This window comes from Ascaphus truei, chromosome 1, assembly GCF_040206685.1.
Source record: "Ascaphus truei isolate aAscTru1 chromosome 1, aAscTru1.hap1, whole genome shotgun sequence".
In the NCBI taxonomy this organism is placed as follows: domain Eukaryota; kingdom Metazoa; phylum Chordata; class Amphibia; order Anura; family Ascaphidae; genus Ascaphus; species Ascaphus truei.
In genome coordinates this window covers 392,220,976-392,365,154 of record NC_134483.1, presented here as the reverse complement: position 1 = coordinate 392,365,154, position 144,179 = coordinate 392,220,976, and the positions used below count along the sequence as shown (strand labels likewise).

At 41.1% G+C, this 144,179-nt stretch overlaps 1 protein-coding gene across 1 annotated transcript; it reads left to right on the top strand.

Annotated features, from left to right (window-relative positions):
* Positions 1 to 138,265: 138,265 nt before the first annotated feature.
* Positions 138,266 to 141,604, top strand: LOC142471275 (uncharacterized). The gene is made up of 3 exons (XM_075578095.1): positions 138,266 to 138,697; positions 140,089 to 140,166; positions 140,530 to 141,604. Exons 1-3 carry the CDS (start codon positions 138,421 to 138,423, stop codon positions 141,579 to 141,581), a joined length of 1,407 nt encoding a protein of 468 aa, XP_075434210.1. The 5' UTR covers positions 138,266 to 138,420; the 3' UTR covers positions 141,582 to 141,604.
* The last annotated feature ends 2,575 nt before the right edge of the window (positions 141,605 to 144,179 follow it).

The following is a 144,179-nucleotide window of genomic DNA, read 5'->3' as shown; positions in this document are numbered from 1 at the left end:
CAACTCCAGACTCTCGATATCACTATCAACTCTCTCTCTACTCACCGGAGTTGGCTGCTAAATATAGAGCTAGCCTGCCCCTCGTGATGTCAGCAGAACCTCCCCTCTTGCTCATGCCTGCAGCAGAGTCCAGGCCTGCGTCTACCACTCAGGATAGGGCTATGAAGGAGGAAAACCCATGATGATTACTGGTGCCTGATCTTAACAGGACTTACCGCAGCAGAAGGAAGATAGGTATAGCCTGTGCTGTTTACAGGGGGCTACACTCTCCCTATGGTGGAATCCAATGGTCCCCACTTGGACCTATCTTTAGCAGAACCATCCTGCGGCGAACCACCTGGGAAGCAGCACACATAACATTGTCATAATACATGGCATAATGAGGTAGTTTTAATACAAGTACAACCAGGTACTCCCGACATGGAGAACCCTACAGATAATGCCTTGGATCAGGCTTTCTTACCCGCCGTCCATTATGATCAGTGACGGTCACAGCGAACGACTGAACCGGCCCATGCTCAGGCCTGTATGTAACACTGTGCATGTAAATACACCTACCGATGCTCCATATGCGTACTAGCTCACTAATCTTATCCTCATTGTGATACCCTCCCTGACCGAACTTGGTCCGAAGGTACTCCTGGACTGCCTCCCTAAGCCAACTGTCTCGGTTCTCTTCAATTTCTCTAATGATGGGCTCAGGCACGTAGGGATACTCATACCCATGTGACTGCCGGTATCTAGCGACTATGGCCCGGTCAGCTCGACTTAGCTTGGTGAGTGTGCGATGCCCTACTCTGCTCGGCAGTACCCAAAATACCGGCTCCTCTGGAGCTACCTCATCATACAATATACTGGGGCCTCGAGGTACAATACGTTTCTGTTCTATCTCCCTAAACCGGTGATCTAACTCATCCTCCATCTCCTGCGGAGTGAAAGAACCAACCGCCCACCAATGATCTACTACGTCGTTCTTAATTAACAAGAACCGCGTACGGTCCATCCCTTCGTGGTATCCGGTGAACAAAGGAGCCCACCATTTGTCGCGGTGTTCGTACTCTGCGGCCTGACTAGTGCGTTCTACATCAGACTCTACCTGTGATGATACACCGGACGTACCCGCATCAGTAGATTGCGAGCAATCTCTCCTTCCCTTGGCATTGTAATACCTAGTGGGGTTCATTTTGGGCACCACTTTACTAGTAGACCCAGTCTCTACTGGAGTGTGAGACCCACGGGCCCTCCCTCTAGCTGCAGGAGAAAACGGCACAGGGTTAGGTACAGGTATAACACTTGAATACGGTATCTCCCCATCAGATCGTTCCTCATTCAACTCCCAGTCCTGCAAGTCCTTGGAGTATTTGGGGTGTTTACATAACTTATCCCTGGTAAGTCCCAGTGGCAACACTCGGGACAGGGCAGGGGCAGTGGCCGGGGCAGTGGGGCTATGGGCCGGGGCTGGGGGAACGTCCAGGGCATTGTCCAGCAAGCGGGTGACACCAGGCCAAAGAAATCGGTGCTTAAAGGCACTCTCCGCCATGCTCACGGAGTTTCGGGAGGGGCCTTGACTCTGTAGGGCAGCCCGAGCTATGGCTGAGTCTATGCTCCGAGAGGAGAACACTCCTCCAGGACTTTTCTTCTTCCTGGTGGAACCGGAACCGCTGTCATCAGGATCTCCTGCAGAATCTCAATCCGCCGCGGGGTCATGCACCGGAGTGCATCGACGACCGGTGGGGGCGGTGGCGGAGCATCCGGTGCACGGCAGAACAAGTAGGCCTCAAGCCTCTCTTTCTCATTCACCGTGAGTGCGGTCTGCTCCTGGCGGGAGTAAGGGGGTAGTGGGGTTTCCTTACCGCTCCGCTGCTTTTTGATGACATCGGTCTCCTCTAGGATCGTCTCTGTCTCCGTCTCCGTTGCACTGGGAGTCACCACTGCGGTGGGACTCTTACGGGTCTCCGGCCGCACCAGCGCTCGCTGTCGGATGGTCTCCGGACTTGTCTGCTCTCTCTTGATGCCTTTGGGGTGGTTCGCCGGTAGGCGCATCGCCACCAACGTCACGCCAATCTCCTCCTCTGAAGAAATCACAACCGGCTCCTCCGCTGGGGAGTCACCCGGTTCTTCGGCGATACAACCAGTGGGTATAGGTACAAAGTGTTCTCACTCTGGTACCTTCACTGCGGTCACGCTCTTCTGTTGCCGTTCGCTCAGTTTAATAGCGAGCGGAGCCTTGGTTCCTCCCAATATGGTATAACGGGGACCAAGGGCAGTCTTTTCTTTTCCTTCCGCCTCCTCCGTCAAGGTTCCCGGGGAGGCACCCCACGGGGTTCCGAACAAAGGCCAAGGCTCGTTCGGCCAAAGATAAAATGCGCCACATTGAGGGAAGCGGGCCCTGGTGCTTGGTACCGCGCCCGGTATTCCGCAGTGGACACACAAACACCGAACATATTCGTGCTCGGCTACCTCCACTACCAGTAGGCCTCCTGGTAATTGGTAGATGGAAGTACTCATCTCGGACATGGTTCGCTTAGGGTGGGAACAGCTCAGTGTTCTCGAATGCCAGACAAAAGTGACGCTCTTCGCTCAGGCTTCCGGTCCCTCCCTTCGCTGGGGAGGACTCTCCTGATTGGCTCTCCTTGGGCCCCCTCCCTCTGGTGGAATCCAGAGGCGGGATCTTTTCTTCTTCAGCGTGACGTGGTCTGGCTTCCTGACCATTCACGGCACAGGTGGGAGGGCTTTCGGCTTTGGAGCCGCTCGGCTCCCCTTGCAAAGAATCTGGGTTTGGCGACAAAGTATTACACATGTCCCGCCACATTTCCCTAATAGTCTCTGTGCACAATGCACGTGCTTGCTCCAGGCTTGGCGGGAACCGCCATTTTAGATCACTGTCCTTGCTCCGCGGAGCGCATGTAGGGATGGCCGCCATTTTGGACGATTCCTCCAAATGTCCATGTTCCCTATCAATGTCTAACGGGTATCTCATACCTAAAATACACTGATGGACTGTCAACTGGGTGCTATGCATTCTGTCTCTCACTAAATTGAGGTGGCTTGTACCCCAGACTCAGCGGAACTCCTCTCCTCCGTGCACTGTGCTAAATGGTTAACATGCAAGTGTTCTGTGGGGTGTGTGTGTGGGTGATAGCTATGGTACCTCTTTTCTAGGTACGGGGCGTCTCCTGCTTTTGGCCACTCATATTGAGGGCCCTGGGCCATGGTCCCTGGACTGGTTAACAGGCTGACCCCCCCAGTTGCCTCACACTACCTGCCTCAAGGGACTCGGTCAGCTCTAACTATTCACCCTTCCTACCTATGGGCCGCTCATCCTTCTCCAACACTTGCTCGGATAGTGCATCTCGCTCTGCCCGTTCCGCCTTGCTATAAGCCGGTCCTGTTCTGACATATATCTCAGCAGCGCCTCCAAATGTAACCCTGCTTCCCCCCTTCCCTCAGACTCTACGGTGGTGTCTAGGGTGCATGAGGGCGGATTACATGCGGTGTGGTGCGTACCTGTGAGGAACAGGAGGGCCTGAGCTTCCTGCGATGTTGTGGGGGAGCCAGGACCGGGCTTCTAGGGTGGTAGCCTCCATGATCTCTTAGTGGTGCAGTGCCTCCATCTTCTATACTCCCAGAAATATGGGACAGGACCGGTATAGAAGAACCCCTTGGGTCCCGGGTAGTACTTTCCAAGTCACACACAGTCTTTGATGATAATGAATAGTCTCTTTTATTGACAGAGCAGCAATATCCCAACAGCCGCAACTACAATAGCCAGGACGGGTTATTACGCCGCTCACCTTCCACCCAGAGAATTCCTCCTCTCCTTCCCTCCAAATCGCTCCTCCGGCAGGATGGTCTGGGCTAGGGCTTCAATACCCATGTCCCACCCCCGAGGTTAGCCTCGCGGTGGTTCTTGGATACTCCCCATCACCCCTGGCAGGGGGGTGAGGGTCCACCAAGTCTATAATTCTATCAGCTCTACTAAAGGATGCTGAATCTTTCCTCTCCTCTCTCTCCTGCACTCTGCGCAGGGGAGACCTCAGTCTCCTCCAAATCCTCGGACCGATCCGTAGGATTCCTTGACTCATGGCATATTAACTGCACTGCATACTCCTGGCATAACTAACCGGCAACTCCAGACTCTCGATATCACTATCAACTCTGTCTCTACTCACCGGAGTTGGCTGCTAAATATAGAGCTAGCCCCGCCCCTCGTGATGTCAGCAGAACCTCCCCTCTTGCTCACGCCTGCAGCAGAGTCCAGGCCTGCATCTACCACTCAGGATAGGGCTATGAAGGGGGAAAACCCATGATGATTACTGGTGCCTGATCTTAACAGGACTTACAACAGCAGAAGGAAGATAGGTATAGCCTGTGCTGTTTACATGGGGCTACATATTATTATTAGTATTAGCATTATTATTAGTACTGAAGCATTATTTCTTGTAATTATTACCATGTATGTTTTGTCATTTGGATGTAGCACCAGGCACCCCCTATCGTTTCCTATATTCATGTGCCACAGCCCAGTGGCACTCTATGTGGCATTACATATAGTCAAGATTAGGTGGGTGTGGGCGTTTGAGCTTGCTGGGTTTGTGTGTTTATATATATATATATATATCTTGAATTCCCAGTAAAATCAACCCCACACTGATGAGACCCATCAAGGTCGAAACAGCTGTCTGTGGGTGGTTTTCTGGGTATGCACCTTAACCCTGGCTGTGCTCAAAGCTGTGACCATGCAGCAAGCTTAAGCCTATAGGGAACCATGTAAAAAAATGGTTAGTGAGGCAAAAAGTGACACTGTGTGCTCATTTGCATGTCATTTCCCAGAATCCCTTGCTGCAGTGGAAGTGCTGTATGCTGGGTGATAATGGGGAAAAGCGGGGTTGCAGACCTGCCTAAGACATGCACATGAGCATACAGCTATATTTGCATATTTGCTTTCCTGTGGAGTGTTTTTGTCACTTTTTTTACTCACCATAACTTAACTCAGTATTATGGTTTGGCCTATCCCATAAGCCTCTCTTGCATTCCCAGTAAAATCAACCCCACACTGATGAGACCCATCAAGGTCAAAACAGCTGTCTGTGGGTGGTTTTCTGGGTATGCACCTTAACCCTGGCTGTGCTCAAAGCTGTGACCATGCAGCAAGCTTAAGCCTATAGGGAACCATGTAAAAAATGGTTAGTGAGGCAAAAAGTGACACTGTGTGCTCATTTGCATGTCATTTCCCAGAATCCCTTGCTGCAGTGGAAGTGCTGTATGCTGGGTGATAATGGGGAAAAGCGGGGTTGCAGACCTGCCTAAGACATGCACATGAGCATACAGCTATATTTGCATATTTGCTTTCCTGTGGAGGGTTTTTGTCACTTTTTTTACTCACCATAACTTAACTCAGTATTATGGTTTGGCCTATCCCATAAGCCCCTCTTGCATTCCCAGTAAAATCAACCCCACACTGATGAGACCCATCAAGGTCAAAACAGCTGTCTGTGGGTGGTTTTCTGGGTATGCACCTTAACCCTGGCTGTGCTCAAAGCTGTGACCATGCAGCAAGCTTAAGCCTATAGGGAACCATGTAAAAAATGGTTAGTGAGGCAAAAAGTGACACTGTGTGCTCATTTGCATGTCATTTCCCAGAATCCCTTGCTGCAGTGGAAGTGCTGTATGCTGGGTGATAATGGGGAAAAGCGGGGTTGCAGACCTGCCTAAGACATGCACATGAGCATACAGCTATATTTGCATATATATATATATATATATATATATATATATATATATATATATATATATATATACAGGTGTGCGGACGAGTATTCTAAGACTGCCAGCGACCCCCGCTGTTAATCCGATGGGCCATTATTCTGTCTGCAGAAATGTCACTGAAATGTTGAAGCATGTACCCAGCATGTACTCAGGATGTACCCAGCATGTACCTGGGTCTTGTTGGTGGTTGCCCTAGACTTGTTTTTGAATACTCGTCGGCACTACAGTATGTATATATATATATATATATATATATATATATATATATATATATATATATATATATATACAGTGTTCGACAAACCTATACATTTGCACGCCCCGGGCGAGTGGATTTAACATCGTGGCGAGCTCCTATTGGCCCAAGCAACACACGTGTGGTACTAGGTGGTGAGTAGATTTTTTTGCTCTGCGAGTAGATTTTTTGGTGATTTGTCGACCACTGTATGTATGTATATATATATATATATATATATATATATATATATATATATATATACATATATATACAAGATACAAACAGCGCAACTCTCAACAAATTGTTAATGCAGTAATAAATATAAACCACACTTAGCCAAATCAATCAAAAAACGAGAGGTATTAACCCTTAAAATCAACTAACCCTACAGACTGCTGCCACTTAGGTCCACGGCTCCACAATTGCCGCCTGGAAATTGTATAGGAAAGAATGACCTAGGCGCAAATCAACAGGGAAAGAGAAAAAAAAGAGAAAAAAAAGAACATCATAGGGCAGTATATCTATACAGTTCAGATGGTAAATTGGTAAGATATGCACTTACACTTAATATAGCAAATAACAGCCTTTAATCCACTCAGGGATTCAGGAACTCTGCTTTCAAAACTTGTATGTTTCTGTCTGTGGTCTTTCTTTCTTCAGGATCGTTGATTACAAAGTGTCCCAATAGCAATCGCGGTGTATCTATATTACAGATTGTACCTAACAGATAGATCTCGTAAAGAGAATAGGTAGGGAATAAAAAGGAAAAACAGGGATAGTGTAAAACCTTTTAATAAAATGTAACAAAAATAAAAAAGTTGGTATCCAACTCACATTCCGTGAGTTAAATTATAAGCAGTTGAGAGTAGTAGCGAGTCGCTCACACTTGGTGATCGGAGAACGCCGGTTACCAGCACAGTTCACTCAGGCGGTTACTTCCGCATCACATGACCCGGCTCTCGCGAGATTCTGTCTCTGATGTTAAGGATACACTGCCTTGGCTCCGTGGTGGGGAATCAATCTCTCGGCGTGTCTCTCACTGCTCCTAAAAACGCCTGCCCTACGCGTTTCTCCACTTCGGCTTCGTCAGGGGCTGCTGTCAGTTACTAATCCCTACCTGGGGTTTATATATATATACCTCTCGTGACTGATTGGCTGATACAGAAATTGACTAATTGACATATTAAACCATTAATACACAGTATTTTGTTTTATCAATCAAAAACTTGATCTTAGAGAAAGTTATGTATCACATATATATAAACATCTAATATTACACCATAATTAATAACAATGCAACGATGTAACAATATGAGGGACATACGAATGGACATATGTTTAACACATAACGTTAATTTAATGTCAAACTGTAATAGACTGGAACTACGCTACTAATTCCAGTAAGAACCCATAATTTAATCAGAAAAATGTTTGAATTAGGTATTGTGATATGAGATCCTATATACTGAAGTATATTTAAAAATATTAACCCCATAGTGGATTATGTATTTAATTACCTACTTTATGGGAATATCCTTAAAAAACGTTGATCCAAATAGGTCATTGTATTATACATATCATTTAAAAGAGAACAATAGTATCACACATTGACGGAGGGGGATCATATATTAACCTTTCATTGACTAAGTGAGAATTCTGTAGTTCATTCGTCATAGATCCTATTAAATTCATGTCTATTTATACAACCAAGAATAGTTGTTATTCAGTTGAAATTAGCATTTGAAATCAACACTTTACTCTTTCAACATCTCAGCAGGACTTACATATCACAATGAAACAACAAGATGCCAGGGCATTATTTTGCTCGGTTTCACAGCTGTTTATAAATCATTTTGTTTTATGAGTGTTGGGATATTGATGAATGTAAAAGTGTTAATTAAGACCATAAACACTGCTCCTCATCATTTTATATTGGCCTATGTCAATATTAATACAATGCAACAATAGTTGACTTTGTAATAAAAGTATGTTTGGGCTTTTCCTACAAATTGCTCCTGGTGACAAGTTGAAGTATTTGTTCTATTTTTGTATGTGATTTGTGCAAATCGTGATCTTAAGTTTGAGATCCAATATGTCTTAGGTGGAGTCTTTAATGAGTAAATTGCTGATATTAGAAAATGTAATGGATACTATCAATCAAAGGAATCTTTAATTTAAGCAAAAAATGTGAGCAATGCAATAAAGACTAGACGATGATCAAAGGAAGAATCTCCATTCCTTTCAGTGAGATTTTTATGCTGTTATTTCCACTTGTAGTTTTTTTGTGTAAAATCTTTGTATTTGAAATTGTGCAGACTTATACATAGAATACATTTCTTACAGCGGGTTATTATACAGGTACCTCTTTCTGTTCTATATCATGTTCGTTTTGCAAGATTTCCTTTTTGTTTTTAATATAGTAATATTTAAACTTTTAACTCAACCTGTAAACATTTTAACTGTACAATGACAACCATTTGTCTCATTTTAACTTTCATGATGAAGGAGAGGGGAGAAAAAATGGAGCACTACATCCAGTGCTGGCAGATCAGCAAATAACACAAGAGTGCATTCCCACAATTAAAGTTAAAGCTGATTTAATGGATCAAAATAACAAACAAAAAACACCAACGCGTTTCAGACTATAGATAGCCCTTTAGCACCACTGCGGCCACTGCAGATCTTATACTTGTGACTGACTGTCTCCCGGGACAAAACCTGTTTGGATATAATATTGGGGAGTATGTTTTTTTTTTTTTTTTTATAACTTAAATTTTTATTGAGTTTTACAGATGTAATATACAACATAACAAGACATAAAAGTTGTAGTATGTCTACATGAAATATAAACTTATAACATATATTAGATGCGTCCGTCCGTTTTTTTCGAGCCCTACTAGACCGGACGGCGTACCATAGTCTAACAGATTAACTGAACAAGTTTTTGGATGTCGTTGATTATTTAACATATGTCATTGATCATATACACACACGAACCGAAATGTAAAAAAAGAAAAAGGGATAAAAAAAAAAAAAAGAGGGAGGGGGGAGAGGGAAGGTGGTGGGGAGGTAAGGGAGAGGGGGGAGGCATCATGGCTGGCAGCTGTGGCCCAACCCCAGTCTTCAAATGTAGCGATCTAGGCTGTGGTCAATCGCATTGTAAGCGGGTTGACTTTTGATGTCCCTGTGGTGATTCGGGGGTGCAATAGGACCTGGACCTGTGACTCAAGGTTGGGGGTAGTTACCCCCTCCCGAGGGGGAGTATGTTTTTAAGGCGATTTGTGTATATTTTTGTTAGAATTTTTAAGTCTTGGTTTAACAGGTAGATGGGTCTGTATGACAATGGTTGTTCCAGATTTCTGCCTGGTTTTGGGAAGACAATTATTTTCACTAGATTGAAATTTTACTTCATTTCCCCCCCCCTTCTTATATGGTTGTATAGGTTAGTCAGTGATATTGCTATTTCGAGGTTTAATAATTTGTAGTATTCTGTGCTTAGGCCATCTGGTCCGGGTGATTTGTTATTTTTAAGTGTATTGTAGTTTCCTGTACTTCTAGGGTTGTTATAGGTTTATCTAGTGCCTCTCTATTTGCTTTGGAGATCTGATAATGATTTGCTTCTTGTATAAATTTCCCTCTTAATTCTTTTTCACCTGGGATTGTTGTGTACAGTTCTTTGTAGTAATTTAGGAATGTTGCACAAATTTATTTGGCGTTTGTTGTTCTGCTACCCTCTTTAGTACTAATGGACACTATTTGATTAGCAGTTTTGGTTTCTTTTGTTAGGTTGGCCAACAATTTCCCAGGTTTATTGCCCCATCTAAAATAACTATTTTTTTGATACATAAATTGGGTTTGTGCTCTCTCTGTCAGTAGTGCCTCGTACAACTCTTTGGTTTCTAAATACTGCTTCTTGTTTTGTTCTGTATTATCTGTCTTGTATACTTGGAATGCCTGAGTTAGATGTGTGGTTAGGATTTAGTTTTTCCTAATACTGTAAGCAATTATATGGCCTCTGAGTACAGCTTTGGATGTTTCCCAGTACAGAATCGGTTCTACAGTGTGCTGCTGGTTGTCCGCCTTATAGTTGAACCACAGGTTTTGTAGGTATTCTTTGAACTCTTTTGAATTGGCTAGATACATGGGCATATGCCAGCTTCGTGACATTTTTTTGGATTTACTGAGTTTTAAATTGATCCATGTCGGTGCATGGTCTGAAATAATGATGTTTTTTATTTTAGCTGAGTTTATTCATTATTTATACACTATTTTAGCTGAGTTTATTCATTAAGTTGGCTGAGATTAAAAACCGGTCTATTCTTGACAACACATCATCATATAGCGGGGGTTGGGGGATCAGACACCCGGATTTCGATGCTACCGTGAGGGGGTTATTGAGGGCGGATGGGGTCCACATATCAGAAGAAGTTGGGATAGACCTCGCGTTCAGCCGCCAGACCGCTATGATATGGCGCCGCCCCCTTCCCCCCAGAAGCGGGGGAACCTGCCCGCCATACCCCCTGCCTCCGAGCAGGCCACGCGCGGCCGCCGAACCGCCACCAGAAGTGGGGGAACCTGCCCACCAGACCCTTTCTGCCCCGAGTCCACCCCTCCCAGCCGGGCAGCCGGGGATCCAGGGGTATGTTGGAGGGGGGGGGGCATCTGCCCAGAACCACCCATAATCGGGAGCAGGAAAGGGAAGAGGGAGAATCTCCCCCCCCTGGGGGACCTAGAGGGACCCAAATTAGCCAGGTGGAAGTGGTCAGGGCAAGTCCGTTCAAATCGTCTGGCGGGCAGCAAAGATCCCTACCTACCAATTAGATTGTAAGCTCCTAGGAGCAGGGACTCCTCTTCCTTATGGTTACTTCTAATGTATGTCTGAAGCACATTCTCATGACCTGTTATTTATATTATTTGTTATTTATATGATTACCATGTGTATTACTACTGTGAAGCGCTATATAAATAAAGACATACAATACAATACAATTTTGCGGGTGTGAAAAAAACGTGAAATCTTTTTATAGTGGGTGTAAAACTCTCCAGGGGTCTACCAGTGTTAGGTTCTCCCTGAAGGATTTAAAAGTTCCCCGTTGTGAGTGCGAGTGGTGCGACACCCTTTTGTTTCCTGATCTGTCAAGCGTCCAGTCTTCCACTACATTGAAGTCACCTCCTACAACAATGGTCTCTGCGTCCCATTCCACAATTCTTTGGTAGAGATCTGTTAAAAACACATGGTTAGGCAGATTCGGGGCATATACATTAACAAACAACAGTTTTGAGTCTTCTATGGTGATGTCGACATGAGATATCTTCCTCCCAGATCTTTCAGAGTTTTATGGATGGTGTAGTTCACATTTTTGTTTATTAATATTGCAGCTCCTCTTTGCTTTCCCGTGTATGGTGTCGCAATTATTTATTGGATCCATGCGCTTTGAGTCTTTTGCTGCCCTCCTTCAGGAGGTGTGCCTCTTGGAGGAATGTCACCTGCGCTTTGAATCTTTTGATGTGGGAGAGTATCTTCCTTCTCTTTGCTGGTGAGTTCAAGCCCCCAACATTCCAGGAGACCATCTTGAGGTTGTCTATCCGGATTTGGGAGTCCTCGGTTTCTACTTTCTTTGTCTTGAGGCTGCATCTATCCAATTCCTTCTGTGGGGGTATAATCTTTGTTTTGTTTGCTTTCAATTGGAGGTGAGCCTTCCCAGTAAGCGGCCCCTTCCCGGTTTTTGGTGTTTTGGAGTTGAAAGAAGTTTTGATTTTGGTTGAGTTTTTGGTTGACTTTTCCAGTCCTATCGTGTTGTTCTTTTTTTTGTTGACTTTTTTTTCTGTAGGCTGCTAGCACGTTTGTTCTCTTTGCATAGTTTAGGAACCTCATTATGACCGGTCTTGGTCTGGCTTTGTCTTGGTCTCTTTCTGGTCGCAGTCTATGAGCTCTATGAGCTCTCTCTCTATATTCAGATCTTCTTCTGAGCCTGACACTTCCAGCACCTGCAGCAACCATTTTGATAGCATCTGGGTCAGACCATCCCCCTCACCGTTTCTGGAATCCCTATTATGCATAGGTTGTCTCTACGGCTTCTGTTTTCTAGGTCGCCCAGTTTTTCCTGTATGGATTGTGACAAACGCGCCTCTTTTGTAGCGCTGACGTCTGTCTGGGTTCTTCCCGACACAGTCTTCTAGGGTTAATTATACAAAAACAGGATCAGCAAAGTATTACGTTGCTTAACTCAGGCTTCTGCCTGCTTTATTTTCATCCAAGTAAGGGACTCCAGCTTTAACATGTGTAGGCAAGAGGCACTCAGATATTAACATTCAGCGGTTTACTCATATCAGTGTTATAGTATTTCCCACACTGTTATTTAAAGAAACAAAAAAAACAAATCATATAAACAAAATCCTATCCCATTCAGGGATCTAACTACACAGCAGAATCAAGGTAGAAGAGATGTGATGCATCCAAAATCGGAGAGAGTTCCTCCACAAGATATGTTAATAATCAGGATGACAGTGGGGAGTCCTTGAGTAATGTAAGCGTATACTAGGAAGGGCTAAGTGTCTAGTGGGGTCCACTGACCTCCACAGCTTAAACACTATATACACCCAACCAAATGAATTATTTTACAATGCAAAAGCACAGGTATATATATATATATATATATATATGATAGGGTACTGCGTCCCTTTACCTTGGTGCTTGCAGGACATCCAGACATTCAGGGCGTGCAGCCCATCCAGGCAGGTAAACAGGAGAATGAAGGATGGTGATGGATCGCACAGCCACGAAGATCCAATTCCAAATGGGACCGGAGAGTATAAGACAAAAATGCACACACCAATTATGCAATAGGTCAGGTTTATTGCAGGTGGGTACAGCAACAGGACAACACGAACGCACCTACACGTTTCGTGCACAGGGCACTTTATCAAGGTGACAAAATAACACATTGCTGCTTAATTTATACTCACCTGAGTTGTCCTCTGCACTACCGGGTGTGACGTCATCAGCCCGCGTCTCAGAAGAGTCGCGGTGACGTGGCGTACACAGCCATAGGCTGGGCAAGTCAGGTGATGTGCTCACTTTAACTTACTATCTATTTTTTATAAAACAAACTTTATTAACAAAAAACACAATGGACAACATGTAAAAACGTTTGCAAATGTACAATTAAAAAGGTGATCAATCATGCTAATGCAGCAAGTTTTGCATGAGTAAAGTCAATATGAGCAGGTTGGTCAAATGAATACAAGAACGGAATTGGTAATTGTTAGATTTCTTATAGTATAAGATTACTGATAACCACTCATGTTAGGTGTTAGTATTGCATATTGAACATTATACTCATGCAAAAGATCATGGTTACCTTGTAGTTCATGGGAAGAACATGTTCATAATGTAAAGAGTATATATAAAATGAGTATATATGAAATAGTGATTATATAATTATAATTCATAATGATATTTCACAATATAATACTGTAAACATACTTATAATAACATAATTAATAAACATTCATGAAATGACCCTAACAGAAGACCTCATAGAGTATTTAATTAATCTAACACTGGAAAGGTCTGTTATTACATGTGTATGTAATACTATGTATTGTGCACATATATATCTGATGGAAAAGAGCATGAATAGTGGTTGGGAAAGCAAGCGAAATAATAAAAAATTAATAAAAAAATTAATATTTTTTTTTTGAATGATCCAAATATGTGATTTGTAGATAATTTTACAATCAATGCATTTTTATATTAGTCATAACTGACAAATTAATGTTAATTAATAAATAATTCCAATGACATATACATTAATTATAATAATTAAAAAATAAAAAATGTTTATAAAGCAAAATTTCTTCATAATCAAAATCTACAACAAAATCATTACAAAAAGTGACTTATATCCCAATCAATATTCATGCCAAGAGGTTCTCTAGTTCTGAGTGTGAAGATCAATAGGATTCACGTCTGTCTAACATCCTAATTCTATCCCCACCCCTTGGGTGTAAGGGAACGTGTTCAATGCCTTGAACCGAGAGGAGATTCACATTACCATAGGGACAATTTGAGAAATGTTTCGGTATAGGATGGTTTTGATCTTTAATTCGGATTAATCTTAGGTGTTCTAGAATCCTAATTTTTAGTTTTCTTGTTGTTCTTCCGACGTATTGACATCCACAACCACATTTAAGTAAGTATATAATGTGTGTGGAGTTGCAATTAATAAAAGTTTGTACATTATACGTCATTCTCGTAACCGTTGATGTAAACATTTTATCTTGTTTCATATATGTGCATGCTTTACATTTAGTGCAAGCAAACATTCCTTTTGGTAATGTAGATTTTGTCTCATCTACAGTTGTAAACAAACTGGGGGATAATGTATTTGCTAATGTTTTAGCGCGTTTAAATATAACATTAGGACCGAAGGACACATACGGTTTTAACACTGGATCTAAAGATAAAATATTCCAATGTTTTTTAAAAATAGCTTTAATAGACTGTGCTTGTCTACTAAAGGGTGTAATGAAAGACGGGCTATAATTGGATCTTGATCTTTTAACAGATTTTTGTCTAAGAAGAGTATTTCTGTCCATATTACAGACCTCTTTTAGTATTCTATCTAGATCAGCTTTTTTGTAACCTCTCTGTAAGAAACGAACATATAAATCATTTGACTTTAAATTCATCGTCATTAGAACAATTGCGGCGATCAAAGATCAAAACCATCCTGTACCTAAACATTTCTCAAATTGTCCCTATGGTAATGTGAATCTCCTCTCGGTTCAAGGCATTGAACACGTTCCCCTACACCCAAGGGGTGGGGATAGAATTAGGATGTTAGACAGACGTGAATCCTATTGCATCTTCACACTCAGAACTATAGAACCTCTTGGCATGAATATTGATTGGGATATAAGTCACTTTTTGTAATGATTTTGTTGTAGATTTTGATTATGAAGAAATTTTGCTTTATAAACATTTTTTATTTTTTATTTTTTAATTATTATAATTAATGTATATGTCATTGGAATTATTTATTAATTAACATCAATTTGTCAGTTATGACTAATATAAAAATGCATTGATTGTAAAATTATCTACAAATCACATATTTGGATCATTCAAAAAAAAAATTTATTAATTTTTTTATTAATTTTTTATTATTTCGCTTGCTTTCCCAACCACTATTCATGCTCTTTTCCATCAGATATATATGTGCACAATACATAGTATTACATACACATGTAGTTACAGACCTTTCCAGTGTTAGATTAATTAAATACTCTATAAGGTCTTCTGTTAGGGTCATTTCATGAATGTTTTTTAATTATGTTATTATAAGTATGTTTACAGTATTATATTGTGAAATATCATTATGAATTATAATGATGTAATCACTATTTCATATATACTCATTTTATATATACTCTTTACATTATGAAAATGTTCTTCCCATGAACTACAAGGTAACCATGATCTTTTGCATGAGTATAATGTTCAATATGCAATACTAACACCTAACATGAGTGGCTATCAGTAATCTTATACTATAAGAAATCTAACAATTACCAATTCCCTTCTTGTACTCATTTGACCAACCTGCTCATATTGACTTTACTCATGCAAAACTTGCTGCATTAGCATGATTGATCACATTTTTAATTGTACATTTGCAAATGTTTTACATGTTGTCCATTGTGTTTTTTGTTAATAAAGTTTGTTTTATAAAAAATAGATAGTAAGTTAAAGTGAGCACATCACCTGACTTGCCCAGCCTATGGCTGTGTACGCCACGTCACTGCGACTCTTCTCAGACGCGGGCTGATGACATCACACCCGGTAGTGCGGAGGACAACTCAGGTGAGTATAAATTAAGCAGCAATGTGTTATTTTGTCACCTTGATAAAGTGCCCTGTGCACGAAACGCGTAGGTGCGTTCGTGTTGTCCTGTTGCTGTACCCACCTGCAATAAACCTGACCTATTGCATAATTGGAGTGTGCATTTTTGTCTTATACTCTCCGGTCCCATTTGGAATTGGATCTTCGTGGCTGTGCGATCCATCACCATCCTTCATTCTCCTGTTTACCTGCCTGGATGGGCTGCACGCCCTGGATGTCTGGATGTCCTGCAAGCACCAAGGTAAAGGGCTACAGTGCCCTATCATATATATATATGCATACCTGTGCTTTTGCATTGTAAAATAATTCATTTGGTTGGGTGTATATAGTGTTTAAGCTGTGGAGGTCAGTGGACCCCACTAGACACTTAGCCCTTCCTAGTATACGCTTACATTACTCAAGGACTCCCCACTGTCATCCTGATTATTAACATATCTTGTGGAGGAATTCTCTCCGATTTTGGATGCATCACATCTCTTCTACCTTGTGCTATTTCTAAGTGATTGCTCATTGGACTGATTCCTATTATATAGAAAGTGACACACTCCATACAGGTCATACTATCAAAGGTTATTGCAAGGTTCTGGTGTACACATTTTTCCCCACCCTATAGATGGGTGAAGGGAGGTTACATAATTTGAATGAAATTTATGTAAAGAATTTTTTATAAATACATTTTTTGTAAAGAATACATTTTTTCATATACTATTTTGAAATTTTTATTTCCATTTTTTTGTAACCATGGACACTGAGTAAATTGAACATGTTGACCCTGAAGATTCCACCAATTATATATTTGGTTATCTTGATAATACATATAGGCTTAGAAAAGCCAAAAAAGTTTTTGATAATCAAACAAGCCTGGACTGTGATGACTTGACAGATCTCATGGATCACTTTCAGAAATTGAATAAATTAATGACCAATGACACAAGAATATGGTGGGACTTGATCTCACTGGAAAATTATCTTTTGGTACAGAGGATCCCAAGGGGATTAAGAGTCAAAAAATCCCCCACGTTTGGTTTTGTAAGTCAACAATTTGAAAACGATTGGAAAGCTATTTTAAATGATTGCTCATTCAAATTGATAGAATTAATTGTAAAACTGAAAACAAAAGAAAAAATGGCTCTTGAAAAAGAGATCAAGGATTTACAAACATACCTCACTAAATTTTGTAGAATGGAAGGTTTCAAAGAATTAGATAAAAATCTAGAAAAAACCATCAAAGATCTAGAAAAATCAATAATGGATAAAAAACAGCAAAAATTTGAAAGGGACAAATTAGATTACGATCGGCATCAAGTTTACACATGGGAAAGAACAACACCAAACAAAAGAAATAATAAAGATGCACGTCCCTCTCATTCAACACCTGAAAATAAATCTAATAAACACAGAAAGTCCATTTTGAAACCTAGAGGTAGTTCCAATACTGTTTACAGCGGAGATTCTGACACAGCAGATACAGACACTATGGGACACACTGTTTCATTTTTCCCCACACACGAGGAAGATAATTCCCAGTCAGGTGGAGATGCTCCTAAAGAACAACGCCCTTTTTGGGAAAGAAAATATAGTGAGCGAGAAACAGAGCAAAGACCACAACAAGGACATTCCTCTGAATCCTCCAAACTACCTGTGGTGTCAAAAAACCCAAAAGGACGAGACGGGGGACAAAAACCACAAAATCAAAAAGGAGCACCAACAAAGAGAAAGAAGAACTTTTAAATGAAGTGTGTGGTGTGATAAATATATCCAATGTTATACTCTCTAGTGACGAACTTTCATTACTTAACAAGGGCCTAGGATATGTTCCAGACACTGATTTCAATTTATTTCAAACTGTTATTGATTTGAATAAGTTTGTCAGGAAGTGTAGTCTCAAAAAATTCTTTAATGACAAAGGTAACATAGAAAATGATCAATTGATTGATAGTCATATATTGTATGATGATGATGATGTTACTTCCAATGACACTTGGAATCTCAATATTAATTCCTTTAGGGAACAGTGTCTTGTTCAAGATATGGAGGAGATTCAAGGATTTCAAGATCTTGAACACGACCCTGATAATTTCTTGGGTAATTACAAAACAGGTTTAAAGAAAAAATCTTTGTTTTTTCCCACTTTCACTAAAGGTAAATTTGTATCCACGTTTGAGTCTCTTGTTGAGAGAGATGTCAGATTACTACAAAAAGGTTTTTCATTTAGCACTCAAAATGTGTATAAACGTGAAGATAACCTAACAACTAACGAAAAACAAGCATTGAAAATATTACAAACAAATAAAAAGTTGGTTATCAAAAATGCCGACAAAGGTGGAGCGGTGGTGGTGCAGCATAGGGATGATTATCTCAAAGAGGCCAATGCACCAGATTGGAGATTTGACTTCCTATGCTGTACTACCTTCCGACCCCACTAAAAAATTTCAAAGAGATCTAAAAAATGTACTGGATGTGGGCTCTATGCTACGAGTATTAGATGAGAATGACATTGATTTCCTTTACAATCCCCTACCAACCACGCACGTGTTTCACCATCTCCTGAAGATTCATAAGACATTGGTCTCCCCTCCTGGGAGGCCAATTGTCTCTAGTATTGATTCTTTGGGAGATGGTGTTTCACGGTACGTGGATTTCTTCCTTCAGCCCCTTGTTCAACAATTGCCTTCATACATTCGAGATAGTAGTGATTTATTAACCACTCTTGACCGACTTGTATGGAACCACAATATGGTGTGGGTGACATTAGATGTTAAATCTTTGTATACCATCATTTCCCATGAACATGGCTTGACGGCTGCACATCACTTTCTGAATCGGTCAGATTTAGCACCAGCACAAATCACTTTTCTTTTGGATGCAATTCACTTTTTACTCACTCACAATTTTTTTCTTTTCAATGGGATTCATTATTTCCAAACACGTGGAACGGCCATGGGCACAAGTTTTACCCCATCATACGCCAACCTCTTCATGGGGTGGTGAGAGTCGTTCCACGTGTTTGGAGACATGAATAAATATAGGGAGCACATTATCTTTTATAGGCGCTACATTGATGATCTTCTGTTTATTTGGGAGGGAGACATCACTACACTTTTGGAATTCATCTCTGCACTTAATGATAATGAGTTTAATCTCTCTCACATTTTCTTATCACTTTCAACACATTCATTATTTAGATTTATGTTTATATATTGACACGGCACTTTCTATACAGACCACATTGTACCGTAAACCTAATTCACGGAACACTTTTTTAAGAACCAGCAGCTGTCACCCTCAAGCCACGTTCATGGGAATACCAAAAAGCCAATTTATCAGAACTCGCCGCAATTGTTCTAATGACGATGAATTTAAAGTAAAGTCAAATGATTTATATGAAAGTTTCTTAAAGAGAGGTTACAAAAAAGCTAATTAAAAGAGTAAGTATAGATTTAGGGAGACCATGCTAAATAGAGATACCGATTGGTATAATACACTCTAAACAAAACACAAATGAAAAAGAACATAATTTTAATAAAAGATAAAAAAAAGAGAAGAAAAAGAAAAGAAAAAAGTATTAAAAGAATAAAAACAATATCCATCTAATAATATAAACCATACTTGGATGTAACCTATGATAATCTAATAATCATATACTATCAACACCATGGGATACTAGTATACATAGCATATGATTATTAGATTATCATAGGTTACATCCAAGTATGGTTTATATTATTAGATGGATTTTGTTTTTATTCTTTTAATACTTTTTTCTTTTCTTCTTCTCTTTTTTTTTATCTTTTATTAAAATTATGTTCTTTTTCATTTGTGCTTTGTTTAAAATGTATTATACCAATCGGTATCTCTATTTAGCATGGTCTCCCTAAATCTATACTTACTCTTTTAATTAGTGCTTCTATTCAGCAGCTGTACTAATTATTTCTAGCCCAATGGGAGATCACTGCTGCCTATTTAGAGCTACCCCCTGATATTGGAATGTATCTCCTTGACAAAGGCCCTTCACGGGATGAAACACGTTAGAGGTTTTTCATGTCCATGTTTTTTTGTTTTTTTTTTAATTTAATCATGCTTGGTTGAGTTCACAGAGGCTAGCAGTGACCGCTGGGATCCTTTTTCCACATAAGTGTATTTACTGCATGCGTGTTTATTCTTCCTCTCCACTGCCACATTCAACGTCTCCTGCTGGTTCCCTTCCAAGTTTCCCAGCCTTTGGCCTGCCCAGTTGACTTGCTTGCAGCTTCTATTTGGATTCGGGTGGGGGTGGGGGGGGTTATTCCCACTGGGCTTTTCTTCCCCCTCTGCCGCCAGTAGTCTGCGGCTCCCCGCAGGCTCCATTCTGATCCCCCTGCTTCTGAGCTGTCTTGTCTGGCTTGTTGGCAGCATCTCTCCAGAGCGGGAGGGTATTCCCCCAGGGACCGCCTCCTTACCTCTCTGGCTGACCGACTTCTTCCGCCTCCTATTTGTGCCTATGGGCTGGCGTGCACACTCCTCGGTTGTGATGTGCGGCGAAACGGGGCCTCCCGGGCTCCTCACAGTCGCTGCACTGCTGCATTCTTTGTTCTGTGGTGTTTCACACCATGACTCTTCTCTTGTGCTCCCGCCTGGCAGCCTGCTCTTTCATCCTCCTTGACTCCTGACGATTCTGGCAGAGAGCTGCACGGCGAGTGTATGTGCTGGTCGCTTGTCTGCGTCTTATCCTCAGCCCTTTTACCCTCCCCCTTTATTTGTTATTTGGGTTATGTTTGCCCACTTGTAGTTTTGAAGCTCGGAGATATTCAGAAATAGCCCCTTTGTAACGGAGTACCTCAAAAAAGTTTAAATCATTCTGCTCAGCATTTTTATGAAGCACTTTGCACTTTTATGTGTGAAAAAGAAAAAATAACTAATTGTAGTTAAGGGATTCATGTGGGTACATAATAGAATTACCCTTGCAAGCAAGATATTTTTTAAAAGCTGTCAGCCTTTTTAACTGGATAAATGAAACTGGTGCTTCAGCTCTAAGAGCAGACAATTTGCAATCAACCTGTGCAATCAAAGTTGGCTATTAATCTGATGTTTATTTCCATAATTAATGCAAATCCTTTCTGTATTTTGGAATGATTTCAGGAAACATTACTTTTTCCCATCCATTTATAAGGAAGACACCATTATAATGTTTGGTGTATTTTCTTAAACATCTTAAATAAAAATCCTTTTGGATTCCAATCAAACATATGGGGTTACTGTATAACTCTCCCTATAACACTCGCTGACCTTTCCCAATGAGGTGATCATCTTTTAGATCATGTTCTTACCATACTAACCAAGTCTTCACATTACTCTAATTGTAATTAAAGAAACCAGTGATCTCCCCCATGTTCCTTTCAAATCTCTCTGCTAGAAGATTTCTTATGTTGAATAACATTAAGTCATTTTACACTAAGGCAGCCAGTTAATTAATTATTCCTTAATAACTAATGCAATTTAATACTTCATTTAAATGCTGCAAATTGCTTTCTCTTAAATACTGTATGGCTTATTTCCATATATCAATGTAAAGTTATATGTTTGTATTTAAGAGTAAGACAAATGTTTTTCCAATAAGGAATTTTTTTTAAATTATATTCAATGGAGCTGGATGTTCATTTTTAAGAAGCTTCCATAATTTCTATTATTCCCATTGGCATATCATGTCCTCTGTAGCCTTGATGCAATGTCATTACAAATACTTGAATCATGTCTAGACTTCATGTTTCAAATATTTATGGAACATATTTCTTGCCGATCAAGATTAAATCTGGTTGGTGTTATATCATCTTTCTGATATTTACATGATAAAAACAAGCTCCTTGGCACTTGTAAATATGTACGCGTAAATATGTACACCTTTCTTTCACTATATAATGCATAATTTATTTCATTATATAGTAAGTTAATAGTTATTTTAGTGGCGACAAATAAAGACAAAAGAAGAGAGTTAAACAAACTGAAGTAGAGCTGACATATTTTTGGCAGAACGCATAGGGACTGCATGAGAAAATATCCAGCAGATGGTTCAGACAAATGCCTTGCAAATGGAATACTCCCTAAATTAATTTGAGTGGGTGCATAAAACAAAGGGTTGCCAATTGAAAGTTGCTAATCACGTTTTGCAGGCAAAATGTTTTCAATTATTATGGTTACCCCCATTTTTTCAATTATCAGATTTTACTTAAATGCTTAAAAAAAAAAAAAAAAAAAAAAATTATACGTAAACACAAAATGTATGTATGTGCATGTTTATATGTGAGGCCCTGTTGCAAGACACATACAAATATTGCTGAATTTGCACTAAAAACAAGTTTTCATTTGAACAAAGTATATTTGCCTTTTATTCTATATATTCCAAGTGCTTCGCCAGTGTTCTGCTTTATTGTGTTATCTTGCACGACCAGTATAATTTTTCTTAAATCTACATAGATTTAAATCTTCTTCATGGATGTGAGAACAGTGTGGAAACATGTTTAAAACATGTGTACAAGGTCAGGGAGCAAAGATACCGGTTGTCTTCTGTGAAAAGCGTAAATAAAAAACACAGTCTGAGGTTATTTTGAAACAGAATAACACGTGAATTTATTCAAGTCAAGTGCACAACGGAGACAGCTTCAAAACAAAAGCTCTCTAAACAATAAACATGGTATGCCATATATTTATACCCTAAATCCTAAAAAGTGTCCTCCCTCAATGGGGGCTTGTGCGTCATTAATATTACCTCATTTTGTAATACATAACAATATTAAAGTTGATGTCATTTTGTAATACATAACAATATTGTATAACTACCTGTCAGCTAAAAACCATTCTGGGGTTAAATGGGATGTGCCTATTCTGTTACCTAGCAATATGTTATGAGAATTGGTTCTACTGCAAGAATCTAAGTTTATCTCATGGGTTCTCATAACTTTTAGCCTGTTTACTCTTTTAATTTGAAGCTGATTGGATGAGGAAGGGTCAATAAATTTAGCTAGGAGCGAAAACATTCCATTTTCTGCTTCACACATTTGTTTATACAGAAATGAAACACAGAAATTAGACTCACAAAGACAAGACAAGATGGCGGATTGAAATATTCACACAAAATGGCTTCATCCTAAATGCTGTTATGTTGCTATGCCAGACCCCCTAATGTCTCAACTTTGTCACTTCCAATTTTACCCGCAGACCGTGTCTGGTATGCGGGCACACGTAGGCATGTTGTTCTCCTAATATCTTTCCTTTAAAATATTGTATTTCCCACCCGCCATGCTTAGTGTAACAGTTGTATTCCCGAGCCCAGGTTAGAGTTAAAAAAGATGTACTTTAAAATGTGTATTCATCTTTATAAAGACAGTCCTGGTATTCCAATAAGTAGCCAGGATGTCTGCATAGAGGTGGGGGATCCAAGAGGAGAAGGGAAGTCAAAAGGTGTCAGAACATTTGGTGAGTGGGAAAAGGCTGAGTTCCAGGTCTGGAGACAAAGGCTCCCCATGGGGGAGATGCTTTGCTCTCCCAGACTCGGTGGAACCTACCAGTGGGAGGTATAGGGATGGCAAGGGGTATCCATTGCTGGTAGGCACGATTCCCATTGGCCAGTTTGAATTTCCCGCTTGCCGGCATCCTGAGTCTCCTCGACACACCCCTTCCTCTGATGCGTACAGCAAATTGAGCCCCCAGCCTTTTTGAACATAGAACAGCGAGGTCTATGTAAGGGAACTGGCCGATCAGAGAACCAGACAATCCTGAGATTGGTCCAGTGAAGCATTGGCGGGTTTTTCAAAAGTGCTTTGCTTCAAATAGCAAAGCACAGAGTTGCTGGAGAAGCCTAGATTAGCTGAGGACAAGTTCTCAGATCGCGAACAAGTTCTACTTTTCATCTAAGTCGCGGTCAGTGGGGAAAGCCAGGTTTCTCTCCCGAAAAGAGTACTGTGGTGTTCCTCGACATGGTGCAGACAGGGTAAGCCTACTGAAGCAGGCACCCTGCACCTAGTGAAGCTAGAGACTTCCCCCAGACCCCCAGTTAAGTGTGTATTTTTGTATTTTGTGTATCATTGTGTGACTGCTGGTCTCACCAGAATAAACCATTTTATTCCACTACTTTGTCTTGCCTAGTGAATTGATCCTGGAAGGTAAAACGTGTTAAAAGTACTGGTCTCTCGTGACAAACAGTTTCACTAGTTTGCTTAACAATTTACATTTTGATGTAAAATCATACATTCACAATTGAAATAATTAAACAAATCAATGCAAATATCCCTACGGGTAACCATTTAAAATCTAATTTTCCGGACAAATTAAATATGCACGTATGAAGAGTTTTTGAGTGTAATAGGATTTTGATTATGAAATTCCCAAATTCACCTAATTTGAGTTATTTGTAAATCAGTATTGATATTGAAGATACTTCAAATATTCACTTTCTCAAAAAAAGAATGGAAACAGCTTCAGAAAAAAATGGAAACAATCCCTTATTTCATGCGTAGAAAACAGAAGAAATACCAAAATGAATAATTGCTAGAAGAGGTATCTACAGTAGGTGCCTGTTAGACTTGGAAGTGCCCATTTCTCCAACAAAGTAGTACAATAGAAAACCAAACTGTCCACTGCACTGGTATATTCTAAAGTAGCAAACACTCACATTTATTCCATCAGATGGGCAGCTGGAAACATAGTAACAAGCGACGTTTCTGTTCTACAGTAAATTACTCTTTATCAAGCTCTGAGTGGCTTCCTGCTGCCCATGTGATTGAATAAATGTGAGTTTAATTGCTACTTTTGAATATACTGTACCAAGGCTGTGAACTGTTTTTTGTTCAAATATATTCACTGTCCTATACTGTACAGTACCTATTCAGAGTAAGAGAAATAACCAAATAATTATAAATAATGTTTTTAAATATCAATGCTTGTTTGCTTGCTTTAAAGCATGAAAATATGAACGTAGTCCATAGATTAGTGCATAATTAAGAGGGATAAAGGGTGTAGCTATACATAAAATAAATTAATCCCACTGGAAGAAAATGTTTACAATTAAACTCTGAAATTATTTTAGAACCTGTCATAAATGTATTAGTAGTAACTTGCACAGAATTTATTATTTGCGTAATTACATTTATACAGTAGGTTAAGAAAATAACTTGTATTTCTATTGCAGTGTTCATTAGCTTTTGTTCCAAATTGCCTTGTAACATTTTTTTCAGTAGTTTGACATAAGAGATTAAAATAATTTAGCGCCCTTACTGAATTGATTGATAAATAAATGGAGCAGAGATAATTACTTGATTACCCAGGTGTATTTTGGTACTGGAAAAAGTATGCTATTTATTTATTTTATTGAGCATTGGGGACAACGCATGAGGACTCCTATAGATTGTAAGTGCTCAAAAAACCTGGGCAAGTGGAATGTGTGACTTTTTTGTAGCAGGTTTTGTTACTTCTATACTACTCTCTAGGGTACTTCATTAAATACATGCACAATGCAAGTGATATGCGCCCAACTACATGCTAACATGAAAGTTCACAATATGGTTTACATACTGCCAATCATGTTTCCATATCTTCCTATTAAATGCATGCAGATTGAAAGAAACAAAGATAGTTGTTAAATATGTAGTTACAGCATTTCGTTCACTTTTATTTATATAGAAGTGAGGATACACGTTTTATTGCAGTCACACCAGCAGCTGCTACTGGCTACACGCATTTAATTAATATAACTATAGGGTTGCACACCAAATAAAATACTAACTTTATTATATTTTCAATGTTTTGCTGTTACACTACACCTTCATCAGAACAGCAAGAACACAATATGCATATATACTGTATACTCTAATGCCCATATCCCCAAAGATTTGTCTAATAGAAGTCCAATAATGCAACAAGATTTCTGTCAGGTAAAACTTTGGAGGTGAACATTGGGTAAATATTTGGCAAAACAATTTATTCAAAGTGCAGGTCTCCTCTAAGACAGAGATACACTGTAGAACTCGACTCACAAGTTCAAAATAAAGTTCTCTATTAAATGTGACAGCCAAGAACAGTGGAAAAACAAAAAAATTTCATCTGATGAAATGGGACCTGTAACGTTGTCTTTCCACTGTTCTTGGCTGTCACATTAAATGGAGAAATTCATTATGAACTGGTGAGTAGAGCTCTACATTGTATAGAAGAGAAGAGACCTGCACTTTGAAGAAATTGTTTATCTATGTTGTGTTGGCTGTATAAGCAGGATTCTCCTCACCTGAAACTGTTTACCCACACTTTGAAATTGTAAATATGTGGCCTACATTATATATCAAAATTGTGCCAGTTGTTATTATAAAATAAATAGCTAATTTTCCTTTTGTATAGTGAGACACACATGTATATGTGTCAAGAGACAAGTTGTGCAATTCTGGTGCAGAAAATATGCACCATATGTACCAAATAATAAAATTCCAATTAAAATCAATTGGATTTTTTCTTTGTTACATCTTGTGCAGGTTATTTTGCCCCAAAGTTGCATAATTTTACCTTGATACAGAACCCCCATTTGCTACTTTTTCTTACAAATCAGAAGTATTTTATTAGAGATATATAAACGAAATGATGTAGCGTTCTAAATATGATGTAATGCCGTCACAGGGGTAGTCTAAAACAAATCTCAAGCTTTATTACAGGATTAAATACATACACATGGATCCAAAGGGGTAGAAAAAAATTGAACGTGTTTCACGATTGACCAAAGCACTTCATCAGAGAAACAATACTGATATGTGCAAAATCAGAACTCGAAATACTCTCTCTCTTAAAGTGACAGTATCATTAAAACATATACTCATTAACATAAGCAATTGGAGAGAGCAATATATAGTTACATAGTAGATGAGTTGAAAAAAAAAATGTCCATAATAGTTCAACCTATGCTAAATTTACTGTAGGCGATAGATACTTAGTCTATATTTGTACTTATAGTATATTGATCCAGAGGAAGGCAGACAAAAAACCCCAGTGAAATATCATCAAATGATATCTCATAAGGGGAAAAATAATGTCAATCAGATTACTCCCTTGATAAACATCCTTCCCATGTTTACCTTATTTGGTATATCCCTGTATATCTATCCTTTCTCTATTATTACTGAGTCCAATTTTCTTTATTTTGTACACCAACCTCTTGTGTGGAACCGTATCAAAAGCTTTTGCAAAATCTAAGTAGACCACATCAACTGCATTACCCTGGTCTAAATTCCTACTTACCTCCTCAAAGAAACAATTAAGGTTAGTTTGGCATGATCTATCCTTCATAAATCCTTATATACGTTCATTTTATCAAGTGACCTATGAACTTCTTCCTCAGTTGTATGTATGTCTTTATTTGTATAGCGCCATAAAATGTACATAGCGCTTCACAGTAGTAATACATGTCATATAAATAACAAATAACAAATATAAATAACACATCATGGGAATAAGTGCTTCAGACATACTGTAAAAGTAACATTAAGGAAGGAGTCCCTGCTCCGAGGAGCTTACAATCTAATTGGTAGGTAGGGAGAACGTACAGAGACAGTAGGAGGGAATACTAGTAAGTGCGTCTGCAGGAGGCCAAGCTTTGTGTCATGTGTCCATGATTATCCTCAGTTAACCAATTGTTCATTAATATAGTGGTTGTGGCTTCATCTTGCGGCACTACTCTGTTAAATACAGACACAAATAATTTGTTTATTACTCTGCTTTTTCATTATCTCCAATAATTTGCCTGACCATCTCAAACTGAAAGAGTCCCATCTTTTCTTTTCTTTTCTATTTTTTTGTTATTAAAGCTGCAGACCAAGTAATATCCTACATGCGTGTTTTCTTTTTTAATAAATCAGTTCTGTACTATGAGAAAATACTTGCAGCATTTAAAAAAGACACAAAACCAACATTTTTTTTATGTATGTATAATGTAACAAGCATTTTTTGTTTCTATCGCAACCATTTACAAAGTCACATCCCCTTCCTCTTCTGAAACAGGCTCTTGCACACCCCTTTTTGAGCCCTGCCCTCTCTCTAGCTGTGCACCAATTGTATCTAGTGACTGCCTGGTCACATGACCTTCCTCATAAAACTTTTCATCTTTGGTCCTTTTCTGCTGCACTGACAGCCATTTAGTGAACCTCCAAGCCAAATCTTCACTGATCGATCACAGGAGAATGGATCAATTGGCAACTTAGCTAATTACTTATCATTGTGTGGATTGTATTGATGCACATGTTAAAGGATTTAAAAAAAAAACAGCTTTGACTGCTGCTTTAAGGCACTTAAGGATCTTTTCAGGGTTGATCTTACAACCCTTTTTTTCTTTATCTATTTTTGCTAATTTGATTGCCCTTTAGCAACTTTTGTTACGTTACTTATAATTCTGATATGATATCATATACAGGAATAAAACATATAATCAATATATCAACATCCCATTCTTTATTTAAACCTTTTGCGCTTCTTGTATTTAGTTAAAACAAATCCAGAAAATTTCCCTCTTACGTAATCTATTAAAGTAGGTGAAAAAATAGGGAGTGAGTGCAGAAATTAGCTGGAATATTGTATAAACAATCCAGACAATACAGACAGGGATGGATGCACAATTAGAGGTGTGGGGAATGCACACAAATGAAGGTAAGACACCAATGGTTTGGGAGAAGGTTTGGAGAAAATAATAGTAATATTACTTACACAGCCAGGTGTAAGCATGGAATATGGCCATCTATCTGTGCTATATAAAAAATATAAAATATATATTTGTTTAAAAAAAAAAAAACTATTATCTCTCTGAGTTTGCTGTCCAGAACTGAGGGACCCCCTATGTGACCGGAAAACTCACATTTCACATATCCTTCACACACTGCTGTGATCATCCGTGGACTTGAGGAAAATTGGATACTGGACAGTCAGAAAAAAATCTCTCAAATAAATCTTCTACATATTCCATGCTTACACATGGCCGTGTAAGTAATATTACTTTTATTTTGTCCATCAACCCTTCTCCCAAATTATTGGTGTCTAACCTCCATCTGTGTGCATTCTCCACACCTATAATTGTACATCCCTGTCTGTATTGTCTGTATTGTAATTACAATATTCCAGCTAATTTCTGCACTCCCCTTCCCCCTTTTTCCACCTACTATATGAGGATCCTTGATAGATCCTATTGGGTTGAGCAGCACAAATTGGATTCCATCGTATGGCACAGGTAATAGGGTGCTTGTAAGGGTCCACCTTGATGGTAATTTGACCCCGTTATTTGTATTGCATCATATACAGTAGAGAGCGCCTTAGTTTTTTCCTCCCACATAATATATTAAAGGTATCTATCTCTACCACTTACATTAGGGACAATTTGTTCTACACTTTGAAAAGAGATGAAGTTCAAATCATTAATCAGGGGGCGAAACAAAATGTTTTGACACTGGAAATCTTAAATCTCGATTCTCTTTGTGTCTGATGTGTTCTCTGATTCTTTCCATAAGAAGCCTTGTAGTACGTCCTACATATTGCATCCTACACTTGTAGATAAATAAATCTACAGCTGATTACTTTTCCATAATGCCAATTATTGACTATGGGGACATCGTATATGGCTCGTCACCCCAAACCCAACTTAGCAAACTTTATACCCTCTACAATTCAATATGCCATTTTGTTCTCCAATGCAACTACAACACACATCACTGCGAAATGCTCAAAGAACTAGATTGGTCATCACGTGAGTTTAGGCACAAAGTTAATCTCTCCTGTCTTGCATTCAATTCCTTTCTGGGCAAGCTACCCGTCTATCTGAAAAAGCTCCTGACCCCTACCACATGCAGCACTTATCTGAGATCTGACTGACAAAAGACTGTTCATCGTCCCAAGGTTCAGCAAAGTATCCGGCAGCTCCTCCTCCTACCATGCATCCCAAAACTGGAACAATCTACCGGAGACTCTCAAAGCCACCACTAGTCTAAGTTCTTTCAAAACTAAAGCTGTCTCACATTTTAATCTGGTCTGTAACAGTTACATATGCCTATAATATATATTATCTTAAACTGTGCATGCAATGTCTTGTATATAATGTATACCCTGTTCACTTATGTAACTATGTATTTGTAACCATGTATTATTTACCATCATAACTATATGTCAGGGCATACTTGAAAACAAGAGGTAACTCTCAATGTATTACTTCTTGGTAAAACATTTTTAAAATAAATAAATAACTGTACACCTGATGTTGCTTTGCACCAATGACAGGACTGCATGATTACTGAATGTCCCACCATTAATATTATATACATAACTATGTGTATTGTATTCCTAAAACTATATTCACAAACCCAAGCCAGCCATCTACTAAAATTGAAGGCTTACTGAAAATGATGCAGGGCATGCAGAGGAGTTAGAAACACCTGAAACCACATTCATTTTGTTTTAGATTGGCATCACACACCACCTAGACATTAAACAAATAGAATATCTTGCCGTTGTGAAATTACACTTCTCTTTTTCTACATAATGCCAGAGTTATGTATGGAAATCTATTGCTCCCATCACATTAGGAAAGCCAACATTCCAATAAAAATCATTTTTAGCTCCTGGCACACTATCCTCTCACTATGGAACATTATATAATCTCCAGTGTGTCTTTTCAGAGTTTATAGAAATTGGTGAAAGAAATGCGAGAATGTGGATTGTGCTATCCCACTGACTGCTCCTACGATGCCCTGAAAAGATCCTGAGGCTAAATAATGTAATGAGAATTTTTACAAGTCCAGAAACGGCTTTACTCCTGATTGGGAGTGGCTCCAGCTCTGATCTAAGTTGTTTATAAAGAGCCATAATAGCAGCTGTACTCAAGCAATAGTGGCCTTTAACCTCCTCCTCCCTTAGATCAAAGAGAGTCTGCCTGTCTCTAAATATTCTGGGCCTAATAACACTCCTCCTCTCCTGTAGCAGCGCTTTCCTTACTCTCTCCAGCACACTCTCTCTCCTCCACCATCTGCCTCTCTCTCTCTCTTTCTCTCTCAGGCTTTGCTCTTTATTTTCCAATCTGGCAATAGCACTATCCTCAACTCTCCTTCCTCTTTGCAGCAAAATGACACCTTCCATCTTGCCCTGTAACAAATAGTTGCCACAGGACTTTTTTTGTACCACACTAATTGCTAATGTTCTGAAAATTAGATAACATAATTGATTAATTGGCATTCATTTAAGCTAGTTTAACTTTAATGTTATCTAGGATCAGTGGTCAATAAATCACCCAATAATCTACTCGCAGAACCAAAAAATCTATTCACCACCTTGCCCCACACCTAGCCCCACCCCCTGCCCTGCTTTTAAAAAAAGAAATTGAATACATTTCTACTAAGAACTAATAACAGCATTTGTTTTTGACGTAACAGTTTATTTATTGTATTACATTTATACTTTAATACAATTAGTCCTTGTTACATAATTACGTGTTCGACAAATCACTCAAAAATCTACTCGCCCAACCAAAAAATCTACTCGCCACCTAGTCCCGCCCCCAACCCTGCCCCTAGTCCCACCCTCAACCCCGCACTTAGTCCCGCGTCCAAATCCCGCTTTAAAATAAAATATATAAATAAAATACATTTAATAAATTCCTAGTCAGAACAACATTCGTTTTTGACATAAATGTATTTATTGTATTACATTATACTACAATTAGTCCTTGTTACGTGTGTGTGTGTGTGTGTGTGTGTGTGTGTGTGTGTGTGTGTGTGTGTGTGTGTGTGTGTGTGTGTGTGTGTGTGTGTGTGTGTGTGTGTAAATGTCGGATCTAGAAAAAAAAGCCACATGTGAATGACTAGTTTCTTGAACCCTTTAACTGGTGTCTGAACACCCCCGCTTCACAATATCTAAAGCAGCAATCCCGCTTGGGATCTTACCTGATCCGCAGTCCCTCAATGCCCAGGTACCCTCATTCCCGCAATGTTATACATTGGAGTGGAGGTGTTCCCTACCTGTCTTCCGGGTTAGGGGGGATTCCGATGTCTCCCGTGTGAAGCTCGAGAGTCAGATCTGAAAGAAAGCAGTATAGGTTATTTCGGTGTAGTTATAGGGCAGTTAAGATATGTAGGGAAAAAAAGATATCAAGATCCAGTGTGAAAGGGTGTGAGGGTGACAGAGAGAGAGAGAGTGTGTGGGGGTGACAGAGAGAGAGTGTGTGGGGGTGACAAAGAGAGAGAGAGTGTGTGGGGGTGAGAGAGAGTGTGGAGGTAAAAGAGAGAGAGAGAGAGTGTGTGGGGGTGACAGAGTGGGGGTGGGTGACAGAGAGGGAGTGGGTGACTGTGACTGACACTGACTGGGTGGCTGGTTGGGTGGGTGACTGACTGACTGGATGGGTGACTGACTGACTGGATGGGTGACTGACTGGGTGGGTGACTGGGTGGGTGACTGGGTGGGTGAGTGACTGGGTGACTGGGTGGGTCGGTGTTGACTGGGTGGGTGGGTGCTGACTGGGTGGGTGATGACTGGGTGTCTGTATTCACTCATACACACACACACACACACAGACACATACTCACAGACACACACACACACACACACTCACAGACACACACTCACTCACAGGCACACACACAGGCACACACACACACACACTCAAACACACGCACACACTCAAACACACGCACACATTCAGACACACGCACACACTCAGATGCACACACTCAGACACATGCACACACTCAGACACACACACTCACAGACACACACACTCCCAGACACACACACGAGACAAGGGATGTCGCACATGAGACAGGTACTGAGGGTTTGATCTCCCTCAGGGGCCCCGCTGTAATTACCTGCCCGATGCACTCCTTTCTCCCCTTGTTCTCCTCCTCCATAGCAAAGGGAGCAGCACTTCCACCTGAGTTGCCATAATGTGATGCAACCCCCCGAGTGCCGCGTTATCCACACCACTGGCAACGCTGCTCACCCCCTCAGGATACCGCAGGCTGCCGCCAGCCAATCAAGGGAGAGCTGCAGAGAGGGATGCGCGCGACATGCACCTGAACTGTTACTTAGTGTTAGGTTATTTCCCCGCTCTAATATTAACAGACTTTCATGGATCATTAGCATATCATTTGCATATGAGCAACACTAACATATGTATAAATGTATCCATACATTATTTAAAGGTGTAACTCTAGTTTATCATTATGCGTAACCTAACATTAAGTTAGGTTAATGTTAGGTTAAATAGTCTAACAGAGCTTAGTACATCTGGGCATCAGCATGATAAATATTGCTATTATCTTACAGATATTACTGCTCAGTATTTCCAAGGCTTTAATTTAATCAGAGGATGTGGGCTGAATCGTCCCTGGTCGTCAGGAAACGGGTTGTATAGCGATGTGTATTTTGAGCAACTGTGGAACGTATTTCTAGGTGGTTAGCTGGTGATCAACACTAGTAGGCAATTTGTAACTATACAATCTACTTAGCTACTTAATAGCACATTATTGACTCAATAGATTACCATCTTATATACTTGTTACACTAATATTTTGGGTACTAGTCGCCACATGTTGCTTTATGAGCTCTAAAAATGTATCATGATTATACCACTATATAATGTGAGCTGAGCACAGTACTACTATTTTTAATTACAACTATCCAGTGTGCTATGTCTGGTTAAATGTGTGTTAATGTGGCTACAGTATGTAAAGAGATAAATATTATCTATCATCCACATCACTACATATATGTGAGCTGGGCACATTATTGCTAATACATGTGTTAACTATTTAAAGTGTTATGTGTGGTTAATGTGTCGATTCATAAAGGTAAATAGCATCTATTACCCATGACATACCAAAATATACTGAATATCTGTACTCACGTTTCCAATTATACACAGGACGAATCTGATTTGAGTGAATAATTTAATTAGAATAAGAGAAGATTATCTTGCTCTATTTCTCACCTCGATAGCAATAATGACCACTTTTTATTAGAGATTTTATTTTATTATACACATTGTACATATTCACATTATTGCGTCGATGTTCTGTATATAAATTAATAAAACGTTATTATTTTGGCCAATTATAGGCTTTTATTAGCAATTATCCTCCTACAATGCTGGGAGCATTTGCTTTTTGGAACCTTGTACTCAAATAGCCACTTTAGACAATTTTGTCTAGGCGTATTTAACCCCACTACATTATTACAGTCCTTTGAGTGCAGCAAATAGGGATCTTTGGGAGATCCTGTGATGTCCTTTCTTTGTGTTTTAGTTTTAATTTAATCAGTACTGCTTTAATGCACCAGACAATCAATTACTCAATGAACATTTGGTTGGGGTGTCATAATTATTTGTATTCAAACTATTTTAGATATAAACAAATGTATTATATTTGCTAAATGTGGCCAATCCATTAAGTTGTTTACCTGAAGATTTTTTTAGCTTCTTGCAATAGATAATGTGTCATGAAATGTTCCTTAATAAATATTCAAATTTAGCTTGTTTCCTTGGTTTTAAAAAAAATAAGCCTAACTTAAAGATACATCAGATTGCATTTTCTAACATCTAGCACATGGTGCCTCTCTTCCTTGACTAACAAATAAAAATTGAAAGTGCATAGCAAAACCCAATGAAATGTACATTAATACCCAAGTGAATATTGCTATGGTTTAAATATCATTCTCTTTAACAAATATTGGTGTCTGTGCATTTACAGTATGCACCGAAAAGCTTTATTTGCAGCGCAGCACGTTTTGCTGACAGCTGTGTCAAATGTAAGACTCTTGAAACCGTTATGCAGATCATTAGTTACAGAAATATACTGTACTCCGGTGGGAGATTTACTAAACTCTGATAAGGGAGTTCAATTGTGTGTAAACTGCCATTTAAGTAAATGGCAGAGAGCACGGGGTCAAGCTCTGATACCCCTTATTGGAGCTTAATGATTCTGGCCCAAGTTTGATAAAGATTTTTAAGTTACAAAAAAGAGTAAAAACAATAACAGATTTAGATGATGAATTTGATATATATATATGTCCTGTGTTATATTTAATACAGTTTTTTTCTATACCACAGTGTGCTGTCTCTCTGTCACCACCGGACCAGTTCTGGCTATTCTGGTAACTATACAAGTTTATATATATATATATACACTTAGTTAAGTTATAGTGGGTAAAAAAGTGACAAAAACCCTCCACAGTAAAGGATATAGCAACTGTAAATATTACTGTATGTTCATTTGCATGTCTTAGACAGGTCTGCAAAAGGTGGCTGTTGGAGCAGGATCCTGTGAGAATTTCTCCCAGACAACAGGTTCTTCCCTTGCAAATATATAACTTAACAGGGCTTCACACACTGAGGACTGTTGCCTGCTTGTGCCTTAGAGACTCGTTGGTAGTGACTGTTGCCATTACTTACAAAGACTGTTTTTCATTAATAGTATTCTCATTTATGTGCTGTCTGCTTTCAGGCTCTTAGCCTACAAAGGTTTGTCAGATATTTGGTGCACTAGCTAAGTACATATCAGTTGACATTATTCATTGAATTTAATACTGCTTGGTAGTATACACATATGTGATCTCTGTTTTCAGGCTCTTAGCCTACAAGGGGTTGTCAGGTGTTTAGTGTATCAGTTTAAGAGCATCAGCTAAACATATATATACATGTATATCAGATGACATAACTCATTGAATTTAATACTGCTTGCCTGGACGCTTTTTTAAAATTTGTTTTAACACTGGGAGGATTTTGCTGTGAGGGAGTCGGGAAGTACCACAGTCCCACTTTGTGGTGACTATGGGAATGGGCCTGTAGAAGGGGTAAGTGACCCCGAAACGTTGCCCGCTGCATCTCACCGCACCCGCTTTCTTCCCTGTTAGGGATTTCTTTATCATATCCCTCACTTTTTAGTGATGTCACATTTCCCCCTTCCCTCACCATCCCTCCCGCTCCTGTTCATTTTTTTGTGATTTGTGTTTTTTTGCACACTGAATTCATGTTCTTCACTTTTGCTCATTAATACAAATCAGCATTTCAAGTATTATTGATTCTTTTGTATTCATACGGAATGCGGAGATCACATTGTTTTCTGGATTGTAAACAGTTTGCACTGTCTATTTTTTCTTTATGCTTCAAAATGACCACAAAAGGGACATTGGAGATTTGAACATTGTTCCTTAACGATTAGTATGGTTTGATAGTGTGTATAGTATAACCTCCATATTACACCATTACATCGGCTCACATCCAAAGATTTTCCCTGAGAGTTTTTGACCTCTGTATTACTTACATTTCTATTGGACGGAGGAGGAGGAGACTGTGGACTGAGAGCAGCATTCCCTGCAGGATATGTATTTTCACTGTATTCTATTTATATGAGTGTATTTCTTGCACTTTTGTGTGTTTAACATCACTATGTTTTACACAGGCCTAATTCCAAACCATAAAAAAAAGTAATTAATATAAATATGTCCACTTGAACGCCCATGAAAAAAAAGCCATTTAAAAAGGGAGCCATAAAAGATATCCAGTTGATGGCGTCTATTGAGACCTAATACTTGGCCTGATGGCCTAGATCCAATCTGATGTCATACAGATGCAGCGGCAATTATTCGATCATTTCTGGCCGCCATTTTCATACAGTCTGCTGTATTCCACGCGGCATCTACACATTAATCTTGCGTGAAGGCTGGCAATTACACACCTGTTTACCATTGTTGATTTCCGTGATTACTGTCATTTGTTTGGGTGCGGTTCTGCGTGTTTCCGCCAGGTGGCAAAAGTCAATCCCTTTGCACAGGGCAACCAATGAATTGTGTGTAGTCGATTTTCAGGTGTTTAAAAACTAGATAAAAAGAGTGACCACTACAGTCATCCATTATAAATTGACCGTGGTCGCTGAAGACGTTATCAAATTTAGGCGTTTCATAATTAAAATCTCCACAGTATACACAAGGCTTGCCCCGTTATTCTACATTGCTATCCCTGCACTTGCCAAATGGACATCCTGTCAAGTCAAGTCATGTCAAGTCCTTATACCAAACCACAATGTACCATATTTCCTCGATTGTAAGACGCACTTTTTTCCCCATTTTCACATGGCTGAAATAGGACTGCGTCTTACAATCGATGTACTGAAAAAAAAAAATCAGCCAGGGGCTGAAGAAGCCACAGCAGCTTTCAGAGTTTAACCGAAAGCTGCTATTGGTGGTTTTAACAGTGAGTCCCCCCGCTTGCTCCGCGACCCCCCCCCCTCTGCTTGCTGGAAGTGTCGGCCCCCACACAGAAGGAGCAGTGTGTGTACAGCGGCATGCACCACAAGCCCCCTTCTCCCCCGCTCTGCTTGCTGGAAGTGTCGGCCCCCACACAAAAAGAGCAGTGTGTCCGGCTGCATGCACCACAAGCCCCCCTCCTCCCCCGCTCTGCTTGCTGGAAGTGCCGGCTCCCACACAGGAGAGATTGATTCAGCAGTGTGTGGCTGCATGCCCCACAAGCCTTCCGTCTGCCTCTACTACTCACAGCTGCACTGCAGGCATCACGAGCCCCCTGTCTGTGTCTGTCTCTCTGTGTCTGTCTCTCTGTGTCTGTGTGTGTGTGTTTGTGTGTGTGTCTGTGTGTCTGTGTGTCTGTGTGTCTGTGTGTGTGTGTCTGTGTATGTTTGTCTGTGTGTGTCTGTGTGTGTCTGTGTGTGTCTGTGTGTGTGTGTGTGTGTGTGTGTCTGTCTGTCTGTCTCTGTGTGTGTGTGTCTGTCTGTCTGTCTGTCTGTCTCTGTGTGTGTGTGTGTGTCTGTCTGTCTGTCTCTGTGTGTGCCTGTCTGTCTCTGTGTGTGTGTGTGTGTGTGTGTGTGTGTGTGTGTGTGTGTGTGTGTCTCTGTGTGTGTGTAAGTGTGTGTGTGTGTGTCTGTCTGTCTCTGTGTGTGTAAGTGTGTGTGTGTGTCTCTGTCTCTGTGTGTGTGTATGTGTCTTTGTAAGTTTGTGTGTGTGTATGTGTGTATGTGTGTGTGTGTGTGTGTGTGTGTGTGTGTGTGTGTGTGTGTGTGTGTGTGTGTGTGTGTGTGTGTGTGTCTGTCTGTGTGTGTCTCTGTTTGTGTCTGTCAGTCTCTCTCTGTGTGTGTCTGTGTGTGTGTGTGTGTCTCTGTGTGTTTGTGTCTGTCTTTGTGTGTGTCTGTGTGTGTCCCTCCATTCTCACCCTCCCCCTTCCCTCCCTCCCTTCCCCCCCTCCCTCACTTCCTCCCCCCTTCCCTTCCCCCATTTTCTTCCCCCCTTCCCTTCCCCCCATCAGATAAATGTGTGCTATTGTCTGCTAGTTAAAAAAAAAATCTACACATTTAATATAGTGGGGATATGCCCCCAATTTTTTTTATTAATTCAAACGTGCATCAGAATTGATGGCGTCTTAGAATCGATGAAATAGGGTAGTTACGCATTTCTCATATTTTCTGCAATTAATGCTGGAACAGATAAGAATTTATTTATTTATAAAATATTTTACCAGGAAGTAATACATTGAGAGTTACCTCTCGTTTTCAAGTATGTCCTGGACGCAGAGTTAAGACAAATAATACATAGTTACAAACACAGTTACATAAATGAACAGGGTATACATTATATGCAAGACATTGCATGCACAGTTAAAGAAAATATATTTTATGGGCGTATGAAACAGTTACAGACCAGATTAAAATGTGAGACAGCCTTAGATTTGAAAGAACTTAAACTGGTGGTGGATGTGAGAGTCTCCGGTAGGTTGTTCCAGTTTTGGGGTGCACGGTTAAAGAAGGAGGAGCAGCCGGATATTTTGTTGAGCCTTGGAACCATGATTAGTCTTTTGGAGTCAGATCTCAGATGATAAGTGCTGCATGTGGTAGGGGTGAGGAGCTTGATCAGATAGCTGGGTAGCTTGCCCATAAAGAATTTAAAGGCAAGACAGGAAAGGTGAACTTTGCACCTAGACTCGAGTGATGATCAATATAGTTCTTTGAGCATTTCGCAGTGATGAGTGTTGTAGTTGCATTGGAAAACAAAACGACAAATTGAGTTGTAGAGGGTGTCAAGTTTGCTACGGTGGGTTTGAGGTGCTGAGCCATATACTATACTATGGGGACATAATCAATAATTGGCATTAGCATCTGCTGTGTGATACGCTTTCTGACCAGGAGACTTAGAAAGGATTTGTTCCTGTAAAGTAAAGAAGGCGACTTTAGCAGAGATATAAGACTATATAATTGAAAAATATGAATTCTTCAAATTTTCTCCGAACCAACATGGCTGGAAGCATTCGATAAGGCAAACTTTGATTACTGAGAATTGCTTTTTTCGCACCGCCCTTCCGGGAGATAACTGTACAAGAGGATTTTGGTCTGTGTTACCAGCTTTTGCCGGTAAGTTTGCTCATGGCGACTTCAAAAGAAGAAAGGTTGGGTTTCATCCATTTAAGATTCGTACAGAACCTGTACGTACTTCCCAACCCTGCAGTGCACAGGTACCAACACCGGCTTCCCAATGCTATTGCAATAATGGTGACGACCGTGACTGAAAACCTGGTGAACCACAATCCTGGTTACCTGGCTCTTCCTGATTACAAGCTACAGCAGGCACCTGTCAACTATAATGCTGATTACATGAGTGATCCCGGCTGTTATGTACAATGCTGTACACCCCTGACATTGGGTCATCTCAACCCTGTTGGCAACATATACAATGAAGATAAATATAATCCAGACTACATGAACCAGCTTGTACGCACAATACATCTCTGACATTAGCTCATCTCCACCCGGTTGACAAAGTTTATAATGAATGTAAATATAATATACTATACAGTATTAACTTTAATTCCCCTGGGGGATGCTAGATTTTCTGGGGAGTAGGGGGGTGCGGCAGTTATAAATGCCCCGCGCTCTCACCCCAGGCATTTAAATTAAATGCCGGGAGCTCACACGAAGCCTCCATAATACACTTCTAGCAACGCATCGTCATGGTAACCCAACGTCAAATTACCATGGCAACGTGATGTCACATGAACCTGTGCGTCATTTGACTCCAGGCCGAGCAGTGGGGGTGGCGCGAGGTGCCGAGGAGAGCAGCCTGGTATAGTGTACTGTCTGCCTGCAATAGCCATTCAATGCTTTTACACATGCGTACTAGAGCGTGACTTGACGCATGCGCACTACCGGAATTTATAGCATTTTTCTTTTCCAGAAAAGAAACTTTAAGCATCAAAAGATAAGGATGAAGTTAGATGGAACTCTAATATCGCTTTTTTTAATACGTTGCCTTTTTTACGTTTATACAGTCAGTATTACCAGCTTTGTGCTTTTAAAACTTTGCCATGCTTCAGTATTATTTTGGACAACACACTGGGATTCAATTGCATATCATAACCTGTAATAAAATTTCACACCGAGATGTTTATTGATTTTATTCCACTTCATGGTTAATGGAAAACATTAAGTAATACATTTTTTCATATTTAATCAATTTTAAGAAAATAACTACATTTGCAAACAGTTTAAACAGTTGTTTTTGAATCCTTCACGATTGTCCGTGCAGTACTGTAAGACAGACCAATTGAGTTGCATCTCCCCTCCACCTACCCACACAAAGCAAAGGCATTGGACTAGCTATCAACACCTCCCCTGGGCTATGAGAGGTTAGTTCCTCACGCATGCGCATTGTGAACTAGTGCACAATAGAAAGCCTTCACTGCATATCGGACTAACTGTAGAAATCCAACGGGAGACCAAACATATTAACGTAACATTTTTTTCAGAAGGAGAGAATACTTGTGAGCTGTAAACAAAACCTTATGCGATGCGTTTTTTTTAATATTTAATCAAATTTGACATTTATAAAAAATAACTACCTTTTTATTTCTCTATAAGGTGGCATACAGAACTGTCATATTTTTTTTGGGGGGGGGTGGGAATTTTATTAAATACCTTCAACTTTTGGTAGGGTTGGTCATCTTTCATCATGATTAAACATTTTAGTTGCACCTTCCCCCCCCCCCCTCACCGGAAAGCCAAGTTAAAGGCATTCAACTCATTATTAACACCTCCCCTGGCCGATCAAAGACATTCACACAAAAAGGCACATTACGTATGCTTCGGGTCTTGGCTGAGCAATTACTTTTACCTCTTTCACACGCATGTGCATGGCTGATAAGAAGACCTGCACTGTAATTTGGCTAGAATGACTTCACTGTCAATGTGAATTTCAAGTAAAGTTAAAAAAAAAAAAAAATCAAAAGCCTTTTCCTTTTCTTTTTTTCTGGAGAAGGGATTAATAGATGAGTGATTTGAAGAAACACTTTATGTAATGCTTTTTTAAAAATGTTTCATACATTTCAACATTGTTCAAATCATAACATTATTAGTTTAGCAATGAGGTTGCTTTTTACTGTGTAAGGCCGCGCTTATAGTGACGGCGACACAACGTCGCCCGAAAACAAATACATTGCCGCCGCCACGCGTGCTTATAGTGCACACGACGGCGACAAGCGACGGAACGAAAATCTGAAGCCGGCAAAATTTGATTTTTCAAAGGCCGTTGCGTCACATGACGGCCCTTGAACAAATCAAATTGCGGGAATCCCGCGACCCCGTCGCCAAGCGAAACATAACTTTCGCCGGTGGCGACAGGTGACGTCACCCGCCGTGTCGCCGTCGCCAACAACGGCACTATAGGCACTGCCTAATTGGGATTTGCATGTGTAATTTATTCGGGCAAGAAACCCTGAAGAAAAATAAAAAAAAATATTAACTTTGTTTGGGGGAGGGGGAATTCGATTCAATACCTTCAACTTTGGATAGGCTTGATCTGCTTATCATACTGTTTAGAGAAATCTCATACACACAAATATGGTCTCAAGGGACTGCTAACTTTTATTAACATTTCAAATTAATTATTTCAAGTGTAATCCAGCATGGTCATCCCAGAATTACTCAAAGATGAAACAATCTACATAGTTGCACCTTTCCCCACACCACCCTCACAAAGCCAAGCATTCAACTCGTTATCAATACCTCTTCCGGGGATAGGACATTCACACAGAAAGACACAATGTTTCAGGCTTTGGTTTTGGACTGAGACATTTCTTACTGCCAATGTGAATTTCAAGTCCAAAAAAAGAATAAAGGCATATTTTTTTTTTTTCTCGGGCAGGGCTTAATAAATGAGTGATTTTAAGGACAACTTTGGTATGCATTTTTTCCCAAAATGTTATCAATTTTTACATTTAAAAAATCACTACATTTTTATTTCTTTATGATGTTGCATTTAGCATTATAATTAGACCTTGCATGTGTAATTAAGCCAGGGAAGACCCCCCCCCCAAAAAAAAAATATTAATACATTTTTTTGGGGGGCGATTCTATTCAATACCTACATTTTTATTTCTCTATGATGTGGTATACTGTCATATTTTGTTTGGGGGTTAGGAGGGAGGGGGGATTCTACTGTATTCAATACCTTCAACTTTCAAATCCAGTACATACTGTAATCTAAATTTCTAATTGCATTTAAATATATAAAAATGTCTCATTGAGATACTGTACTGTATACTACAGCATATAACTACAGTATAGCACATAGATACACAAAGAGCAGTATTACTGTAAAACAGCTATCTAGCGACTCCATGAGGAAATGCACATTACTGTATTTTACTGTAGAGTAATGAAATTAATTTGCTTTTAGTGCATAAATAAACTTACAGAATACTATATAAATCTAGAAAATAAAAGTTTTTACTAGTTATATACACTAACAGCAGTACTGTACTACTGTATAGCAGATATTTAGCGACTCTGTGAGGAAATGCACTGTATCTTACTGTACAGTAGCACAGAACAGAACAGATTATTTGTTTTGTTTGTTGTATAGTGTCACGCAAACACGCATGTGCAGTACTGTACTGTACATTCTTCACATGCGCATAAATGTGATGAAACGCATATGCGCTTCAACAAGGTTCCAATTTGCCATAAACGCATGCGCAGAAATGTGATGACACACATATGCGTTTCAACAAGGTTACAATTTAACATAAATGCATGCGCAGAAATGTGATGACTCACATATGCGTTTCAACAAGGTTACAATTTAACATAAATGCATGCGCAGAAATGTGATGACACACATATACGTTTCAAAAAGGTTCCAATTTAGCATTAACTTTATTATCCTGTACAAATAAAACATTTAATTAGTTAAAAATACTTTTTGTTTTATGTGTTCATATTTTAAATCTTCTACAGTTGGGGAATATTTGTATGGCTAAAAGCTAAGGAGCCTCAGACAGAACTTCTTTCCCATGTACTGTATATGAACTCATATTTTTAATCTTCAAATTACAATGACACACACTTGAAGTACAGTACTGTAGGGGAATTAAAGACAGATTGAATTGCAATTAGATTTTTTAAGACAACTCGCGATCGCCCACTTGAGTTTGTTGACATTATTGCAGACAACGCAAAAATGCAATTTTCTGCACTCAATCAAAACACTAGACAACTTGCGCCTTAACGCGGGAAATTTCAAGAAATCTCGAACCAACATGGGGTGTGCAAAATTATACAACCCGTGATTGTGTAAGGGTGTAATTTCTCACCAGAAGGACTTGGATAGACTGGAAATTTGGGCAGGTAAATGACATATGAAGATTAATGCAGATACAAGAATAAGCAGGCACTTACAAATTAAATGGAGCAAAATTATATGAATCCTTGATGGAGATGGATTTAGGAGTACTTGTAGACAGCAGGCTTATCAATAGTGCCCAATGTCATGAAGTTGCTGCAAAAAAAACCAAGATCTTATCTTGCATTAAATGGGGAATGGATGGAAGTGAAGTAAGCATAATCATATCACTGTATAAAGCATTGGTAAGACCACACCTTTAATGTAGAGTACAGTTTTGGGCACCATTCCATAAAAAAAACATTATAGAACTAGAAACAATGCAGAGAAGTCACCTAATTAATAAAAGGGATGGAAATGTTGATTTATAAGGAGAGGCTAGCTAATTTAGAGTTGTTCACATTAGAAAAAAGGCGTCTAAGAGGGGATAGGATAACTATATACAAAAATATTCATGACCAATACAAGGAGCTTTCAAAAGAACTATTCATCTATAAAGGGCAGTACAAACAACACCGGATTATATCTTAAGGTTGGAGTAAAGAAGTTTTCACCAGCAGCAAATGAAAGGGTTATTTACAGTAAAGGCAGTTAAAATGTGGAGCTAATTACTTATGACTGTGATGGCCAATACAATAGATACTGCAACTTGATGGACGCATGTTTTTTTTCTTCAAAACTCATCTACTATGTAGTTATGTAACCAACAAATCTGTGATGTCATTTCAAAGAGCTTCTTTGTAGGGTTAATAATATCACTTCTACTATTTAATTTTTCTCTAATTGATTTGATAAAATAATTTTTATTCTTATCTCTTTTACGTTTCTATTTTTCCATGTAATTGCAAAATGTTATAGTAAAAATATTTTAGATGTAATCCTGCAATTTTATGTTCCAGCACTAGATGCTGCTGATGTTACTTCAAAATTAATAAGTCAAGCAAATTCTTAGAATGGAAAAACGACAAAATATTTTATTTGGTTTCATATCCATTTTCACAAAATCTCTCTGATTCTCTTTTCTGCCTCTATTATATGTACATGTTTTTTGTGGGATTTTGTGGTTTAATGTTTGCCGTGAATGCATTAGCAAAAACCCGCTCAAGGATGGTAGTCCTATAAAATAAAACCATCCTTCCTCAGTGAAATGTTTGTAAATTCAAAGGTTTTTTTATGTGGCTATTTTAACATGTTTACACCATAGATGTTTTAGTGCTTGTGCTGTTCAAATTTGTAGACTCATTTAGTAGTCCTTCATAAAAATGTGAAATGCATTACACTAAAGAACATACAGTAGATTCTGGTTTGGGAGAATGAATGATTCATTCCACATACTGTACAATTGCATACAGTAAATACAGAGTTTCAAATATTTTATGAGATAGGGGTGTCATAAGGGTAACACTAAAACTAAATGCAAACTACTTTTAACCCCTGGCATTTTAATGAAAATAACTGTAACCAAAAAAGACCCTACCTTATTTTACAGATTCTACACTTATTTGGAATTCTTTACTGCTGATCTGTAACAGAATACTTATTGATTATATTTTTCATAAACGTTTTTTCACAATTTCAATATTTATAAGTTCACACTAAGTCATTCTGGTTCCTTTTTGGTTTAACATGGCAAATGTAGTCATTGTAAAGCATATCCATAGAAACAAAACTGGCCACTGTCACTGTGTGCACAAACACATTTTAAATACTAGAATATTTGTATCATTTTTAACATTATTTTCAACATGTTTACTGAAAATGGCTAGGTTCTCGGTCCAAAAATCTATGCCGCTTGAACCTAATAGGCCTGAATAGAACCAGCACGGCTCAAATCTATGGGCCTTACCTTGGTTTGTTCCTCCCTTTTCAGCTCTTAAAAAATGACCCTCAGAATTAAATTGAGCCCGCCTGGAAGTATGTGTGTGTAAAGTGTATGTGTGTTTAATGAGGGACGAAGGGTTAGTGAGTTTGAGGAGTGTGGGGTTATTGAGTGCAAGGGTTTATTGAGTGTGAGGCAGGGGTTATTGAATGTGAGGAGGTGTATTTTTAGTTTTCGGAGTAGAGAGATAGTTATTGAGTGTGGGAAAATGATTTAAGAAAAGGATTTAACCTCTTAAATCCCTAAAGATTCCAAGAGCTAACAATCTACTACTGGTAACATCAACAATTGATCATTAGTTCCATTACACTGCCCCCTTCTTAAGAGGGGAAGCAGGCCCTCATCCGTTCTATGTACAGAAAACATTTACAATACATATAGTTTATACAATACATAAGGTATCTTACATATACATTGTCTAAACTTTTACATCTATATACTGTACAGTGATACACGACATAAACACAGAACAACCCATAACATCTTAACTTAACCCATTCCCCCCCATGGCACTATCACTATCATCTTTCTCAGGAATCCGACTCTACCATCCCTGCCAGGGATCTGACTTTAGCATCCCTCCCTTGGAACTCGCTAAGGCTAAGTCGTGCACAACGGGGTGCCTGGCAGTGCTCGTTACCTGCATCAGTGCATCCTGATGGACTCCAGGCAACTGCCGGCGGGCAGGCGTGGATGGGGCGCGGCCATGATGTCACATGTCTGGTTTTCCCTGATTGTCTGAACCGCCGCCATGACATGACCAATGCTCATCCGACACGCCAAAGACAACAATCTTGTCTTTTGACAAAGACGGTCGCGCATCATGCCTTGTGCGTGCACACACACACGCCGCCTGCCCCATAGAGGGATTGTACCTTGTGTGTGTGTTTTTTAATATTCAATAAATTGATGAATATTTAACGTGGAAAAGAAGCGCGCACGTTGTCTAAAGATGTGTATCTAGCACTTTGGACTCTAGGAAAGCTTCTCCAAAACTAATTGACTAGTAGACATAGCTAGAATTGCATACATTTGCACATTTTTTTAAAGACCTTTTAAGGTAGACACATTTTATATTTTAAAACCAATTTGTGAATAGTCACAGTGGATATGAATGTTGGCAAATAATTCTCCCATCTCTAATGACTGTTCATTTTGATAATGTAAACACCACTTTAGTGACACAGATGACCATTGTGCATGCTTTATAAGCCTTTTTTTGAAAATGGAAAAGCATTTCCATTGACATTACATTATGTTAATTCTTGGCATACTTTCACTTCCCTGAGGTTTACAATGATAATGTATGTCAGGCACATTTGTACCTTAATTGTTTTTCTCATTTATTGAATCTATTTTTACACTATGGACATCTTTAAACAAGAATCAATATTATCATGTCACAGAAACAACTACATGTCCAGTTCATTTACATGCTGTAAGCCAGGGATACTTATAGATAAAACGTGTCTGTGATCAATATAAGAATCATATATGATCTGATGTGAAAGTAATCACATATATATAAATATATTTGACATTATGTGGCATTTGTAGTACATTTCAACATTTCATAATTAAAAGAATATTTTGCAATGTAAATCCTTTGCTGATAAAGATGTTTTAGAATGCACTATTCGGAGTTGTTAAATTGCATGTCCTAGATAAATGTAAATTGATTTGTTGATTGTTGATGGGATAAATGCATGTACGTATATCTTTACTTATAAATGTACTTACAATACAGTACAGTACAAGGAATTAAAATACAATAAGTGCAACAAACACAATTAGACAATAGGAAAGGAAATCCCTGCCCCAGGGTGTATACAATCTAACATGAGAGTTCTTCATAGGTGGAATTATAATGTAAACAGATTTTAAAACTTCATGGTTTGCTGTGTTAAGTGCATTTTGACAACACAGTGGAAAGAAATAATATCTGAAGGTGATTAGCAGGTGTAGAGATACTGTAATATCTGCAGTTGGTCTACAGATTGAGTGCTGGGAGGATTATCATAAATTAGCTGTTGCTAAATTTGCAGGTGTCATGTCACCTTCTATAAACCTTGTGATAGGAAGTGCATTAAAGAAGTTATTTTTTTAACTTAATACAGTACCATTTATTTTAGAATTTCAAAAACAATATATAGTACATCATATAGCCGAATGATGTATTAACTTTATTGTAATCAAGGTTTATCCCTCCATAGATCACAAAATAATGTGTTTAATCTTTAGAAAATACTAAAAATCTAGTGAAATTGTTCTAATATATAGATATGCAAATTAGTGACAATGAAAATAATGCAAAATATCATGGGCAGTGGAGTTTTTGCAAGGAAAAATTGTGCCAGAGTGAAGCAAATGAAGATGTTTATACTGTATGTAAGCTGCAAAAAAGAAACAGGCTTTAAAATAAGAAATGTGTTAGAAAAAAGTATGTAACCAGTTAGTCTCACAACCCCATTGCTAACAATTTCATGATCAGTATTTTTTGTTTATAGTTGAAATTTTTATTGCATTTTCCATAACACAACATATTACAATTCAACAAGACCACAAAATACCAGTTTACAGTGATTACAGTATTCCTTTACATTTAACAGTACACTAAACCAGTAAATAAGCTATTAAAATTCCATATACTTTAGACAATGACAAACAAAAAAGGAAATTAAATTTTAAATCGTTGAGTCAGTTCTATCTACATTGCTTCATTTCCCTCTGTACCTTTCCCCCCCTTACCCACAGCTCCTTTTGTTGTTTCTGTTCTATAGGTCCTAACCTTATCTGGGGATAACAGTCATTAGATATTTTATTCTTTCCCCCCCTCATCACCTTCTGTGCCTCTCACGTACCAGACTTCTTAGTAAATACCACGACGTTTGGTCAAACGCCAGCATCACAACCTCTTTGTCCCTGTCTAGTAAAATTTAAATCGCCAGTGATTTACAAAATGTGTCACCTGTGTATATGAATAACTATATGAACTAGGTATCTCCCACTTTCCATTTAATTCATCAAAGGTAAGGAGAATTCCCTGCTCTTCCTTTATCAAATGTCCTATACACCGTAAGCCCTTGCTTTCCCACAATTGAAAGGGTGTCTGATTTTGGCCTTGGAGGAGGTTTGCATTTCCCTTAATATATAGTTACAGAAACTCCAAGTCCTACCCTTCAAGAAAAAGGAGTGGTCGAGGAGAAAAAGGGCCCCTAATAACATGCACTCATCAAACACATAGGATATGTAATATCGTATCGGTATAGAAGTCAATGTATATATATACATGGAGAAAGTCCCTGACATACAGATGTACAATGGATAACTTAAAAATACTAATACTTTAATAGGTCTTTAGACCAGTTTAAAATAAAAGGGATACACACATAATACAGAGCCTCCTTGTAACACAGTGTGCAATATCAAAATGAGGTCTATGAATAATGGGACCTCCCTGTTACACTGTGTGCAAAAGTAAGTGGAGGTTAGTTAAAGTCAACCTTTGCCCTAAGAAAGTACAGTGATAAAATAAACCACTAAAAATTCGTAAGTAACTACTGCAATGATAAAAAGGGAGAGTGTCCTAATAACAATGCTGCAGAGGTACAGGGGCGTCCAGCTTTACTCTAAAGCGGCTGCCTCCGCGGGCTCTTTTCGGCCATTTTTGGCCGGTTTTCCCACGCCTCGGGCGCTTTCAATGATAAGCGCCATTAGTGCTTATCTGTTGAAGCGGCCGCCGCGCGGGAAACTCCATTCAAATCGGAGAAAAGCCCCGCATTTAGCCCGCATTTAACCCGGCGAGCTTTAGAATAAAGCTGGCCGGGAGAGTAGATACTACAGGTATCGATGGGAAGGGGAAGTTGGAACCACAAATAGCCTGTCCACAATGTTTCCATGGAGATGAATAACCGAGAACTATTGTCCCGATATTTAATAATTAGTTAACACGATGTAAGTGCTTTGGAAGCAGATCACTGGGTACCTAACGCTAATTAAACAACGATAAATACAATACTAATGACCTAATGACCCCTACTTTCTATGGCCACAGGGAATGGACATGCAGGTAGGTGATTATAGCTAGTACACCCTAATGTAGAATTAAACTGATTGGATTTGTGTTAGGTGACTATACTCGACTACAGTTAATACCAGAAAAATCTAGTGTATAATGTATCTAATTTTAGTGGAGATAACAAATGGCAGTGATCTTCCTGGAAATACCTACAACAAAAGTGCAATAGGTAGTGAATAGTATAAAATTATGTGTGACTCCACTATGTATGTCCTCATGTAAGAGGATACAATACAATACCACTCTATTATTTCAGTGGAACAGCAACCAGTTTGAATATAGATGCTTCATCAAGCACAATAACATTGCAGAGTATTTGAACCGCAAATATACTTAGCTAAAGCTGGTGGTAACGGTGTCGCGGTCTGGACTGAGAGCGCCGACTGCGATAGCATCGTTGTGCTCAGGTAACCGACGTACATTTTGCTGGGGCAGCTTTGTCAAAGGAGATCTATTACCTAGGTAAGCTATCCTTAAATACCTGTATGTGGAAGTGTTGACACAGCTGCCGCTTAATTCATCTGGCCACCATAACGAGGTAGATTGTACAGCATATGCACCGCCCCTAATGTCAGTCTCAGACAGCTAGCTGTTAGCCGTGACCACATAGGTGCGACTGCACAGTCTATACTGTTAATATCAGGTGTCTATGTCCCCTCTGGTGGTGGATGCTAAGTACTGCATACATACAGAGGTATAGTTTACATTAGTGTGCATCCACTATCCATGGAGATAACTCATTCAGGCTCGTCTGCACTGAGAGCACTACATGTGTGTAATACTACCAATAGCTGTACGCCTCCTCTTGGTTGAAGCACGCAGATACTTAATGGCTTAAAGATATAGCATCATGCAGCACTTCCTTACAGGTATAGGTATAGAAATAAAAATATACTGTATACACAAAAGATGTCTATCGCTCTCCATTCATATACAAAGGAACATAAACTCCCATGGTGTATAGGGAATAAGGTATATGGTTATAGTCAGTACGAGAGTCCTGACTAAAAGAGAATCCCACAATTGCACTCTATGGGGGCAACAATAGGTAGGACAAAATATAATCCCAGGCGAATGACCTAATAGATGCCAATCGACGCAAAACTTATTTTTTTTATTTAAGCATAATAATAGGAATGATGAAACCCTCGTGGTGAAACGCGTAGAGTGTCAGTCTACTCCAGTCAGCAGAGGGATACACTGGAGGATTCCAGCCAGCCGACTTCCCTGCTCTAGTAGCTGCTACAGAGCATATACAGATGAGCAACGAGAGACGCGATACGCAAGGGCCCCGAGTGACGTGAGGGAAGGACGCACGGAGAGTCATCAGCTGACCGACAGAGCTTCTTCCAACTACTGAGGGGGACCCATTCGGTGCTGCTCCAAGACGGATGTCAGATACCTTTCGAGTTGCTGAAGCAGACATGCAGCTGGCGTGGATACTATACCATGCTTGATTACATTTGTAAAATGTGAGTGCTTTTTTACATTGATTTTAACTTATAAATTCAGAACAGTCTGTGCTATGTCCAGTGTCTTTGTCTCATCCTGCTAAGGTCCCACCATATACATCTATGTGGGACTTGGATGCTAATTTTGAGCCTACAAAAGAAACCTTTATATACACGTGCCCTCTGAGAAATTTGTTACAAATTTAGTACAAATCTCATTGGGACATATTGATCTAAATTATCCACCACTTAAACAGACATATTTGCACTATTTGCTTCTGTTTGTTCTCTTTTATATACATCTGCACTCCCCAGTATCCGGTTACCTGATAATAATAGGAATATAATAGAGGAAGTGTAGGGTATATATATATACACAAGTGTGTTAAAAACTGGGTGGTGGTGACACTGTGTTGTAGAGGGTATATGGCTCCTTCTAAGCCCATACTGGGTAACCTATTACCAATGGGAGAATAAGTCCCTAGATGTAAATCATAAGAAGTAGAGTATATCTACAAACATATACCAGGTTCCTCAAGGTAAGCTTCTGCTAGCTAGCCTGTGAAGAAACTGGTTTCCCTAGTTCACACAGTCAGCAGTCTATATAGCACAGTACAAAATTCAAATACACAGTAACCAATTGCAGATAGAGTGTAGAGCGTTACATATATTGCAATTACTATCCTGATACACAACCTTGTGTCCAAGTGTCAGCTAATAATAGGCACTTTACAACAGTTAGTGTCAGCATAGAACAAGTGTGGAGCTGTAGTGTAGGGAGAATACAGCATAGAAATTGTGAGGATCGGGGAGTCATACCACCTCCGGCGCACTCCCCACTTACCTCCCTCAATGACCAGGGCTTCTTACCTTCCCGTGCGGGCCATCACTCCCGGCGCCACCGCCATGGCGCCACCGCCACGGCACACGTGCGCATCTCCACCACAGCCCCCTGCTGCTCTTCGGAATGCGCGTCACCTCTCAGCTCTAATAACGCTCACCACGGGCGTATGCGGCACGCGCTTGGAGTCATCCTCTAGCCGGAAGGCCCGACTCCCTACTCCCTGAGAGTATTCTTGCACTGGCACTATGCCCTATCACAATCCTGGCTGGACAAACCCCCACGCTCCTGGTTCCTCATTGGACTTCCCCTTCCATTTATACCCAGCTGCCTCACTAGCTCATCGGCTGAGCATAGAACCAGTTCGTTGTTCTTACCTCTCTCTGCCTCCACCGTATTGCCTTGTCTTGCTGCTCTTCTTCCTGTGTACCGACCCGGCTCTCCACGACGATCCTCCACTCTCCAAACCTGACCTCGGCTACTTGACAATGACGACTCTAATCTCTCAAATCCCGGACTCAGCTAACAGTGCCTGCACCATTCCGTATCTCTGCTGCGCTGACCCCGGCAAGTATATCGACCATCCGTACCTCTCCAATCCCGACCCAGCTACCTGACCGAAGCTACACTCCAGACGTGCCCCTGTGGCTGTGGGTGGCGTTTTATCCATTCCCACCTCAGCACTGTGGTCCCGCCTTGTTTGTGGTGAGCACAGCATGACATAAACGGCTTGTCTTATGTGTATGCATAACACTAAATACTAAGACTAGCCCTGTCCCTAAGCTCTTATCTACTCATGTATCCCGTCAGATATCTCAGCGGGGTACAGGTAAAAGAGCCATTCACTCAATTTTCACCAGTAATAAGTCTGTGTAGCCTTGCTATAATAGCCAGAGGGTTATTGCACAAATGGTAAAAAGGGTGTATGAACACCAGTGCTATACAACCAGTCATCAGGCGTGTGTCCAGGCACTCGGTTTGCAGGAGCTCCTAACACAGCGGGTTAACACCAACCAACATCAGCACAGTGATGTCATCTAAAACCGACGGTCCGTTTCACGTACAGGATTATGCTTCATCAGGGTAGGAGTGGTAATGTGCTCTGTTCCTCTCCATCCTTAAATACCCTACCTCATAATTAAAGGGAGAAGAATCTTATTGGTTGACTCAGTCCAAACTGTGTCTTTATTGAAACCCTGATACATATTATATTACAGCTCGTAGTAGGTACTAATTATTTGCAGTTGGCTTGATACTGATGGATTGAAGGTTACTTCCCATGACCGGCACCGTCCTGACTGTCTGTCCATTTTCATCTGGTGGCACTAAACTAAGTGACATAGAGAACCTGTGCTTTCTTAGCTTTTGTGTAACGTGTATACATCAATACTTTTTTTGAGAGCTCACAATCGATGAGTTTCTCTCTATGTTAGAAGACCCCGCAGGATTTTAAAACATATAGCTCAATGATCCCACCAATGCCACCAGTAAATAAGCCTGTCACGGGAGACCAGGCAGTTTACACCTTTTTACCAGGATCATTCATTGAACAAAATGAGATAATTACAGTAAATAAATTGTGGTTTATTCACTTAAAATAGGCAAACACAGTGGAACACAAAAAACATAAGAAAGACACACTTACTGGGGGTCTGTGCTACAAAAGTAGACTTTCCTACTGTAGTTGAATTGAACTTAAAACAAAAGTCTTTGGTTGACCGGGACTCAGCCCGAAATGTCCTGGAACTCAAATCGCCATGAAGTTCCTGACGCCACCGCTCTCCTTTGGAGGTCCTGAAATCACATCACCGGGAGATAGCTACAAACGTCCTGGACCTAAATTGAACTTGCAATCCTAGCCGCTACCGCTACGTTCCTTTTTGAGAACTTGATCTCAAAAAGCGGGACTTAGAAAATATTTTGACTTGATATTTCTGAAGCCGGCTCGCTGCTATTTCTCCAAGAGCATCTTTGGTACATTCAAATTTGCTGCTGCAGTTCTGGTGCTTAGAATCTGATCACCGGATTGGCTGAGGGATTCTTATAGTATTTCTGAGTTCATTCATGAAATACTACAGCTAATGCAAGTGTGGGAACTTTCTCACCGACCAATCAGAGCGATGTCAGTCTTCTGAAGCCGGGCAAGCAGATCTTCTGAATCAACCAAGGGCATGCGCAAGCGTACTACCTTAGCCACTTGGTATGCAGAAGCCACCCGCTGGTTTAGACTCCTCACAGTCTGGAAGGGCAAATGGGTGTCCTGATGACTTTCATTCATTCCAGGATGTGGGTGCTCGAGTCTAAACCTCCTGCCCAAATATTCTTCATACCTGGCAACCTCTGGTGGCTTTCATGTCCGATGTCTGAGTAGACACGTTGGCACCAAGTTGGTAGCCCAGTGACTCACTCAGAACATCGGTCCGGAAAGACCCAGCTCATTGTACTGTGCACAAGCACATATGTATTTTAAAACACTTTGTTAATAAAATATACAGTTTAACTTTCCTAAGTCCTCTGGTTATGGGGAATAGAATAAGAAGCTGCATTTTATTCCTTACTAGACATATTTCCCACACACTATAAACAAGACAGACTTTTAAACTCCTCACAACTTTATCTATGGTTGGAACACCCCAGAACCCTATACCAGGTTCTGGGTGACCTGGACATTAACTGGTTATACCCCCTTAACCAAGGGACCCCTTGACCGTTCCAGGCACAGCCCACATCCCTATGCTCCATTTACCATTCTGGTCTGTGCTGAAGCAGGGAATCCTTAGCGGTGAGTCGCGCAAGCATTTTCAAGGGGAGATTTTGCCAGGACAATGTACCTATATGTATCCGGGAAACAAGCACGATTCTCGGGTACTTTTTGGGGGTATCCAGACTCTGACCCCGACTACCTAGACACATTCTGACAAAACTTTCTCTGCAACCCCCCTCCCCCCCTGAAACTCATAGCCCAGCAATCTCTGCTTACTGGCACTTCTGGAAAGGTAAAAACACATAAATTCTTTATTGTCGCATAATTGTACAGAATGCATGTACAATCACTGGGCTCAAGAGCTAATACTCCCGAACCCCAATACATGGATCAGAGGTAACTAAACGGGCTTCACCTTTATTAGTGAGCCTGGTTACCCCCTCACTGTCACACTATCCTTCAATGTATGCCTGGCTAATAAGTTTTTGGTTTTTCTAACTATTTGTTAGGCCTTATTAACCTGTTATACCCCTTACCGCTTCCTTATATAAACATATTTAACTGCTGCTTGTATTAGCATAACTTTTTTTTTTTTAAACTACTTAGTTACTTAACACACCTAGCTTGGCCTTGAACTTCTGCCTTCCCCAATAACTGTTAACAAGGCAATTCTTCTAGTCCCCACTAATCTACAAACTTTTTCCCTCTTTCAATCTTGTCTCTCGGGATATCCCAAGAAGTACTTCCAGTCCATTGCACTCAAGATACTTTAAAGCCCCGGCACTCTCTTCCTCTGTGTCGTTTTGTTCTCTTTCTGGCCTCGCTCCTTTTGGGGCTTTCGTCGTTTCTTCTGTTGCTCCTTGATTTGCCCCCCTGAGTTGTTATCCTGAGCCTTTGCTTCAGGTCTCTGTAAGAACTTTTCCGCTTGCTTTGCTGTTTTGAACACTCTTGTTCCTGCTTCTGTGATGACTCTCATTGTGGCAGGGTAGCTTAGTGTAGATTTTTGTTGCCCTTAAAGAGAGCGCTGCACACCTTACTTTAATTATCTCCTTTTATCTGACACCATTGCTGAATAGTCTTGGAATAACAGGATCCTATGTCCCTCAAATATTAGGTTGCCAGCACTTTTATATGCCTGTAGCAGGTTCGCGTTTTCTGCAAAATCTAGGACTCTTGCCATTATGCTGCCCTGGGCTTGTTTCCTTTCCCTCGTCTGAAGTGACCTGGTCTGTGGGCCCTCTCCATCTTGACCTGGGCTTCACCATGAGTAATTCCCAGGGTCTCTGGTATTCATTTGGAGCAAAAGTCCATTCATTGTATTGGTTTCACAGACTCAGGTATCCCAATAATGCGCACATTATTTCTCCGTGATCTATTTTGTAGATCATCCATTTTTTCCTCTAGGGACTGATTCTTTCTGTTTAAAATCTACATTTCTAGTTGCAGTGCTGCAGTGTTTTCCTCCAGGCCACTCACTCTATTTTCAGCCACCCCTATTCTGGTGCTCTGGGAGGCGAGTTTCCCTATAAGATCCTCTATGGCTCTCTGCAGCTTTTAAAAGCTTTTAGTCAGAGTTGGTACTGCACCGACACACTTTATTCGAGCAAATACCCAGTATGTACCTGGCAGATACCTGGAATGCGCCGCTCCTCACCTCTGACAAGCCCCGTTGCGTTTGCCTTCCCAGCCTGGGTTCATGCCTGGCTGACGGGCGGCTGATCTGTTAAATGATAATGATTAGGATTTAATAGGCTGCAATGCTTTGCGTGTCTACCAGATGGCATAAATTCATGAATTGTAATGCAGTATATATATATATACTGTGCAGTATTGCAGCCAGCAGGAATAAAATGCTTCAATCCCTGCTTGGAAAATACCTCAATGCACTCGGGCAGAAAACAGTCACAAACCTCAATACACCCGGGTATACCCGAATTCGTGGGACTAGCCGAGCTCGAATAAAGTGTGTCGCCAGTGTATGATTTTCCTCCCCACAGCTCTGGCCACCTCACCATGCTCTCTCTGCTCCCTGTGTCCCTCACTCTCCTCTGGGTCACAGACATCCTGCTGATTCTCTGCATGCTGCTCCATGAGGTCAGCAGCCATCTTGGATTTTTCCTTTTTCTTCTCTGCCTTCTCAGGACATTGCTGCTGCTTTGGAGGCAACTTGGATTTGTTTGAGAAAGATTTTTCCATCCAGCTCACTTGTGACCCTTTCCTCTCTCCTTGTCTGTCACGTTTTGTTCAGGTTAGTGCTGTTTTGGGTGATTACTGGCTGGGTTTCTGCAGAACTCAGCACTCTGCTTTCACTTTGCCTAGCACCAAAACAGAACCTTCTTGATTTTTTTGGGGAGGTAATCTGACTTTAAAATGCTAAGGAACCTCTCCTCTAGCTTTTTCAACACCTCTGGTGCGTTTTTTTGTGTGCAGATTGTTGCCTTTTTACCTGTGATCGGGTGGAGCCTTCACAGAGCTCAGTCTGCTGCTGCTATGTCTGTTGTCAAACCGAAGTCAGGATCAGTATTTTAAGGGTGGAAATGTTCGCTGATGTTTTGTTTTTGCTTCTAGAAATTATTCGTTGTTTGGTTTTAGATTTTTACAAAAATATGGACAAAAAGTCAAAATCAGCAGGAAAATGATAAAATTGCATAACAACGCTGTAAGAGATGTGTGCAGAGGTATGCAATGGAGACCATTTTTCAAAACTGAAATAAGGCTTTATTGCCTGTTCCTTTAACATGGCAAAAAATACAAAATAAACAAAATAAATGCCTACTCCGTTTCGGAGAATATCTAAACCTACACCAGCCCTCTCAAACTAGGTGGGTAGCTAAGCTAATTACCACCACACACACACACACACACACACACACACACACACACACACACACACACACACACACACACACACACACACACACACACACACACACACACACCTACCTGTAGGGGAAGGCCTTTCTGATCTGGAAATATCCATGTCCAGGTACAGAGGTCTTGTCCCTTTGTCTTGCTATCAGACTACAGTCCTTTTCCTCTGGTCAGTCCAGTTGTGGGCTAAGGAAAATCTCCTTCCTGTTTCTTAGATCAGGCTTTTTCTAATCAGCCTAATCAGCCAGGTGGAGTCTGGTTGATTGCCTGTGCAATTAACTAGCACTCTGCTGGATTTAGAGACAATTTTTCTCAACAGTGATAAGTCCCTTTTGCAAATGCACATAAAATACTTAAAATAAGTATAAAATCATATAACTAAGATAATACTGTATAATATATTATAATTAGAAAATATACGGTATGGCGAGAAATACCTTCAAAAGGGCACTTGGCCTGGAGTTCTGGTTTTGGTTCTAAATCATTTTTTTGTTTAAAAATAAGATTTGGGTGTGTACCAATGACAGGGCTGTGCTTGAGTGTTCCGGAATCCTTCTCACTTAGCCATATGTAACCTGGTTGCGGACCTGACGGAATCCCACGTTGGGTACCAGACAAGGCAAAGTACTGTATATCAATACCCACTGGCTGGATTGATTTTTCAATAATTTTGAAATTTTCTTTTTGCTATTGTGCCTGGTTTGATTTTTGTAATGTTTTATTTTATTTATTTATTGATTGTCCATCGGGCCATAGATTGATTTTTGTTGTTGCTTGGGTATCAGCCCATTCTTTGGATTAGTTTTGGGCAGCATACACCTTAAAGAAGATGCTGGGTTTCAATATTGATGGAGTAATTAATATTCATTATTTCAGGCTTCCATTGAGTGCCAATGTGGCTATCTAGCTTCTCCTTGTGAGGGCCTAAGTAGCCAAGTAGGCACTCAATGGGTTAAATTAAGCCAGAATATATTTAGTTATTTATATAGATTTGACATATTCTATATAGTAATTTTTGTTTATGCATGTCATTTTAATGTTTTATTTGATGTACAGCAAGAGCAGACACCATTGTGTCTGCAATAGCTGTGCTTGAAAAAGGCACGGGCCAGTACATTATTTGCTGCTGGTGTGTACCAACTGTAATAGTATCTGCTACGCCTGTATGTTATCTGTTTATTTTAGCCTAAAGCCCCATTAGCCACTATTGACCATTGCTATAGAGGAGGAGGGAAGGTCAGGTTTATTGGGTGGCAGGGAATGGTGGTGTGTGTAGGGGGTAGGTGCCCCGGGGAGGGTGGTTAGGCCCCACCAAGGGTATGTTGGTTGTGATTAAGCCCTTGCTTACCTTAGAGATTAATAATGCATTTTTATCACAAGAAAAGAAGCAGAAAGAAAATAAATACTTAATAAAAGAAGATTCTTCAATCAACTAAGGGTCAAGGTAGCCAAGGAGGTAGAACGTGAACTGTTAGGAAGATATTAACCCTTTTGGTGCCTGTCCTTTACATAGCAGGAGTCATTAAAGGGGTTAAAGTTTTTTCTGCCACATAGTTTGCAAAAAACCCCACATATGCCTGGGGCGGTCTATGTTCTAGAAAACAAAGACTGCAGACCTGCAAAAAGTAAGTTTAACTAGGAAAAACTAAAGAAACCCTGTTCAGCACAACAAGACTGATATCATTAAAGCATTTCCAGCAAGAGAACAGTAAGACAAAATGCAATACCTATGCTTTGAAGCTATGTACAAATGTGAACGCAAAACGCTTTGAGTGATTGATGGGGGAGTCTTTGCCAACAAATGTTTTATTATATCCTCTATTGAAAGGTTCCAGTGATGGCCACTGTTCAGTATAGGACACTGGACTAGCTGGGTCATTTGGGTTGATTTTGTATTGACATGTCTTTCTTTAGTGACAGATCTACTAAAAATGAAAGAAGGCATAAAAAATATAGCATAACAAAATGGGGCATTAGAAATATTAATAAAAATGCAATAAAATAGTATCTGGGAAAGATTATCGAGTAAGAGTAAGAATGGGAAGAATTGCTTTGCTTAAATGTACTGTATATATAAAGATTATTGTGTTTGGGACACTCCAAGAAAATGTTTGTAGAAGTACTTATCTTGGTATGTCTCTACTGCTCACAGGATAATCTAGTGTCTCCCAAATCAAACAAGAACATATACTGTATTTAAAATAAATAATTGTCCTAAGCACTGCAAAATGCTACAAAGGTTCTTAGTATATTTAATCAGTACTCACAAGTCTAACCCATGCCACCTATTTTCTGTCTTTGACACTCAATTTAGGCAACCATCTCATAGTTGTTTGCTGACTATTTTAAGACAAAAATGGATTCCATTCCATTCGTCAAGTCATCACCTCTGTATCCTCTCCATATTCTGCACCTCTTCTTCCTAATCTCCTCTTGTCTTCCTTGATTCTTTTCCCTCCGCCACACAGGAAGAAGTGTTGTTGTTGCTCTCCCACTCCCCCTACAACTTGCTCTCTTGACCCCATTACCTCCTATCTCCTCAAACCTCTTGCTTTCAATCTCATACTTAAACTCATACATATTTTCAACTCGTCCCTCTGCTCTAGTACCTTTCCTACCTCCTTCAAGCATGCAACAGTTATACCTTTAGTCAAAAGCAGCAAGCTTGACCCTACATTACCTCTAACTATTGACCTGTATTCTTTTGCTTGCTTGATTTTCTTACCTTCTTTGATTTCCTAGATTCTCTATAATCAGGCTTCTGCACTGCTCACTCCACAGAAACACCCATCACCAAAATGCTGCCAAAGACAGAGGTCATTATACCGGCTTATATTACTCAATCTCTCTGTAGCTTTTGATATTGTGGACCACCCTCTTCTCCTTCACATTCTGCATACTCTTGGTATCCATAACAAAGTTATATCCTGGATTTCCTCTTACCTCTCATATTGTACTTTCAGGGTCTCATTCGCTAACACCTCCTTCTACTATGTCGATCTCTCGGTGGCCATGCCCCAGGGGTCTGTCCCAGGATCTCTTCTCTTTTCTCTTTACACACTCTCTCTAAGTGACCTTATAACATATTTGGGGTTCAAATCTCACCCCTATGCTAATGACACACAAATGTCATTTTAAACCCCTGACCTTACACCTGCTATAGAAACCAAAGTCTCCCAATGTCTCTCCGCTATACCATCCTGAATGGCCCACCTTTGACTCAAACTTAACATGATGATGCTCCTCATACTTCCTCCCAAGCCTAGCCCTACTGGCCACTTCTACATTACTGTTGACAGTGCTATCATACACCCAGTATCACAAGCATAGTGCCTAGGTGTTACATTTGACTCCTCCCTCAGGTTCTCCTCTCACATTCACATTGTTGCTAAAACCTGTCAATTTTTTTCCATAAGATTGCAAAGATACACCAAATCCTCTGTCGCTCTACTGCTAAAACTGTAATACATGCCCTCATTCTCTCCAGTCTTGACTATTTTACTGTAACCTTTTACTGTCCGGCCTTCCTGCCCCTCACTTGTCTCCCTTAGAATCTATCCTAAACACTGTTGCTAGAATCACTTTACTCTCTCTTAAATCATCTCGTCATCTCCTCTGCTGAAATCCCTCTCCCAGCTTCCTATTAAATCTAGTATTACCTACAAAATTCTCTCTTCTACGGCTATACACTCCTCTGCCCTTCCTTATATCTCAGCTTTAATTTCTTGCTATACACCTGCCCGACATGCATTCTGCCCAAGGATGTCTTCTATCTACCCTTTTTGTATCTAAAGCCCTCTACCACTTAAAACCTTTCCCTCACTGTCCCACACCTCTGGAATTCCCTTCCCTCAATATCCGACTAGCACCTTCTCTCCACCTTTAAGTCTCATATTAACACCTCTTTAACAAAGTATTTGAGTAGCTCCATTGGCTTTTACTATGCATCTCATATGCATTTACCATGGCCCCTTGCAGGCCCACTTACCATAACATTCTCCTACTATCTGTAAGTTCTCCCTTTTTTCTATTTAGATGTAAGCTCTTCAGGGCAAGGACTACTTTTCCTAATTCATACTTTTATGTATGAAGCGCTTATTCCTATTATGTCACGTGTATTACTAATGTAAAGTGTTATGTAACACTATACATATAAATATATACATACATTTAATCCATAGCAAAAATACAAACAATAAACCTGGCGATATTTCTAGCATACCAGGTCCTTTTGCGTAAATGTATATACATAGGAAAATATGGTATGCTACTGTTTAGCCAGACATTGCCTTTTTATAAAACAAATGACATAGCACAACAACTCTGCTATACATCTGGGATTCTTGGTGATGGGGTTAGTTCATAGTCTAGACCTCATACAAGAACAATTTGAGCTGCCTATAACTAAAGACGATGAACACACAGTAATTCGCAATGATTGACGGCTTAATTAAAAAGAGATGTGGCACATCATTACATTTTCCCTGTGCCTCTTATCAAGGGTCAACAGCTTTCCTGAATGATTTTACTTGCACAATCAAAGACATCACTTAGTGATGAGCTATGAGGTATTTCTGAAAGAATAATTAACCAATTACGACCTTACTAAATAAAAGAAAATTGGTTTCAGTTCTGAAGCTTTCAATCCCATTTCATATAGGGTGAAAGATCACAGATCTATATATCAAAATTCCTATTATTTTGAATGTCAAATGCTTTTGCGACATTGAAGAGATATTTGCAGTTTAGCAAAAGTATTTGGCAAACTTTGATAAATCTGTTACGTGCTACAGTATAATACAAAATGGTACCCAGTAGATTACATTTTGGTAGTTTGGCTTAAACTATTGTTAATTATATTGAGTGTGGTTCTCAACAATAGTATAATTTGCAGTAGAATATCTAGACACAGTATGGTGGCATTCACAGCAACTCTTGCCAAAGAAGGAAATGCATATTTAACTTCATTTGAAAAAAAGCTTGATCTCTCCTGTTAGTAGTTAAATTACACGAATTAGGTTGTTTACCTTAGATTTACCTGTAGGCAAACTGCTATCACTTCAAGCTTAATAACCTGGTTCCAATTTATCTTCAGTTTAATTGTTGCACTAATGGGTTAAGTATTCCTTTGATATTTAATAGTTACTTTAATGCATCTCGAATACGCACCCCAGAGTTCTAAGTTCCTGAATAATGAAAACCTTTGAATTCCTTCATGGGGTAGGTCCAGTAGTTCAATATTTTTTAAAGTAATAACAATTCTTGACATTCTGCTTGTATTTTTTCAAAGAAAGACAATCACCGTCAGTGTTTTCAAAACCAGAGAATTCTTGTTACACATTGAGCATACAGTATTTCCCTGACTGCTGTATTTTAACGAGCTCCAAAAACTGTGTTTATGATTATGAATTTCACATAGGTTCAAGTTTATTAAAGTGCTTAATTTTTTAAATAGATGTAAGTGCTTTAGGATTTAGGTGGTACTGTAAGTCTTTCAAAGTGCCCCAGCTGCAAAGCTGGTACAAAAAAACACTACATTTTTCTAAGAAATCATACTAAAATATTTGATTTTTTTTCTTGCACTCATTTTAAGTTGAATAACCGCTGGTATCAATTAATAGCACACATACATTATCAGTTATGATTTCTACATATCAAAGTCTCCTGGTTGCCAAACCGGTGGAAAAAAACACCAGATTTATGAAAGCAGCAGGATCTCACTGAAACAAATAGGATTTTTTTATTTGACAAATCTTGTGCAGTTAGTTGATAATAAGAGGCAAAACTTAAGGAAAAAATAAAGTGGTCAAAATATAAGAAAAAAAAACCCCATTGGGGGCTATTTACTAAATTCTTGTGTCTGCTAAACTAGGGCCATATTTAACAGGGAAGACACTGCAATTGCAACAGATACCAAAGTAAAATGTTCCTTTGCTTTCACCGCGATTCATTTTCTTTGATAAATATGGTACTTTTTTGCACTGATTTTGTCACAGGTTTGCAGCTAGGACACTTTAATAAATAGACTCCATTGGTTTAAGAAAATTCCTGATTGGGAATTAAGCAGATTGAAAAGATTGCACTGCTTTGTAAACCACCTGCTGTAATACAGGCATACCCCGCATTAACGTACGTAATGGGTCCGGAGCTTGCATGTAAAGTGAAAATGTACTTAAATGAACCACTAACTTTTTTCCACTTTACGATGCATGTACTGGAATCGTCATATATGTGCATAACTGATGTAAATAATGCATTTGTAACCAAAATAAATACAGTAGGCTTTATTGAAAGAAAATCTTTAATGTCAGCTGATTTTTCGTACTATGGGGGCTATGCACTAAGCTCCGTTAAGTCACTTTTATACCGCAAAGTGCTCTTCGAACGTGATTTGTTGGCGTATATCTACAATAGATGCTGGATTTATTGTAACATGCAATGTGGTGATTTTAAGATTAAAAATTCATGTTTTGATTTGTGTTTCATAATGGGCAAATAATATATTATCCATATCTGGATAATAGTTATTTTGCACATTATTGTACTGTATGTGTTGGGGGGGGGGGTGTATTGGCCCCAAGGGTATGTGGGTAGGCCTCCCTTGTGGGTAGTGGGTGAGGGTGGTTAGGCCTCACGGGGTGGGGGGTTAGTGGGGGAGGGTATGTAGGCCTCCCGAGTGGTGGGTGAGGGTGGGTTAACCCCTTAATGACTGTAGCGGTTAATAACCGCTATGGTGATTAAGGGGTTAGGGGACATTACATTGGCTATTGGGATTGTTGTGCATGTTTTGCAGCAACGGAGGGGCATGGGAAGAATGAAGATGAGGATGAAGACAGCCTTCATCGTGGGTGCCTGTAAAACGCATGTGTAAAATGTTTTCACTGTATTTATTGTAATTTATATATATTTAAAATGGGCAAATGCATTATTATCCATATGTGGATAATAGTAATTTTGCCCATTACAGTACTGTATGTGTTAAAGGGCGGGGGGGGAAGTGTGTTGTTTATTGGGGGCAATTGTCCCCAATAAACATGCTAATGTGCCTTAACCCCTTCATTGCCTTAGCGTCTATCCGCTAAGGTAATGAAGCTGCATTAATGTATTTTTATTAATAGTGTGCGGGAGCAGGGGGTCCCCTGAGCTGAACCGCATTCATTTCTGCCTCAGAGACCCCCTGCTTCCCGAGTTACAGGCCCCGGTTTGGGGCATCGGTGCCAGTGCGGACACCATCTTTATAGAGCCCATGTCGCGTCTTGGACGCTATAAAGATGGCGGCGACATTGGCCTCCGAATCCCCATACCGGGGCCTCTAACTCGGGAAGCAGGGGGTCTCTGAGGCAGAAATCAATGCGGTTCAGCACAGGGGACCCCCTGCTCCCGCACACTATTATTAAAAATACATTAAAGCATCTTCATTACCATAGCGTATAGCCGCTACGGTAATTAATTATTGTTTATTGTTATGTGTGTTTTAGTACTAGTGTAGATTTGCAGGGGGTCTCCTGAGCTGAACCGCATTGGTTTCAGGTCTGAGGACCCCCTACTTCAGGAGATACAGGCCCCTTTATGGGGTGCCGGTATCCCCTGTAGAATGTAAATAACCCGGTCACGTGACGTGGGAGCTTTAAACTGCAGGGGATACCGGCACCCCATAAAGGGGCCTATATCTCCTGAAGTAGGGGGTCCTCGGACCTGAAACCAATGTGGTTCAGCTCCGGACACCCCCTGCTCATGTACACTATTATTAAAATGTTTTTATTTAGTGTACGATCGCCTGTAACAGCCTTACATGGAGATACAGAATCTCCATGCAAATGTTAAATGCAGATTTTTTTCTATCAGCTAGCATACGGAAAGGTTCAGAACGCTAGCAGAGGGAAAAAAAGCAACACGTACGCTGAGGCTGTTCTGAGCTATTTCGAGCAGGTACGTTAAAAAATGGCCTCAAGGTCTTAGTGTCCCCTGCTTCACTTTTTAACGAACCTGTTTTTGGCCAAGATAGATCTGCTTCTGGAGATCATGCTAAATATGGAGCAACGGATGCTACATATGGATCAATGGATGGATAGACAGATGGAGAAGATAGAGGCTGACATAGCGGGGATACATCATTTGCTCGGTGTTCATTCCCCTGTTTCCCCGACGCCGGAGCAGGAGGGTGGCATGGATGTGATGAATGGGAGCATCGACACCTTCCGTCACCAAGCGCACCCCCTCAACCAGAAGATTTAGTGTACATGTATGCCGGTGAGGAGGACATGACAACCCCGTCAAGACCACGCCAGGAGACAACACGGCGACCAAGACCGGAGGAAAGCTTCCTCCCAGACAACCTACCATCGCCCGCCACCACAAGCACACCCGCTCACAGAAGACCTACATTCGCTGGCATCGATACGGAGCCCAACATCACCCTGCGCGATCTGCCACCGGCACTCAGGGAGAAGTATAGGGTGATGAGTGCTGGTTCACCCCACAAGTATGCCTTGTTCATTTTTAAGCACCATGTGCCCTACTCGTTGTACTGCAACTGCGCCTTCAGAGTGAACTACGAAGGAAATCGCGTAAAAAGGCGCTTCCTGACAATTTAAGAAAACCATTATGGAGGAATTGCTGCGCTTTTATTCAATTACAGATCCTGTAATGAAAGGCGTTCGAGACTGCATTAATGGCGTTTTGCGCCATGCAAGGCATCGGCCATGGAAGGACAATCTGGTGGGGTACGCATTTGAGTGAGTGTTCAACTGTTGAAAATGTTTGGTAAATGTTTTTTTCCAGTCCCCGAGGGCCGCAAAGAGGCCCGGTTTTCAAGGTTGTCCTGAAAACCGGGCCTGTTTGCGGCCCTCGAGGACTGTAGTTGTGCAGGCCTGACTGACTGTTCTGCACACCATCCCACTGCAAATGTTTTGACTTGCCGTTCTTGTGTAAAGGAGATGTTCCGTTTTGTATATTTTATGAATAAACAATTTTTTTTTATCACAGGTAAGACCATACTGTTGTGCTGAACTGTACTGTACATGTTTTGACCTGCTGTACTTAAATAAATGAGATGTTGCTGTGTGTTTTAACTTGTATTCATACAGAAATGTTTTAACTTGCTGTACACACACACATGACCTGCACAGTTCCAGTCCCCATGGCCCGCAAACAGGCCCGGTTTTCAAGGTTGTCCTGTTTGCGGCCCTCGAGGACTGTAGTGGTGCAGGCCTGACTGACTGTTCTGCACACCATCCCACTGTAAATGTTTTGACTTGCCGTTCTTTAACAAAGGTGATGTTGTGTTTTTTATATTTTATTAATAAAGATTTTTTTTAAAAACAGGTAAGACCATACTGTTGTGCTGTACTGTACATGTTTTGACCTGCTGTACTTAAATAAAGGAGATGTTGTGTGTTTTAACTTGTATTAATAAATAAATGTTTGTATTTACAGTACACAAGACCTGCACAATTCCTGTCCCAGAACGCAAAGCCATTGAGCTTAGTGCATAGCCCACTATGTGTTATGTACTGTAGATTAACTGTACATTTCCTTGTTTTTACAATTCCTGCATGTGTATTACAGTAGATAAAATAATAATATTTATTATTATTATACTACACCATGCAGGAATTGAACCCCTGATTCTTCATATGCTAGTGCAATTCTCTAACTTCTAGACAACAGGGTGGTGTGATGAATGTAACTCTTTAAACTAACTTAACATATACTGCACAGTTCAGTCCATCACCCAATTAGAATATACCTTCCAAACAACCATAGGGTTGTTTAAAGAGGACAGCCTTCCATCCACACTGTGGTGTAGTGCTTAGAGCAGTGGACTGGTATATGAAACAATCAAGGGTTCAATTCCTGCATGGTGTGGTATACTATATACATTTCAAATTACTGAAATTTGAAGGAGAAGAATGTTGGTTACTAACGCTATAGTGTATAAGAAATGACAAAGATGAGGAAAGTGCTTGAACCCTTAGGAATCTGTGTGGGCTATTTACTTGACAGTAGTTTTGACATTCACACATTTAGCCAAGGCATGTTTTGTTCAACCTGGTTGAAAAGCATATGTGTTCATTTAATTTCTTCTCATGTACAGTATAAGTATTGACTATTGAATGGAACGCATACATTACCTTTATTAGCCATTATCGCTGTTAATATTCGTCAGTCTGCCATAAATCTACAAAACAAGTATTAAACAATGACTAAATAATGCGAATACTTTTTAAAATAATACAATCTTCTTCAACTCACATCTTATTGCTGTCTCCTTTACAGGTTCAAATGTACAACAGTACATTGAAGTGAAAGTGCGGTGCACTACCAAAAAGGAAAAAAAAAAAAAATTGTGACAAGTGCACTCCAATAAAAAATGTAAACTAATGGGCATCATTAAAATAAAGTTACAGTTGACCTACGCGTTTCACCTTTTTAAGTTTACATTTTTTATTGGTGCACACTTCTCTTTACTTTTTTGATTTCCTGATTGGTAGTGCACTGCACTTTCACTTCAATTTCATGTCTCTACACCTGGCAGAATTGCCCACGGAAGAACTAAGGATCTGAAGAACAGATGGCCATTTTTCTGTTCTTATCATAACTCTGGGAAAAGACATGGACATTTGAGCATGAAGTCCTAGACGCTGTTATTTATTTATGCACACTGGGTGTGTTCGCCTTCAGTAAACCCTATAATTGAAGGGTCCAGGCAGGCGTTAGCTTATCTACACAAACCTTTATGTATATGGGATTGCATTTCTTCATTGGAATTCTTGATAAGAAAATTAACAAACGTTTTATTGCATATGCTTTCTATGCCTCTGAGCACCATACCCTACCTGGACTGTGTTTTTTGAATTATCGCTTAAATGGTGGCTTGAAGACAGTGGCACACTACATTTTTAATTAATAGAGTGCGACTCCTCTCTTTTCTCTTTTTTTGTATTAGCACCGTATTTGTATAAGTATATAAATCGTCCTTTTTGATCATGGATTTACACACTGCAGAATTTGATAATATCAAATATACTGTACCACGTATGCATTCTGCTGGTGTGATAACACGACACAAGTTAAGAAAGGCTGAACAAGTTTTTGATAACTTTTTTGGAAATTAATTGCGAAGATTTTTCAGACATCAGAACACAGTTTTCTAGTTTAAAGGAACATCTCTCACAAGACATTCGCATTTGGTGGGATATCATCACCCTAGAAAACTATGTAAAATCCAAGAGAATTTCTAAACAATTACATATATAAAACAAATCACCTACTTTTGGCTTTCATGGCTCTGAATGTGAAAAACAGGGACAAATTGTCCTGAATGAGAGTTCATTTAAATTAATGGATTTGATTTTCCAATTTAAAGCAACAAGAAAAATTGTTTATTTAAAGTGATATCAAACTCTTACAGACTAAACTACATCAATATACAGTGGCGGCCGACCTGAGTCTAAAACGGCTAGATCCGCGGCTCTCAGATAATCCCGGTTAGGTGCGTTTTTTTGTTTTTTTTTGCTTGGAGTGAAATGCGTTTCATGACGGGGAACGTTCCGGGTTCAGGAGACATCTTTCCTGAGACGGAGGTTCCTTTTACATCCATCGGAATTGGGGACACCACGTGGGGTCCGTGTTACCCTGAAAACCTTTGGATTTAGAAGACTCCATACACAGTTTCTCTCCACTGCATGCTGCCTACCTACATTTATTTATATAAAAAAATTTTTTAAGTTGTATAAATATACTTACGCGTTAGTTACCCTTGGTGCCCTTTTGCGTTCTCTGTTTTTTCCGTGTGCATGATAGCACATGGTGGTTGCTGGCACAACGAGGCCAGAAGTAGCTAACCAGCGTTGGATAGCAGCAATTAGGTGTCCGCTCGTGTACATCTCCTTAATTCGCATACTAAGATCCTTTGAAATCTTTTTAACAGGCATTGCTGAGAGTAGAAAGAAATAGAAACACAAGAATGTATATTCGATGTGTATTCAATGTGCAGTGAATCCACAAAATTGATGGTGTATTTATACGTAATGACTCACATTAGAGTACGCCCACTTTCAACCCCTGTACCTCGCCGCCATGCATTAAAGGTTACACACTTTGCATAGCCCATCACTCGATGATCTTTATCTGAACTTGCCCTTGTCCAGATACTGCATTGTGCCATCTGCTTCCATGGATCAACCCCGATTCTATGGACGCAGGAACCCACTCGCCTCTGCCGTGCCTGTCATGCAGAAAAAGCGAAAGGCGGTTGCCGTTTTCACGCCAAGGCCAAAGCAACAGGCTAAGGCCAATAAAGAAAACCTTCTGCTGACCCCAAAGGCTAAGGGTTTTAATAGACGTTAGCCTCATTATGTCAAGAACAAATACGGTGATGTACTCTCAACGCAAAACAAATGTCAGCCAACCCATCGAACCCGCAGACCACTTCCTCCCATACGCTTCGACGACTCTGCCGCCGCTGTCCCGAAAATCTTCAGCCTGTCTTCTCCACACCTCGTCCTCGACGCTACCGCCGCCCTCCCGGAAACCCACAGGCCATCTTCTCCAGTTCTATTCGACAACGCTGCTGCTGGTGCCTCTGAAATTTACGGGTCACTTTCTCCTTTGCACTTAGACGACTCTGCCACTTCTCGCCCGGAAATCCAGAGGTCACTTTCTCCATCCCTCTTCGACGACGCTGCCGCTTCTCCTCTACCGGATATCCACAGGTCACCTCCTCCACCCTTCTTCGACGACACTGCCGCTTCTCTCCATGGAACCCCCATCTCATCCTCCGTAGCACCCATCCACCCAGATGTCAACACGCCATGCACAAGAAGCAGCTCGTTAGACCGGATGCTGAATGGGATGTGTGAATATCCCCGTGGACTCCATTATGCTGACAAAGATAGATCTGCTTCTGGAGATCATGCTAAATATGGAGCAACGGATGCTACATATGGATCAACGGATGGATAGACAGATGGAGAAGATAGAGGCTGACATAGCGGGGATACATCATTTGCTCGGTGTTCATTCCCTTGTTTCCCCGACGCCGGAGCAGGAGGGTGGCATGGATGTGATGAATGGGAGCATCGACACCTTCCGTCACCAAGCGCACCCCCTCAACCAGAAGATTTAGTGTACATGTATGCCGGTGAGGAGGACATGACAACCCCGTCAAGACCACACCAGGAGACAACACGGCGACCAAGACCGGAGGAAAGCTTCCTCCCAGACAACCTACCATCGCCCGCCGCCACAAGCACACCCGCTCACAGAAGACCTACATTCACTGGCATCGATACGGAGCCCAACATCACCCTGCGCGATCTGCCACCGGCACTCAGGGAGAAGTATAGGGTGATGAGTGCTGGTTCACCCCACAAGTATGCCTTGTTCATTTTTAAGCACCATGTGCCCTACTCGTTGTACTGCAACTGCGCCTTCAGAGTGAACTACGAAGGAAATCGCGTAAAAAGGCGCTTCCTGACAATTTAAGAAAACCATTATGGAGGAATTGCTGCGCTTTTATTCAATTACAGATCCTGTAATGAAAGGCGTTCGAGACTGCATTAATGGCGTTTTGCGCCATGCAAGGCATCGGCCATGGAAGGACAATCTGGTGGGGTACGCATTTGAGTGAGTGTTCAACTGTTGAAAATGTTTGGTAAATGTTTTTTTCCAGTCCCCGAGGGCCGCAAAGAGGCCCGGTTTTCAAGGTTGTCCTGAAAACCGGACCTGTTTGCGGCCCTCGAGGACTGTAGTTGTGCAGGCCTGACTGACTGTTCTGCACACCATCCCACTGCAAATGTTTTGACTTGCCGTTCTTGTGTAAAGGAGATGTTCCGTTTTGTATATTTTATGAATAAACAATTTTTTTTTATCACAGGTAAGACCATACTGTTGTGCTGAACTGTACTGTACATGTTTTGACCTGCTGTACTTAAATAAATGAGATGTTGCTGTGTGTTTTAACTTGTATTCATACAGAAATGTTTTAACTTGCTGTACACACACACATGACCTGCACAGTTCCAGTCCCCATGGCCCGCAAACAGGCCCGGTTTTCAAGGTTGTCCTGTTTGCGGCCCTCGAGGACTGTAGTGGTGCAGGCCTGACTGACTGTTCTGCACACCATCCCACTGTAAATGTTTTGACTTGCCGTTCTTTAACAAAGGTGATGTTGTGTTTTTTATATTTTATTAATAAAGATTTTTTTTTAAAACAGGTAAGACCATACTGTTGTGCTGTACTGTACATGTTTTGACCTGCTGTACTTAAATAAAGGAGATGTTGTGTGTTTTAACTTGTATTAATAAATAAATGTTTGTATTTACAGTACACAAGACCTGCACAATTCCTGTCCCCGAGGGCCGCAAACAGGCCCGGTTTTCAAGTTTGTCCTGAAAACCGGGCCTGTTTTCGGCCCTCGAGGACTGTAGTGGTGCAGGCCTGAATGACTGTTCTGCACACCATCCCACTGCAAATGTTTTGACAGGCCGTTCTTATGTAAAGGAGATGTTCCGCTTTGTATATTTTATGAATAAAGATTTTTTTTATAACATGTGACTGTAAACCATATTGACTGACTGTAAATGTTTTTATTTTCTGTAAATACATGTTTTCACTAGTAGTAAACCATACACCTGTTGATGTTTTGAATTGATGTGCATTTAATGTTTTTACATTGTACAGTATTTGTAAATAAATGTTTTTACTACTGTAGCAGTAAACCATACACCTGTTGATGTTTTGATTTACTGTGCACTTAATGTTTTTACATTGTATAGTATTTGTAAATAAATGTTTTTACTAGCAATAAACCATACACCTGTTGATGTTTTCAATTGCTGTGCACTTAATGTTTTTACATTGTACAGTATTTGTAAATAATTTTTTTTGTACTTACTCCACCAATAAAAGAACATGTTGATTTGTTTCAAATTGTTCCATTGGCCAATTTGATACTGTAACAAATTACAGTGTTTCTAGAATGTACACTACTGTCCAGGCATACTGTACTGTATACTGTAGGCATGCTCAGTACAAGAGTATTTAAAAAAATAGAAGACACATACTGTACTGTACTGTATGTACTGGTACTGTATAGGAGACACATACTGTATGTACTGTAATACATGTAGAATAAATGCATACTTTTAATTTTTTCCGGTTTATTACACGGTATACTGTATATAAAAAAGTATTGTATACTGTAAGGTTGGAAAACGTCAGCATACTGTTTCAGGTACAGTATTCTATCCTAATCAATAACAATGGCCACTAAACTGTAGACTCCGGTACGTGGTTTTTTAAATCCGATTCAGCAATGTTCAGGCATTGTTACACAAAGTGATATTATCCATCGAAATCCCTCCATTAGCCGTTTCCTTTTCTGAGGAAAAACAAAAAGAAAAGTTTTACTGTAATGGTCAGTCCCCTAAAGAAGATCCCAGCCAGTCCCACCAATAATTTTCTCTGGAGGCGTCTCCTGTTCACATGCGCATGCGCCTACCGTCGATGTGATAACACGCATATGCGTTTCAAGAAGGTTCCAATGCACATGCGCCTAGCGTTCCACCAATTGTTCAGTATCTGCAGTACTGTAGAAGCCGCTCAGCCAATGATATTGCTTACAGGAGAATTGCTTTACTTTTGAATCGCACTGATATTGATATTTAAAAAAAAAAAAAAAAAAAATACGGCAACATTACTCAGTATAGAATTTCCTATTCAGCTGGCGCCGGCACCGGGCCACTGCCAGTCCAGTATTCTTGATCATACACATTGATAGTTGGCAGCGGGACTACTACACCAGTCAGCTGATGAGGCTGGAAATCGCTTAGGTACATTCAAGCTTGCTCGAAACTGCACGCGAAATCCGGCTCAGGCTTGCTGGACAGACAGCAAGGGTTGTCACCGACGGTGGGACCGTTATTGGAAGCCGGCACTGGTGCTGGCACATTGCTTGGCAGCGACTATCGTTTCTTAGTTGGCTTTAACACGACCTTTCGCCTTTTGCCATCTGCATGATCATAGATACAGGAAAAAGCCGGTGATACACACCAATACCCTCCAATAAATTGTGGATCAATACGATAAAAACATGGATCGCCACATAACCTTTTCCTTATTGCACGCTTCCACACATGAGGAGCTGGCGAAAATTTGTGAAAGTCATAGTTTTCGATAAAATACTGATAAATTTGAGGGAGAAAAAAGAGTGGTGTGAATAGCGCTATAAGACTAGGGTGAAAGACATAAAAAGTGATATACCAATAAACAATTAGCAATAAAATGTAAGGGGTGTAAATATGCACCCAACCTATAACATACAGGGCAAGGCTGCCTGATAAAAACTAACCCAAAACACAGTTAGTGACAGAACAAACAATAACAATACGAACCGGCGCCTTTAAAGTCCAAAATAGGAACTATTGTGGAGTCCAAATGAGAGACAAAGTCCACTACAGGAGAGTCCAAACTTCAACTGCAGGCTCCACAGCAGGGATTTACATACGTGTTGCAAATGGGATGAAAGAAAAGAAAAACAATCATAGTGCAACAATGATAAATGCAAACATATAGGACTCACAAGACAAAACAAACACAAAACAACAACAAGTAGGCTGACTAATATTATTAATAAGGAGTAAATTTAATAGACAACTAAAAAACACTTGTAGCAGATTTCGGATCCGGTTGGTAAAACCGGAATCCTACTTACAAGATGTCCAATACAAATAAGCAGTGATGCACGGTTATGGAACTCCGGCAGCAGCTATTCGTAGACTCGTGGCAACCAGGCAGATGCTCCGATCACTTCCTGGGTTCTGTATCCGGATGTACGTCACCCTGGGTAGGTCTCCGGTTTCTCCTGGTGCTTGCTGTCACTCCGTTGCCGGAAGTGCGTCACGGGAGGCGGGACAAACGTTCGAAACTCCCTTTTCCTGCTCCAATGTCTGGACAAACTCATGTATAGCTCTGCTGACAAGCTAGTACTCTCTCTTCCAACTGCCCAACTCGTTTCGTGCGCATGCGCACTTCATCAGGGGTCGACTGGACACAACACATGTTATCATTATATACTGGCAGAGTGGACGCCATTGGATAATGAATAAAAACAATAAAATGACACAGTACCTTACTTGATTGGTCTAAACCTCTGTCAGTCATGTGTGGTGTTTAAACACAGCCTACCTAACATACTACACAGACACAATAATAACAACCATAAAACATATAACAAACAGAAAATGCACTTAATAACTTTTATGAAATATTTTACAATGTTATAACTCATCTTCAAATGTAACAGCAAAAACCTGTGTAATGTACACAAAAATGCGCTCAAATGGAGGGATAGACATCCAATGACATACTAGGTGTGAGATCATTTTAATATGCGTATACTAGTTAATAAATATGGATTAAAATAAAGTCTGACGCAGTGTGACGAAACGCGTAGAGCTGTGATGTCATCGCGTTTGTGTTGGTGTATTTGGAGTCCCTGGCTTCCCTGCGCTCCGGCTGGCGGTAATTTCAAGTGTTAGCAATCATTGTATGAGGGAGCAAAGGACGTGCAGGCATTGGATGCCTTTATATCTTGCTGCCATTTAGGGATAGGAGTTCATGGTGAACCTGGGCTGTTTACATCCACTCTGCAAACCTGGGACTCACCCTACCACCGCAGATGACCACAATAGAGATTTCTCTCCCACGAATGGTTCTGTTTAAAATCCTGTAAGTGCACATTCTTATGGGTTGCTGATTTTTTAAATAAATGTACCTTATTTTTTACTCAGTTACGTGCTATGGAGCATGCGCTTTTGTTTGTTTTTTGTTCATAGATTCCAAAAGTGGTTGGCTATACCACTCCCCATAAAGCTGCAAAGACGCTCCCTGGATCTTCTATTGGGACTATATTTCTCTTTGGATGTTTTGTTTGAGTGGAACATTCAATTTGGATTTTCCTTTTTTTTCACTATTACGTTATGGTTTGTAGATATTATTAGGTTAAATTGTGGTAATTTTAATTTATTTTAATATTTTAAATATGTTATTATAATTTATCATTTATTAGGGTTATTTCACATCCTCTTTAGCGCTACTTAATTTTTGTGTTGTCTTTGATATATATATATATATATGTGTGTGTGTGTGTGTGTGTGTGTGTGTGTGTGTGTGTGTGTGTGTGTGTGTGTGTGTGTGTGTATATATATATATATACTGTGTACATCATGATTGTGGACCTACTGTACATTACCAATTTTATAGGATTGATGGAAAAATCAAACCATTATGGTAACTTTGGATATAGTTATTGCTGTAAAGGTTTATGTATTTATGATTGTGTCACATGATCCTTTTTACTTGCTGATATTTTGTCATTATACCTATGGAGACCTATATATGAAGCTTTATCATTTTCCCATAAACAATTAGATTTCAATATCATTATATTTCTCCTGTATACAACATATTTGACTATATTCCAGTTCTCAGAGATCCAGTTCACAATCTATTTGTATCACATTAGATTGAAGATCAAACACCACTAATGAGATTTGTAATGTAGATTAGAATGATCAAATAGTTACCCCGAGGGTTTAATGCCTTTTATATTATTATGCTTATACTAAGTTTGTGTCCATTATGATGTTTTTGTTTATCTTCACCAAACATACCTGTATTAAGAGCGTTAATTAACCATTGGAGACATTAATATATGATGTTTAGCACATGTCAGTACACACCAGATGTACCCACACAGAGAGACTGTATTCGTCATATTTGTTTCCTTGTGTTTTTGGGAGGATTTCTCCCCAGACTCTCGGAGACTCGTACTTCCGGTGTTGGACCAGTATAAAGCAGAGGACATCGCTAGGACTGACTTGATCATTGATAAATACCAGAGGGCGCGAAACGTGTTAGAGGCAGAGAATTGTAAACTTTTTATGCAAGCATATGCTCAAATAAATTCTTTTTCTTTGTTACGGTCTTGCATCCAGCACTGTGTTTTACTGTTCTTCAAACACCTAAACCAACTTTTCAACAGCCCAATTGTCTGCTTGATGAAACTGCATGTAAATATGTGTGCGTCTTTATAGCGGTGTTCTGTTAAAGTACTTGGATTGGAGACTGGAGTGATCTTAAAAAAATCATTCAATTTCCTGTAAAAAATATTGATCATGTAGACTTAAGGTAAGTTACTTTTCATACTCATTCACCAAGCATCTACCGCTTAATCTACTTGCCTCAAAATTATTGTAGACTAAGGACTAACATAGGATGTGTTCAAAGCAGGACCCCGATAATCCCGCTACTGCATTCAGAATCCTCTCGTGTGTATCACACACCAAGTGTACATTTAGAGAATGGTAGCCTTTGCTATTACAATCTCTTCCCTTTTACGAGGTGGTAATTGAGCTACATGTGTGCAATCCATTGCACCCATAACATTGAATAGTCCAGTGATATTGTAGAATACCCTTTCAATTTCTTGCCATGCTGTTTGGAAACAACAGTATAATTCCTTATGCAGCTTTTGAAGTCACTGAGAAAAAGTGGGTTCAGATATTCCCCAGACAACATCCAGTGTACATTGAAAAGACCCACAAGCTGCAAAATGTAAGGAGCACACCAACTTGACAAGACCAGGAACATATATGCATAATTCTTTATTACATGATACAGATCCATGATTGCTGCAGTTTTCAAGCTTCTGTGGCTTTCTCTGTCTGTCTGTCTGTCTCTCTCTCTCTCTCAAATCAGATCAAATCAAATCAGTTATATTGGCATGACAGAAGGATATTATTCTGATGTTGTCAAAGAATTTATAAAAGGTTGAAGGTTGCAAAATTTACAAGGTACAGATGCAGCCACCATTATACTATCACTTGCCTTGGAAAATCTGGGGCATCTCACAGTAATGCTGCGACATTTCTGTCAGATTTCTGCAGACAGACTAATGGCCTATTGGATTAACACAGCGGGGATCCCTGGCAGTCCCATTCAAACTGTTCTGCAAGAAAATCCTTGAGTGGGGTCACTCTGCTAAGTCCGCCGGTCATCCAGGTACAAGAAGAACTTTGGATTTAATCAGACGCACCTTTTGGTGGCCTGACATGCTCAAGGATATCGAGGAATTCATCAGGTCCTGCTCGGTTTGTGTCTGAAACAAATCCTCCCGCAGCAAACCTTTGGGTCTTCTCCGTTTCTTGCCCATACCAGATCGTCCATGGACGCACCTTTCAATGGACTTTATTGTCAAGCTTCCTGTGTCTTGTGGAATGAACACAATTTTTGTTATTGTTGATAGGTTTTCAAAACAGTCACATTTCATATCCCTCAAGGGCCTTCCCAATTCTGCCACCTTGGCAGATATCTTTATTAAGAAGATTTTTCGTATCCTTGGAGTTCCCCTTTCCATGGTGCCCGATCACGGATCTCAGTTTGTTTCCAAATTGTGGTGGGCCGTTGCTCAAAGGTTGGATATTGCTCTTCTTTTCTCATCAGGCTACCATCTGCAGACAAATGGACAGACCGAGAGAACGAATCAATTGTTACAACAGTACCTCAGATGCTTTATTTCTGATGCACATGATGATTGGGTAAATCTCCATCCGTGGGACGAATTCGCCCATAACTCCCTGAGAAACGAGTCCACCCAAGAGTCACCTTTCTTTATCAACTACGGGTTTCACCGTCACGTTTCCCTATTTCTTCTACTACGTCCGGTGTCCCAGCAGCAGATTCCAGAGGAAATCTCTTACGAAATTCCTGGAGGAGGATCCAAAAGACTCTTCAAGAGGCCGTACTCAGACAAAAGTCACAGGCGGACCGTCATCGCCGCGAGGCGCCCAAGTTCAGGCCAGGAGACAGAGTGTGGCTATCTTTCAAGAACATCAGATTGAAGACACCTATGCTGAAGCTGGCTCCTAGGTTCCTGGGTCCATTTACAGTTCTAGAACAGGTCAACCCTGTGGCTTACCGATTACAAATCCCTCAGTCCATGAGGATTCCGGCGGTCTTTCACGTCTCTCTTCTTAAACTGGTCTTCCAAAGTTCCAGGTTCCCCGATGGCTCTTCTAAACCACCAACCGTGATGGTACAAGGCCAAGAAGAATATGAAATTCAGTCAATAATAGACTCAAGAAGGTCTGAGAATCGGTCCAATACCTGGTACATTGGAGAAGTTTTGGACCAGAAGAAAGGTCTTGGATACCCCATCACCAGGTTCATGCTCCCGCTTTGTTAAGACGGTTCCACGTCAGGTTTCTGCAGAAGCCATTTGGGAGTCGTCCTGAGGTCGCTCCTCAAGGGGGGATACTGTAAGTAATCAGGGAACATGTCCTCCGCTATGTGTTCCCTCCTTACCAGCTGCAGCATGCCTCGCCTCTTCACTCCGTGCCACGGAGCTTGGTTCCGCCCCCACGGTCACGTCGCGTGAATGTCACGTGTGGAGCGTGCACGTGACTGCGTGCACCGCTTCCCAGCTGTGTGTCAACAGTTCTAAGTGCCTACTTGTCTCCTGTAGCCTATCCCTGCCTCCGCAAAGGCCACTTTCAATTCCTCATTGCTGAACATAACCTGTGTAGCCTTGTGTTCCTGCGTTCTGTTTTGCCTTGCCTAGTGCCTTGCTGTTTCTTTCTAGTTCCTTTCTTGTGTACCGACTCGGCTTGAGTATTGGACCCTCTTTGGATAACGACCCTGGCTTGGATACTGGACCCTCTCTGCATAACGACCCCGGCTTTTCCCTGACTACACACACCTCTCAAACCCTGACCACGGCTCTTGGATATTCTACCACTCTCCTGGCTCCAACCCCAGACCATGGCACAATGGACAATGACCGTTCTCCTGGCTCCGCCCCTGGATTCCGGCAAGTATCTGGACTAAGCCAATCTCTCCATGCCAGACCCGGCTACGCTGACTATCCACCCTCCAGGCGTGCCTTCACTGCTGTGGGTGCGCAGTTTTGTACTTTCCCACCTCAGTACCGGGGTCCCGCCTTGTTCATGGTGAGCACAAGCGCTACATTTATAAATTCATTATATTGCTGTTATCAGTTGACTTTAATTTTAGGCAGGACTGTATATATAAATGCTAGAGGGTATGTAATAGTCAGCTACATTTATTGTTCACAACATATATTATAATGCTAAAAAGGCATTAAATCTATTGAAAAACTTTGCCAAAATTGGTTAAATGTCACTGTTCAATGGTACTGTTAATGCTTATATAAATTCATCTGTATAATTGTATTACTTTAGGCTATAGAAATCTCTTCATACTGTAGATATTTCTGCTAAATGATGCATGCAGACTATAAATAACATGTGGGTATTCATTAAAAATAGAAAAGATGATGCGGATGTCAACCGGCACAGAGTTGTATAATAACAGCATCTACTTTACACAATACAAACTCACTATGATGAAAAAAATCGATTAACAGCAAGACTATATAGAGATTTAAGTAACCCAGTGACCTTGAAAATTGAACTAGTAGATTAAATGTAGTAATTATTGATGTGAGATGCAGTTTAGGAATTTGTGAAAACAGTTTCAGAAAGATTAGGAAGTGTGGTACTTTTTTATGACACTCATTTCACACTTGCCATACATTACTCAGCTTTTTTATTTCCTTGTATCATAGTTAAAGCACAATTTATAGAGCAACAATGCAAAGGAATGACAAAACATTTCATATTAATTTACTTGTGCTGAAGGTACACACAAATATAAATTCAAGTGTAGCAAAACCCCACTATGTGGTCTCCAATAAAAAATAATGCAAATTCATTAATGAACACTAAGCAGGCAATTCCATAAATATGAAGTGGTTCTAAGCTGAAAGGTAATTTATGGCCATTTGGCTTAAAGGTGCTGTTGCAGGGTACATGCAACTACACACGTGGGTTTCTTGACAAGGCTTATTTATTTAGCCTTAAAAGATATACAGCACACAAACAAAAATAGCTTTTCATCAGCAACAAACGAAAATGGCTTTTTCTTCAGCAAACCAAACAAAACAGTTTCTCTTTAGCAGACGGTTTATATATATATATAAGGTAGCTACCCCTTTCCTATGCAGGGGACAGACAGTTCACAATTCAACTACTTTGCTACTCAGACCTTGTATCAGTAGCAGCTTACTCCTCTCTCCTCAACAGCCACCCTCCATGTGTCTACAGCCTGGGTTTTAACACACCTTGATTAGGCAGCTGGGATCCAACTAATTGTCCTGAGGTTCCCAGCTGAAGTTAACCTAGTCAGTGCTGCACTGCAGACTAGACATAGGTTTTACAGGCATATAACTGGTGGCTTTTATTTACCCTGTCACATTCCTCCCCTGTTAGTGTGTGGCTGGGGCTACGCACGGCTGAAGCCCGACCATCCACCCTTTCTCTAGAAAAGAAGTCAGCATTTGCGTTCTCTTTTCCCGGCCTATGCTGAATCTCAAATGAGAAGGGTTGGAGGGCCATATACCACCTAGTCAATCTAGCATTGGAATCCTTCATGCTATTTAACCACTTCAGTGGAGCATGATCCGTCACCAAAGTAAAATGGACTCCTGCCAGGTAATGCCTCAAAGCCTCGATTGCCCACTTTACTGCGAGGCACTCTTTCTCAATCACTGAGTAGTTTTTTTCCCTTGGGAACAATTTCCTACTCAGGAAAAGGATAGGATGTTCAACTCCCTCAAACTGTTGTGACAACACTGCCCCTAGCCCTATCTCTGATGCATCTGTTTGCACTATAAAAGGGCTGTTGAAGTCTGGGCTTCTAAGGATGGGACCCTCTGATAGACACCTTTTTATGTCCTCAACGGCTCTCTGACAATCCCTTGACCACACCACTTGTGTAGGGGCACACTTTTTGTGAGGTCCGTTAAAGGGGCTGCCACTTCCAAATAGTTGGGGATGTATCGCCGGTAGTACCCTGCTAAACCCAGCAGAGAGCGTACCTGCGTTTTTGTTTGGGAGGTTGGAACTTCTTTCAGGGCAGCTACCTTGTCGGCTAGTGGTTTTACTTTTCCACCTCCCACTGCATACCCTAAGTATTTGGTTTCCGCTTTACCCAAGGCACATTTCTTAGCGTTGGCTGTGAGCCCTGCCTCTCTTAGAGATTTGAGGACCGCTTTCAGCCTATTTAGATGGGCCCGCCAGTGTTTACTATAAATGACAATGTCATCTAGGTAGGCTGCGGCATAAGTCCTATGGGGCCTCAGTACCTTATCCATGAGTCTCTGAAATGTGCAGTCCAAATGGCATTGACACAAACTGGTATAAACCCATGGGAGTGGCAAAGGCTGTTTTGCATTTGGACTTTTCCTCTAAGGGTATTTGCCAGTATCCTTTTGTCAAGTCCAACATGGATTTATATTCCGCGTTACCAAGGGCGTCAATTAATTCGTCCACCCTTGGCATTGGATATGCATCAAACTTGGATACCGCATTGACCTTTCGGAGGTCCACACAAAATCTTACCTTCCCATCGGGTTTAGGGACCATACTGCTGCGGCCGAGTTTATTCGAGCATTTGCCCGTTCTCGGCCGCAGCAGTATCCTGGCGCGCGCCGGAGGGTGCCGGGCGCGCGCCAAAGCAGCGGAAGAGCGCCCTCCGATCGGGGCGCTCTCCCTACCGCTGCCGGGTCCGCCGGGTCCCCCGGAACCCCCTGCCGCCGTCCCCCACATCGCGGGACACCAGGGCTCCCTCAGGGAGCCCTGGACGCGCGTGCAGGGGGCGCAGGCACCCGATGACGCGTGACCGCGCATCGGAGACGCGCGGCACGCCGAGGGGCTGCCACTTGCAAGCCGGGAAATCTCCCGGCTTGCGGAACTGGCCACACTTCAATAAAGTGTGTCGCCAGTGTAATTAGTGGACTACACCTCTCACTGCATGATTCCTCAATCACTCCTAAGTGTAACATTTCTTGTACCTCCTTCTCTACCTACGACTTTCAGGCAACTTATAAGGACGGGAACGTACTTTTACCCCAGGTGCTGTCTCGATTGCATGGGAAATTAAGTTAGTTTGTCCTGGAAAGTCAGAAAAAACATCATGGAATTGTGTAATTATTGCTAACAAGTCCCCTTTTTGTTCAGAGGACAACTGTTTACCCATTGGGATTTTATCGTCAGTCACAATGTTCTCCCGTGGAGGCTGAGGACCCAAGTCTGTTTCCTTCTCCACCGGGTGGATGAATAGAGACCACTGCATCTTCCAGGGTTTCAGCAAGTTAACATGGTAAATTTGTTTACCCTTCCTGGACCCTGGTTGAGCGATCTAGTAATCCACATCACCCGTACGGCGGAGTACTTCAAATTGGCCCTGCCATTTGGCCAGAAGTTTACTCTCGCAAATGGGTAACAATAACATCACCTGGTCTCCTGGGTGAAACACTCTCATGCGAGCATTCTGATTGTAATGTCTCTCCTGACTGTCCTGGGCTGATCTAAGATTCTTCCTGGCAAAATGGCCGACCACATCTAGGCGCTTCCTAAGGTCTAGTACATATTGCAGGGTATTCTTAGAAGGGGACTGCTGTTCCTCCCAGGACTCCTTTAGGAGGTCTAGGATACCCCGGGGTTGGCAGCCATAGAGCAATTCAAATGGAGAGAATCCCGTGGAGGCCTGGGGAACTTCCCGCACTGCAAACAGCAGAAAAGGGAGAAGTTCATCCCAGGCTTTCTTCTCTGAATCTAGAAATTTCCTCAGCATCCCTTTTAGAGTTCGGTTAAATCTCTCCACCAATCCGTCAGTCTGTGGATGGTAGACCGATGTCCGAACAGACTTGACCTCTAGTAACTTTAAGACATCCTGCATCAGTTTAGCCATGAAATTTGTACCTTGGTCTGTCAACATAACTTGGGGAAGTCCAACCCGTGAGAATAGTTCCAACAACTTGTTGGCTACTTGCTTCGCCGTTGCTGTTCTCAGGGGGAACGCCTCAGGATATCTTGTCGCATAATCAACTATTACAAGGATAAACCTGTGTCCTTTCGTAGAAGATTCTAGAGGTCCACCAAGTCTACCCCAATCCTCTCAAAGGGTACTGACACCAAGGGTAGAGGAATCAAAGGGGCTGTTTTTTGTCCTTTTGGACCAGTTAGCTGACACTCCGGACATACTGCACATAGCTTAGCAATATCACTATGCATCCCTGGCCAATAGAAACGGGATGAAATACGGTCCAATGTTTTATCCCTGCCCAGGTGACCACCCCAAGGGACAGTATGGGCTAGAGAGAACACAGATTTAACAAACGCCTTGGGAACCAATATCTGTCTGGTGACCTCCCCTGTTTGTGTCTGCCTATTCACCCTATATAGGATATCCTTTGATAGCTCAAAATGGGGGAATACTATCACCCCCTGTGCATCTAAAATCTGTTCATCAATTTTCACCACCTTGTCATACTGTCTAGCAAGGACTGGGTCTTCCCTTTGCTTCTGGCAAAAGTCAGGGAGGTACAGGTCTGGTAAATCTCCAGGGCCCATATCCCCCTCCCTTTGGCCACCCCCAGCCATCACTTGTGACCTCTGACTACTAGAATGGTCACCTTGAGACCCAGATTTCTGCAACCAGTCCTGTTTGTCCAAGCGTCTTTGCTTCCGAGTCTTTTGACTCAGTGTCTACTGGGAAAAAGGTCTGCCGAGAAGGGGAACAGTTTGCCAGGGTTCTCCTGAGCCCTAGAAGGAGGCTCCTCGTGAAAGACTGGGGCCATTAGGTCCGAAAAGAAAGGCCAGTCCCGACCGAGCAAAATGGGGGCAGGGAGCCAAGGAGCGACTCCTACTTCGATGTAAGCCTCCTGACCTTTTACCTGTAGCCGGATTTTGGCCGTCGGATATCGTTTTACATCACCGTGTATACATTCAATGCTCCATGGGGAGTCAAAAGAACATACGTTGGGCGGTAACAGTTCCTGGAGGACCAGAGTTTTCCCAGAGCCCGAATCTCCAAGGCCTGGACTGTTTTCCCCCCAATCAGGGCTGGAAGTAGCCAGGGCTTGTAATTTTCCCCAGTAAAAGCCGAGGCTACGGTTCTGCTGAATGAACAATCCATCAGTGGACAGTCCACATACTGGTGGCCTTGTTCTCCGCAGGCGGAACATAGAGAGGGTTCCCTCGCAGGAGGGGGCTGTGGATAGCGCTCCGCTGGAACGGTTACTGGAGACCAGGCATCTGGTGGGTCCTGTGGGTGACGTCCTTGGAAGTTCCTCCCATTTTGTGACGAGCCGACATCCGGAAGGAGAGGATGGTCTCTGCGGGGACCAGCTTTTGGACTCCGTCCTTGCTGGAACAACTGCTCCTTCCGTTGGACTTGGCGGTTCCGTGACGGGCCATAGGTTCCCCATTGATCCGACCTCCCTCTTTGGGCGTCCGCAAGTGCCGGTGGAGTCGGGTCCAGGACACTCGCCTGCTGCTCAGCCCCAAGGAAGTTCTCCACGAGTCGGACGGCCAAAGCTAGGGTTTCAACAGCGTGGCGTTTTACCAATGAGCGTGCGGAAGGGGGTATTATTTGTAGAAATTGTTCCAAAACCACCTGCTCAAGAATTGCCTCCTTAGTGCACTCCTCTGTTTGTATCCAGCGTGTACACAAGTCCAATAATCGCTGAGCGAGGACCCGGGGTCTCGTCTTAGCGGTGTACTTCATGTTCCGGAACTGCTGCCGGTAGGTCTCTGGGGTCAGACCTAAGCGATCCAGTATGGCAGCTTTTACTTGTTGGTAGTCCATTGCCTGATCTGTAGGGAGGCCCTGATATGAGGCCTGGGCTTCTCCTATGAGGAGCGGGGACAAAGCAGTTGCCCAGCGATCTGCATCCCAGCCATGAGCTTCGGCAACTCTTTCAAATGTTAGTAAAAAAGCCTCTGGATCCTCGTTCGGAGCCATTTTCCTCAGGAGTATCGGGGGTCTGCTTGCCAGTTCTGCACTGGCAGACCCTTGGAATTGGGTCAGCAGCTTGGCAATCCGCTCATCCTGTGCTGCTTGTAGTCTTTCATCTCTCTCCGCTTGCAGCCGGGCCTGCTCCTGCATTAACTGTCCCTGCTGTCTGGTCTGCTCCTGCATTAACTGTCCCTGCTGTCTGGTCTGCTCGCACAGAAACTCTTTCAAAATTTCTTCCATTCTTGTGTGTGTGTGTGTGACCCTTTAACTGCAGGAGCCTTTTGAAAAAAAATCATCCCAATTCTTGACATCATATGTTGCAGGGTACATGCAACTACACACGTGGGTTTCTTGACAAGGCTTATTTATTTAGCCTTAAAAGATATACAGCACACAAAACAAAAGTAGCTTTTCATCAGCAACAAACGAAAATGGCTTTTTCTTCAGCAAACCAAACAAAACAGTTTCTCTTTAGCAGACAGTTTATATATATAAGGTAGCTACCCTTTTTCTATGCAGGGGACAGACAGTTCACAATTCAACTACTTTGCTACTCAGACCTTGTTTCAGTAATCTTTAGCAGCTTACTCCTCACTCCTCAACAGACAGCCTCCATGTGTCTACAGCCTGGGTTTTAACACACCTTGATTAGGCAGCTGGGATCCAACTAATTGTCCTGAGGTTCCCAGCTGAAGTTAACCTAGTCAGTGCTGCACTGCAGACTAGACATAGGTTTTCCAGGCATATAACTGGTGGCTTTTATTTACCCTGTCACAGTGCCATATGGCTTTAAGATTGCTTAGTAAATTTGGCCCTGCATACTGAAACACCAACACTGGGAACCTATGTACTACAGTAAGCATCGCAAACAGCTTTTCTTGCACAAACTTCAATTGCACTTGTATGCACCTACATTCTAAGATCAAATTTCTCTTTCTGCACCAACTGCATCTAAAATCTTTTTTTTTTTCTTTTTTCATTTGTTTTGATACACAGCAATGTGATGCACTTGGCAAAAATGGTAAATGGTGTGTACTATAAATTAATATTTCTGTGCACCATAAAAGCAACTAAAATTTGTCAAAAACGTCAGTCTAGTTCAATTTGGCTTTAACCCTAAAAAACAACCTGTTTTTCAAAATTGTGTTGGTACGGAATTAAGTTGCTATGTATCATCCAAAAAATGTTTTTGAAGAATCATGGATATCTGTTTACATAGGTTAAAACAAGTATTATTTTCGCAGTATGGCTATTATAAATTATGTTGCACTAATAATTTATATCTACCATTACTAGGTATAAATAAAATATAAAGGGTTGATTAAGAAATTATTTGAAGCAACACATTATAGTTAAAGTTTGTTACGTTTTAGTACTGAAATTTTGACGCACAACATTTATAAAATAATATCTTAGTAAATAGGCCCATATGAATCTAAAAAGGTTTTTTTATACTGTACAATATACACGTACAAATATTAGCATTGTAGTCAACCCTGAGTGCTAAATTCAGTGCAGAGTTACCCCACCAAAAATTTCTCCCAGCAAAAAATAACACATACAAAACAATATAATTGTTCGTTATTTGGTCTTTGTTTGCGAGAACGTATGACAGTTCATATTTATAGTTTCTGTGCTCTGTTGTAGCATACGACTAGAATAATAGTTACATTGATTTACTCTATAAAGCTGCAATCCCTCATATAGTAGCAATGTGTAACTAAACTAAAATGAAAGCAATCACTGTGTAAGATCTTAAAATGTATGTAACTGTGAATAATGCAGTAATGGTCACAAATGTGTATGTACTGTATATACTCTATTTGTTTGTATCATTTTGTTTATATAGAACGAACCATACAAAAAGTTTCAGGTTAGGGACAGCAGCAAAGACTAGGGGCTCTATGCAGTAAGCGCTGAAAAAGTGCTTTCGGCAAGTGATCCCTATCGGCATGATTTTGGCGATTTGCACTCGCAGTATTCATTAAGGGCCGAATCCATGCCGATCCCTGCTGAATCACTGCGAAAGCAAAACTGCCGATGAGTCTGTGCCAAAACAGCCTGGCTCCCGATAACCTGCCTATAGGCCTTTTCTTCCGATAGGTGTTTGCAGCAGAGAGAGACCAGCCGCTCTCTCAGCGCAAACATCGGCAAAATATAAAGTATTTATAAACAACTTTTATTCATAGTGTACATGTGCAGGGGGTCTCCGGAGCTGAACCGCATTGGTTTCAGGTCCGGGGAACCCCTGCTTTCCGAGATACAGGCCCCTTTATGAGGTGCCGGTATCCCTCTGCATTTAAAGGTCCCGATCACGTGACCGCGGAATGTAAACAAAGCAGAGGGATACCGGCACCCCCTAAAGGGGCCTGTATCTCGGGAAGCAGGGGGTCCCCGGACCTAAAACCAAAGCGGTTCAGCTCTGGAGACCCTCTGCACATCTACACTATGAGTAAAACACACATATCAATAAATACTCGATCCTTACCTTTGCGGCTATGTGCTACGGTAACGAAGCAGCATGAATGTATTTTTAATAATAGTGTACTGTGAGCAGGGGGTCCCCTGAGTTGAACCGCGTTGCTTTGTGGACCAGGGACCCCCTGCTTCCCAAGTTACAGGCCCCGGTATGTGTCATCGGGTGTCAGTGTCGCCGCCATCTTTATAGCACCCCATTCGCGCCATGTCCGCTATATATATGGCGGTGACACTGTAACCGATGCCCCAAACTGGGGCCTTTAACTCGGGAAGCAGGGGGTCTCTGAGCCACAAATCAATGCGGTTCAGCTCAGGGGACCCCCTGCTTCCGCACAATATTATTAAAATACATCAATGCTGCTTCATTACCATAGCGTATAGCCGCTAAGGCAATGAATTGGTTAAGGCAGAATAGCATGTTTATTGGGGACACTTCCCCCAATAAACATAGCAATAAACAACATACACCCCTTGTGTATTTAAAATACATTACCAACAATAAATACATTAAATACATATAGCACTCACCCATTTCCGGCTGCCACGATGAAGGCCATCCTCATCTTCATCCCGCCCATGCCCCCTCCGCTGCTGCAAAACAGACACAAGAATGAAAACATCCATTGTAATGTCCCCTAACCCCTTAATCACCATAGCGGTTATTAACCGCTACAGTCATTAAGGGGTTAACCCACCCTCACCCACCACTCGGGAGGCCTACATACCTCCCACCCTAACCCCCCACCCCGTGAGGCCTAACCACCCTCAGCCACTACCCACAAGGGAGGCCTACCCACATACCATTGGGAAAAATACCCCCCACCACCCCCAGTACCCACAATAAAAACAATACACAGCCCCACATAAAACATCATTCTATTTATTAAATACATTACCCACCCCCTGTGCCCCCCCATATATACATGGTTTATCCTTTTACAAACAGGGTTCATAACACAGCCCCATGCGAGTCCCCGGCGGGCTGGCAGGGCACCTGACAGACCTACAGGGTACCAGCAGCTCGTTTCAAACAGGTTCTGGAGGCCTGTTGGTGGGTCCCGCCAAGCGCCATGGGCCCCAGGTGGTCTCCTTGGGTCACCGTGGGCCACAATTGGGTCCCCACGGTAGGCCCGCGGATGTCTTGGAGCCCCGGATCAGACCCACAGGTGTCTGCGGGGCCTCGGGCGGTTCCCACGGGGGTCTGGTGAACTCACGAGTGCTCACTATGGGTCCACGGTGCCCCCACGGATGTGGGACCACAGCTTCATCCCCGCACCTATGGGTCTGCGGTGCCCCCACGGATGTTGGACCACCGCTTCATCCCCGCAGACTACGGGTCCGCGGTGCCCCCACAGATGTGAGGCCACCGCTTCATCCCCGCAGGTGTTACCCGTGGAACCACCAGCCTGATACCCGAGGAGACCGCAAGTGGTCTCCAGAGGTCTCACGCAGAAACACGGCACAAACCCTTAATGTAAAAAAAATAAACCTTGCCTATACATTCAATACATACACCCCCCCCCCCCCAACACCTACAGTACAATAATGTGCAAAATAACTATTATCCAGATAGGGATAATAGCTTATTTGCCCATTATTAAACACATTAACTAGCATATTCAAATAAATAAAGTACTACTGACCTCATCAATAAGAACCCCCATCGCCAGCAACATCCTGGTCTTTCGTTGCCCACAAAATACATAGCCAATACAAAGCCAATACATTGCAATTACATTCAGATATCAATTAACCCCTTAAACACCTTATCGGATAATAACCGCAAAGGTAATTAAGGGGTTAAGCCACACTGGCCCAATACCCACCCTTCACCCATTCATTTGTACAGTGGCTTCATCATGCAACTATATATATATATATATAGATAATAAATGTGTATCGAGAGTGATACACCAAAGAATCCCCTTTGGATAGGCGCACTGCAGACCTGAAAATAAAGACGGTCAGGGGTAGGATATGGTGTGTATAAATAAAAAACTTTAAAAACCCCGGATGAAGTCACAGGAAGTGACGAAACATGCAGCATGTCGGGTCTTTAGCTGTATGATTCATACCTTACCACGCCAGCTATCTCTACTAGCTCCTCTAGTGCGCTGACCTGTGTCTTACTTTCATTTGATACACCCATTTAAAGAGGTGTTAGTGCTGCTACAGGGCAGCACTTGCTATTCACTATCATAATAGCCTGCCTGCTTTAAATACTACCGTGCATGTTTTTTCCATGCAGCCCTGTATAGACACAGCTGCTCTGACTACCTAGGTCTCGTGTGCTATACCATTTTCTCAATTGCAGCAGTTTACGAGTGAGCAGCTCTGCGGTCACATGGGCACCAAAAAACCCCGTTGAAAATATTACCAAGCAGCCCAGACCTGCGTTTACTATTTTTCACTACTCCTGCTACTAAAGGTGCACAGCATCCTCGTACCTACGCCCGTTTGAGACGCACACTATACCAGATACAGCACAAACTTTGACACATGAACGCACCAATGTACAAAGAATACGCATATATACTGGGTTCATATCAAACTACAATCTATAGTGATCCATAGGCACTACGCTCTGTGTGTCACTATGTGTAATCACTATTGAACATTTCCTCGATACCCAGTACTCCCTTTACCCGTTACCAACCTTATACGGGCCGTCCAAACATTTACTTCACGCACTGCCCCGGCGCATGCGCAACTCGCATATAAACAGACTCTACTGTTTTAACTTACATGACGCATGCGCAGTGTGCACATTACGTTGATGTGCTGCGTGAACTTCTCTGTTAGTCTCGGTAGAGCCTATACCTACCAATATGTCATAGGGTTACAATAACCCATCTAGATTATTGACATTTAGAGCATCTGCCAAGATTTTCACACCTCAAGGGAGACAGAACTAATGGGAGCACAGTGAGACGCTTGACGGAGGTTGACATAGACCAACAGCAGTCTATTATTAGTCAGTGTATAGTACAGCACTATATACTGTTTTGTGTACACTATTACACTAATATTCAATAAAGTTTTTATTTATACACAAATATTTAATAAAGTTTTTTATTTATACACACCATATCCTACCCCTGACCGTCTTTATTTTCAGGTCTGCAGTGCGCCTATCCAAAGGGGATTCTTTGGTGTATCACTCTCGATACACATTTATTATCTATCTAGCCCATCCCCAGGCAGCACGCCTCTACCTTCTAGGGGTCTGAGCGAGGTCCCTTTCTATAGTTCTATATATATATATATACAGATATATATATATATATATATATATATATATATATATATATATATATATATATATATATATATATATATATATACAGGCATACCCCGCTTTAACGACACTCACTTTAAGTACACTCGCGAGTAAGTACATGTCGCCCAATAGGCAAACGGCAACTCACGCATGTGCCTGTCAGCACGTCCTGAACAGCAATACCAGCTCCCTACCTGTACCGAAGCTGTGCGCAAGCGGGGAGACTATAGAGCCTGTTACAAATGCATTATTTACATCAGTTATGCACATACATGACAATTGCAGTACAGTACATGCATCGATAAGTGGGAAAAAGGTAGTGCTTCACTTTTAGCACATTTTCACTTTACATACATGCTCTGGACCCATTGCGTACGTTAATGTGGGGTAAGCCTGTATATATATATATATATATATATATATATATATATATATATATATATATAAAATACAGAAATACAATAAGCGCAATCACACTGAGATCAATAAATAATATAATTACCACATATACTGGAGGGTATAAACCCTCACAATCTAACTTTCCTGACTCAGTCTGCAGCCAAAAGGTCTACCGCTCCATGGGCTGGTAACGAAAGATTTCCCAGAAAGAATGACCTAGGCGCAAGTGGAGACAAGAAAAACTAACATAGGGTAATACGTTCTAACACTTTAGCCACCAGACGGTACGATATGCACTCACAGCGTATACTGCTGTGGCCGAGTTTATTAGAGCATTTGCCCGTTCTCGGCCGCAGCAGTAACCTGCCGCGCGCCGGAGGGTGCCGGGCGTGCGCCGAAGCAGCGGAAGAGCGCCCTACTATCGGGGCGCTCTCCCTCCCGCTGCTGGGTCCGCCGGGTCCCCCGGAACCCCCTGCCGCCGTCCCCCACATCGCGGGACATCAGGGCTCCCTCGTGGAGCCCTGGACGCGCGTGCAGGGGGCGCTGGCACCCGATGACGCGTGACCGCGCATCGGTGACGCGCGGCACGCCGAGGGAGTGGGGCTAGCAAGCCGGGGCATCCCCCGGCTTGCGGAACTAGCCCTGCTCGGATTAAGTGTGTCGGTAGTGTAGGATAAAATCAGGCCTTGTATCCACTCTGGGATCTGGAACAATTGTAAAGAATCTGGAACATCTAGCAGCTGGTCATCCACAGCAAGTGTAATCTCGTGCGTAATATCACATGCAGGAAGAGAGGTAAAGCACAAATATAGTGTAACACAGTTTATTTTAAAATTATTGATAAAATGACAATAAGTAAAAAACTCACACTTTGTGAGATAACATAAAACTTTTGAGAATTCTGAGCATCTCACACTCATCAGGGGTTAATAACACTTTGCAGATTTTCTCAGCAGTCCTTGCTGTGTAGGTCAGTGATCACTTAGGAAATTAGTGCTGGATGCACTCAGTATGAAAACACTCAGTGTCTATACTTTTAACTACTACCCAAAGTCTCCTTGAGCTGGAGAAAAAACTCTAGTATACAATGTGACAGAGGCTTGGGGGAGAACAGATGTGACGTCATTGAAAGCCTGTCACATGGTATGGTAGCCAATCAGAGCGTGGGAAGTCTATCCCTACTCTGATTGGCTCTAGTACCATGTGACAGGCTTTCAATGATGTCACATCCGTTCTCCCCCAAGCCTCTGTCACATGGTATACTAGAGCCAATCAGAGTTGGGATGGTGTTCCCACGCTCTGATTGGCTACCGCACCATGTGAGGACGGCCATGTTTCTTTTCATGACGTCATCTTAAAGGCAATTGAAGCAAAGCCATTCTGATTGGCTGTGCTTTCATTGCCTTTAAGTGACGTCATCGTTTTTTTTTTCTCTGCCAAAACACATGATTTTCACGGCCCAATCAGGGCCGTGGGAACCATGATGAAAATGTGACATCATAGGCCTTTAAAAGCCTATGTCGTCTCATTTTGAAGCAAGACGCCGAGGAGGAAGGACCTCCTACAGAAGAAGAAGGCCAGGGCGTGGCCGTAGAAGACAAGAAGACCCCGGAAGAGAGCCGCAGATAGAAGAAAGAAGAATACAGATGAAGATGGATTACAAATAAAAGACCCGTGGATTGTGTTGGATTTTTATTTTAATGTTTATTATGTTATGGTTTTTTATTTTATGGGTTCCTGTGCGTGGATTGGTTCGAGAGTAAGCTGTTCAACGGGAGTCGGTGAGTGGGTCAAGTAATGGTAAGTGAACTAAAGAAATGTATTTTATTTAACTTGTTAATTTTTTTAAAAGCTTTTTTAATGTGTATTTCTTTATTTTTGGTATATCATTTCTTGCCATTGTATGTATGTATGTACTGCACCGACACACTTTATTCGAGCAAATACCCAGTATGTACCTGGCAGATACCTGGAATGCGCCGCTCCTCACCTCTGACAAGCCCCGTTGTGTTTGCCTTCCCAGCCTGGGTTCATGCCTGGCTGACGGGCGGCTGATCTGTTAAATGATAATGATTAGGATTTAATAGGCTGCAATGCTTCGCGTGTCTACCAGATGGCATAAATTCATGAATTGTAATGCAGTATATATATATATACTGTGCAGTATTGCAGCCAGCGGGAATAAAATGCTTCAATCCCTTGCTGGAAAATACCTCAATGCACTCGGGCAGAAAACAGTCACATACCTCAATACACCCGGGTATACCCGAATTCGTGGGACTAGCCGAGCTCGAATAAAGTGTGTCGCCAGTGTATGTATGTATGTCTAGATCGATATATACATACAGGGTAAGAAATTATGTTGTTTTAAATGCTTGATTTGCTATGTTTTTTATTATTTTGGCTATGCTGCTATGCTTAAATGTGTGTATAATGTATGTTAAAATTAGATAGATGTAATTGTTGCTATTGTATGGTGTACTTTAGGTCAGGGTCAGGCTTGCTTTTCTATATTGTATTATTGTTGGTACTTATATTTTTTCACAGGATAAATTGTTCTGTTCAACGCTTGAATTAGTTAATTGTTTAATTGTTAGGGATAGAATGTAAATTGTTTAGGGATGTCATTAATGAATGCTAATTGATTTATGTTTACTGGATTGGTTTAAATAGTATACTTGTTTGGAGGTATTGGTATTTTGTTTTGAATGTTATTGTTAACATTCATTTGCAGAATGTATATGGTGTATAGATTGTTTGCATCATATATACAATGTAAATGCAATGTTTTGATTGTCATTTGAGGTTTTTGAATGGCATTTGAGGATTTTGATTGTAAGATCAGATAGGATTATTAAAGGAAATTGATTTTATTGTAGTGTGTCTGTATGGAGAAGTGTTATTTGTAGTACAGCATGTTTTTGATAACCCTTCTACATTTATTTGTATACTGGTTCATCATGTGTGTATCTCTCTCTCTCTCTCTCTCTCTCTCTCTCTCTCTCTCTCTCTCTCTCTCTCTCTCTCTCTCTCTCTCTCTCTCTCTCTCTCTCTCTCTCTCTATATATATATATATATTTATATATATATATATATATATATATATATATATATATATATATATATATATATATATATAGTTGCATGATGAAGCCACTGTACAAATGAATGGGTGAAGGGTGGGTATCGGGCCAGTGTGGCTTAACCCGTTAATTACCTTTGCGGTTATTATCCGATAAGGTGTTTAAGGGGTTAATTGATATCTGAATGTAATTGCAATGTATTGGCTTTGTATTGGCTATGTATTTTGTGGGCAATGAAAGACCAGGATGTTGCTGGCGACGGGGCTTCTTATTGATGAGGTCAGTAGTACTTTATTTATTTGAATATGCTAGTTAATGTGTTTAATAATGGGCAAATAATCTATTATCCCTATCTGGATAATAGTTATTTTGCACATTATTGTACTGTAGGTGTTGGGGGGGGATGTATGTATTGAATGTATAGTCCAGGTTTATTTTTTTTACATTCAGGGTTTGTTCCGTCGTTCTGCGTGAGACATCTGGAGACCAACTGCGGTCTCCTCGGGTATCTCACGGGTATCAGGCTGGTGGTTCCACGGGTGACACCTGCGGGGATAAAGCGGTGGCCTCACATCTGTGGGGGCACCGCGGACCCGTAGTCTGCAGGGATGAAGCGGTGGTCCCACATCCGTGGGGGCACCGTGGACACGTAGTGAGCACTCGTGAGTTCCCCAGACCCTTGTGGGAACCACCCGAGGCCCCGCAGACACCTGTGGGTCTGACCCGGGGTTCCCAGAAATCCGCGGCCCTACCGTGGGGACCCAATTGTGACCCACAGTGACCCAAGGAGACCACCTGGGGCCCATGGCATTTGGCGGGACCCACCAACAGGCCTCCAGAACCTGTTTGAAATGAGCTTCTTGTACCCTGTAGGTCTGTCAGATGCCCCGCCAGCCCGCCGGGGACTCGCGTGGGGCTGTGTTATGAACCCTGTTTGTAAAAGGATAAACCATTTATTTATGGGGGGGCACAGGGGGTGGGTAATGTATTTAATAAATAGAATGATGTTTAATGTGGGGCTGTGTATTGTTTTTATTGTGGGTACCGGGGGTGGGGGGGTATTTTTATAGTGGAGGCCTCCCGAGTGGTGGGTGAGGGTGGGTTAACCCCTTAATGACTGTAGCGGATAATAACCGCTATGGTGATGAAGGGGTTAGGGGACATTACATTGGATGTTTTCATTCTTGTGTCAGTTTTGCAGCAGCGGAGGGGGCATGGGCAGGATGAAGAGGAGGATGGCCTTCATCGTGGCAGCCGGACATGGGTGAGTACTATATGTATTTAATGTATTGATTGGTGTTTATGTATTTAAAATGGGCACATTCACTATTATCCATTTGTGGGGGGGGTATTTCTTTATAAGTATGTATGTGTTTTGACATTAATTTGGGGGGGCACATAATTGGTACTGCAGGCCTGTGGGTAACACCAGAGGGCCCCCGCCGGCCTATACTATCATTGATGTGCATATATGTGTATGTTAGGGGTTATAGGGGTTGTTGGGGTTATATATATATATATATATATATATATATATATATATATATATATATATATTTATTTATATTCATTTATTTATTTAGATATATTTATTTATTTATTTAGTGTGGGGCTGCTGTGTGTGATTATTTTTTATTGTGGGTAGCGGGTGTGGGTGAAGGGGGTATTAGCCCCAACGGTGGTTGTTTAGGGCTTGCGGGGGGGTAGCGGGAGGGGTTAACCCCTTCATGACCGTAGCGGTATTAACTGCTACGGTCGTGAAGGGGCTAAGTGCACCCGCAACCCCCCGCAAGCCCTAAACAAACAACAAGGGCCAAATATCCCCTTCACCCACCCCCGCTACCCACAATAAAGCTGGCATGGTGGGTTAACCCCTTCATTGCCTTAGCGGTTAGCCGCTAAGTTAATGAAGTGGGCTGTACATGCATTTTTCCTGCCTCGGATGCATGCCGGGGGGCTCCGGTGCTGGTATTAATGGGTATCAGCTCCGGAGACCCCCGGCATCAATCACAGACAGGAAAAAGGCCTGATTTTTTCTAAGTGTCGCCCTTGCTGATGCTTCTCCTCCACCAACTTGCCAACTTTTGTTGGCGGGCTGGATTGCCGAAAAAAATCTCCATTCTGGAGTGCCGATCAGCAGCGAAAAGCTGACCGGGGCTACCTGAATTCAGCCGAGTTCAAAAAGTGCCAATTAGTGGCTTATCGGCACCCGGCTGCCGATAAGTTTTTATCGGCAACAAAACTTGCCGATAATTCCCACTTATCGGCGCTTACTGAATCGGGAGGGCAAATTTGCCGAAAAAATGGCGATAAACAGCTTATCGGTGCTTACTGCATGAGGCCCCAGGTCCCAGGTCCATTAAACTATGCTAAGCTTTAGCACACCGTTAATATGAATGGGAGTAAAGTTGTGCCAAAGCTTACAGTAGCACTGTAACAGGGGACTTATCCCTGTTCAGTAATGTGCCTTTAATCTAGCAGTATGGTAGTTAATTACTAAACACCACCTGCCTGATTAGATTGCTTACAAAAGCCTGCCTTTGAGACAGGAAGTGACTCTAATTAGCTCTGAATGAGAGCTGATCTTTGGAGACAGAGGAGTTAGCCTCTCCTCAATAAATCAGATTGTCCATCCCCATTATTAATTTAATTGTTTAATTGCTGTTCTCTGCACTTTTTCTAGATCCATAATGTCTTTTTTATGGATTCGGACCCAAAACTGTACTCCATAATCAAGGTGTGATTATACTAATGCTTTATAGAGGTGCATAATTATGCTTACTTCTTTTCCATCTATACCCCATTTAAAAAAGTTTTGATATTATTTGCCTTTGCTGCTACTGCATGACATTGGGCACTATTGTTAAACCTGCTGTTTACAAGCACTCCTAAATCGTTCCCTATCAAGGATTCACCTAATTTTGCCTGTATGTAAGCCCTTCCAGGCAGAGATACATTGTGTTTCTAAATTTGATATACAATATAAGGCTTTTTGCACTATATAAACTGAACATAATTCCTACAGTAATTAAGTACAGTGCTGCAAAACAAGTGTCAGCACAAGCAGTGACATTATTGTGGCCACAAGTTATGATATGTAAGGCTTTAGTAGTCTGTAATTATACAATAGCAATACAGTAGTATAGTAGGAATACACTGTTGATGGCAAACTTGGCACTATCATGATCCGCATAAAAAATGATAATAAAGAAAGGACATCGTTATCCATTACTAGAATGGTTATCCATAAAATTTAAAAATATCCACTTTTCCAAGACAAAGTCACCACATTTTTGAGTGGCATAAAAAAAACCATATGTGATAGATTTTCTCTAGAATATAATTTGAAAATTATTAAACAAACTAATGAGAATGTCAAAGTAATTGTTCTCTGTATATTATAACCCAACACCAAATCATTTCGAAAAGTCATGGCTGTCAATCACAGAGTATAAACACAAGCTCATACTGTGTCTAATCTGTTTGCACTCAAGATAGGTCAAATGCTTTTGGCACATTAAAGATTTCGAGGATGCACAATTTTTAACCCCCAGCGAATGTCTTAATTCTGTATACAGAGGATGTGATAATTAATCTTCTCTGTCATATAGGAAGTGGAAAAGGAGTAGAAGAAAAGGCAATACAATGAATGTTTCTTCATTGTTCTTCAACACACATGGAAACAATTTAATGGTGGATATTGTGGTGCTCAGAAACCAGATGAGGCTTTATAAAAAACCAGGTAAGGCTTTATGAAGGATTAATCCAATAAATGTCCGGACGCTAATACAGTGTTCATAATCTGCATGCTTGAAGAAATATGAAAAGGGTATGTGCCTAGTTGTGTCCACTTGACATCCACATATAATGACACTTCTGAATAAACCCAAACATATAATAATTGTAAGCAGCAATGTCCAGAGGAAACAGGAATGATTACATGGCACTATGGCGCATTACCTGTATGATGCAGGAACACTGAAAGCATCCACGGCGTGCATCCGTCCAAAGTAAAGATCCAGATGATAGTGTGCCAAACAGAGCACAGCCAGCGACGCCGCTGGCTGTTCTCTGTTTGGCACACTATCATCTACATATGGAAACAAAACCAGCACACTAAGGGTCATATTTTATATTATGCAAGGAAGGAGCTTTGACAGTTTTATCTTGAAAAATGCTGAAGCACCCTTAATTTTATATATGGTGAAGAGATACCAAAAGTAGCCCGGATTTGTTTTCCAAATTGATTTGTGCCCAAATGGCACATTTCTATTCATAGAGGCTATTTCACTGAACTATTCTTTCACACTTTTTTCTATTTTCTCAGAAGACAGTTTCTGGTAGAACATTGTCAAAAAGATGTGATATTTGTTTGGGCTCGGTCATCAATGCAAAAAGGCACACATGTAACTAAAAACACAACATAAGAGCTGAAATTAACTGAGAAGCAGCTAAAAGAGCTGATCTAGTTATCTAGTTCCTGTGTTCTGATAAGCTCACTCATTATGAACAGTGCTTAGAGCACATCTTAAACTATTTCTAATAGTTCATGAGAATTTGAGTATTTTGGCTACAGGACATTATGATAATCTTGCCCACTACACAAAGATAACCCCAGTTCAATCAGGTGTTAATTGCTTTTTACCTTCATCTCTGAGCTGAAATCCTCCTGTTTTTCTCTTTAGTTTTCATGGAGGAAGACTCTCTTATTGCCAACTTAAAACAGCAATCTCTCCTACCAATTTTTTTTTGTAACTTACATTTTTATTGAGTTTTGCACAAATAGTGCATAACAATCCATAGCCGGCATTTGTTCTCCTGAATCAATAACATTAACACCGCAAATAATACAGATAAATGACGAAGGGGGGGAGGGGGGAGAAGAGGGAATTGTCCAGATGGTCTGATTTTTGAGTATCTAGATTCTCTGCCTCTGCTTCTAAAAAATCCACCTATGTTGACTCCTGTGCGGTCCCATGGTCCCTCTATATCTTGAGCTGTCCTTCCACTAGTCAAAGGAGAACGCACTTGGAGCTATCAAAGCAACACTGTGGCGGTATTCACTCCACGGATGTCTGTCTGGGACAGCCAGAGCAGCCAGACTTTTTGGAATTTATCGCCAGTGTTATTGACTAGACTTGTAATCTTTTCTATCTGGCACAAAAAACAAATTCTGTTTCTAATCTTGGCCATGGTTGGAATCTCATTTTGCTTCCACAGAGCTGCGATCTCACACCTCATTGCCATTGCAAAGTTGGCAATTAATTTGAGAGTAAATCTGGATATACCCTGCGATGGTCTGTTCAGCAGGAACAACCATGGGTCTAATGGAATGTCGAGGTCCAAAATCCTCTGTAGCCAATCATTAATTTGTTCCCGTATGGGTTTCAAACGAGGGCAAGACCATAGCATGTGTAATAAGTCTGCTGGCCCTCCACTTTGCCTAGGACACAATGGGGAGTAACCGTGAACAAATTTAGATAATTTAAGCGGAGTGAGATACCAGAAACAAATTAGAGAAACCCGCTCTACCTAGAGTGACCAAAGGTCAGCACCCAGACAGGTGCGCTAGGGCAGATAATTGGAGCAAAAAAAGGAGAGAACACTGTTGCAGCAAAGACACCATCAAAAGATAATGGCCCAATAGCACGCACTGACTGTCTGTGTATGGGATAGAGACTTTACAAGTACAGTATGTCAGCACAAAGATAATTATGTCATGAATTAGGTCCTAGTAGTATTTTATAGTTGATATGATTATAACTTCCATTTATTGGTATATGTTAAAATAAAGTGGACCGCACACAATGAACAGTGAGAACCGCTAAAACAGCTATCAATAATAGCAGGTTTTCCAGTATCCTATGAAATGTGTGTAACCAGCAATGGTAATGCTGCTGGATAAATGCCCAGTAATGTCTCAAAAGGATAAAAAGGCAAGCACTACCTAATAGCAGATGTACTCCTATCCTAGAGAAATGTGTATAACCAGCAGTGTATAAGCTGGTGGGTTAATACCCAACAATGTCCCTGGATACGTGTACTAATGTCCTAAAGATATATGTTTAGCCAGCAGTGTGTAGGTTGGTGGGTAAAATAGCCCCAACAGTGTCTCTGAAGAATAATCACGCTAGAGCATATGTCTGAATACAGGAGGGTGGGCTGGGGTGTTGTGAGAACATTCCCAATGTAAATAGACCCTGATTTAACCCTACACACAGGGGATGGGACAGAAAATCCAGGCCCCTAACATCTAAAACTGTGCTAGTTTTACTAATAGTGAACCACACTTGAACACTACCTAATGAGAGGATCACTCTCACACGCACGCCCTATCCCTCAAAAACATACCCCTAACACAAGGGGAGAAAATGGAGGGGGAATGTAGAGATAGACAGAGGGAAAGAGGACCCTATACACTTATCTGTTCTATTCCTGTGGGGGCGAGATCCATTTGGGCTGCGTTGCTGGTTTGACACAGCGCTGTCAGACCGTGCAGAGACCTCTGTTTGGCTCTGCAAACTGTCACTCAATGCGTGACGTGGTTGCACCTCCCTCTAATGCACATTTCGCATAAGCTTCTTCTTGAGAGGATATTTGAAAAGGTTGTGTAGTGCTCAAACTACAGGTACAATAGCTTACATAAGCATATATTGAGACAATAAGACTTCTCTGGTGTAATACCCTTAAGAATCCATTTAGTATGCACCAACACTTTGAAATGCTATTATCACAACAGTTTCACAATAATTCGAATAGCTGGCAGAGATTCCACAAACACTGCAGTAAGAATCCTCACACACTTGTGTTCAGACATATATGCCCCATTATGTAACTGTTTTCAGAGGATCCAATAAATCAACATTTTTATGGGTATGCACTCTTTTTGATTCCACTCTCTTTTTTGGCTATCTGGTGCTAGCAGTGCTTTATTTTCCATTCATCCTCATTCTTCTTCAGAGGGTAAGTAACTCCCACCCAGCGGAGACCTCTATTTACGTGGAGAGGGGAGAATTTGAGGTCTGAAAGAGTGAGATACCACCTCATTAGGACCTTATACTGTATGCGTTCTCCTTTAATGTCGTGCATATTGAGCTTTTAGCAGTTGTTACATATATTTTGTCCAATTCTTGCTCCTCTAACTCTTCTCCCAGATATGACTCCCATTTAGCTATATATTGAAGCTCCTGTGGGTTCTCCTCCCAGTACAGACCCTTTCTCTGTACATTTGAGAGGTTAGTCCCCTTGTATCTGTTTCTAAAAAACAGAATATCTCAAAATCCGTCAATGGCGGACGTGGAGAAATGTTATTATAATTAGCCCTGAACTGGAGGTACCGAAAAAATTGTGAATTGGGGATGTCTTTGTCTGATTTAATTTGCTCAAAAGATTGGTTCCAATCCAACCCTCCAGATCCTTAAGTCTACTATACCCTTTTTGGGCCCATATTTTGAAATCCCCGCTATTCAGGCCAGGAGCAAAGTCAATGTTATTGAGTAATGGGGACATCAATCAATTTTTCGAGGTTAGGGAACATCTAGCTATGGAAGCCTCCCAGACAGCTAATAAATTGGTCATTGAGGAAAGCGGCTCACATAAGGATTTAAGCATCCTTTTAGGGTGCCAGATCTATTCTGTATATCTAGCGGTGCACATACCTCACTCTCCAGAGCCACCCATCTTTTAGCGTGGGGTCTGTGTGCCACTGCGCAATTTGGCATAAATGGGCCACCTTAAATTATGGAGACAAGCAAGGTACTGCCTGCCCCCACTCAGAATCAGCTCTTAAGAAGCTTGTTTCCGATTCTCAGAGTTTTGCCTCTCCATAAAAATGTAGATATTAGTGTCGCATGGAGCTAACATCCCCCAGCACTACCGTAACCGGCAGGGTTTGAAAAAAATAAAGGAGGTGAGGTAGCAGGTTCATTTTAACACAGTATATTCTACCCAGCCAAGATATACTGTAGGATGACCACCACCCAAGATCTCCTTTTAGAGTTTGTCGCAGTTTAGAGCAATCGCCCCATACAAAATCTTGTGGTTATTCGTAATGTGAACTCCCAAGTATTTAATCACTTTGGGTTGCCAATTGAAGTTAAAATGTAAGGATATCAGTCTCTCCATTTCTTTAGGAAGGTTCACATTCAGGGCCTCAGACATGGATTGATTAATTTTAAAACCTGAGATTCTATTAAACTTTCCTAATAAGTTTAAAAGGTTGGGCAATGAGGTGAAAGGCATTGACAACATGAGCAAGATGTCATCTTTGTACAGGGCTATCTTTTGCGTCTGATCGTTAATTTTTAGGCCCGTTATAATCCTCCTAATCTGAGCTGCCAGGGGTTCCATGCATAGTGCAAACAGTAATGGTGAGAGTGGGTAACCCTGTCTTGTACCACTCTTAACTGGAAAGAGCTCTGATGGAAATCCCTGATGTAAAACCTTTGCTGTCGGAATGGTATACAGAGCTGTGATTGCCTTTAAAATTCTACCCCTGAACCCGAATGCTCTCAGCGTGGCCTCCATGTAAAACCAGTCTATCATATCAAAGGCTTTTTCGGTAACTAAACTCAACACCATTGTAGGTATCTACTTGTTGTTAGCCAATTCGATCAAATCAATTATACGTCTTGTGATGTCTGCCACCTGCCTTTTAGTTATAAAGCCTACCTGGTCTGGATAGACTAGTCTGGGTAGGATATGACTCAATCTTTTAGCTAACAATTTGGAATAAATTTTAATGAGATTGGCCTGTAGCTTGTACAGTTTGTCGGGTCTTTACCCTCCTTGAGTTTCAGGGAGATAGAACCTTGGAGCATTCGGTCCGGGAATGAGGCTCCTGCCAGCACTGCATTGTACATCCTCAGCAAGTGGGGGGCTAATATTTTGTCAAATTTTTTATAGTACAGATTGGAAAACCCATCAGGGCCTGGGGCTTTAGAGGGCTTCAGATGTTTAATCACTTCTAATACCTCTTCAATAGAAAACTCTCTCTGCAATTGCTCTCTTTCCCCCCTGCCCAACTTCGGGAGATACAAATCTCTTAAAAACTCCCTTAAAGCCACTTCTGTATTACAGCTGCGGCCGCCTTTATCCTAATGCGGCCGGATTCACGGCGCTCTGCTAATCACGGCCAGATGAGGTATATTTTCTTTTTTTCCGTAGCACTTTCCGGTATGTTAGCGCTTGGACTTTATGCGCTGTCCGCTATACTGCAATACTGTCTAAAAACACAGGTGGGCGTTTGCGAGCTGTAGTCTTAAAAGTCTAATAAGTCTAATTAATGTCTAATGCATTATGTCTGTGTGCGCGTGCGGTATTTGTAAAATGGAGGATTTACAGTATACAGTATTACAAAAATATAGCTTTGCGTCTTCTTCGAATATAAAAGTATCACATTTCTATACAGTACTGTATGTACTGTATTACAGTATTTCGTAATAAGTACTTTTACTTGTTTTCATACTCTTTTTATATTATGCGTGTACCGTACAGTTCTTTATGTCTCATTTGAACATTGTTGAAACGCATAGGCATTTTACAGTATCACATACAGCGCGCTGCCTCTCGCCCCCGCACACACGTCTAAAGTACTATTTCAACTTCTTATCTACAGTTCACTACACCTCTCCCAGCCAGATGGCTTTCTGGCTTCAATCATCCCGAACCTGTCATCACATTCCTGCGTGTATAACGTACAGAGCCTGGTGTCACATTTCAGCGCCTGCGTGTAATCCTCTTTGGGAAGGGACCTAGTTGAAGATTAATGCGCATGCGTGTATAACTTCACAATCATGTGGAAGTTCAAGTCTGGAAAAAAAAAATCTTTTTTTTTTTATGTTTTGTTTCCTGACATGTGTGCCTGCATAAAAATTCCTGTTATTCTGATATTCTATCAGTACTGTAGCTTTGTAATGTGACACTGGTCATTCATTATTGATTTGGGGGTGTGGGGATCAAAACATTATGATGACCCGTTGAAAATATATCTTTGAACTACAGTACTGCTAATCCTTCATGCAGCTTTAACCCACTCCCCCCCGCAGACACACACAAGGCTCAAGGATTTCAACTTCTTATCGACACCTCTCGAAAACCAATCATTTTCAAAAGCTCGGCTTTGTGCTTTTAATCGTCCCGAGTCAAGCGTCACATTTCTGCGCCTGCGTGTAATCCTCTTTGGGAAGGGATCTAGTTGATGATTAATGCGCATGCGTGTATAACTTCACAATCATATGGAAGTTCGAGTCTGGAAAAAAAAATATATATTTTTTTTATGTTTCGTTTCCAGACATGTGTGCCTGCATAAAAATTCTTGTTATTCTGATATTCTATCGGTACTGTAGCTTTTTAATGTGACACTGGTCATTCACATGCTTTATGTAATTTTTATTGATTTGGTGGTGTGGGGATCAAAACATTATGGTGACCTGTTGAAAATATGTCTTTGAACTACAGTATTGCTAATCCTTCATGCAGCTTTATCCCCTCCCCCCGCAGACACACACAAGGCTCAAGGATTTCAACTTCTTATCAACACCTCTCGAAAACCATTCATTTTCTAAAGCTTGGCTATGTGCTTTTAATCGTCCCGAGCCGAGCGTCACATCTCTGCGCCTGCGTGTAATCCTCTTTGGGAAGGGACCTAGTTGATGATTAATGCGCATGCGTGTATAACTTCACATTCATTTTCAAATGCTTGGCTAAACCCTTATGCTAATCCATTATGATGACCCCCCCCAACCCTTTGAGGCTTTGTTTACGGTAACGCATGCGCACTTGTGATAAACCCTTCTCAAATTGAATATGTTATCTGATTATGTAACAAATGAATAAAAATGTAAGCCTTCTTGAAGAATCCCTTTCCTCACACATTCCCAGTGAATTTAAAGTTCAAAGAAAAAAAATGTGAATGGAATGAAATATTTATTTTATTTTATCAGGAATGAAATATACATATAATCATTTTCAGTGTTTATCTTCTTTGTACACGTACAGAAGTGTATAGTAGTTTACTGTAGTTCTTCTGTCAGTTGAAATTTGAGGGCCGGTGCATAATCATGGAAGAATGAAAAATACAAATAATCATGAATAACGCCCATTTATAATAATAAAAACAGTAATACAAATTTTTAGTCTTTATCTTGTTTGTCATGGCCACATTGCATTCTGTAGTTCATTGAGAGAGGGGGGGTTGTGTAAATAATGACTGTAGATACACTATACAGAAAGTTCACATAATTTACACATGATACCCCCCCTCCGCCCACCCGTCCTTTTGTAGTGCAGCCAGCTGTCTCTGAAAGGAAAGAAAAAATTAGTGCAGTTAAGTGCATAAAATTGCATTGTTTACAATAAAACTACTTCATATTGGACTACTGTATGCAGTTACTACTGTCAAACTACTGTATACTGGAACTATGTACTATACTGTAAAATACTTTGTAACAAGATTGGTAGTGCTGCTCACTCTAAAAATTAAAAACTAGTGCAGTTAAGTGCATATAATTGCATTGTGTACAGTACAGTATAACTACTGTACTCCATATTGGACTATGCAGTTACTACTGTCAAACTACTGTATACTGGAACTACTGTACTGTAAAATACTTTGTAACAAGATTGGTAGTGCAGCTTTCTCTAAAAATTAAAAATTAGTGCAGTAAAGTGCATGCTGTATACTGTAAAACAATTGGTGCCATACTTACCTGTATCATGCTGTACTTGGTGTGCCTGTACTTACCATACTACAGTACAGTACTATACTACCTTCCTGATGCTTGCCCATTACGCTCTATCACAATGGGCAACACAGTCGCAATATGGGCGATATATTTATTACATCGTTCCACGTGAGCACATCGTTCCAAAAACTCATTATGCCATTCGTCAACTCATCCATTTTTGAGGGTTTCACCACTTTTCGCATATGGTCCTTCAGCTGATGCCAGACCATTTCGATAGGATTGAAGTCTGGTGATCTGTCATTGTAGGGGAAAAAAAGGAGAATTAGTTAAAGAGATACACAGTAAACAGTGTGAAAAAACTAGACACGGTTACCGTACTTACTCCGCTGGCGTCTTCACCCAGTTGATACCGCAGGCAAGAATATGTGCAGTTGATGCGGTGTGCTTCGGATCGTTGTCCTGGTAGAAACGGTGACCATCTGGGAATTCACGTGTGATGTATTCCACAATCTCAGGCACTATTTGCTCTTGGAAAAAAAGCTTTATTCATGATTCCTGTGAAAAGAAAAGTGCTCAAAATAATGCACACTACAGTAGTACAGTACAGTGCTTAAGTCTACAGCATGTGACTTTGTGCATTATTATACTGTACCATAAAAGATGACGGTGCATCCTGGTCCATGCCTAGAGATGGCACCCCACACATGCATCTTCACTGGGTGCTTGGGACGCGGCTTCATAGATATGCGTCCTTTTTTGTGGAATGCAAATGTGGCAAATCTCTCCAAAGATACAGTAGACTCGTCAGTAAAGATGTAATCCTGAAAGGTTTCTCCACTGTCGATCCATGCCAGTGCCTGGACCACTCTCTTTATCTTGTTGACGTCCCTTATCATAGGGTACGCTCTGTAATGACAAGGAATAATTTTATAGGTACAGTACAGTTTATTAAACCAAACTTTTCACCTTCTGTACTGTCCAGTACTAACCTCACACGTCCATATTTCCATCCAATTCTGCGTCTCATCTTCTTAATGCTGGTCTCTGATACGGTTAGTTTGTGATTTTTCTGCAGAGTGTCTTTGACCCTTAAGGCACTCTTCTCATCAATCTCTTCACTTATTCTGTCAACCAGAACAGTTGTCTCCCTACAGTTTAAAGGAAAAACAACAATACGTTACAGTGGGCCACAAGTACAGGTACTTTTATGCTCAGGCCTACAGTATGGCCAAATATAGATATTACTCTAATAGAATAGTTATACTGTATAAATATACAACGATAACAATAATAATAGATAGATACTGTATAGAATAGAGTTATATAAATATACAGCGATAACAATAATAATAGATACTGTATAAAGTAGAATAGAGTTATATAAATATACAGCGATAACAATAATAATAGATAGATACTGTATAGAATACAGTTATATAAATATACAGCGATAACAATAATAATAGATAGATACTGTATAGAATAGAGTTATGTATAAATATACAGCGATAATAATAATAGATAGATACTGTATAGAATAGAGTTATATAAATATACAGCGAGAACAATATTGTACTGTATACAGGTATTTATATACAGTATAACAGATATATACAGTATAAAACATATATATAACAGATATAATATTAACGGTACTTTATGTGTTTGTGTGTGTGTGTCATAATGTGAGTAAACTGTGTACTGAAATGGGGGGTTGTGAGTGCGTGAGTCATAATGAGTAATCATGAAGTGAGTGACAATTTCTTTACAGTATACAGTAGTACAGTACTTACACAGTAGTTACCGTTGGTGTCCTCTTTACTTTTTTGGTCTTACCGTGGGCATGATAGCTTACGATTGCTGCTGGCACAACGAGGCCAGAAGTACTTAGCCAGTGTTGAATATCCGCAATTCGTTATCATCTCGTGTACATCACCTTTATTCTCATACTGAGATCCTTAGAAATCTTTTTAACAGGCATGGCTGCGTGTCGAAAGAAATACAAGCACAAGAATGTACATATATTCGATGTTTAGTCGATGTGTATTCAATGTGCAGTGAATCCACAAAATGGATGGTGTACAGTATTTATACTTTAATGACTCACATTAGAGTATGCCCACTTTTAACACCTGCACCTCGTCGCCATGCATAAAAGGTGACACACATTGCATAGCCTCCCAATCAATGATCTGTATCTGAACTTGCCCTTGTCCAGATACTGTATTGTGACAACTGCTTCCATGGATCAACCCCGATACTATGGACACAGGAACCCACTCGCCTCTGCCGTGCCTGTCATGCAGAAAAAGCGAAAGGTGGTAGCCGTTTCCAAGCCAAGGCCAAAGTGAAAGGCTAAGACTAATAAAGAAAACCTTGTGACGACTCCAAAGGCTAGAAGGTAAGGCTTTAAAGAAGCCTTATTATGTCAAGAAGAAATTCGGTGATGTTCACTCAAAGCAAAACAAATGGTCACCTTCTGCATCAGCCCTCGCCGCCGCTGCCGCTTCTCTCCCGGAAACCCGGAGGACACCTTCTCCATCACTCCTTGCTGCCGCTGCCGCTTCTCTCCCGGAAACCCAGAGGACACCTTCTCCATCACTCCTCGCTGCCGCTGCTGCTTATCTCCCGGAAACCCAGAGGACACCTCCTCCATCACTCCTCGACGACTCTGTCGCTTCTCTCCAGGACACCTCCTCCATCACTCCTCGACAACGCTGCCGCTTATCTCCAGGGAACCCCCATCTCATCCTCTTATGCACCCATCCACCCAGATGTCCACTGCACCCCATGCACAAGATCCAGCTCATTAGACTGCATGCTGAATGGGTTAAGTGTCGATATCCCTGGGAACTCTATGCTGGTAAAGATAGATCTTCTTTTAGAGACCATGATAAATATGGATCAACGGATGGAGAAGATGGATCAACGAATGGAGAGGATGGATCAGCGGATGGAGAAGATAGAGACTGACATAGAGGGAATACATAATTTGCTCGGAGTTCATGCCCCTGTATCTCGGATGCTGGAGCAGGAGGGTGGCAATCATGGGATGAATGGGACCTTCAACCTTCCATCACCAAGCGTACCCCCTCCATCAGAAGAATATGTGTTCATGTATGCCGTTGATGAGGATGACATGACAACCCCATGAGGACCACGCCAGGAGGCAACACTGACAAGGAGACAAAGACAGGAGGAAAGCATCCTCCCAGACAACCTACCCTCGCCCACCGCCACAAGCACACCGCTCCAAGAAGAACACCCGCTCCCAGAATCCAACCCACATACGCTTGCATTGAGACGGTGCCCGACATCATCCTGCGCGAGCTGCCCCAGCCACTCAGGGAGAAGTATAGGTTTGCAAGTGCTCGTATACCCCAGAGGCATGCCTTGTTAATTTTCAAGCACCACGTGCCATACCCGTTGTACTTAGGGTGGGCCCACAATGTAAACTACGAAGGGAATCGCGAGAAAAAGGTTCTTCCTGAAAATTTAAGAAAGACTATTGTGGAGGAATTGCGGCGCTATTTTTCAATTCCCTATCCTTTAATGAAAATCGTGCAAGACTCCATTAAAGGCATTTTGTGGCATACAAGGCATCGGCCCTGCAAGGACAATCTGCTGGGGATCGAATTCGCTTCGGAATTGGTCATCTGTTAAAATGTTGATTCATTTCTGACTTGTTCATTGTTTTAAATTGTATTGTAATATGTTTTTTCAAATATATCTGTATGTTTTTAATTATAGTACACATTAATGTTTTTTTACTTACAGTACTCCACCAATACAATATACCTGTATGTTTTTAATTACAGTACACTATTAATGTTTATTTACTTACAGTACTCCAATAAAAAATAATGTTGATTGTTGTAGATTGTATTCATACTGTCAATGTTTTTACTGTATTGGACACCATTAATGTTTTTTTACTTACTGCACCCACCAATAAAATAAATTGCTGCTTTATTTAAATATACCTGTATGTTTTTAATTACTACGGAGGAGAGTTTTTTCACTGTTTCTCCATGTTTTTTATGTAGGTTTAATAAATAGTTTTTAAACTCCTTTTGCTGGGGAGTTTCCCTATTTTTCTTTTTTGGAGTAGCTGTTATTTTGATCCATTTTTGCTCTGTTTGTTTACAATGATCGAATCTACGCTGTCGGAGGCTAACCGGTGGACGCACTTCAATTGGCAGAGTCTTTGAAAGCAGCTGGGAAAAAGATACAGGACAGTGTTTAATAGTGAGTAAAAGTTACTCCACACCGGGCTTACCGGCGACGTGGGGATTTTTTGGCTTTTATTTTACAGCTCATGTTGTCCCCACTGTGGTCCCCTCCTGCTCCCTAATATTCCCTTATCTATATATAGCTGTACAGGATACTCTCTTTACCTGACATTTGCTCTGTTTTTACACAACTAATTGCCACTGTTAGAATACGGCTTGGCCGCCTGGAGCTCATACACGGTTATCTCTCTGTTCTTTTCTCCTTTTATAGTCTAATAGCACCAATCATTTATTTCCTGGGTTATTTAGACCTTTAACGTTGTGTGATATAATCACTAACTCCATGTGAGTGTGGGTGTGGAACTGCTTATCCTACCTTTCACCATACTAGGACTCCCCAGGAACCCCTGCTGCCATTGGCAAATTCTTGCTTCTTGTTTGACCAATCCGACAAACCTGGAGGGGGAAAGGGAGGGGGGACCAAACAAATGGGAAGGACAAGGAAACAGAAACACTCTAACCGGGTCCTGAGAGGTCAATGGAGACCTGGACCCATATGCCCTTCGGCCTTTCACCTTTTAACTTTTATACTACAGGCACATCGGCAACCAACACGGAATTGCAAATACACATTGACTCCTTGTAACACATGGGTTTGGTTAATATTTTTTTAATTTACATTTTTATATGTTTCTATTGCAAGCATGGTGGGCACAATAGAGATAATGTATATATTACACGCCTAAACTTTAATAAAATGCTTTGTACAACTTTGTACAAAAACACGTTGTCTCTTTGCTCGTGTAATACATATACAGTAGCACACTTTTCGCTGTTCAAATTGGATCTGGAGCTGGGGCATGGAATTTGCTGTTTGCATAGACTACATAGACACCTTACCCCCTCCCCTACCTTGATCCTATCAAGCCTTAACATCTCCCCGGGCTGCCCAGGTCTCTCCATTCATTCTGTCTTTAGCTCACAGATTAGAAAAACTCTGCTCTGCCAGTCTTCCCTGAAATTCCATTTCCTATTGAATGACCTGCATAGCCTAAGCGTTCCATGCACAAAGAGAGAAAGCACGCAAGCCCTGCAATTAGCATTTCAGTAACTTGGTGTATAATGCGACAGTTGGTTAAAAAAAAAAAGGGACAATTGTTTTGGGATCGTTTATATAGAGAAATAATATATAATTAATATGAAGGCATATACTGTACACTATTTACACACTTTGCAAATGCTACTGTCCACTGTACAGTATGTACATTGACTTCTTGTATCACATGTAACAAATAATTAGAGTCCTCTGAATGTTAAACTAAAAGCAAAGGGATTAGTGGAAACAGTGTGAAAGGCCATGATATATAAAACAAGATATATCTATATATAAAATACGTACCAAAGTGTTTCGGGCATGCTGCCCTTTGTCAAGGTGGCAGCATGCCCGAAACGCATTGGTGCATATTTTATCGGTTTGGGGGTCTTGTATGATCCAATAAAGATGATATGTTTTTTATATGTAAGCCCCCTCTGGATCTTTTCATTCATCATCTGGCAGTGCTCTGCCACCTTTATCCTATTTTAGTGCTACCTCTACCTAGCAGATCCTGCATGCCACGGGACCTCCATGTTGGATTCTAAGGACTGACAGGACACATTGAAGATCCACAAACTGAGTTCCCCATTCCTGTCACTATTTTTGGATTATGTTATGATGTGGACTTTTATTCTTAATATTGGGAAATGTTTATTGTGTCATCCAGGCTCTTTGTGTATATTGCCATAGGCAACACTAGGCACTATTCCCCCCTATATGTGATATATATATATATTTGTTCATTAACTTTATGAAGGAGGTCATATCTATATACTCTTAAATTCATGTGTTATATGGACACTGTCGCTGTCTGAAGCACCGGACCCATGTTTATATTACACTTGAGATAAAACCTCTTAACAACTACATTATTATATATACAATTTTAAATATTATTGAAGTATTTAAACTTTATACTTATTACCATATACTGAATGTTTTGTCAATTGGATGTTGCATTGAGCACCCCTGTCTTTTGTTGTATACATTTGCCACGCTCAGTAGCCCTCTTTTTTGACATAAATATATATTCATGATGTGGTGGGTGTAGGACTTTGAGCTAGCTGGGAATGTATGTTAAACAATTTAAAATATGTTTATAAATATAGCTCAAAACATGTAGAGCACTTACTGTGTTGGAGTTCTGACCCAGCTGATTCTGCTTTCTTTGATAAAGGCAGCAGAGGCTCTGTGCTTTGGGAAATTATCCTGGAAGAACCGGTGACCCAAAGGGAATTCATCTCTAATGTATGGTATTATCAGGGTGACAATGGACTCCTGGAAAAACACTTTATGCATGATTCCTGGACAAAAAAATAAAAAAATGCAACATGGTTACAGCGGGAAATGGTAATATTCATACAGTTCATACATAACTAGTTCCTGTCTTACACTGTGATAAAGTACTGTGCGGAAACAAGACCATAATAAGATACATTACTGTACTGTTAGTTTACAGTTGTGTCTAATTTCTGCACTGCATACAGCACTGTCTAACACTCTCACATATGGTAATTTCAAAATGTAGATACATTGGAATTAGTGATGAGTCTAATGAATCAAACAATTACTAAAGTGGAAACACAGGGACATACCTTAAAATTTTATTATGGGTCCTGGTCCAAGTCTCGAGATTGCACCCCACACATGGACCTTGAGTGGATGCTTGGGCCGAGGTTTCAGGGCTAGATGTTTTTTTTTCCGGAAAGCAAAAGTGGCAAATCTTTCAAGGGAGACTGATGTCTCATCCAAAAATATAAAAGTAATGATAAATGCTGCACACCATAAATACAAAAAAAAGTACAGTTACCGGTGCTCTTGTGTTCAGGGATAGCCTGCAAGTAATCCAATGAACATGGTAAAGAAAAGCAACACAGGGCACTTTGGATTTGGTTAATCTAATTTACTTAAGTCTATAGGTCGAAACGTTGTGCAGCTATTGGCTTAAATAAATTAGATTAAACTGATCCGAAAATATAACATCATCAAACCTTTCTCCACTATCGATCCATGAACGTGCTTTGTTGACTCTTTAATCTTGTTGGCCTTCCTTGTCATGGGAAACATTCTACAATGACAAGAAAGAACAAGTAAAATGAATACTATAATACTGTAGCATACCCAGAAATGTGATTATACTGGACTTTACATACAGTTCTAGAGCTTCAGTAGGTACTGTAACCAGAGACATGACACTTTTAAGAACCACACTACAGTATTTTAGTACAGTGAAACACCTTACCTGACACGTCCATAGGTCCAGCTCAAATCGTGTCTTATTTGCCTGATGCCGGTCTCACACACTGTAAGATCATGACTCTTCTGCAGAACCACCCAAACCTCTGCAGTGGACTGCTCATCATTTGTATGGCTGATCTCATCCCTAAAGTACGATATAAGAAACGTGATACCAATAAAAAAAAGTGTGCGGGTGCATACTGTAGGCATACAGTAGAGTACTGTGTTGTTGTCTGAAGAAAATATTAGAATCATTAGTGTATACAGTACAGTACTTACGCGGTTCTGACCGGCGGGTCTTTTTAACAATCTTAGTCTACCCATGGGTATATATTCGATCTGTATTCAATATGCATTGCGCCTTCATAAATTATGCTGTATTTAATAGGTACATCGACAGGTAAAGTATATGCCTACTTTTGACACCATTTCAACGTGGCCCCACCCTACACTGAATGACGTCAGTGATTTTGTGCATAAAATCTGACACAAATTGCATACTGTAGCCTCACACACTGATCTTTATCTGAAATTACTCTTGTTCTCTTGTGCTTTCAGACACTTTATCTTGTGCTATTGATTGTACGCACTTCTATGGACATAAGAACCAGCTTTCCGCTGTCCCGGCCCTGAGAAAGTGAAAGTCAGCAGCTGTATCTGAGACCCCCAAATGAAAGGCTACGGTGGTGAAATAAACAGCACCTAAAGCTCCAAAGGCCAAAGAATCCTGGATCAGCGTGGAGAAAGAGGTACATGGCCAAAGTCATTTCATCTAAAATTTCTTGGAAGGGCCGCTCCAGCACACCTGCCCCCCTGCTCACCTCGCCCTGCACCCATCACAGCCCAACTAAACCCTCCATGCTCACCTTGCCCTGCACCCATCACAGACCAACCAGACGCCACTACTTACCTCACCTTGTATCCATCGCTGCCCAACCAGACCCCTACTACTCATCTCGTCCTGCACCTGTCACTGCCCAACCAGACTCCCCCTGTTCACCTCAATTTAGTCCAACCAGTCTAAGCCCACCTCGCACCGGATCCAGCTCGGTCACATTCATGTTGGAACTCTTTAGTGGTTGTGGAACTCTTGTCCCAACACAGCATTACAGGGACAGAGTGGAAGCAAAGTTGTATTTGAAGTGGTACATGGCGGGTCTCTATTGCCTTCTATACGTACCTGCATGCCCACCACAGAAGCAGGAGGGAGATCTGGAGGCACCTTCACCAAGCCCTTGACGAAGTGACTGACGTCACGAAACGCGTAGGGTGGACTTTTATTATTGGCAAGGTCTATTTGGCGTTCTTCTCCTGTTCAAATTGCCTCCCCATCCCCAGCAGCTTCGGCTGTTTCATTGCCTGGCACCTGCGAGCTTCCTTCCCCTGTCTCGGCTCTCAGCGGTGACGTCACGTGGTCTCGCGAGACCTGAGGTCCGCGTGACTGTCCCAGGGAGGCCTCGGTGGTTAGAGCTCTGGTGTTCATCCGTATGAGCCTATACGTCTGCAGACGAGTGAGGCAGCTGGCGGTGTGATACCACGGGAGAGGAGCTTCCCGGCGTTGCAGTAGCACACGGACGTTGTGGTGCATCCTCCTTCTATACCCAGGCCATGGAGGGCTGTGTGATTGATATACAGGCTTTAACTATTCAGCAGTGCTGTAAGTAGGGTTTCAGTTTTAGCCCCACTGGACGCCATCACTTTATTAGTGTGTTCCCTGCCCAACAAGCAATTGTTTGTTGTTTTTTTATGTGTATTTTTAATTATATATTAAATTACTGTTTATATCTGTATACTATATCAGTGATTTGTTGTTTGTATTTAGTTGCACTATGATCTTTTTTCTCTTTTTTTCTCTTTTATGTTGTGGTCTTATATGTTTGTTTGTCTGAGATTGCATTGAGGACACTTCCATGGAACTCATCCCAACCCTTTGAATTGGACTATATTTGGTCAGATTTTCCTTCTTTTTGGCGCCGGTTTATCTTTATCTATTGTCATTTTTTGGTTTGTGTCACCTATTGTGCCTGGCAGCCTTTGCCTAATATTTTAGGAGTTTATATATTATTAGTTGTTATTATACACTAATTTTTGCATTTCAAGAATTAGCGTTGTTCCCGCTGCCCTTTCCCTTTATTTATTTGTGCCTGCTTACCGAAGCACACTTGCTGCACCCTGCAGACTACGGGAACCAGTATGTGACATCCTCATTTGCCTTATTCCAACCGTAACCAAATATGTTAACAACTGCGGTGGACAGTCGAGCCAGTTGAGCCAACTTTTCAAGCACCATGTCAGTTTTGAGCTGTATACTGAGTGATGCCAAAATGTTTATTTTGATGGCTTGAGGGGGAAGAAGGTGCTTCCAATCAATTTGAGGAAAACTCTCGTGGATGAAGTAAGAAGTATTTTACCCCTATCTGTTTCAAAGCCATCAAAGACTCAACCAATGCCCTTTTGAGGCATCATAGGGCTCATGGCTGGAGTTCGCAGGGCCAGGATGAGGACTACCTGTATTAAAAAATAAAGATGTGACAGAATTTTTTTTAATCTAATAAAAAATTTTTTTTACCACTATTGTATTTATTGTTTAATTCTTCTGTTCATTTATGTTTTGCAGGTTTAGCGGTAGGACGAAGCCAACACCATGCTCGTGCAGAAAACCCATTCTTCAAGAATACTGACAGGTAATGTATAGTATTGTACTTTATTTCATGCATGCACTATATTTTCTTATCTAACAGTATGTGACATTTGAAAATGTAACAGATACAGCAATAAGATGTTACACAGTAGTTGGTGGTTCAAGAAGATTTCGCCTGTAGTATCGTATCTATATATACAGTATAACAATTCATAATGTAGTAATTGTTTAATTCTTCTGTTCATTTATGTTTTGCAGGTTTTGTGCTGGGACGAAGCCAAAACCATGCTCGTGCAGGAAACCCATCCATCAATACTGCACAGTTATGTACAGGCATACCCCGTTTTACGTACACCCGCTTTACGTACACTCACAAGTACGTACATTTATTTTTAGTTGCACCATACCCCTGTGTACGTACGCGTGCTTCGCGAGTACGGACATCAGGGGGTGGCGTGCGCATGCGGCGGCGGCGTGCACACCTCAACAATCTAGCAATCTCCTTCATGCTTGTCCCTATTATGGTGCGCTCGATCTCCCCGTTCCCTCTGCCCTCCCATCGTCTCCGTTCCCCCTCCCATCTGTCTCTGTTCCCCCTCCCATCTGTCTCCGTTCCCCCTCCCATCTGTCTCCATTCCCCCTGCACTCACGCTCCATAAAGCAGCAGCTATACCAATGATTCCGCTCTCCTCCTTCTCCTTCTCCCCCCTCCTCCCTCCTCAGAGCTCTGCGAAGCTTTGCATGTGATGTGAACTACGGAGCAACATGGAGGGTAAGGAGAAGATCTTTTGCTGCAATCTTTGCTTGTGTGTGTGTGTGTGTGTGTGTGAGTCTGAGTGACTGTGTGTGTGTGACTGAGTGACTGTGTGTGTGTGACTGAGTCTGAGTGACTGTGTGTGTGTGTGACTGAGTGACTGTGTGTGTGTGTGTGTGTGTGTGTGTGTGTGTGTGTGTGTGTGTGTGTGTGTGTGTGTGTGTGTGTGTGTGTGTGTGTGTGTGTGTGTGTGTGTGTGTGTGTGTGTGTGTGTGTGACTCTGTGACTGAGTGACAGTGTGTGTGTGTGTGTGTGTGTGTTACTGAGTGACTGTGTGTGTGTGTGTGTGTGTGTGTGTGTGTGTGTGTGTGTGTGTGTGTGTGTGTGTGTGTGTGTGTGTGTGTGTGTGTGTGTGTGTGTGTGTGTGTGTGTGACTGAGTGACAGTGTGTGTGTGTGTGTGTGTGTGTGTGTGTGTGTGTGTGTGTGTGACTGAGTGACAGTGTGTGTGTGTGTGTGTGTGTGTGTGTGAGTCTGAGTGACTGTGTGTGTGTGACTGAGTGACTGTGTGTGTGTGTGACTGAGTCTGAGTGACTGTGTGTGTGTGTGTGACTGAGTAACTGAGTGACTGTGTGTGTGTGTGTGTGTGTGTGTGTGTGTGTGTGTGTGTGTGTGTGTGTGTGTGTGTGTGTGTGTGTGTGTGTGTGTGTGTGTGTGTGTGTGTGTGTGTGTGTGTGACTGAGTGACTGTGTGTGACTGAGTGACTGTGTGTGACTGAGTGACTGTGTGTGACTGAGTGACTGTGTGTGACTGAGTGACTGTGTGTGACTGTGTGTGACTGAGTGACTGTGTGTGACTGAGTGACTGTGTGTGACTGAGTGACTGTGTGTGACTGAGTGACTGTGTGTGACTGAGTGACTGTGTGTGACTGAGTGACTGTGTGTGACTGTGTGTGACTGAGTGACTGTGTGTGACTGAGTGACTGTGTGTGACTGAGTGACTATGTGTGACTGAGTGACAGTGTGTGACAGTGTGTGACTGAGTGACAGTGTGTGTGTGTGTGTGTGTGTGTGTGTGTGTGTGTGTCTGTGTGTGTGTGTGTGTGTGTGTGTGTGACTGAGTGTGTGACTGAGTGACAGTGTGTGACTGAGTGACAGTGTGTGACTGAGTGACAGTGTGTGACTGAGTGACAGTGTGGGACTGAGTGTGACTGAGTAACTGTGTGTGACAGTGTTTGACTGTGTTTGTGACTGTGTGTGTGTGTGACTGTGTGTGACTGAGTGCGTGTGTGTGACTGATTGCGTGTGTGTGTGTGACTGAGTGCGTGTGTGTGTGACTGAGTGCATGACTGACTGAGTGAGAGAGAGTGTGTGACTGACTGAGTGAGAGAGAGAGAGAGAGAGACTGACTGAGTGAGAGAGAGAGACTGCGAGAAGGCGAGAGCTGCTATACAGTACTGACCCGCGTGCGCGCCTCTCACCTCCTTGCTTGCTCCCATTCATTTTATTTGAATAAAGCCTACTGTATTTATTTTGGTTACAAATGCATTATTTACATCAGTTATGCACATATATGACGTTTGCAGTACAGTACATGCATTGTAAAGTGGAAAAAAGGTAGTGCTTCACTTTAAGTACATTTTCACTTTACATACAGTACATGCTCCGGTCCCATTGCGTATGTTAAAGCGGGGTATGTAAAGTGTACTTTAATTCATGCATGCCCTGTATTTCCTTCTCTAAAAGAAACAGTCTTACAATTTCAGGGACAGCGGCAGGGGGTTCCGGGGGACCCGGCGGACCCGGCAGCGGTAGGGAGAGCGCCCCGATCGGAGGGCGCTCTTCCGCTGCTTCGGCGCGCGCCCGTCACTCTCGGGCGCGCACCAGGCTACTTCTGCGGCCAAGAACGGGCAAATGCTCGAATAAACTTGGCCGCAGCAGTACACCTACAAGACAAGACAAAACAAACAAGACTAACAAAAAACATACAAAAGCAAGGCTGAAATTTAAAGTTAATTTAATACAAATCTAAAACAGTATACAATGAATGGACGAATGACCCAGAGACCGCCAATCCGGTGGAGTAAAACCAGAGCCCTACTCACAGTTTGGCTGATGCAAACAGGCAATGGATATCGGGTAAGGGAAGAGATGAGTCCTCCTCTGGCTGCACAGTCGTATTCACCGGCGTGCTTCCCCGTGTCCCGTGCTCCTCAGGCGGATGCTACGTCACCGGTAGGTGGCCTTGAGAGGAGAGATCCTTGTACTACTGATCCAAAGCCGGCATGCTCCCCGTGTCCCATACTCCTCAGGCGGATGCTACGTCACCGGTAGGCGGGCCTTGAGGGGAGATATATACCCCCTGAGGAAGTGTGCGCAAGCACACGAAACGCGTAGGGTTTCCGTTAGTTTAATTTGACGAATTGATGCGAGGAACGCTCCGGCTTTGGATTAGCAGTACAATGATCTTTCCCCTCAACATTCGCCTGAGGAGTACGGGACACGGGGAAGCATGCCGGCTTGGGGAGCTTGTATGGCCTACCTGAGCATGCTGGGTGGTCACGGAGTAATGGGTTAATGCTGTCAGTCCTACCCCATTTGGATGGATCTGTTGCAGGCCCGGCCAGTCTGTAGCATCCAGCTTTCTTAGCTGGAATGACCCAACTGTTGCCGGAAGTGACGCGACGCGGTCGGAGAGTCCAGAGGATCTGTGCCACCTGTAATTTCTATGTGAACATGCCACACTAACAGAATGTAAGTGTGATACTATTCATTTGAATACAATACAAGATTGCACATACAAAGTTGCACTAAGTGTGTACTTTTCTGTTTTGCACCGAGGGTCATCCTGTGGGATCTTCCTGAGCTGAGATAGCTATTGATATCCACTGCTGTTTAATCACTGGGAAAGTGTGAGTCCCCATTTCTGTTGATACCGTGATGTCTCATATTTAAAAACAGATTGCACTATATTATTATTTTCATTTTTTTTACATATGGTGAAATCTGCGCTCCCCGAATCTGACCTTGGAGATCTACAAAAGGAGATCTGGACTGTCTCAAAAGGGTTGAGCTGCGTTTTCTAATTCCTTATGTTGTTATAACATATTTGCACAGTTAATATAGTAGAAGAGCACAAATTATTGTTTTATTTAAGCAATTTTAGCTATATATAATCACTATTTATATATTTTTGCCTCATATAGGAGCGCCTTAATCATACTTTTTTTGTATTAAAAAACAACTAGGCCATACATTTCCAGCACAGATCGCATGTTATTATTAACCATTAAATAAGGCAGACAAAGAAGTATGGTGGTAAAGGCTGCAACATAAACTTGATTAACTGTTGGAAAAGAATAGTTCAAACCTCTTCAATAAGGAACAGACATTTCAATGTAAATATTGTTGTTTTATTCAATGGTAACAAAAACAGATAGTCAGTTTGGATCATTCTGAGCACTAGAACAGTCCTTCTTTATATAACGTAATTCAAAGAAACCAACACCTTAAAACATATACAGTAGTTATACTATATCACAAACATGCATACATCACTCATACGTCACTCATACACCAACCCACCTTTTTTCTTCTGTTTTCATTCTACAGCTTTCACCATACATGGTCATATTTTATTTGACCTATTTTCACTGTATCAACTTTTGATTCTGAATGGGGGTGGGGGGAGCAGCACATGTGGTTTGTCGTTATCTCTTCTTGCAACTTCTATAAAAAATCATCTTGCTTATGTGACAAGTGCAGACATGTCTGTAAACCTCTTCAGTAATGGAAAGCATTTCAGTACCAGACTTGCTTGTCTGGAATGTACCTAGGTTATGTTCAATGTTAATGCCCATGCAAATTAATATTTATACCACATTAACATATTACATTTTAACATCAAACCTCCTTCGCTACTCAGCCAGAAGGTAAAATCAATTATTTATTTAAACAAAATGTCACCTCTCAGCCTAGAGCATCAACATTAAACATGACATACAATATGTATGCATGTATGTCTTTATTTATATAGCGTCTTTAATGTACCTAGCGCTTCACAGTAATAATACACGTGACAATCATATACAGTAAATAACAAATAATACAAATAACAGATTATGGGAATAAGTGCTTCAGACATAAAAGTAACATTTGGGAAGAGGAGTCCCTGCTCTGAAGAGCTTACAATCTAATTGTTAGGTAGGAAGAACATACATCCTTGCCATTAACACATGAGAACCAGAGATTCAACATATGCTAATTACATACATAGAGCACCAAGACCAATGTCACTATACATAAACTTATAATATAAATCATTTAATAATTAAATAATTTGCATTACATAAACAAATAATATTCTCACAAAAAAAGGTGTGTGTGCATTCATGCAGCGCAGTAGTCGTAGGCATGGGCCTTAGCACTCGTGGGATGGGAGTTCTCTTGTGTAGTGGCTCATGAAGCTGTGGTCTCGGTTTAGGCCACAGCTGAGTGTCCCAAATAGTTTCATAAATTTGTATGAATGCAGCCGTCTCTCTTTCGGTGTTCTGAGATTAACTTTGAGGTGGGCTTCACCCACAGAGATAACATTCCTAGCTGTCCTGTTTGAAAGAAAATATCTTGGCTTAATCCCGAAAGCTTGGACAAAGTAAAGCATTTTGTTAGCCACAGAACGGTATTGACTATTTGTTTATGATTTTCTATCTATCTATCTATCTATCTATCTATCTATCTATCTATCTATCTATCTAACTATATCTATAGATATTTCTTGTAAATATGTTTAATTCATGTACGCCTTATTAAAGTAGAATTAAGATAATAAGTATTTTACATAATCAAGATCAATTTGTGTTATTTGATTTCACTTGTTTTACCTTTATCAAAATGTTCTCTTATAGAGGATTGCCACTGAGTGTACTTTATTTACTTCCTTTAGCTATAATAAATAGAAACCTGATCAAATGATTTTATTAGGAGATTATAATTGTACGGTGGATTTTATAATGGATAGGAATTATAGCCAATCACACCCTCCTTCCACTAAAGAACTGCAAGCTATTCTAATAAAATATGATGTTATTCAGGTTTGGAAGTTATTCCATCCTAATAAAAACAAATTCATGGATTTCAATTAATATTGCACAGGTGTCTGGAGAAACCAGATTAGAGGTTCTATGTGCTACAGTATATCATTTTCATAATAGGTTAATTAAGAGCAAAAGTCTTCCTAATGGTCTGCCTGATCATCATTATGTGTCAATGTATGTTTTATGAAATAATGTACCACACACTAAATCATATTGGCATTTTAATTTGAGTTTTTAGTAAAAAAAAATGTTCAATTTTCCGGCAGGGAAATGCCTCTTATAAATCACTTAACCAGTGGTGAAATACTGGTAGGATGGAAAAACAGATTTTTTTTGCCAACAGTAAACAAAAAAGGTTTTCTAAAGAAATATAAAGTTGTATGGCATATTTATCTTATGAATTTAATGATACTTTAGTATACCAATTAGGAGATTATTTGCCTACATTGAGTAATTTTAAAAGCAGCAAAGATTCAGGGAGCATTAGTGAAAACTAAGATTATTGATGTAAAGGATATTGATACACTAACTCCATTTCTATTTTCTTTGGAGCTTAATAAGGCAAAACTGAAACATAGGACCTGTCTGAAGACACTTGATGGCAAGATGATTTCTGAAGAGGACTTATCAAAATGTAAATTGCATTAGAAATGGAGCAAAAGAACTGCGTGAAGTTTGTCTAATGCTAACATTCTGCAGTCTCCATTGAATTTGCAAGACATTACTGATGCTGTTCGTAATCTACAGTACCTTGAGAAAAGTCCCCAGGGAATTGGTGGACTACCAATAGAATTGTACGAATATTTCCAGGATATTATTGGTGGAGACTTTGTCACATCTTTTTAGAAAGCGTAAGAAATATACTAGCTTTTGTACCAGACTTCGCCCGGGGAGCTGCCGGCACATCTACCCACCCTGCTGCCGCATCGCCGCATCTCCCCTTGCTGCCGGGACATCTCCCTGCCCCTCCCCCACTGCCGGCACATCGCCCCCCCCCCCACTGCTGGCACATCTCCCTGTGCTGCTGCCGCATCTCCCCTCGCTGCCAGCACATCTCCCTGCCCCCCCTTCTCCCCGCTGGCACATCTCTCCGCGCTGCTGCCGCATCTCCCCTCGCTGCCGGCACATCTCCCGCCCCCCCCCCCCCCACTGGTACATCTCCCCCCGCTAGCTGGCACAAATCCCCCCGCTAGCTGGCACCCCCCTCCCCCCGCTGGTTTGCACATCCCCCGCACATCTCACATCACACACACACAGAGACACACACACACACAGCCCCGATCCAGCCAAGGACACACCCACTCCCTTAGTAGCCACGAACCCCCCCCCCCCCGCTCCTGTTCTAACATTTTTGCAGGACACCCAATGGAAATTTAGAATGTCCATAATTTGGGAGGTGAGTCATATTGGAAACTCAAAATGGATGCGTTGACCTACAAATCTGCAGCACAATGTCCAGTAAAAGTTTTGTTGTGCTACGTCGTGCTGTTTGTGAGATTTTGATGCTTCGGACTTACAAATAAACAAATAAGCGGAATAACAAACTTAGAAATATAGTATAGATGTAAGGTATGCCAATGAATTGTAGAAGGATTATTCTTGCTCTGATTCCTTGGGAAGGTGATGTAAGAGATACAGATGCAGCATTATGCTAGGTCGCACTGACACACCTAAATCCGTTGCAGCACCATGTTTCCTTCATCTGTGCTCATGGAGTCCCAGTAAGGAAACTTAAAGGCCCATCAGGATTAACACAGCAGGGGTCCCTGCATCTGAATGGGACTTGAGCTGTGTGAATCCTACCAGGTTGCACTTGTCTGTAAGAGACGCACAACAAGAGTGAGACTGAATCAGTCACTCTACCTGCACAAGTGAAAAAATAAGTGCAATATAGAGCTCAAAAGTATGCTGCGACAGTGGCACTACCCAGAAGCTGGTTAAGCTGGTTTAGCTCACTCTGCTAGAGCTGTTGCCCTGAAAAGCAGATGGATCATTTATGATCAAACTGCTGTTAAATCAACTTACACAGTGTTTTACCATATTTTTACTATAAAACTTTTTATATTTTGATCGCTGTATGGTTGGTTCTCTTGTTCCATTCTTGCATTAAGGTGATTACATCTATAGAGGCATTCGGCACGGCGCCATAAAGATACCTTTATACACACTATATGAATGGGAAATTTGTGAGCACTGAAGAAAAAATCACTTTATTTCATATCACAGACATAATGCACTATATTCTACGTGTTTTGTCTTATCATGCATCTGCACATACATACATACATACATAATTTATATATTGTATGTCTTTATTTATACAGTGCCATTAATGTACATAGCGCTTCACAGTAGTAATACACGTGACAATCATATAAATAACACATAATATAAATAGCGGGTCATGGGAATAAGTGGTTCAGACATAAACGTAACATTTAGGAACAGGAGTCCCTGCTCCGAGGAGCTTACAATCTAATTGGTATGTCGGAGGAACGTACAGAGAGACAGTAGGAGGGCATATTGGTAAGTGCTTCTGCAGAGGGCCAAGCTTTATGTATCGTGTATAGTATTAGCCATGGTGCTACTCATATGCTTCTTTAAGCAAGTGTGTCTTAAGGTTGGTCTTAAATGTGGATAGAGAGGGTGCAAGTCAGGTATTGAGGGGAATGGCATTCCAGAGGTGTGGGGCAGTCAGTGAGAAAGGTTTAAGATGTGAGAGGACTTTAGATACAAAGGGGGTAGGGAGAAGACATCCTTGAGCAGAACGCATGAGTCGGGATGGTGCATAGCGAGAAATTAGGGCTGAGATGTAAAGAGGATCAGAAGAGTGTAAAGCTTTAAAAGTGAGGAGGAGAATTGAGTGCTAGATGCGGGATTTGATTGGAAGCCAGGAGAGTGATTTCAGCAGTGGAGATGCTGAGACAGATTTAGGAAAAAGTAGAGTGATTCTTGCAGCAGCGTTTAGGATAGATTGGAGGGGAGACAGGTGAGAGGCAGGAAGGCCGGACAGCAGGAGGTTACAGTAATCGAGACGGGAGAGAATGAGGGTCTGATTAAGAGTTTTAGCAGTCGAGCAACATAGTAAAGGGCGTATCTTTGTAATATTGCGGAGGAAAAAGCGACAGGTTTTAGAGACGTTTTGAATGCGAGAGAAGAAGGTGGGAGAGGAGTCGAGTGTGACCCTCAGGCAGGGTACTTGGGCTACTGGGAGAATTATGGTATTTCCAACAGTAATGTGGAAGGAGGAAGTAAGGCCAGATTTGGGAGGAAGTATGAGGAGCTCTGTTTTTGCCATGTTAAGTTTAAGTCGGCGGAGGGCCATCCAGGATGATATAGCAGAGAGACATTCCGAAACTCTGGTCTGTACAGCAGGTGTAAGGTCAGGTTTTGAAAAGTAAATTTGTGTGTCATCAGCATAGAGGTGATATTTAAACCCAAGGGATGTGATTAGGTCATCTAGAGAAAGTGTGTACAGAGAAAAGAGAAGAGGTCCCAGGACAGAACCCTGCGGCACCCCCACAGAGAGATCTATGGAGGAGAAGGAGGTGTTAGCAGAAGAGACACTAAAAGTACAATGGCAGGGGTAAGAGGAGATCCAGGATAGAGCTTTGTTACGAATACCAAGAGTAAGGAGAATGTGAAGGAGAAGAGGGTGGTCCACGGTGAAGGAGAAGAGGGTGGTCCACGGTGTCAAATGCTGCAGAGAGGTCGAGTAATATGAGTAGAGTATAATGACCTCTGTCTATGGCAGCATGGAGGTCATTAGTTATTTTAGTGAGGGCTGTTTCAGTTGAGTGAGCAGTGTGGAAGCCTGATTGTAGAGGGTCTAGGAGAGAATGGGTGTTGAGAAAGTGGAGCAAGCGGGAGAATACAAGACATTCAAGGAGTTTAGAGGCAAAAGGCAGGAGGGAGACAGGTCGATAGTTAGAAGGACAGGTAGGGTCAAGCTTGCTCTTTTTGAGTAATGGTATAACGGTTGCATGCTTGAAGGAGGAGGGAAAGGTACCAGAGTAGAGGGAGGTGTTAAATATGTGTGTGAGAGAAGGGGTTATAGTATGAACAAGATGTTTTAGGAGATGGGAGGAAATGGAGTCAAGAGGGCAAGTGGTAGAGGGAGAAGAGGCGATCAGCAGTGACACATCCTACTGTGACTCTGTGACAGTGGATAAAGAGTCAAGGAAGGCAGGAGGAGAGCTGGGAAGCATTGGAGGATGGGAGGAGGAAGCAGACGGGATGTTCTGATGAATGGATTCCACCTTTTCCTTGAATTAGTCAGCAAAGTCCTGAGGTGAAATGGAGGAAGAAGAAGAAGAGGCAGCTGGGGGTTATATATATATATATATATATATATATATATATATATATATATATATATATATATATATATATATATATATATATATATATATATATATTAAAAAACATCAACATAGACAGGTGCAACCCCTTGAGAAAGGTCCAGCTCCAGGACCGAAACGTCAGATTGGGTGGCCTATCTTTTTGTACTGATGCCCAATACAGATGTACGTTTATATTGAATTGAGTGCAATCTTTCTTTACCAGACGTGAGGATGGTAATATTGTGTATATATATATATATATATATATATATATATATATATATATATATATATATATATATATATATATATATATATATATATATATATTATACTGCACCGACACACTTTATTCGAGCAAATACCCAGTATGTACCTGGCAGATACCTGGAATGCGCCGCTCCTCACCTCTGACAAGCCCCGTTGTGTTTGCCTTCCCAGCCTGGGTTCATGCCTGGCTGACGGGCGGCTGATCTGTTAAATGATAATGATTAGGATTTAATAGGCTGCAATGCTTCGCGTGTCTACCAGATGGCATAAATTCATGAATTGTAATGCAGTATATATATATACTGTGCAGTATTGCAGTCAGCGGGAATAAAATGCTTCAATCCCTGCTTGGAAAATACCTCAATGCACTCGGGCAGAAAACAGTCACAAACCTCAATACACCCGGGTATACCCGAATTCGTGGGACTAGCCGAGCTCGAATAAAGTGTGTCGCCAGTGTATATATAACAACACACAAAAGAATACTGCATCCAAGCTGCTAGTAAGTGAATACGTACTCAAAGGCTAGATATAACTCATAATAAACGAGCTCTAGCGGTGCTCAGGAAAAAAGATAATGTAGTCACAAACAACAAAGATTTCCTAAGAAGCGAGTATTCAATTAGTATGAACGTAATTTTATTAATGAAACCATTAAAATTGTAATGGAAATGGTCAAATGGTCAAATGGAGGGGGTCACATACATAACAACATGGTGATGGACCAACACAAGCTATGGGACTAAATAAACAATTCCACTCCCTCTCATAAATGGAAAAAATATGAGCACAGGCAACACATAGCAGTAAAGTGATAATGAATAGGAAAACAGCCTTTTTGGTGTAGTAGCCCCAAAACCAATGCAGTAACTACATCCAATACTATTATAGCATATTATAACAGGCTAACAGACACGAGAAAATCAGTGAGTTCGAAATCATAGATCTCAATAAATCACAAGTGTAGTTTAGATACAGACACTGAGTCACAGATCTATTGAATCCTTAAACACTAATAACTGCAGACATACAGATTTCCTCATGTGTCTGTTAACTGGGGCATCCGGCCGCGTGATTGGCTGCTTGGTATCATAAGTTGTACAGCCCCTGGGGCTGTTTGGAATTGTAGTTCTCCTGCAGAGCTATTGGGTGTAATGGCCGCCTCTGTGTACTACCTCTCTGCGCATGCGCAAGGGTGCACCAAATGGCTGCCACAACATACTGTAGACTTGCACTGCGCATGTACGACTGTACTGTGCATGCGCGATCTTTTCCAATATGGCAGCGCACTGCAAAGGGATCCTCTCGGACCGCCGCTCTCTCTCCCCACCTCGCCCGGCTCCTTCCACCTGCCAGAGGCACCCACGCTGCTGCAAGGGTGAGCAGAGTCTAAAGGGTAGCCGGGGGGGGGGGGCGGGGGGACGGAACCAGGATACATATATATTACACATTTTAAGTTATAGTGGGTGAAAAAGGTGACAAGGAACCTCGACCGCATAGCATATAGCAAATACAAAAGATCACTTGTGGGCATTCACATGTCTTAGACAGGTCTGCAACTCTGCCTTTCACCATTATCACCTAGCATACAGTGCTTCCACTGCAGCAAAGATTCTGGGTAATTACATGCAAATGAGCACTCCGTGTTACCTTTTGCCTGAAATCTATATTTACATGGAACTCTTATAAGCTAATGCGTTAACACAGCTTTTAAGCACAGCATGGAAATCAAATGCAAAGCCAGATAAACCACTCACAGACATGTTTCGACCTTAATGGGTCTCATCAGTGTGAGGTTGGTTGTACTGGCTTTGCAAATTTCAAGGCAGAAGGATTTATCTTACACATTTTAAGTTATGGTGGGTGAAAAAGGTGACAAGGAACCTCCACCGCATAGCATATACAGAGGCGGCACACTTTATTCGAACACGGCTAGAGCCACAAGCCGCGAGATTTCCCGGCTTTCGTGTTGAATCCCCTCGGCGTGCCGCGCGTCACCGATGCGCGGTCATGCTTCATCGGGAGCGTGCGCACGGCGTGCGTGCCCAGGGCTCCCCAAAGGGAGCCCTGGTGTCCCGCGATGTGGGGGATGGTGGTGGGGGGCTCCGGGGGACCCGGCGGACCCAGAGAGGGGAGGGGGAAGCATAGAACAGGATAATTGTGATGCATCAGAATTGGTCAAAATTCCTCCATAGCATATATAGATGATACTGGATAACAATAGAAAGTCCATGAGTAATATGGCAATTTATCAGGTACGGGCTAGGAGTCTAGAGGGGTCCACTTGACCTCCACAACTAAAACACCATATCAGCCCCCCCTAGTAACCAATATAGAATAAACAGAGGCACTGGTAACCATATACATGTTTGTGGGGGCACTATGGCCCTTTACCTTAGTGCTTGCAGGACTTCTAGATATCCAGGGCGTGCAGTTCATCCAGGTAAGTAGCCAGCAAGAAGAGAGGTGAAGATGTGTAGCACTGCCTCGGTTTCCAACTCCCAATGAGACCGGAAAAAATAATAAGGTGAGCACTCAAATGAGCAACAGGTCAGGTTTATTGCAGGGTGGTGCAGCAAAAGGACAACAGAGCAACACGAACGCACCTATGCGTTTCGTGCACTAGGCACTTTATCAAGGTGACAAACACATGTATTACTGCATGATTTATACTCACCTGTACTGTGCCTCGCGCTACCGGGTGTGACGTCATCGTCCCGCGTCGCAACGGGTCACGGTGACGCGGCGTACACAGCCATTGGCTCGGCCAGTCAGGTGGTATGCTAACGCTATCTGACTGTCTTTTTTTCTATTTTTTCTAAAACAAACTTTATTGACAACAACATAAATACACAGTGAAATAAAAAAAACAGATTTAAAAACACATTTGAATACTGTAATAGCAGTAGATCGGCACAAGCAAAGTCAATAAGTACTTGAAACATTAAGGGGCATATTTAGACAATTGTGGATTTATAGTTTAGTACTATGATAAGCCCCTGCTGGATTACGTTTTGGCATATGCTTGTGCAGGTAATACTTGGTAATTTGTGATTCGTGAAATGAACATGATCACCAGTCAATACAGTATATGGGAACAATTGCTATATACTAATATACTACTGTGGATATAAAGTCCTATCTAGTCAGTATAATAGATAATATTGAAGTGCTCCCTATATAGGTGACTGTTGTGAACTGACCCTAAACCCAGTTGTAAATAATATGCTATCATTCATATGCATGATCAAATATAAACACCATACAACAAATGATATAATAGCTTATATTCTACTTGCATTGTAGTTAGAGAAGCATGAACAGAGATTGGGAACGCAAATAATAATTGAAATTACTTAAGAGAATAATGCTAATGGTTGATGACAGAATAAACCAATAAATCTATATTTGTCTACATTAGTGTGTATTCCTAAATGAAAATTGTGAGTACATAAATAAAATGAAATAATATGATGAACTGATCTGTACAATTTAATTTAGACAAAATAACAAAGAAATATCTAATTATTGTGTTAAATTATTTTAAAAAATGACTTATATCCCAATCAATGTTCATGCCAAAGGGTTCCCTAGTTCTCAGAGTAAAAATCCAGTAGGATTCACGTCTGTCTAACATCTTTACTCTATCTCCACCTCTGGGGGAAACAGGAATATGTTCAATACCTTGAACCGTACATAGATTGGCATTACCATATGGACAGTTTGAGAAATGTTTTGGTACAGGGTGGTTTAGGTCTTTATTCCTAATCAGTCGGAGATGTTCTAGGACTCTAGTCTTTAATTTTCTAGTGGTCCTCCCAACGTATTGACGTCCACATCCACATTTGAGTAAGTATACTATATGCGTGGAGTTGCAATTAATGAAACATGGGACTTTATATGTCAATATCGTGACTGTAGATGTAAACGTTTTGCTTTGATTCATGGAAACACATGCTTTGCATTTAGTACATGTAAACATTCCTTTTGGTAATGGAGATTTGTTCTCATCTGCAGTGGTAAATAAACTGGGTGATAGTGTGTTGGCTATCGTTTTTGCCCTTTTAAATATAATGTTTGGGCCTAGCGACACATATGGTTTCAACACAGGGTCTAGCGACAGAACACTCCAATGCTTTTTGAAAATAGCCTTAATGGATTGTGCTTGTTTGCTGAATGGTGTTATGAAAGACGGACTGAGATCAGATCTAGAGCTTTTCACAGTTGTTTGTCTAAGGAGACTGTTTCTGTCCATCTTCCACACACCATCAAGCAATCTGTCTAGGTCAGGTTTTTTGTAACCTCTCTGTAGAAAGCGAACATATAACTCATGTGATTTCACTTTAAACTCATCGTCATTTGAACAATTGCGGCGGGTTCTGATGAATTGCCAATTCATCAGAACCCGCCGCAATTGTTCAAATGATGAAGAGTTTAAAGTGAAATCACATGAGTTATATGTTCGCTTTCTACAGAGAGGTTACAAAAAACCTGACCTAGACAGATTGCTTGATGGTGTGTGGAAGATGGACAGAAACAGTCTCCTTAGACAAACAACTGTGAAAAGCTCTAGATCTGATCTCAGTCCGTCTTTCATAACACCATTCAGCAAACAAGCACAATCCATTAAGGCTATTTTCAAAAAGCATTGGAGTGTTCTGTCGCTAGACCCTGTGTTGAAACCATATGTGTCGCTAGGCCCAAACATTATATTTAAAAGGGCAAAAACGATAGCCAACACACTATCACCCAGTTTATTTACCACTGCAGATGAGAACAAATCTCCATTACCAAAAGGAATGTTTACATGTACTAAATGCAAAGCATGTGTTTCCATGAATCAAAGCAAAACGTTTACATCTACAGTCACGAGATTGACATATAACGTCCCATGTTTCATTAATTGCAACTCCACGCATATAGTATACTTACTCAAATGTGGATGTGGACGTCAATACGTTGGGAGGACCACTAGAAAATTAAAGACTAGAGTCCTAGAACATCTCCGACTGATTAGGAATAAAGACCTAAACCACCCTGTACCAAAACATTTCTCAAACTGTCCATATGGTAATGCCAATCTATGTACGGTTCAAGGTATTGAACATATTCCTGTTTCCCCCAGAGGTGGAGATAGAGTAAAGATGTTAGACAGACGTGAATCCTACTGGATTTTTACTCTGAGAACTAGAGAACCCTTTGGCATGAACATTGATTGGGATATGTCATTTTTTTAAATAATTTAACACAATAATTAGATATTTCTTTGTTATTTTGTCTAAATTAAATTGTACAGATCAGTTCATCATATTATTTCATTTTATTTATGTACTTACAATTTTCATTTAGGAATACACACTAATGTAGACAAATATAGATTTATTGGTTTATTCTGTCATCAACCATTAGCATTATTCTCTTAAGTAATTTCAATTATTATTTGCGTTCCCAATCTCTGTTCATGCTTCTCTAACTACAATTCAAGTAGAATATAAGCTATTATATCATTTGTTGTATGGTGTTTATATTTGATCATGCATATGAATGATAGCATATTATTTACAACTGGGTTTAGGGTCAGTTCACAACAGTCACCTATATAGGGAGCACTTCAATATTATCTATTATACTGACTAGATAGGACTTTATATCCACAGTAGTATATTAGTATATAGCAATTGTTCCCATATACTGTATTGACTGGTGATCATGTTCATTTCACGAATCACAAATTACCAAGTATTACCTGCACAAGCATATGCCAAAACGTAATCCAGCAGGGGCTTATCATAGTACTAAACTATAAATCCACAATTGTCTAAATATGCCCCTTAATGTTTCAAGTACTTATTGACTTTGCTTGTGCCGATCTACTGCTATTACAGTATTCAAATGTGTTTTTAAATCTGTTTTTTTATTTCACTGTGTATTTATGTTGTTGTCAATAAAGTGTGTTTTAGAAAAAATAGAAAAAAAGACAGTCAGATAGCATTAGCATACCACCTGACTGGCCGAGCCAATGGCTGTGTACGCCGCGTCACCGTGACCCGTTGCGACGCGGGACGATGACGTCACACCCGGTAGCGCGAGGCACAGTACAGGTGAGTATAAATCATGCAGTAATACATGTGTTTGTCACCTTGATAAAGTGCCTAGTGCACGAAACGCGTAGGTGCGTTCGTGTTGCTCTGTTGTCCTTTTGCTGCACCACCCTGCAATAAACCTGACCTGTTGCTCATTTGAGTGCTCACCTTATTATTTTTTCCGGTCTCATTGGGAGTTGGAAACCGAGGCAGTGCTACACATCTTCACCTCTCTTCTTGCAGGGGAGGGGGAAGCCCTGATCGGAGGACCGATCCTCCGAGGCTCCGGCACGTGCGCGGGAGAATGCGGCGCGCACCCGGTATCTGTAGCAAATAAAAAGATCATTTGTAGGCACATTCACATGTCTTAGACAGGTCTGCAACCCTGCCTTTCACCATTATCACCTACATACAGTGCTTCCACTACAGCAAAGATTCTGGGAAATTACATGCAAATGAGCACACCATGTCACCTTTTGCCTTAAATCCATTTTTACATGGAACCCTTGTAAGCTAATGCTCGCTGTTAACACAGTTTTTAAGCACTGCATGGGAATCAGATGCAAAACCAGAGAAACCACTCACAGACTTGTTTCAACCTTACTGGGTCTCAACAGGGGTTTTACTGGCTTTGCAATTTTCAAAGCTGTAGGATTTACCATACACATTTTAAGTTTAAAGTTTGCATCTGTTTCCCATGCTGTGCTTGTGAATTGTGCTGTGCTTGGGAAATGTGACATGGTCTAAAGCAACTCTAGTTTCAAATGTCAAAAATTTGAATTTTTCACTAAATTAACATGACAGTATTCATATTTTATAAGATGTGTATTCTACTGTAAAGGAATACATTTAAAAGTACTTGTACTGTAATTGCAGATGTACCCCGGTTCCCTCTGGTCCCCCGGTCCCTCGGTGTTCCCCGCCTCTTACTTCTGGTGCAGGGAGGTTGCGGTTATGTGATCGGGTCGCCGGAGACCCACGGCGTCTCCCTTCGCAGGGTGCCACCATCTTTATGTTATTGCGCATACGCGAGACCCGGCACATGCGCAGGACGGCTCATAGCGGTGGCCATTAAAGAAGCAGGTCCACAGGGGAACTACAAGTCCCATAATGCCCAGGGACTGTGGACCAGGTGACACTACACAGCCAATAGGGCTGCAGGTTTCTCGGGAGCCAGGAGAGATACATTTGGCATGCTAAGGGAAGCACGCCAGTCGGAAGCAGGACAGCAAGTGAATAGGTAAGGTCCAGGGAGCAGTGCTCCGCTGGACTAGGCCAGAACACCCCTTAGGTGACAGCTAAACCCCTCGCCACTAGCTTGTGTGTTGTAGTGAGGCCCCAAGGCAAGAAGGCTCCCCTTAGTACACTGGTGTTAGCTAGCCCAACAGTGATGGACGCACGCGGTGTGCGCGGCCTACATCTGTGACAAAACCAGGTCATACACTCAGAGACTATCTGAAGGTGGGACGCTCCGGATGGAGGCCACCCCACACAGAGGCGGATCTTCGGTTGAACAGACGGATCAGTTGCCTGTTATTACCCAGCGGCATCCGGGTGCTGGAGCCCTGGGAAGGTATCTCTACAAGTGCACCAACACATCTTGTGGCAGCACTGCTACACACTTGGGGTAGTTACTATTAAAGCCTGGACAGTGGGACACTGGTGCCCCTGCACTCAAATACTGTGGGGATATTCCCCACGGGTCGGTATCCGATATACTTTATAGGTTATTATTATGTTTATAAGCATTGTTCAGTAAATACTGTTGTCTACAGTATAACCTGTATGTCATTACTTAGCATATTGTCTTGGAAGGGGCCATCCTACTGTGTAAGGATCCCTCTCAGGTGGAGGCACTGTTAGTAGATATTGATATACACACCGCAGGCTCCCTGTGGCGGAGGATCAGGCCTCTTGTTTGCCACACAGGTATTAGAAGCTCACGTAGTCTTTTAGAGATGGTATTGGAAGATGTTTATTACAAACTGTGGTTTAGAGTGCAAATTGAGTTAGACATGAGCCATCTTTATATTTTGCTATTGATACTTGACTTTTACTGCTTGATTTGGACTTCAGTACAATACTTTTCCAGTAATATGGCTGGTGATTTAATCTCCTCTCTTGAAAAAAATCTTGTGTCTTCTGTCACACAGATATTGACATGACCTCTGTAATTATGGGTATCGAAAATACAGTTTGAAATTTTCTTTAATACATGCAGCTCTAATTGTATTTTCACTATTCTGCTCAAGACTGAAAATTCAATTTAAGAGGCTCTTCAAGGTGATAAGTGGTTCTTAAATTTAAATATTCTTCTATTTCAAAAATGAGAACACAACAACGCAAAATAAACAGTGCATACATTTGGGAAACTGTGCAACTTTGTCATCTATTATTTATGATTTACAGCAAATTGGCCAAACTTTGTAAAGTTAACTTTTTTTTCACAAGCTGTAAAAATATGCTGGCTCATTTGTAAATTATGAAATACTAAGGAATTGACTGAACATAATTGAAGATTTTTAAGGGACAAAGAACTCTTGCAAATGGTATTACTAATACTAATGTTATTGGCATTGTTAGTATTTGAAGAAAATTGCTATGCAACAAAATTGAAGCAGCAGTTATCCCAGGAAGACAGGGCCAGCCAGCCAGCCAACCAGCTAGTCCTAATGTTATGAGGGGTGTTTGTGAAGGGAGGGGAATGTGTTGTTGTGGGGGGATAAAGAGTGCATTTGGTTGGGTGGTGGGGGGTGTTATTTTTTAATATAATAACAATTTTATATTTTTATAATGTGTCTATGTCACGCTGTGCAGCCCGCAGACCAGGCCAGTCCCCTGTACTGAGGTGGGATGTTGAATATACACACCGACAGCAGAGGGAGTGGGTCCGGGATGTGGTTGTAGCGTGGCCAGGCCTGGGTTAAGATTCAGAATAGTCGTTGTACTTGCCGAGTTCAGGAGTATAGAGAGTTCCGTAGTTAAATCTGTTTCCGTGTCCAAGGGTCTGAGAGGTAAGAATCGTGATGGGTAAGCCAAAGTCGGGAGCCAGGGAGGTAAGTCAGACAAGCCGGTTCAAATCTGTAGGAGTAAAGACAAACAGGAGCACGACACAGTTTCCAGGCTACACAGGAAGCAAGGAGCTATGCAGAGCAAGGAAGTGAAGGCAAAGCAGGATATTTAAAGCGACAGTGACCAATCCGGACGAGGGGCATGGCGGAGGCGTGTCGAGGAGCTGCTCGTGAATGGCTGAGAGACCAGGAAATAGTAGAGCCCAGCTGAGAGTCTGTAACACCAGTGCCAGAATCCAAGATGGCGACTGCAGAGTTCAAGGTATGCACTGGGCGGCGGCATGGGTAGCAACGGGGGGCAGGGGCAGCAGCTGCTGCAGTACTGGTAGTGGGTAAGGAGGGGTCACGCCGTAAGGGACGTGGCCCCCGATTCCTTACAGTCTATTTTTATAATAATCTTTTTTTTGGAGCATACACTTGTTTGAAGTATTTACATTAATTAAAATTTAAAGGGATGAGTGCCTTTTTTACTTACCTGTGTATTAGTACTGTTGTAGTCACTAAAAACACCTTGATAAGCCTCTCTCAGTTGGTCCCCTTTCAACTAACGTTGTCCAACCCTAACCTCTCCTTCCACCCAATCTATTGTTCTTCCTTGGCTGTATGTTAATGCAAAAAAATAAATAAAAAGGCATTTAAGGGATTAGGCATACAGAAGGCTGCATCCACCTCCCACACGAAGCTTGACCCCTCCTTCAGTTGAAGGAAGAGACTATCAGACAAGAAGAGGGCCCTGTAGTTGAGAGAGGGGGAGGGAGTTAAAAGCTTTTTACAGTTTATATTTTGTTTAATTAATAAAGCAAGTATTCAAAAAGAATTAATTGTGCAGTTAACAAATGTACAACATTATAACAACATAAGTTAAAATCAAAACATTATGGGCCTCATGCAGTAAGCGACGATTATGTGAAATCGCCAAGCTTATCGATTAGTCATGTTATTGGCGTTTTTCCCTCTCCGTATGCAGTAAGTGCCGAATACATTCAAAATCAACCAGAAAACAAATCCGCCCACTCTCACGATGATGAGCCGATCACACACAGGTGTATCGGCGTGCGTGGCGGGGTGCTGTTAGGTTGCACAATCACAAATCTTGCTGAATCAGGCGAAACAAGCATGTTTTTGATTGCGCGCCATATTTAAAGGCAACGTGTACTGCTAATCATTCTCTGTGTTGTTGGGAGTGAGAGAGAGAGAGAGACGCACAGAGCTGGACGATTGAAGATTTGCATATTGACTGAGAGACTTGTTGTGTATTGGGTGAGCTTTGTCCTTTGTTGTTTTGTTTACATCTTTGTCTTGTTTTATATGTGGAAGTGGGTCGTGTGATTGCCTGTACATTTCTTGTCTGTTTTTTGTGAGTGCTGGAAGTATGCCCGCAAAGCGTGGGAAGAGTGATGCTGGTGGGAGTGGGAGTGCTACTCGTGGGAGTACGCGTCGGAGTGAACGTTCTGTTCAGGGGAGTGATGTTGCTGGTGCACCGAGTGGTGTTGCTGGGAGTGGGAGTGCTGTTGTTGGGAGTGGGAGTGCTGGTGCTGCGAGTGGTGTTGCTGGGAGTGGGAGTGCTGTTGTTGGGAGTGGGAGTGCTGTTGTTGGGAGTGGGAGTGCTGTTGCTGTGAGTGGGAGTGCTGGTGCTGGGAGTGGGAGTGCTGTTGCTGGGAGTGGGAGTGCTGGTGCTGGGAGTGCTGGTGCTAGGAGTGTGAGTGCTGGTGCTAGGAGTGTGAGTGCTGGTGCTAGGAGTGTGAGTGCTGGTGCTAGGAGTGGGAGTGCTGGTGCTGGGAGTGCTGCTGGTGGCGCAGTTGCTGATGGGGTGTCTGGTGGTGGCGTGCTTGCTGGTGGCCAGCTTTTGGAGGCTCTTCCATTGGAAGAAGGAGAGTCCAGTCAGCACCAGCCAAGCTCTGACCCTAAACCTGCTCGGAAGAAACGTGTGGAGAAGCCACGTAATCCTCGCTTCAATGACCAGGAAAATAGGGCTCTTGTCACTGGCATTCTGGAGCACTATGACAGTCTCTATGGACATTTAGTAGGTAAGTGTAACTTTACATTTATTATTCAAATACATGTGATCCTAGGTCATCTGAGTTTTGTTCATATGCAAATATGGGTACACAATATCTTTCTATGTTCATTAGTGTGGAAACACAGCTTTTTATCATGCCTTACAAGGACAAATAAACACAGGCGGTCAATTTGCCAGAACTGCATACAATATGAATGCAACCTTGCTTACATGTATAGGTTTAGTAGTGAATGCTCATGTGCTGCACATATTACACATAAAACAGCATGTTTGCTATCTCTTGGAACAGCTAGCAGTGTAGGAAACTGGTGCTTATATTATTATTAATTTACCTCATATCTTTTATATGTTTTTCAAGGGCGGACAAGTGCAGCAAGCAAAAAAGAAATGTGGGACACAATAGTCATTGGTGTCAATGCCTGTGGGAATAGTGTCAGGGACAAGTATCATTGTCGGAAAAGATTTGATGATATTAGGTCCAAATTGAAAAAGAAAATACAAGACCAACGCGTGCATGCTACTGGCACTGGAGGTGGGCCCACACCACAACGTCTCATATTGACTCCATTGGAGGAGCTGCTTCGGCCAAAATTACTTACCGTCGTCGTGGAAGGCTTGGCTGGTGACCGTGACATTGGAATTTATCCGTCACAATTTCCAGCAGGTGATAAATATTACTGTACTAGGCGTGTCGTTGCTTACAGTTATTTTGCATATTTACACTGCTTTTTATACTGTCTTCACAATATAAGCATACCTGCATCTATATATGTATATGTCTGATTCTGTATATATATATCTCAAAATAGACATATATGTAGTAGTCCTACTAAAAGCAGTAACTAATATAGCACGTGCCATTGCGTGCTCATTTACATGTGAATTCCCAAAATGCATAGCTGCAGTGGAAGCAATTGATGGTGGGCGAAGATGGGGAACAACAGGGTAGTACACATGTGTAACACATGTTCATGAGAAATTATTAGTAGCTACAGGTACAGAACAGAAATATGTATCATATTATTGTGTATTTTATTGATTTTACTCCGACAAACATGACATTACTGCCTATTTTAAGCATGCATCAAAGAAATTGCATGTAACGGCCTACAAACATCACTGGCACTAACACATCTATAGTTGCTTATGAAAAGGTCCATTTTTGCTTTATGTCATATACAGACAGCATAATGAGGCACACGTATCATATGTTATGTCATTGTTTTCATAACTTAAACACTGCAGATGACTACTTAGCTCATCTACCATTGTGTTAAAGCAGCTGCAATTAATATCTCATCACAGCATACACTTCAACAGAGGGGGTGGGGTTCAGCACACACACTAATTACAGCCTCATTTCACGGTCAACTTAGTTCACACCATTTGCACCTGTTTCAAGTCATTGAAAGGTGTGGCTGATTAGGCTTTTTGGGGAAGGGAATACCTTTCTTACAACCTGAATAGCACAACTGAAGTTAATCACACTCATTTGAAAGCTTAACTCTAGCTACTAAATGCCCCAACAACTCATTACTTATCAAAGCGTACGTCACACATTAGTTCACTCATATCTATAGTTGAACTACTATCAAAGACACATTATCACACACTGCATGTGTTGTCTTGTTGAGTCACAGCCACATTCAGGTGTGCCACATCTTCGATTAATGTACCACACATATCCTCTACCAAAAACAACACTTTTTGCAATATGACCACCTTCATGATAACCATTGTGAATGGTCATCTCATGATAGTTATGTACATTATGATACTGATATCACTACACAACATATGATTTTTATGTACTCATTTAATCTATTTATCCTCACGCATTACTGCAGAAACATAGTATGTTGTATGTTAGGGAACTCAAAAATTCTAAGTACACAGGCATGTACAGTGTTATTACAACTATTTATGTTCACTTTCACACACATTTTCGGTTAAGGAACTGATGTTGTTAGTTAATCATAAATACAGAACATACAATAAGTGTTTGTTCAATATTTACACATGTAAATGTAAAACTTATGTTATTGTTATATATAGTTGCCCCTGGAGGACATGTGTCACCTGAGATGGAACAAGTGTCTTCACCTGGGTCAGCCAGCTCAACACTACTAGAAGGTGAGTGTATCATTTGCTGGCCATATAATATGTGCTCTTCTATATGTTATGTTGTCATGTGCATTATTTGTTTTGCACATCTTCTTTAAATAGGATTACTTAGTGTCAGTGAAAATTAAGTGTAAGGCAACATGTATTGTGTTAGTGATGTTAATTATCATGTAGGACTTCTGAGTTTAGAGCAACTTTTCATTCATTCATATTTCATACTGAGTCCAAACATTATTCGTAAGTCAAGGTAGTTTTTAATGAGGTTATAAAACGTATGCTAACATGTTAGGTGTTACTTAGGACACAGTACAATTACATAGTAACACAGCATACATTAACATGCCATTTAATAATGTGTACATTTCTTTTTAGAACATCATGGTGATGAGGATGATGAGTATGATGAGGATGACGCCACAGAAGAGACTGAAATACAATCATGTGACCATGAAGAGGTGCCAATAGAAACTGTTGTACCGCCAAATCGTCCATCAACTTCCACATACGATGCAATTGTAGCTTCAGAGGGAAAAATAGTGGACGCAGAAAATCGTCGCCATTCAGACATGATGACAGTGCTGGAAAGGATGATTGGACTGCAGGAAGAAACAGTATCACAATTGGCACATCTCCACAGAGTCTTCATTGAAGTGCCTAAACAGTTGCAAAAAATCAACACCTCATTCGAAGCATTAGTTGTTCAGCAAACACAAGCTAATTACTGGAGAATGACTAATGTACCACAATTCAACACCTCCCAGCCAGGATCTGTTCATGCAGGTCAGTTTTCACCACATTCATCTGATATTCATTCACCAGGCCCAAATGTTACCGGTCAAGTAGCAGACATTGCTGTGCAGGTTCCTGATGACATCCTACCGCTGCCATCTGTACAAATTCAGCAGCAGACACCTACAAAGGAGGCGACAAAAACAAAACAAGACACACATGAAACAGACCAACCATCACTTGTGCAGTGTCTACCAACTTGCTCACATGTGTCACTGGGCACAAGCCCTGTCCGTGAACAGTCACTACCCAAAAGCCCTGTAGGTGAGTCGCTGCCCAAAAGCCCTGTAGGTGAATCGCTGCCCAAAAGCCCTGTAGGTGAGTCGCTGCCCAAAAGCCCTGTAGGTGAATCGCTGCCCAAAAGCCCTGTAGGTGAATCGCTGCCCAAAAGCCCTGTAGGTGAATCACTGCCCAAAAGCCCTGTAGGTGAGTCACTGGCCACAAGCCCTGTAGGTGAGTCACTGGCCACAAGCCCCGTAGGTGAACAGTCACTGGCCACAAGCCCTGCCCGTGAAGTGCCAGAGGCCACTCAAAGTGGCTCTGTTGTGCCTAAAGTTGGTGGCAAAAGAAAAAGGAAAATTCAAGAGACAACAAGCAGGCCTGTTACTCGCTCGCAAAAGGAACAAAAAAAATAAATGTTATAATTCAGAAAATATGTCTTTGGCCTTGTTTTGTTGACTTCAGATTATCTAATTACTATTGTATGTATGCTGAAGACTGTGTTGTTTCCAAACTTTCAACTATGTTCTTGTACACGTGAAGTTTTGGAAATGTTAACACTCATAATTAATTGTGTTATAAATATTTATGTTGTAATCGTCTGTTCAGTAATGGTCCACCAGGAGCCAGTTGCTAAGTTTAGAGAAGCTGCCATTGACTTTGCAGCAAAACATTGCATTTGGGTGTGTTAATTGATGTAAGAATTGCATATGCATATTAGTCACATGCAATTATTAAAACACCTAAGTAAGTGCAAACATCTTTCTTGTACGTGTACAGCAGGATTATGTGTAAATTATTACTTACCTTTGCCTTGCTTGGCCATTGTAATTTTGTCCTTTAATCAGTTGTGTGTTCGTTTCTATAACATCTCAGAATGTATAATAATATATATACACACACACACACACACACACACACACACACACACACACACACACACTGAGTGAGTGTGAGTGTGAGTGTGTGAGTGTGTATATATATATATGTATATGTGTATATATATATGTATATATGTGTATATATATATGTATATATGTGTATATATATATGTATATATGTGTATATATATATGTATATATGTGTATATGTGTATATATATATGTATATATGTGTATATATATATGTATATATGTGTATATATATATGTATATATGTGTATATGTGTATATATATATGTATATATGTGTATATATATATGTATATATGTGTATATATATATGTATATATGTGTATATATATATGTATATATGTGTGTATATATATATATATATATATATATATATATATATATATATAGTACTATATAAACTGGTATACACAAACTAATACACTTCATGCTTCCTTGTGAAAGCACACTATTTTAATAATACAGGCCTAATGTTTGAGAAATATCCTAAGTATGAGACTCTAACAGTATTGTGCTTAAACAAATGTTTATTACTTCATTCAATCATGTTTCTCACCATTTAAATAGGTTTCATACAAGGTATACTTAATGCCATCAATGTTGTGTGTACTCCTGCAATATAAAAAAAAATAAAATATTATATATAAATATATATATATTTTTATAAGAGATATATTTATATATATATATATATATATATATATATATATATATATATATATATATATACACACACGTATTTAAACTCATGCAGACAGGGAGTTAACCAGACTTTCACATACACACAGAAATGTAAGCGGGGAAAAAACATTTCTTTTTGCAGGTGTGTTTTTACTGATATGCCTGGCTAAGAAATATTTTCACACACTGGTCTTTGTTAGTTTTCAAAAAAACACTATGTGAACGCATTCACAGTCTAGGGATGTTTTTCACAAACGAGATAAAAGAAGGAGAAATGTTTCTCCCACAGTCCCATATCACGAACCACAACTGTTAACCCAATTAGACAAACAAATCCAATTGGCGTTTGAAATAAGGAGTCAAAGTAGTTACTTTTGTTGACCTTGACAAGGAAAAACAGGAGTTTGTTAGCCATTCAGCACATTCATTTTGATGAGCAAATAACACAGACCTGCACACAGCTTTTGTGCTACTCAGACATGGCTGATGAATTCGTTAACAATATTAATCCCCTTTTAGGGTATAAGTACATGATCTGTGAAGCCATCTTGAACAGTCGCGGACAGAAAGCAAGCACACGCCAAATCGATGATTTCATTCGAGCAAAATATCCTTATTACCAAGACCGTAAGCATGCACGGAATTTTAATTCCTCAATAAGATTCACTTTATCAAGTAATGACTTTTTTGAACGTGACCAGGATAAGCTACAACACACCTATGGTTTCTGGAAGATTGCCCCGGAAAAACAATTTATCCTGAAAGACGGCACTTATATTGTCGTGAAAGGCATATTTATTCCTAATGGCAATAGCAATGTATCCGCTACTACTGATCCGTTTGAATCGATTCGTGCTGCAATATCTGCAGCCTCCATTCCTGAAACCCACATTGTACAAGAACAAAAGTACTATGATTATGTACCAAGCCTTTCAGCTGAAATTGCATTGGAATGGGAACCGGAAGAAATGAACCTACCTCCCGACCAATTATTTGAAGAAAGCAGTGGCGATTCCTATGAGCGCATCCTGGAGGAGATATGTGCCATACTGGATTCAGCGGTTGGGTTAAGCGTGGATGAAAATGGCTTGCATTTCTGGAGCGACCAGTTGCAGCCAGGCGAAGAGTTAATTCTAGAAGAATGGTAAATATAACAATCGTTATGCGTTGACTCTGCGTTTAAATTTTTTTTTTTTTTGTAACCACCATTTTCACTTTCAATGCGTGGATACAGCGTAACATTGCAGACTGCATAACATGTAGCGATCACAAACAAATTGTTTCCTAATACAATATAGTAGGACCTGAAAGAGTAGTACACATTGCTGACGGAATAAATATACGTACTTTCCTATCCCTTTAAACATATTAGCAACATTTTACCATTACTCTAACACATACCTGTTTTGTTATCATGCAACAT

What these genes read in the sequence shown, in the direction of transcription:
- LOC142471275 (XM_075578095.1), top strand. Translation starts at nt 138,421, where the DNA reads ATGTGGGACACAATAGTCATTGGTGTCAATGCCTGTGGGAATAGTGTC. An exon ending in TCCGTCACAATTTCCAGCAG is followed by an intron (nt 138,698 to 140,088) that starts GTGATAAATATT and finishes TGTTATATATAG; the next exon opens with TTGCCCCTGGAGGACATGTG. An exon ending in CAGCTCAACACTACTAGAAG is followed by an intron (nt 140,167 to 140,529) that starts GTGAGTGTATCA and finishes ATTTCTTTTTAG; the next exon opens with AACATCATGGTGATGAGGAT.